The sequence below is a fragment of the Chiloscyllium punctatum genome, chromosome 27, assembly GCF_047496795.1.
Source record: "Chiloscyllium punctatum isolate Juve2018m chromosome 27, sChiPun1.3, whole genome shotgun sequence".
NCBI classification, from domain to species: Eukaryota; Metazoa; Chordata; class Chondrichthyes; order Orectolobiformes; family Hemiscylliidae; genus Chiloscyllium; species Chiloscyllium punctatum.
Genome location: NC_092765.1, coordinates 41,843,035 through 41,987,213, shown reverse-complemented (window position 1 = coordinate 41,987,213; position 144,179 = coordinate 41,843,035). Strand labels below are relative to the sequence as shown.

Genomic DNA, 144,179 nt, shown 5'->3' with positions numbered 1-144,179 from the left:
TTCTGATGGGGTTTGGCAGGGTCAACATTGAAAGATTGTGCTCCTTTCTGGGAAAAAAAAATAGGACATGGACAGTGGTAGGGACAGCCATTTAGGACTTAGATGAGACAAAATTTCTTCACTCAGTCTTTGTAATTCGAAGCCCAGAGGGTCGTGAATGGCCCAATATTGCCTATATTTATGGTTGAGAAAGGCACAAGTTTGGACTTTTTGTGGATAATGGGGTATGGGAAAGTGGAAATGAAGCCCAAAATCAGTCATAATCATACTGAATGGGAGGGCAGAAGCAAAACCTACTTTTACTCATGATTTACATACTCTTCTGTTGTCATTTTATTTCAGTTTTTGACTCACCTACAGCACTCACCTTGTTTTGCCCAGCTAGCACTATCATTTATTTTGTCATGTAATCATTTCTGCCTCCTGCTCCCTTTTCCCCAGCCTCTGTAGTTTAACAGACATTTATCTTTTCTGTTCCGATTGAAGGTTGTTGATCTGCAGTGTGAAATCTGTTTCTCTCTTTGCAAATGTTGCCTCAGCTGTTTATTTTCCACCATTTTCTACCAGACCCCATTCTTGACAAGATACCTGTGCAATTCAAGTTTAAATAAAGAATACTTTCTTTATGAAACTAAACATATTTTTAAAAGTTATTTGATGTTGTCAGTCGTGTAGATCAATTTAAAGCAAATTTTCTGTGCATAAATCCAACTCCTGCTTTCCTATTATTTGCAGATGTCACGCAGCAGGCTAGCTGCTGTTTTTATTGCAAAAATACTCTGATAATTAATCAACCACGGCTTCCTGCATTTTGCTGACAGGAACCTTCTCCCTTTATCAGATGCTGGAAATTCTAACCACAATACTGGGCAATTCCATATTTCATGCACTGAAATTGTCTTCATCCTGGCTTAGCTCATCCAGTTAAGTGTTTCTGTTCTGTACCTTACACCCTGGTTCATTGAAGTGATAAGTGTGTATCGCCTTTTAATTCGAACTGCACCAAGTCAAAAATTCCCGCTTCAGTTTATACGCAAGTTAAGTTCCAGTGGCTCAGTACATTTCCAGAGTTGAACACAATAAGAAGGGATGCTGTGACCGGTGACCTTGGCTGAGGAGATGGTTAACTCCTTTTGTTACTCCGGCCTCCCAACTAGTGATGCCCAATAAAATATGCCCGTGTCTCGTTGCTAACCGAGCATAGATAAGTGTACCTATGATGGCCCTCATTGTGGCTCAGTAACAGTACTCTTATGTTTGTTTCAAAAATATACTTTATTCAAAAAATAATTTCTTAGTACATACAAAGGTTGTAAATCATATCTGTACAGTCTTTGCAGAGAGAAATGAAAACAAACAACATTGGAATTTTGTCATTTCTCAGAGGTTTTCTACTGTTACAAAACAGGAAATACAAAGACATTTCCTACTTACGCAGGCAACTATTTATGCTCAGTTTAAGGCACCAAGAGGGTCTGACAATTGAATGGACCTTTGCTCAGCTCAGTGATAGTACTTTCCTCTCAGAATCAAAAGCTTGTGTGCGGTTAAATCCCACTGCAGCTAATTCAGCACTTCAACGTCGGACTCAAGAGATACTGTATAAAAGTTTCTTCACTTAGAGCAGATGAAGCTCAGATTTCTTTGTCTGAATATTTAATCAAAAAATGATGTAGCTCATACTGCTGCCTCATAGTGCCAGGGACTCAGGTTCAATGCCATCCTTGGGTGACTGTCTGTGTGGAGTTTGTGCAGGTTTCCTCCAGGCGCTCCAGTTTCCTTCCACAGTCCAGGGATGTACTGTTTACGTGGATTGACCATGCTAAGATGCCCATAGTGTGCAGGCTAGGTGGATTAGCCAAGGGAATTACAGGTATACACAGATTGGATGGATGCCCTTTGGAGGGTCAGTGTGGACTTGTTGGTCTATTTCCACAGTGGAGGGATTCTATGAAAACGGTGTACAGCATCAATCTTTATCACAAGAGCAAAGTCTTTCTATCATTTTTACAGATAGCAAGCTTCCAACTGACTAATCCTAAAAATAAAAATTTCCAATCAAAAGGTTACACCTTCACTCCTGTATCTACTCAACAGTGTTTGCATAGAAGACATTCCAAATTGATATACATGATTATATTATCCCATCATGTTCAAACTAACACATCGAATATATTGTTCACTCATATCATTACATGTTCACATCTCTAGAGTTGTCCAGCTTTCCCTAGTTCCCTGGGTAATACTCACTGCTTAGCCAACAGCAGACTATCTGATTGGTGTTTACTGGGAGTTTGCTGTGCACACATTGACCTCTGCACTTCATACCTCACAATAGTAACTGGCTATGAAGTACGTTAAAGCACTCTGAGATAATGAAAGGAGCAGTGTGGGTGGAAATTCTTTCCTTGCATCTCAGATGGGAGAATATTGGAAAAAGGAAAACAACAAACCAGAAACAAGTCAGATTCTAAATTGTTTACTTCAGTTCAATTTCAGGAACATGGAGTTAAACATCACACAACACCAGGTTGGACTATAACCTGGTGTTGTGTGATTTTTAAAATTTTGTACACCCCAGCCCAACACCGGCCTCTCCAATTCAGGAATATGGTTTAAGAAATGCTCACCATGTTTTATGTTTGGATGGCCTAATGTTTTCTTAAACCAGTGCACATATGATGGGCTGAATGACCTTCTTCTGGACTAGAACAATTCTGTGAACTGATGGCATCAAGCTGCAGAATCCCAGTTCCATTTATGACGTGGAAGTTTCATTTAAGCAGAAGAATTCACAGAGAATTGAACTCTTGAAGCATGTCTCATCTGGCCATGAGTATACACTGCTAACGCTGTAAGGACTACTAATCAATAGCTCCTGTCTTAGGAATAAAGGTAAAGTCAGAGAGAGAGAGAGAGAGAGAGAGTGCGACTTAGTATGGTCAGTCCACCTAACCTGCATGTCTTTGGACCTAACGAGTTGGGTATTGAAAACACATCTTGCTGGTATTACACTGTACTACACATCAGCCATTCAGCCAACTGAACTAACCAATCTCCTGTCTGAGAGACAGTTAACCCATGGGTAATTTAGCAGTTCAGTATAATTCTGTTGCATACATTGCCCAATACTACATTTCTCAAGGGTTTCATTAGCTCTAGTGAATGACGTGATGTAAAACCAAGTGTTAAATAAAATATTTGCTTTATTTTTGTGCCCACTTTAGCATCAACTTCTGGGAGCACAGCATTAACATGTTAATCCTCTTCAACAATTGAGGAGTTGATAGCTCCTACTGCATTAATACCGATGGAACTGATGGTTCTCTATGTGGTATCTCTAGGTGGCTCATACACTCTATATCAGACATACACCAGTGATACCTTACACTTTGTGGGTGTTCTCTAACACCAGATGGTTTTGACTATTGCACTGTTCACACTGTTTCAGTAATGTTATACGATGCAGACACCAAATGGAATTACTACTCTCACCAATAACTGTTGTGTAAGTGCTGTCATTTTATTTCCCCAAAACTTCTTTTCCTGCAGGGAAGATCTTTTCCTTACTGTTATTTCATTGATAAAGTTACATGTCAGTGTAGAAATGCAAATTCACAATATTGAAATGGACCTGATTCTTTTTCTTGGTCATTGATAGGATGTGGGCATTACTGACAAGGTCAATATTTATTATATCTAGTTGTTTTTGAACTGGGAGGCAAAGTGGCTCAGTGATTAGCAGTGCTGCCTCACAATGCCAGGGACCCGTGTTTAATTCCAGTCTCAGGCGACAGTCTGTGCGGAGTTTGCACATTCTTCCTGTGTCTGTGTGGGTTTCCTCGGAAAACGCAGGGTACGGGGATAGGATAGGATGGTAGGTCTGAGCGGGGTGCTCTTCGGAGGGTTGGTGTGGACTTGCTGGGCTGAATGACCTGCTTCCACACTGTAGGGATTCTCTGAAATGAGCACTGACAGGATTCACCCATAATGCTGTGGCTCTGGAGATAGAGCAGACTAGGTGAGGATGAAAGATTTCCTTCCCTAGAACACATTTTTGGATCAGGTGGATTTTTATGATACCTGATGTTCGGTCATCATCATTACTGAGACTTGCTTTGTATCCCAGACTTTATTTGCTGACCTGAAATTCCATCAGCTGCCACAATGGGAATTAGAACCATAGGCCCAGAGTGGAGCATTAAGCAGGGCCTCTGGCATTTTAGTGTCATGTCATTAACTGTACCATGATCCCCATATTATATCTCCCCATTTTATCTCCCCTTGTCTCCTGCAGCTAATTCTTCTTACCTGGATTATGTTAATATCAGATCTTGTGGCAATTGTAGAAAGAGAAAAAGAGATTACGTTTTAGGCCTAAGGACTTTTGCTGACTTGGTTTCCCCACTTTAGATGCTGCCTAACAACGTTTCCTGTAAGCTGCACTGTATGACTTCTGTAGGAGCAAATTACTGCAGATGCTGGAATCTGTACTGAAAACAACAAATGTTGAAAATCAAAATGGATCAGGCAGCATCCACGGACAGACAACAAGCTAACATCTTGAGTCTAGATTCAAAACATTAGTTTGCTCCCTCTCCACGGATTCTGCCTGACCCGCTGTGATTTCCAACAATTTCTGTTTTGATATGATTTCTGCTCTGGTTTAAATACACCGAGCAGATAAATCAGACGTCCATTCAGGAACAACAGCAATAAATGGAGACATTGCTGCCTTCTGTGCTGAATATTTTCATGGTTTTCTGTTTGGTTTTGTTTCCATCAATTGCAAACTTCTACTTTTGTTTGTTTTCCTGGCATGAACTGATGGAGGAAACTAAAGGAAACCATTCAACCCCATGAACAGTTACAGCTGTACTCGAGCCTTGGATACTACAGACTGATACCTCAATGTGTAGGTAGCAGTATTGGCTTAAAGCACAAGATAAAATAGGAGCATCAATAACATAGGAAAGTGGGAAGTATGGTGCAGAGAAATGAAATCATTAGATAATGCAAATGCCTGTTGAGTCACTTGTATTTCTTACTGACATTGGTCCTGATTTTGTGGTCTAAGGTTATTGGAAAGTTGCCTTTGATTGATAACTGTTAACAGTACCAATCTTTTTTGCCTCAAATTGCTAAGATTCAAATCAAAAAATGAAGCCAGTTTAATGACAGTGTTAACCAGAAAGCCTTTGAGCTGAAAGGTAACAGCGTTTCATGTCTAATCTTTCCCTGTTCTCAAAGCTGCTTTATTTTCTATTTGTATTTTGCTGAACAAAACAATTCTTCTCGTCAACGTATTAGCGTTCAGGACTGGGAAGCATGTTGTATTACAAGATGTAAGAGAAATTCAGGTCTCTCAGGTTTAAGGTACCATCTATTACTCAACAGGGCCCCCTCTGGACAGAACTAATTAATCAGGAGGCTCTGTTGCCACCAAGCTGAAATCATCACATTTCAACTCGGCACTGGCATTTAATAGAATTCATAATCAAAGAGCCATCTCTCTGTCACACTGAGATAGAATACGGCGTGCTGGCAAGGTGCTTTGGTCTGGCATTGAAAACCAGCGCGGTGTGAACCTAATTTTGTCAAATCTTTTTTTTCATGGGAAAGCTAAAAGATTTCACAAATAATCTGCCCACCCTACCCTTTTATTTCATCCTGTATATAGGTCTGATGTTTCTTCACAATAAAAAAAAAGCACATAGTCAGAAAGGTATTGGTTTCATTTCACACTACATCAGCAGGCTGAGTGGCTTTCCAATCAACCGTGACACTAGTGTCAGCCCAGAGATGTAAACATTGATGAAATGGTATCAAAATACACTTTGTCCTGTCTTTCTGCTTTCAGTTCTTATTGGGTCTGGTCGCAGAGAGGAGCACTCACTTCAGAAAGTGCATGATGAAGCCAGTATCTATTAAGTAAGCAAGCTGGCCTGTGTTTTTTTTTAAAGTTTGTCGTCCTCCTTTGAGGCTGTTCACTTTTTGATGAGTACAAGTTAACGAGGAGTTCACATACTATTACGGTGTACACCATTGATCAACTTAGTCTTGTTTTCAGCTTCACCTCCACAATGCATCATTCCCACCTCACCCAATGCCCACAAACTCTCTCTTGGTTTGACTAGTGGGGAGAAGGGCTCTGCCTGTGAGAACCTTTATGCACGCCCGGACTCTCAGCCAACACCGCACGCTGCCCTCGAAGCGGCTGCGGGGGGGAACGAGACTGTCACACACCTCCTTCTGGAATGTGCCTACACCAAAGAAGTCTGGAGAGGTATGCAGTGGCATTTGTTGAGGTTCGTCCCGAGCAGCGCCGTGACGCGGGACTCCGTGCTCTACGGTCTGTTCCCCTGGGCGCACACCGAGACGAACATCAACTGTGCTTGGAGGATCATCAACTCGGTGAAAGACGCTCTCTGGGTTGTCCGAAACCTGTTGATCTTCCAGCTGAAGGAGTTGACCCCGACTGAGTGTTGCAGACTGGCACATTCCAAGGTCCAGGACTACGTGTTGAGGGACGCGGTGAAGCTTGGGGCAGCTGCCACCAAGGCGCGATGGGGAAAGACCACCGTATAACATCTGCCTGCCTAAGAAAAACAGGGGGCCCAAGCAGTCATTTGGGCTCTGCTGATGCCTCAGCTAAATATATGGATATATGATTAATAAATGTACAGACCTGTATACACAAATGATAAATTCTGATCTCTGTATGCAAATGTTTACATGTGTATGGCATGACCAACTGTACAGACCATCAAATTATTTTATGAATAAAGTATATTTTTGAAATTAAAAAAAATTTTCTTCAGGGTGTGCTAATGCTCAGAACTGGACACCTTTCTCCTCCTTTGATCCCTACTCGATTCCAACATAGAGGTACTGGGCTTAATTGTAAATCTCCAACTCAGAGATCAGTGAACTCAACATGAATCAAAAATTTAACTGGGGGACATTCCTAAGGTAAGTGCGATGCAACAGCATCTCTAAGTGATTGCTATAAATTGGACTCTGAACCAGCCAGCTCAAAGCTAGTCCCCAGACTGAGGAGACATTCTGAATCACCTGTTTATTATTTTTTTACCCTAGATTGAGGTGATCTTTGGAGTTAAGAACTCCACTCCTATCAAATTAAAAGTGGGTCCCACACTTTCCATCATGTTCTTTCAATCAACTCCTTTGAGGTCAACCTTGACTCACTCGCATCTGAGTCATAGGTTCGAGCTTCACTCTGGAGGTATCAACACCCGATTAAGGTGCAGTGCTGAGGGAGTGCTGACTGTCCATAAGACCATCAGACATAGGAGTGGAAGTAAGGCCATTCGGCCCATCGAGTCCACTCCGCCATTTAATCGTGGCTGATGGGCATTTCAACTCCACTTACCCGCACTCTCCCTGTAGCCCTTAATTCTTTGCGAGATCAAGAATTTAACAATCTCTGCCTTGAAGACATTTAATGTCCTGCCACGGAGCGCAGCAGAGGCCAATGAATTCCACAGGCTGAAGAACCAGAGACAGTCAGAGGCACTGTACTTAGATAAAACTTTAAACTGAAGCCCCTTCTGTTGTTTTGGATAGATATAATTGATCCTATGACATTAAAGAAAGAAATTGTTGCTAAAAAGCTTTGAGATGTATCTGAAGTTGCGAACATCATTTTGTATATATAAACTCCCATTCTCTTGTGAATTTGTATAATGTTCAGCATTTATAATTGCTCATGTTTATAACCGTTGCTCAAAGCACCTTCTTGCAGAGGGAACCATGGCATGGAACAAGAGGAAACAGAAATATGACTGATTTAAGTCCATTGGTGCAGTGCAGCTAGTTCAGAGATATGATTAAATGTTGATCATTTTGAGACTGACAGAAGTGATTAGCAAAGTAAAATCATACATGAAAGGTGATTTAACAAAGATAATTCCATGTCTATGTTCACAAGATAGATTTGGATGACTTGAGGCCATTGTAGCTCATCGAGCAAGAAAGATCAGTTCACCATCCAGCTTGTTCTTAAATAATTCCTGAATATTAGCCACTAGCCAACATATTCCAAATGATGCTCACTGTCAGCATGACAAATAACGGTCCAACATTAAACCTAAATAACTAACCTGAACTTGCATCCATAGCCAGTTTGTTAATGTGAAAGAACATGTGTTTTATAATAGCCCACTCCATGATTTCACAGTGACACAAAACATTTTACAGTGTATTAAAGATTGTACATTTTTGACAAGTAATGGCTGCTGTTATGTAAGAAGCGCAGCAATTAACTTAGCGTCATGGAGTTGTATTTCGTGTTAACAGACCCTTCGGTCCAACTCGTCTATGCAGACCAGATGTCCTAAATTGATCTTCTCTCATTTTCCAGCATTTGGCCCATATCTCTCTAAATCTTTCTTATTCATATACCCATCCAGATGTCTCTTAAATGTTGCAATTGTACCAGCCTCCACCACTTCCTCTGGAAGCTCATTCCATGCACGCACCACCCTCTGAGTGAAACAGTTGCCCCTTATGTTCTTGATAAATCTTTCTGCTTTCATCTTAAACCTATACCCTCTAGTTCTGAACTCCCCCACCCCAGGAAAAAAAAAAGCCTTGTCTATTTGCCCTATCCATGCCCTTCATGATTTTATAAACTACTATATGGTCACCCCTCAGCTTCTGACACTCCAGCGAAAGTAGGCCCAGCCTATTCAGCCTCTGCTTGTAGTTCAAACCTTCCAACCCTGCAACATCCTTGTAAATCTTGTAAAATGTACACATGGTACAACCCACAATTATGTGACAGTGTCCACCAGAAAGGGAACAGTCACTTAACATCTCATCTGAAGGGAATTACTTCTAGTTGTGAGTTCCCTCAATGGCACAGCAGTTAACTGTTAGACAAGGGTTTCTGCTCAAGGGACGTGAACCCATAACCTCGTGACTCCAATATGAGAGCACTATTACAGAGTTTAGACTGCTGGCACGGTAGCTAAGCTTTCCATGTACTTGGTTGATGAGTAATCTGAGTTCAAAGAGCAGGGCCTGGAGTTTCACCTGTGATTCGGCTGCTCGGAGTTAGGAAACATTTTAAAAAATAGCTATTGGGGTGTTGAGGTTTTGCCTCTGGACTTGGATTCATATTTGTGTCGACAGGTTTTGTGTTGACAGATTATGATACTACTTGGGCAGGATGAGGAGAATTCTGGGTATGGGTTGGGTGGAATACCTGTCATTAGGCACCAGCAAAGTATTCTGATTTTTAAAAAGAAAAAACTAATGAGTTTTGAGAAGATTTGTAGCTCAGGTTGAGATTCTGGATGTAGGTTTGCTTGCTAAGCTGGAAGGTTCATTTGCAGACATTTCTTCAGTGAGCCTTCGAATACAGCAATGCTGCGATGGCAGGGGAAGGTGCCGGGACTGGGGTGTGGACTAGTGGTTGGGGCAGGGGGGTGGTGCTGGATCTGATGAGGGAGTCACACAGGGAATGGTCTCTTCGGAACGCTGATAGGGGTTGGGAGGGAAAATATCTCTGGTGGTGGGGTTTGTTTTTAGGTGGCAGAAGTGGCAGAGGATGATGCAATGTATGCAGAGGCTGGTGGGCTGGAAGGTGAGGATCAGGGGGTTCTTATTGTTTTGGGAGGGGTGGGGTTCAAGGGCAGATGTGTAGGAAGTTGAGGAGATACGTTGGAGGGCATAGTCAACCACGTGGGAAGGGATACTGCGATCTTGGAAGAAGGAAGCCATCTAGGATTTTCTCAAGTGGAATTGGTCATCCTGGGAACAGATGTGGCAGAGGCAGAGGAATTGGGAATAAGGGATGGCATTTTACAGAAGGTAGGATGGGAGGAGGTATAGTCTAGGTAGCTGTGGGCTTGTAGTAGATGTCTATGCTTAGTCGGTTGCTGGAGATGGAGAGGTCCAGGAAGGGAAGGGAGGCGTTGAGACAACCTTAAAATCATCTAGACCATCTTGGACAGAAACTTATTTGTACCTTCATCGATGTAATTTACTGTATCGGTTGCACCCAATGTGGTCTCCTCTACATCATCGGGGAGACAGGATGCCAACTTGCGGATCATTTCAGAGAACATCTCTGGGGCAACCGTACCCACCAACCCCACGTCCTGTGGCTGAACACTTCAACTCCCCCTCCCACTCTTTCAAGGACATGAAGGTTCTGGGCTCCTCCATTACCAAACCTTTACCACCCCACACCTAGAGGAAGAACGCCTCATATTCCACCTTGGGACCCTACAGCCAGATTGGATCAATGTCGATTTCACCAGTTTCCTCATTTCCTCTCCTCTCATAGTACCAGTCCGAAGCCTCCAACTCGGCACCAGCCTCTGGACCAGTCCATCACCTTTCCCATCAATCCACCCCACCCTATCACCTTCTCCTCCACCTTCATCTACCTATTGCATCCTCAGCTACATTCTCCCCAGCACCACGCCCCGCCCCCCCCCCCCCCCCCATTGATCCTTCAGCCCCCTGGCCCTCAAGCCTAATTACTAATGAAAGGCTTATGCCTGAAACATTGATTCTCCTGCTTCTCGGATGCTGCCTGACCTGCTGGGCTTTTCCATTATATAATGCCTTATGACAACAAGCATTTTATTCAATTTCATAATCCCTTCTAATAAGAGCCATTAGAATTCATAGGCCCACTTCATTGATTCTATAACCAGTTCGAATGCTGAATCAAACTATGGAATGGAACACATTCTACTGTGATAATATATAACTGTGAAATCAATCACTTGGCAATAATCCAGTGATAGAAGTTCTCAGGCTTTTGTCAACAGACAAAGTACAATAGCAATCATTTCCTTGTATTCCAGACACTTCTTCAAAGATTTAAAGAACAGCACTGTCTTCACAACCTTACAGCTCCCTTTGATAGATGAGCCTGATAGGTTCTCCTGACACTTTTAACATGTGCTCTTGATATTTTGACAAGTTCTCCTGACAGTTACTTTAGATAGTCAGGACAGTTGATTTTGACAGATCTCTGACAGTTCCAATAAAATTGACAGCACTGGGTTTACGGACTTCTTCCAGGCCATTACTGGTCATACACTCATACACTCACTCCCAACAATTCTAAAGGGCACCTACCTTCTTTAAAATTGTCCGAGATGACATCCAAAGGAGTAGCTTGCCTTTTCAAGAGGTACCCTGCTTATCCAAAGAGACATCCAAAATTCAGCTTCGACAAAGGGCCAGTTAGTCTCGGAACGTCAGCTCTTTTCTCTCCTTACAGATGCTGCCAGATCTGCTGAGATTTTCCAGCATTTTCTCTTTTGGATCCAAAATTCAGGTCAGCTCTTGCAAGGTCTTCTCTTTGGGTTTCACTCTCCTGTGCTACCAAACATTGATCTGAGTGAAGACCGATGATTATTGAAATGGCCAGCTATCTCTGTCAACTGTGTGTGTGCAAAATGAGATAGTCCCCAATTCTTCCTCAAGAAAATAGCAAGTGTTCTGTTCGGTGGTGTGGGGATACCTGTGATTTCTTCGTTCACCTGACAATTCTATCACAAGCCATTGTGATAATAATCCAGACCCAGATTTATTAATACCCTGAGGTCCCTTCCAATCTCACTGAATCTTTCACATCGGCATGTGAACAGATTTTTCAGCAGCAAATTAACATCAACACCTGTTGTGTTGCTCTGATTTGCAGCTCAAATTATTGAGCTACACAAGTAGCCAGCACCAGACACCACAAAAGGTGGGACACAGAATTTGACAGTGTTTTTACTGCCAATTGTAATACATCAGAAACTGGCCTTGTTGCAAGAAATTTTTTTATCACTGATAAACTGAAAGCAAACAGTTCGATTTGTATTAGTTGAATTAGTTATTTTTCTTAGAAAGATGCCATATGTTTTTGAACAGTCGTTTAAAATGCTCACAGAAGCTTTGAGTAATATGCAATCATTGCTATTGTTCACAGCCAGTTGACGATACAAGCCTTTTCTTTTAAGTTCATTCATGGGATGAGGGCACGACTGGCTAAACCAACTCAAGTTGCCCAGCGGGCAGTTAAGAATCAGCCATATTGCTGTGGGTCAGGAGTCACATGTAGTCCAGACCAGTAAACACATTCCCTCCAAAAAAGGAGAGAGTGAGTGAAACCAAAGGGCTTTTCACCTTATCAGCAATAGTTTCATCGTCATCATTAGATTCTTAATTCCAGATTTTTTCTTTTAAATTGATTTTAAATTCCACTGTTGCAATGGCAGGATTGAAACCCAGGTCCCCAAATCGTTTCTAGGGTTTTTAGATTAACACTCTAGGATTGAATCATTGCCCTTCAGCATGTCGGGTAAAAAGAGTTATTTATTTTTTCACAAGATGTGGGCACCACTGGCTAGGCCAGAATTGCTCATCACAAATTATATTGGAGAAGGTAATGGTGAGTGAGACATCTTCCTGATCCAGTATTCTTGTAATCATCAATGAAATAACTGTAGAGAGGCCGGTATCCTGTCACTGAGTCACCCTTTATTTACACGTGCACAGTACACTGGCTGTGGCCAGTCAGCTTGGAGTCAGCCCCCTGAACTGAGGAGAAACTAAATCCCCTGGTTATATATTTTTGTATTAAACTGTACAAACAAAAGTAAACGATAAACAGCACTTTACAATAAACAGCAATTTACCGGAGAAAAGGGTGGCAAGGCCAAACCCCAAACCCCACCGTACAACCAATTCACAGGGAAATGCAGATGCATCCCAAATCTCACCTTAACTTACCAAAGAGGAATCGGTAAACACAAATGCATACTAAACAGCTCGATCAACCAACCAATAAAACAATGCATCTTACACAGACACCCCTGGTCAATCAACTAACCAGCCCATCTCACCTGTCCCCTGGTTATATATTTGTTTTCACCTGAACTGAGGGATCCCCTGTCTATATATGCCCCTGGTTTTTTTTTCATTCTTACCCCGACACTCCCGCCTAACTGGGGCAGTGCTTGTTTTTGCCCAGCACTCATGGTGTGTGTGTGCAGGTGTGAGACACAGTGAAAGACACAAGGTGTACAAATCTTTATTCAATTCCCACCAGGAAGAAAGGAAACACCCAAGTGGCCAGTGACAAGCAGTGCCCTTCACATCAAAGGGCAATGCTGTGTGATCAAACAGTGAAGGGGAGGGCAGGGATTAAATCAAAATATAGTTAGAGGGGGAAATAAAACACTCCACTCCCTGTGATGCCCACCTCTCCTTGAACAGCTCAAGGGAGTGGGTAGACACTGCGTGCTCCTTCTCCAAGGACACCTGGGCTCTAACATAACCGTGGAGGAGAGGCAGGCAGTTGGCCCTAATGACCCCCTCCACGGCCCGCTGCCTGGACCTGTTGATGGCCAGTTTGGCCAGGCCCAGGAGCAGACCCACGAGGAGGTCCTCAGACCTGCCCTCCCTCCTCCGTACCGAGTGCCCGAAGATCAGGAGCGTGGGACTGAAGTGCAGCCAAAAACAGAGAAGGAGGTTTTTTAGAAAAATCAAAAAGGGAGTGCAAACGCCCACACCCAATATATACATGGTCCACGGACTCCACAGAACAAGCAGTTGGGCTGGGAGTCCATGAACCACCGCAATCTGCGGTTGCGGGGGACAGCTGCGTGCAGCACCCTCCACCCCAGATCCCGGAGAGAAAGGGGGAGGACTCCCATATCGAGAGCCCTCCACTGGGGATCCCCACCGTCCGGTGGCAAATGGGCACGCCAAGGCGTGTCCAGACAGTGGATGAGGGAGAAGAGGTGGACAGTGTGCAGCAGCAGTCGATACAGGGCCCGCCTCTTTACGCCCTTAAAAAGGGGCAAAACTAAAATTCCGGAGGCGGCTCAGGTTGTGGGGCACAGGCTCCCGCGGGAAGTACGGGACCTTGGGGCCAATGTGAAATTCCGTCCGGGCTGGGGTGAGCACGGACGGGATCCCACCGCACACCTGAGCGTCCTCCAACTGGTGCACTACGTCGGGTCCGAGCACCGCCGTTCTAAGGCGTCGGATGGCGGTGGCCACGTACCGGACGTCTACCGCTGCCCTGCTCGCTATGTCCTGCGGCAGCGTCCAGCCCAGGCCCCCGATACCCAGCACGTCCCCGATTCTGGTCACCCTCACCGCCACGGCCCTCCCCTCTGACAGCCACTCGAACCCGCGAGTACGAAGGTGCGGATTCCTGAGCAACGGCTCCCTGACGACAGCCGCTACTCCAGCCGGAGGGTAGGCGCGACGCGATTCGACCATGTTCCAGACAGGGATCAGGTCCTGGTAAAAGACAGGCAGCACCTTGAGGGCGACCTCCAAACCGTTACGGTTGATGAACAGGAGCTGCATGTCATAGTTGAGGTTACACACCTAGTGGAAAAAAATACATCGCCAGGGCGCACACCGAGGAGGAGGCTCAATGTAAAGGTATCGCTGCAAGGCCTGAAGTCGCAACGTTGCAACCTGGGTGTGGACGCACACCAGCGACTGACCGCCCTCCTCAATAGGGAGGAGACTCAGAACCTGCGCAGCGACCCAGTGAACCTTTTTTCCCCAGAAGAAGTGAACCAGTATTCTCTGGATGTCAGTGACAAAACCAGGAGGAGGCACCAAAGTGACCAGCTGGTACCACAGCATGGTGGCCGCCAGCTGGTTTATGATCACTCAACTCCTGTAAGATAGCACTTGGAGCTGTCCTGTCCAGCGGCCTAGACAAGCAGAGACTTTGGCCTCCAGCTCCTGCCAGTTGACTGGCCAGGATTCCTCAGCCGGGCTGAGGTAGACCCCCAGGTAGAGGAGATGGGTGGTACTCCAGCTGAACTTCCGTAACTCCTCCAGCAGAGAGTCCACCCGCCACGGGCCGATCAGTAATCCGGAACATTTGGCCCAGTTGATCTTGGTGGAAGACGCTACAGAGTACACCGCCTGGCACTTTCGCGTCCTCCCCAGGTCAGCTGGGTTGGTGAAAGTGAGAAGCACATCATTGGCGTAGGCCAAGAGGACCACCCACGTGCCCACAACCTCCTCCACAAGAGGCGCAGGAAAGGCTCCACGCACAGGGGATACAGCTGGCCGGACAGGGGGCAGCCTGGATGTACTCCTCTCCCAAAGCAAAGGGCCGCCGTCAGGGACCCGTTAACTTAATCAGACACTCTGCAGCAGTGTACAAAAGTCGGATCCGGGCAGCAAACTGCGTCCCAAACCTAAATGCCCGCAGGGTCCCGAGCAAGTATTCGTGATAAACCCTGTTGAATGCCTTCTCCTGGTCGAGAGACAGGAAGGCGCTTGGCAGACCAGCCCGTCGACAGAAATAGATCAGGTCCTGGGCCAGGTGGACGTTGGTCGTGTATCCTCCGGCCCGGGACCGTGTAGGGCTGATCTGGGTAAATCATGTGGGCCAGCATGGGAGCAAGACGAGAAGACAACACCCTGGCAAAGATTTTGTAATCCATGCTGAGGGGGGAGACCGGACGCCAGTTCTTTAGAGAACGAAGGTCCACTTTCTTTGGCAGCAGGACGGTGACCGCCCTGCGCCAAGAAAGGGGCAGCTGTCCGGCATTTAGACACTCCCCCAGGACCTGTGCGTAGTCGTTCCCCAGGACGTCCCAGAACTCCCTGAAGAACTCCACAGTCAGCCCGTCCAGCCCCGGGGTTTTGCCCCTTGAGAGCCGGTCGAGGGCGCCGGTCAGCTCCTCTAAAGTGACGGGAGCGTCGAGCCTTCCGGCGTCCTCCGGGCCGAGCTGCGGCAGGTCCTCCCACAGAACTCTGCGAGCATCCTCGCTGGACGGATCCGGAGAGAACAGAGCCGTGTAATAGTTTTGAACGTGGGCCCTGATACCCTCCAGATCTGAGACGAGGGACCCGTCGTCGGCCAGCAGCACAAGGAGCTGCTGACGGGTGCCACGCCTTTTTTCCAGCGAGTAGAAGAAGGGGGAGCCGCGGTCCAGGTCCTGCAGGAGCTGGATCCGCGACCTCACGTACGCGCCCCGAGCCCCGACGAGCTGCAGGTCCCCGAGCGCGGCCTTCTTCTCTTCGTCCACCCTGCGCAGGGCCGGGTCCGCGTCGGGCTGACAGAGACATTACTCCAGATCGAACACCTCCCTCTCCAACTCCCCGATCCTGGATTTCCGCCTCTTGGTCGACCCCCTCGCGTACTCCTGACAGAAAACGCGGACATGAGCCTTGCTCACGTCCCACCATAGCCTCAGGGAGGGGAAGCTTCCCTGCTTCCTTCTCCAGCCGGCCCAGAAACGACGAAACGAGTCCCGGAACCGCTCGTCCTCCAGCAGCAGGTTGTTAAAGTGCCAGTACGCGGAGCCGAGCCTGGCGCCAAACGGAAGGAGTTCCGCCCACACCAGGTGACGGTCCGTGGCACGACACCTGCCGCGTGGAGGCCATCGGAAAACAGGAGGCGTACGCCCGCGAAACGTACAGGTGGTTGATTCTGACCACTTCATCTCCTGGCCTCACGAAGGTGAAGGCGATGGAGATTCCACCAGACACCCACCAGATCAAAAGGACTTGACCAAATCCTCCAACCTCCTCCCTGACGCCAAACCAGACTAGGCACCGCCGTGGTCTTTGTCCTCAAGAATGCAGTTAAAATCTCTCTGAGGACAACACACTGGCCTTCGTCGATGGAGGCAAGATGAACGGAAACTTCTTCGTCGAAGCGCGTTTGCCTCGGTCCAACTGCAGGAACGTAGATGTTCACTAAGTGTTCAGCAGGGGCTGCAGTGCTTCAGTCAGGTGAAGCAAATGGCCTGGCACAGGCTCCCTGACCCCCAAGACCTCCGGCTGAAAATGCAGGTCCAACAAGATAGCCACCCCGTCAGATCTGCGGGTGAGGCGATTCACCAGGAGTGCACCCAGGAAGTTCCTTATGTACTTTGCTCATTGGTGTCCAGGCCAGGTGCTTGGCGAGCAGCCTGGGCCAATCAGTACACACGCTCGAAGGAGCTCCAGCGTTTGAGTGCCAGTTCGGCTCTATCCTCGATAAAATCCGGGAGTTACCCAAGGGCGAGCTCAGTCATGGGGGCACCTAGGAATCAAAAGCTTTGCTGGAGATAGACTTGCGCCATCCCCAGTGCCCACCATCAAACCTGAATCCTCCCAATCTCGCACCGCCCAGCTCCTTGGGGGAAAAAGATCCTCCCCCAGGGCCAAGGCCCGCGGAAAAACAGTCTGGGAGGGGGGAATGGAGGAAATCACCTTCCTCCCCTCCACTGCTCGATAGCCCAGCTGTAATTAAAATGCTATGGCCCACACCATGGCACACGTTGGTTTCCAGTTCATCCCCGGGAGCTGGTGGAATGGCAGCAGGACAAGGCCCTGCTGCAGCCCCTGGGGGTTCAAGCAGACTGGGCCGTGGTACGGGACAGGTGGGAGATGCCATGGGCTCATCCCCTTGGGTGGGATAGCACCGCCGGCATGCCGCTGGGAAGTCACTCCCTTCCAGAGGGTAGCGCCTCTTCCTCGGAGACAGGAGTACCTTATGGGCCTTCCCCTCCCCAACCACTTTGGCTCCTCCCCCCCCAGCCTCTCCAGGAACACTATTGGCTGAGGGAAAGAAGTTGGTGTGGTGAGAGCCTACCGTGTCACTCCCTGCCCCACCCCTGAAATGTCAGCTGAATTTGGGCAGGGCAGGGGCCCAGCTTCCTGCTCAGGAATCCTGGGGGGGTGCCAGGAGTTTCAGAGCATGGGTCATGCTTGGGGGCCCCCAGAGGTCACCGCAGCAGGGCGGGCTTCTTCTGTCATGGAGTTGGGGGTTTGGGACTCAGGGTTCCTGCACTGGGGCAACGCTGGCGCAGCCACAGGGGTATTTTCGCACCAGGGTGGTGGGGGCAGAGGACCTGATCCCAGGGGAGGGGAATGGGGTTTCATCCACAACAGCGGGCTCAGTATGTTTGACCTTTTCCCATGCCTTCTGTCCGGCCGGATGCTCAACCCCCCTCTCTGCCAGGGTCAGGACACTAGCAGTCCCTGGCTTGGACCCTGCTGAGGGGAAGGGGGAGTGGGTGCAGCGGGATCATCTGTGGCGACTGGTGTGGTCAGCACAGCTTTCAGGGTGGGGCAATTCTTCTGTATGTGCCCCACCTCACAGCACAAGTGGCACCGCACACCATCTGCCATCCAGAAGATGCAGTAGGCCGTGCCCTCGTGAACAGCATAAAAGAGCCCTCGGTAACTTCCTCTCAGGCTAGGCGAAGGAACACCTGACGCCAAAAGGAGTAGACGTGTCTGAGGGCAGGGTCCTTTAGAGTGAGCAAGGGTGGGGGAGAAGGAGCTCACTGGCAATAAAGGACAGTATATTAGAGATCATGACCCTCTGGATGTAAGTATGCCCTACCCACAGTAAGCCCCTTCTCCATGGCCAGGTGGACCACCCGCTCGGTCTGAAGAAACTGGCCTTCTCGTACACACAGGCTGCAGTGGCAATGGCCAGTGGGTCGACCACACTAGCCATGGCCTTCCTGTAGGCCTCGATGGTCATGCTCGTGGGGATAGGCTGTAACCACCAGGTGTTTAGTGAGGTGCTTCTCCCCTCCCCCTCCCTCCACCTTCAAACACTGGGGGAGATCCAGTTGGGTATCCAACTGCTCTTGCTTGGTCTGAAGGGGGTTGGGTTGTAGCTGGGCCTGGAGCAGCCAAGCGGCTGAGGCCTGCAGCTTTTGGGCTCACCATAGTGTGCTGCTGGGCGAGCCTGCTATTCCTCCCCCTGCATGGACTTCAGGCAAAGGTGGTCACAACATGGAGGCTGGGGTCGTAGCAGCAACAGTCCTGGGTTTCCTGGCCTTGACGACAGCAGAGGGGTTAGGCCTAGGCAATAACAGCAGCAATAGTCCCACGTGTTGGGAGGGTTCTGGTCGCTGTGGTGGAGGCAGCAGTCCTGAGTGTAGGTGGGGCCCAGGCAGCAGCGAGTAAGGTAGGCCTAGATAGCAGAAACAATCCAGGGGATCATTGGGGCCCAGGCAGCAGCAATGGAGGCAAGCACAGGCAGCAACAGCAACCGTTCCAAGTGTAGGTGCAGCCCAGGCAGCAGCAGTGGAGACAGGCCCCAGGCAGCAGCAGCAGCAGCAGTCTTAGCGGGGGTATCCATTTTTGGCGAAAACATTGAATAGGTGTTCTTCTTCCTCTTTTTTTTTGCGGTTCTGGTGTACCAGCTATCCTTAGTAGCCACACACGCAGATGACAAGCAACATGAATTCGACTGGGACAACACTACTATTATAGGACAAGCCAAACAGAGAACAGCCAGGGAATTCCTAGAGGCATGGCACTCATCCACAGATTCAATCAATAAGCACATCGACCTGAACCCAATATACCGACCACTGCAGCGGACAGCTGGAACTGACAACCGGAAGCGGCAGATACAAATCATTATAAATGCCGGAGGAAACATCACAGAAGTGCCTCACAGGAGGCTCCCAAGCACTGAGGATGTCACCTAGACAGGGGACGAAACGTCTGCAACACAAATTCCCAGCTCAGAGAACAGAACCACAACAGCTAGTCTTAGTTTTCAAAAAAACGTTTATTAAACAATACACAGGTTACAAAACAATTAACAATATACAGAGAAATAATTTTACAAGGGAAAGGAGCAGCAAAGCCAGGCCCCAAACCCTAACGTTCAACCAGTTTACAGAGAGATGAGGACAAACCTCAAATCCAGTTTCAGTCATCACAAAACAGTAACAAATCCATACAAGACAGTCCAATTACAGCAAACAGTGCATAAAATACAGACCCCCCCCCAGCAAGTCACCCATCCCTCCCACCTTCTGGCCACTCTAAGGCAGCCTGTCCCTACGTTCTTTCCGGCTCTCTGTCTGCCCCATGTAGTTCTCGGTTAGCCCTGATACACCTTCCAACCACCTCTAGGATAGCCTGTCCTGCTTCCCCACACCTCTCCAGGACAACAGAGGTCAGGATGGCCTACCCACCTTCTGGCTTCCTTAACCACCCTTCGCACCTTCTGGCCACGTCTAGGACAGCCTGCCCCAGTACCCGCCCGAGGTGACAGTGCTGAGGACGGCCTACCTGCCTTCCAGCTTTCAGTCTGCCCCTACATACCATTGGGCTCTCGCCTACCCAGATGCACCATCTGGCCTGTGGACTGCCCAGATACACCTTCCGGCCGCTTCTAGGGCAGCCCGTCCCCTTCCCTGCTACGTCAGCGCACAGGGCAGCCCAAGCCTTCCGCATCTTGGCCTGCCCCTACGCACCTTCTGACTCTTGGCCGCTCTGACACCTTCCAACCACCTGTAGGACAGCCCATCCCAATTACTCCTGAGCGTTGTCATCCTGAGAAGAACAGCCTACCACCTTCCAGCTCTCGGGGTGACCAGCATCGGGATGGCCTACCCACCCTCTAGCTTTTGGGGCAGCCTACCCATCTTCAGGGTCACAGGACAGCCTACTCACCCATTGGCCCTCGGGGTGACAGCTTTCGGGATGACCTAGGAGACTCCCAGCTCACAGTAAGGCCTGCCAGACCAGGGACACACAAGACAATGCAGGTGATAAACCCAACAAGCAACAAGACAAAGTCAGAGTCAATCATCAACAAACAGAGTCCCTTCTGGTACAGAGTTCATTACCATAAACAGTTCTCTTCAAAATGTAGAGTCTGCTCCCAGGAACAGAGTCTACTCTAGTATACGAAGTGCATTGTCAGAAATAGAGTCCACTTCCAAACTACAGAGTCCATTGCTAAAAACAGAGTCCACAACCAAGGACAGTGTCCACTCCTGAAGGCAGCAAATACACACCCCACAGCACACAGGTGTCCAGTTTCCATGGAGTCCTGGCCCATCCATCGATAACCAGGCCCACTCAGAGGAACACAATAAATTGTAAAGGTGCAGTTAACTCACAGGGATTTTGTCCACTCATGATAGCAGGGTCTACTCCTGAACTCCAGGATGCAGCAAGTGTTCACCTCCCAGCACACACACACGTGTATAGTCTTTACAGAGGCCTAGCCCTGCATCAGGCCCACCGAAAGGAACAGCTCATCAGGAAGGTTGTATTTTCTCATAAGGGCTCAGTCTAAACACCAAAAAACAATGAAGACACAAAGAAAACTAGAGTGCAAGGGTTAAACCCTACCACAAAATCAACATTGTCTTTTTCTCAAAGTGAAAGATAAAACAGTAACCAGCCAGTGAAACAACAGTTCCCTAATGAGAACTGAGTTATACCTGAAACACATTGACTGTGTGGATCAGGCAGTTTAGAAATCAGTCTTCAATTAAAAAAAGGAATACCAGTTGACAAACTGGCTAAATAATTCAGCCAGTTTAGTTAATTCAGTCACCTTTGTTTTAGTTTGTGTCCAGTTAGAATCAGATTAGTTTTAGTTTACAAAAATCTATGAAATAACACCTTTGTTCATAACAAGTATAAATAATTGAAAGGTAGGAAAAGAGCAATTGGACAAGATGATCATACTTTGCAAATCTGAAAGAATTCTTTGGGATAGTGATGCTTATGGTAGAAATGGCGTATGTATAATAGATCTGGATTCTCAGGAATCCTTTATCAAGGTACCACATAGCAGACCATTTGAGATTCAGGATAGATTAAGGAGTTTAGCATGTTGGACTAAAAATAGATTAGATAGAATAACACAAAGGGTATTCCTCTGGGGGCTTTAATTGTGCATGACTTCTGATAGTGTACAGGGTTGTGTTCTCTGAGCACTTCTGCTAACTGTGTACATCAGTGATTCACTCCAGTGAATGCTTCAAAATTAGCATAGCAGTATTTAAATAGGATGTATGCTAAGTCATTCTAAAGATGAAACAAACCTGCAATGCCTGTGTGACAAATAGTAACGTGGACTGCCAGAACCAAATGGTCTGTTAGCTTATTCTAATCTCCATCACAAGGGTGGCACTGTGGCTCAGTGGTTAACACTGCTGCCTCACAGAGCCAGGAACCTGGATTGGATTCCAGCCTTGGATGACTGCCTGTGTGGAGTTTGCTCATTCTTCCTGTCTCAGTGTGGGTTTCCTCTGGGTGCTCTGGTTTCCTCCCACAGACCAAAGATGTGCAGGTTGGGTGGATTGTTAAATTATTTGTAGTGTCCAGGGTTGTATAGGTTCAGTGGGTTTTTAGCCATGGGAAATATGGGGATAGGGTAGGTGGGTGGGGTTGGGTTAGGGTGGGATGCTCTTCGGAGGGTCGGTGCACTCAGTGGGCTGAAAGGCCCCTTTCTGTACTATAGGGATTCTATGATTCTTCTTCGGATTCTACTCTACGAACCTAATGTCTATATGTTAGGTGAACTGGCCATGCTAAGTTGCCCATGGTGTTCAGGGATGTGCAGGTTAGCTGCATTAGTCAGGGTAAATATAAGATAATAGGGTAGGGGGATAATCTTCAGAGGGTTGGTGTGGACTTGTTGGACCGAAGGGCCTATTTCCACACTGGAGGAATTGTATGTGCATATGATGTTGTTACGTAGGGAAACCTGAGAGATTTTTACATCCATAAGAAAGTACTAGCCCAGCTGCCACAGCTTGTTCTCCTGTTGGATTAGATCAGGACTAGTCTGCATCGAAACTCCAGTTATTAGCATCAGGTCTGTAACCCTCAACGCCTTTGTCTAATAAAAATCTATTGACTGCCTCAGCCCTTTCTCCCCTTTGCTAGAAACACCTCTCAGTCCAATTAAGAATGTCTCACTGAGTGATTAATACACAGGCAATGGCACGAAACAGTAATTCCTCTCAATCCCAACAAAGGTGAAAAAGATTAATTGAACTGCTTCAGAATCTCACGTGGAAGGGAATGGAAGTGTTTCTGGAGGCATTCTCTCACCCAATAAGAATTAATTAAGAAAAAGAGAGGTTTGGGAGTGTACTGATTCAGTAACCCCTTGAACAAATCTGTGCCATGTATGGATTTATTCCTCCACTAGCTTATAATGTTACTGTTAAAACTAAACAGCTACATTTTCCACTTGCAGGTATTAGTGCAGAATTAGCTTCAGTGTGGCCAAGTGTTCCAGATCTTACAGGACCATGTTTGAATGGAAATGAGACAGAAGCAGGCAAGTGGGACTGGTTTAGCTTGGGATCATGCTTGGCATGTACTGGTTGGACTGAAGAGTCTGTTTCCATGCTGTTTGATTCAATGACTATGACTCTATGAAAACCTGGGCTGTCACTCCCATTCAGTACTGAAGGCTACACAGCTGGAGGTGTGGTCTATTACAGATAAAATGTTAAATTGAGATGCTGTCTGCCCTTAAAGAAGAGAGTATTTGATTTTTCCCATTATCCGACCATTATTTATCCCTCAATCAACTTCACTGGAATGTATAACAGCAAAATACCGTGGATAGTGCACATCTGAAATTCAGAGAATTCTGGAGAAACTCAACATGTCTGTCAGTATCGGTGGACAGAGAAACAGAGTTGGCCCTTCCAATGTGGTATAACTCTTTTTCAGAACATCATTGCAACCCATCTGTCCAGAAAGTAACATGTAGATATCTGTGTGAGGCTGATCGGCAATCAGGGGAAGCACACTAGGATAGTATTCATGTTTTAGTAACTGGGATTGGCCTGTACTTAACAGTCTGGTTACATTTCCCTCGTTCCCAAGATGTGTCGGGGGAAGACTGGCATATATTATCAGTTTGAATTGCCCAGAGAAGTTGGTGGTGGACATACTTCTTCAGCTGGCATTAGTTTTTCTTTAAAAACTGAGTGATTTGATTGACATTTCAGAAAGTGGTTAAGAATTAACCATAAAAATAAAACAAAAGACTGCAGATGCTGAAAAACCGCACTTCTGAAGATCATTTGACCTGAAACGTTAACTCTCTTTCTCTCCAAAGATGCTGCCAGCCTTGCTGAGTTTTTTTTTGTTTTTGTAAGAGTTAATCAGGCTGGTCTAAGACACATAGGCCAAAACAGGTAAGAACCTGAAGGCTGAAGGATGTGAGAGAAACAGCTTGGTTTTCACAATGTTCCCAGTGACTATTCCTGATATCATTTTTTTTTAATCCCTGGACCCTTTTTAAAGACAAACTCAAGTTCTCAAATTACTTTGCTGAGTACTGTTCATTGGATATTTGTCCATTCATGATCAGCACAGGTGAGTGGGATAATATCACCCATACATCAGGTATGAGTGGATCAAGAACACAAGAAATATGATCTGGGGTTAGGCTATTCAGCCTTTTAATCCTGATCCATTCAACAAGAAGGTGGCTGATTTGCCCAGGTCTCAGTCTTCTTTCATATCAGCTCATTGTTGCCCTCATAATCCCACATTCCTCATGGCTACTCCAACCAGCCTGCACATTCCTGGACCCTATTGGCATTTTCCACAGCGCCAGGGACATGGGTTTGATTGCAGTCTTGGGCAACTATATGGAATTTACACATTCTCCCTGTGCCTGTGTGGGTTTCCACCCAAAGTCCAAAGAATGTGCAGGTTAGGTAGATTGGCTTTGCAGTTTACTAATTTTTTTAACACGCACCCAACACCAATAAAAACACCCATGTATCCAATTGACTGCTTACAAGCAAAGCCCGTTATAGGCAATGCAAACCATCAGAGGAGAGGGAGACTGGGAAGGGACAAAATCAAAATGGTGTTGGAGGGAGGAATAAAGTACTGTATTCCTCTCTCTAAAAGCATAGAGAGCAATGGTGGACATCTTGTGCTCTTTATCTAAGCACACCCAGACATGGCATAACCACAGAAGAGGGGCAGACAGTTGGCAGAGATGGCCCCCTCCATTGTCAGCTGCTTGCACCTGTTTATAACCAGCCTGGCCATGCCCAGGAGCAGACTCACGACGAGGTCCTCCGATATACCCACACCCCTCTGCACCGAGTGCCCAAGGATCAGGAGCATGGGCCCGACATGCAACCAAAAACACAACAAAGAGACTTGTTAATTTACTAAAATGGCGGTGCTGTTTATTTTAAAGGCAATCAAGAATGGGCAATAAATTGGCTTTACCAGTGATGCCCTCATCTCCTGAAAGAGAAAGAAAGAAAACTAAACATATATGTACAGCCATTAATTTACTGTTAATCACATTCATTTCCTGAAGTTCCAAGTGATTATTTTATTACCAATTCAATTTGGAAAGTTGACGATGTTTGTTCTGCCTGGTTTGAGAGATGGTTAAAAATATTTAGTATTTAGCGCCATCTGTTGGCTATTTAGAAGCTGGGTAAATATATTGCACAAACTGCTTTAAATTTGTTCCTTGATTTTTAAATTGATTCATTCAAAATTATCTATAACCAGATCTATATTTCACTTGGAACAAAATAAAATGAAATGTTAAAAATCGTAATGTCTTGGGTTTAATCAGTAAAGGACTCTGTAAAGAATAAATGTAGCCTTTCATAAAAAGTTGGAGGAAGAAGCAGTAACACATATCTCTTCCACCGAGTCAGTGAGGCATCTTGCAGGTGCAAGCAGAAAACAAAATGGCCAACATAAGCAGAACAAGATCTCACAAATAGTCAATGCAGTGAACAGCTTGTTAATCCTTCAGACCTTCAAGATCTACTTTTTGATTAATTTTTTTAGTATCTCCTTTGGCTTGGAATCTGATTGCATCTTGGGACAACGTTCTAAAGTCTTCTAATAAAAACAAATTATTGTATGTATCTTAATGGTTGCAAAGTAAGAATGGTTGATTCATCTTTATTTCTGTTTTATGCAGGATTTTAGGTGGGTGGGCTTCTGAAAGAAACTGTTTGATCATTTTTTAACCCTGGCTGCAAGAGGTTTTACTTGAAGGAATTCTCCCTACGTCTGCCTGGGTTTCCTCTAGGTGCTCCGGTTTCCTCCCACTGTTTAAAAATGTGCAAGTTGTGGATCGGCCCATAGTGTGCAAGGATGTGTAGGTTATGTGGATGAGCCACTGGAAACGCAGGATTAAAGGGGTAGCGTGGGGTGTGTGGGGTGGGGGGGGAGGGTTGCGTGGGAATAGCTCAGGATGAGATGCTCTTTGGAGGGTCAGTATAGATTTGATGGTCCAAATGGCCTGCTTCCACTATGAACTTGTGAAAGTCTTCTCTGGGTTTTTGTCTCTTGTGAGCTGAGGCTATTTGCCATTGTAAACAGTATTTAATCAGGGTGACATGGGTCACATTGACTCACTGGCGAGCTGGTGTGAACTCTGCATTGACCACTTTGGGAAGGCTGATAAACTCAAAGCTTTATCAGGTAATTTATTGGGCAGTGGCAGGTTTCTTGAAGATTAAGGGCCTGCTGTGCATTGCTCAGCAGCACCATTGGTGGAGATACTGAGTACTGCGAGTAATGCACCCAGCCCGGGGCCTCAGGTGAGTGTTGACAGAAGGGGGTATTGGCAACAAGAGCAAGGGAATGGCTCATGATCAATCTCCTGATCTGGGGTCTCTCGATTAAGAACAGAGTGCATTTGAACAAGGAACTCTTTGGTAATCTGCAAGCAAACTTGACAGGATTTACTTTTGGAAATTCCTGCCAAGGTGAAGTCCTTAAGTGGGCATTAATTGGCAGTGGGGTGGGTGGGCTGCTCAAAATCTTCCTGCTTCGACAACCCTCTTTGTGAAAATGTTGCCCCTTAGGTGCCTTTTATATCTTTGCCTTCTCATCTTAAACCTATACCCTAGGGTTTTGGACTCCCCTACTCTGAGGAAGATACCTTGACTATTCACACTTTCAATGCCCTTCATAATTTTACAAGCCTCTATAAGATTCCTCTCAACCTCCAACACTAGAAGGAAAGCCTATTCAGCTTCTCTCTGTAGCTCAAACCCTCCAACCCTGGCAACATCCTTGTAAATCTGTTCTGCACCCTTTTGAGTTTCTCAACATCTTTCCTAAAGCAGGCAGACCAGAATTGAATGCAGTAGTCCAAACATGGCCTCATCAATTTTGTGCTTTCTCACCTGATGAAGGAGCAGTGCTCCGAAAGCTTATGATTTCGAATAAACCTGTTGTACTGTAACCTGTTGTCATGTGACTTCTGACTATGCCCACCCCAGTCCACCATTGGCATCTCCACATCATGTCCACCTGGTATGCCTTACCAACATGCAACACCTCACATTTATCTAAATTAAACTCCACATGCCACTCCTTGCCCCATCGATCCATCTGATTAAGGTTCTGCAATTTCCTCAAGGCCTTTCATCATTTTAAGGTGCTCCATAAAATGTTCCTATTAACTCCTGTTCTTAATACAGCATGGGATGACAGTGGAGTAATGGTAACGTCACTGCACTAGTCACTCAGAACCCCAGGTTAATGTTTCTGGTGATGTTCGGGTCGTTCTGCTATAACGTACATTTCGTTAACGGGAATTTGTTGTAACCCATTTGATGAATTTGAGACATGGTTTCTAAAGCACAAACTTTTAAAATGTGTGTTGGCTTTAATGCAATTATATCACTAAAACTTTAAGCGTTGTTTCTAAAGTGCAATTTTTATACAATGCAGGATTGCACAAGAATGCAACCATCACGTTATAGAAGAACTACCTGTAGGCTCAAATACCACTATAAAAGATAATGAAATTTGAATTCAATATAAACCTGAATTTAGAAAGAAAGCTAACCTAATCATGACCATGAAAGCACTGTAAATTGTCATTTGAAACAAAAACATTTGGTTCCCTGAAGCCCTTTTAGCCGAAAACGTGTTGCTGGAAAAGCGCAGCAGGTCAGGCAGCATCCAAGGAGCAGGAGAATCAAGAAGGGCTCATGCCCGAAACATCGATTCTCCTGCTCCTTGGATGCAGCCTGACCTGCTGCGCTTTTCCAGCAACACGTTTTCAGCTCTGATCTCCAGCATCTGCAGTCCTCACTTTCTCCTAGAAGATTTTAACCTACTGCGAATCCTCTTACAATGATGCCTTCCTTGAAGAAGCTCTCTTCCATTCCTGAAGAAGGGCTCATGCCCGATACGTCGATTCTCCTGCTCCTTGGATGCTGCCTGACCTGCTGCGCTTTTCCTGGCCTACACATTAATCTAGGTAAAAACAATGACTGTAGATGCTGGAAACCAGATTCTGGATTAGTGGTGCTGGAAAAGCACGTAGTTCAGGCAGCATCCGAGGAGCAGGAAAATCTACGTTTCAGGCAAAAGCTCTTCATCAGGAATACAGGCAGAGTGCCTGAAGGGTGCAGGGATAAGTGAGAGGAGGGTGAGGGTGGGGAGGAAGTAGCATAGGGTACAATAGGTGAGTGGAGGTGGGGATGAAGGTGATAGGTCAAGGAGGAGGGTGGGGGAAGGTAGCAAAGAGTACAATGAGTGGATGGGGGTGGGGTGAAGGTGATAGGTAAGAGAGGAGGGTGGAGTGTATAGGTGGAAAGGAAGATAGGCAGGTAGGACAAGTCATGGGGACAGAGCTGAGCTGGAAGTTTGGAACTGGGATGAGGTGGGGGAAGGGGAAACGAGGAAACTGGTGAAGTCCACATTGATGCCCTGGGGTTGAAGTGTTCGGAGGCAGAAGATGAGGCATTCTTCTTCCAGGCGTCGGGTGGTGAGGGAGCGGCGGTGAAGGAGGCCCAGGACCTCCATGTCCTTGGCAGAGCGGGAGGTGGAGTTGAAATGTTAGGCCACAGGGCGGTGTGGTTGATTGGTGCAGGTGTCCCAGAGATGTTCCCTAAAGCGCTCTGCTAGGAGGCGTCCAGTCTCCCCAATGTAGAGGAGACTGCATCGGGAGCAACGGATACAATAAATGATATTGGTGGATGTGCAGGTAAAACTTTGATGGATGTGGAAGGTTCCTTTTGGGCCTTGGATAGAGGTGAGGGAGGAGGTGTGGGCGCAGGTTTTGCAATTCCTGCAGTGGCAGGGGAAGGTGTGAGGACGGGAGGGTGGGTTGTTGGGGGGCGTGGACCTGACCAGGTAGTCACGGAGGGAACGGTCTTTGCGGAAGGTGGAAAGGGGTGGGGAGAGAAATATATCCCTGGTGGCGGGGTCCGTTTGGAGGTGGCAGAAATGTCAGCGGATGATTTGGTTTATGCGAAGGTTGGTAGGGTGGAAGGTGAGCACCGGGGGGGGGGGGGGGGGCGTTCTGTCCTTGTTACAGTTGGAGGGGTGGGGTTTGAGGGCGAAGGTGCGGGATGTGGATGAGATGGGTTGGAGGGCATCTTTAACCATGTGGGAAGGGAAATTGCAGTCTCTAAAGAAGGAGGCTATCTGGTGTGTTCTGTGGTGGAACTGGTCCTCCTGGGAGCAGATACGGCAGAGGCGGAGGAATTGGGGATACAGGATGGCATTTTTGCAGGAGATAGGGTGGGAAGAGGTGTAATCCAGGTAGCTGTGGGAGTTGGTGGGTTTGTAAAAAATGACAGTGTCAAGTTGGTCGTCATTAATGGAGATGGAGATGTCCCGGAAGGGGAGGGAGGTGTCAGAAATGGTCCAGGTAAATTTAAGGTCAGGGTGAAATGTGTTGGTGAAGTTGATGAATTGCTCAACTTCCTGACGTGAACATGAGGTGGCGCCAATGCAGTCATCAATGTAGCGGAGGAAGAGGTGGGGAGTGGTGCCGGTGTAATTACGGAAGATGGACTGTTCTATGTAGCCAACAAAGAGACAGGTATAACTGGGGCCCAGGACTACCCCTTTGGTCTGGAGGAAGTGGGAGGATTCGAAGGAGAAATTGTTAAGGGTGAGGACCAGTTCAACCAAATGAATGCGTCGGTGGAAGGATACTGTTGGGGATGTCGGGAGAGGAAGAAACAGAGGGCCTGGAGTCCCTGGTCATGGCAAATGGAGGTGTAGAGGGATTGGATATCCATGGTGAAGATGAGGCATTGGGGGCCAGGGAAACGGAAGCCTTGGAGGGCATGGGTGGTGTCTCAAACGTATGTGGGGAGTTCCTGGACTTGGGGGATAGGACAGTGTTGAGGTAGGTAGAAATGAGTTCAGTGGGGCAGACCTCCCCTTTACTGAGGACGAACGATCTATGTTGTGTCTATGGAATGCTTTGGGCAGCTAATGTTGAAGATAGTAATTGTAAATTTTTCTGGAGGTGTTCGGTTCTACATTGCTATTGATTACTGACAGATTTGTGCTCAACTTGTTGTGACTTATGCCTTAATTTGCCTCACTAAGCTGAATCACCTCAATATTGCATGCTGTTGTATTTAATGTCTGGATGGATCATCAAAATAAATCAAATCACAGTGCGCTGTGAATAAAGCAGTAACATATTAAATTAGTCAGTTATGTTCTATCTATTGCAGTTCCAGGAAAGGGGAGTAATGCCTGTAAATTCCTACCCTAACCTATTTGCTGCTGCACTCATTGATTCACTCAGGCACTTCCTCTCAACTTATGGTTATCCATTACACCACGGGACCGAGTCTTTTAAAATAATTGTGACTTAATTAAGCAAAGAAAGGACTCATTGTTTAATTATATTTGGGTATAGAGCATTTTTAGTAGGAAGGTTTATTCTTATTTTGCTGTTTTATGGCTTAAGTTTAATGAGCATCATAGTGAAGCCACGGAGTTTATGGCTTGCTCATCACCACAGGATAAATGAACCAATGCTTTTTGAAATAGATACAGTTCTTACTTAGGACACAGTGCTGTGTATTTTAGACTGGTTTAGTTTTGTAAATTAATTGGTTTAAAAACAAAACGTTGAAGTATATAAAAGGCCTTTGGATATGTATGTGTGCATATGTACACATATTACATCAGTGTTAGGGTCTACAGTGAGCATTGTCATCTTGTAGTTGTGACCTTTTAAAGTGTGTTGACAGAAGATACAAGATAATACATTCAATGTGTATTCTGTTATCTCAGGAATAATCAATGTATTAAAACAATCTAATTTATTGTGTACGGTGGCGTCGATTTTTAAGTAGGAGTAGCTTGTACTCTTGTCAGTTTTAGTTAACTTGTCTTAAGGACCAGATTCATGGTCAAGTCATGCATTGACAAATGGTTCTTTCAATTAAAATATATTGATAGACTTTCAATAACATTAAGATGTATTTTGTTAGGACATCTGAAACCATATTAAGTCACTGTGAGTTGACATTGCATACTCCAAGGCAGACACAATTGGCTTAATTGGCACCACATTATCTGTACGTGAAAAAAAAAAGGCACGCCAAGCTGCTGACTGATATGGACAAGCAATTACAAAAAGGATGTTCTTACAAAGTGATGTGTATGTCAAAGAATAAATCAAGAGACAATAGGAAGAGATGTCAGTAAGATGGCCATTACTTATAAAGTAACAAATCAGGAATTGGACATGGAGTATAGCCAACTTGAGATCGATCGGAATACTATTCATATATTAGCAAGATAAGTACAGGAAATCTCTGATCACAAACAAGGGGCAGTGGCCAGCAAGAGTTAACAAGAGGTGGTGCTTTTAATGTTTTAGTGTACAAGAAAGATAAAAGAACTTCAGTAAGCAAAAGAAACTTTGCCCAATCAACCTGTGTCACAAGCTGAAGTCCTGAATACGATTGACTGAAAAACTTTTGCTTTTATTAAGCATCGTGTATCTTGCACTTAAGATAAATGTAATAAGCTCTGAATATCTGTGAAAACATACATATACCTGATTTGAGTCATGTAATTAATCAGAATTATTAAACCTCTAAATTGGCCCCCTCAACTGTCTGTAATTGTAGAGGTAAAAACAATGACTGCAGATGCTGGAAATCAGATTCTGGATTAGTGGTGCTGGAAGAGCACAGCAGTTCAGGCAGCATCCAAGTAGCTTCGATGCTGCCTGAACTGCTGTCTGTAATTGTAGCTAACTTAAGTCTTAGCAGTTAGAGAGATCCTGAAAATGGTGTCACTGCCTTGCATTATAGCTGTATTCTTTACAGTCATAGAGTCATACAACCCAAAAACAGACCCTTTGGTCCAACCAGTCCATGCTGATCATAATCCCAAACTAAACTAGTCCCACCTGCCTGTGTTTGACCCATAACCCTGTGAACGTTTCTCTTCCTGGATGTGTCCAAATGTCTTTTAAAAGTTGTAACTGTACCTACATCCATCACTTCCTCTGGAAGTTCATTCCAGACATGAACCACTCTGTGTAAAAAAAAGTCCATCATGTCTTTTGTAAATCTATCTGCTCTCATCTTAAAAGTATGTCCTCTAGTTTTTAAATCCCCACCCTAGGGAAAAGACACCCACCACTCACCCTATCTATACCCCCCACCATGATTTTACTAAACCTTGATAAAGGTCTCCTCTTAACCTCCAACACTCCAGTGAAAAAGGTCCAAGCCTATCCAGCACCTCCTTCTAATTCAAACCCTCTATTCCCAGCACACTCCTGGTGAATCTCTTTTGAATCTTCTCCAACTTAATAATATCCTTCCTGTAACAGGTCAACTTGACATTTGTTTCCACTTTCAAAATCTCCTGCTCTTCCTGTAGCATTCGATTCAGCTCTCGCCAGATGATAATTTTATTTTTTATTTAGGCTTCCTTTCAATGTGTATTAATACTTTTACAGTGACAGTTCTATTGCACAATACTGCCATCTAGAAGTGAAATAATGGAACATTTTAGCCTTGGGTTTCTTCAGCTCCATTCATTTCAACAGATTTATTAAGCTTGCTACCTCTGGCTTTCTGTCCCAAACCGATTAGTTCCATAAATTGGATATACAGCAGAGATACCGTAAGACAACAGGAGCAGAATTAGACCATTTTGCCCATCAAATCCACACTGCTATTCAATCATGATTGACTTGTTTCTCAACCCCATTCTCTTGCCTTTTCCCCATAATCCTTAATCCCATACAAGTCAAAAGCCTATTTCTGTCTTAAATATACTCAAAGGCAGATAAATGCGAGGTGCTGCATTTGGGAAAGCAAATCTTAGCAGGACTTATACACTTAATGGTAAGTCCTAGGGAGTGTTGCTGAACAAAGAGATCTTTGAGTGCAGGTTCATAACTCCATGAAAGAGTCATCACAGGTAGATAGGATAGTGAAGGAGGTGGTTGGTATGCTTTCCTTTATTGGTAAGAGAATTGAGTACAGGAGTTGGGAGGTCATGTTGCAGTTGTACAGGACATTGGTTAGGCCACTGTTGGAATATTGCATGCAATTCTGGTCTCCTTCCTATCGGAAAGATGTTCAGAAAAGATTTACAAGGATGCTGCCAGGGTTGGAGGATTTGAGTTATAAGGAGAGGCTGAACAGGTTAGGGCTGTTTTCCCTGGAGCATCAGAGGCTGAGGGGTGACCTTAAAGAGGTTTACAAATTATGAGGGCATGGATAGGATTAAATAGACAAAGATTCCCAGGGGTCAGGAGAGGGTGTAGGTTTAGGGTGAGAGGGGAAAGATATAAAAGAGACCTAAGGGGCAATGTTTTCACACAGAGGGTGGTACGTGTATGGAATGAGCTGTTAGAGGAAGTGGTGGAGGCTAGTACAATTGTAACATTCAAAAGGCATCTGGATGGGTATATGAATAGGAAAGATTTGGAGGGATATGGGCCGGGTGCTGGCAAATGGGACTAAATTGGGTTGGGCTATCTTATGCAGCAGCCTTTTGTGCAACACCTTGTCAAATGCCTTTTGGAAATCTGGATACACCACATCTGAGTCCCCATTGTCCACTATGCTCATAATGTCTTCATAGAATTCTAGAACATCTGTTAAGCATGACCTGCCTTTTAGGAATCCATTCTGGGTCAATTTCTATCTAGATGCCTTGCTTTCTTTGATAATAGACTCAAGCATTTTTCCCACTACAAACATTAAACTAACTAGTCTATAATTTCCCATCTGTTGTCTACCTCCTTTGTAAACAGTGGTGTCACATTTGCTGTTTCCCAATCCACTGGAATTGCCCCAGAGTCTGGTGAATTTTGGAAAACTACCACAAGTGCATATGCTATTTCTCCTGCCATCTCTTTTAGCAGCCAAAATTGCATTCCATCAGGGCCAGGAGACTTGTCTATCCTTGCCCAACACTACCTCTTTCGTGATAATGATTGTTTCCAGATCTTCACCTACCTTGGTCTCTTTGTCACTTACTGGCATCTTATTAGTGTTCTGTACTGTGAAGACTGACACAAAATACCTGTTCAATGCCTGGTTCATTTCCTCATATCCCATTACTAAATCCCCTTTCTCATCTTCTAAAGGATCAATGTTTACCTTAGCCACTCTTTTATTTATAGAAACCTTTTGCTATCAGTCTTTAGATTCTGAGCTAGTTTACTCTCACAATCTATCTTACTTTCTTTATAGCTTTTTTGTGGCTTTCTGTCGATCTCCCAGTCTTCTGGTTTCCCACTGGTCTTTGCCACTTTCTGTGCCTTCTCTTTCAATTTGATAGCCACCCTTATTTCCTTCGACACCCATGGCAGATAACCCTTTTTCCTACAGTCCTTCCTTTTCACTGGTCTATACTTTTGCTGGGCACATTGAAAAATTGCTTTGAAAGTCCACCATTGTTAGTCAATTGTCCCAGCATAAAGACTTTGCTTCCAGGCTACTTTAGCCAACTCCTCCCTCATCTTATTGTAATCTCTTGTTTAAACACAGGACCCTGGTATTGGATTTTACCTTCGCACTTTCCATCTGCATTCTAAATTCAACCATACTGTGATAACTCCTTCCAAGAGGATCCCTAACTATGAGGTCATTAATTATTCCTGTCTCATTACACAGGACCACATCTAGGATAGCTTGCTCCCTCGTCGGTTCTATTACGTACTATTCAAGAAAACTATCGCGAATACACTCAACAAACCCTCCTCAAGGTTACTCTGACCCAGCTGGACTGACCAATCAACATGTAGATTAAAATCCCCCATGATAATTGCCGTACCATTTTTACAGGCTTTAGTTATTTCCTTGTTTATTGCCCACCCCAATGTGATGTTATTATTTGGTGGCCCATAGACTACATCTATCAATGACTTTTTCTTCTTAGAATTTAGTTTCCACCCAAATGGATTCAACCTTATTCTCTGTAGGACCTATATCATCTCTCAGCACCACCCTGATATTGTCCTCAAATGTCAGAGTGACATCCCCTCCCTTACCCTCCTGTCTGTCCTTCCGACTAGTCTGATACCCCTGGATGTTTAACTCCCAGTCGTGACTATCCTGTAACCATGTCTCTTTTAATGGCTACTAATTCATATTCATTCACAATTATATGTTTTGTTAATTCATCTACTTTGTTTCCAATGCTACAAACATTCAGGTAAAGTGCCTTTATGCTAGTTTTTCTGAATTCTAGAATCTCCATTTTTAATAGATTCTGAGTTATCCTTCCTTTTAACTTCTTTCATAGTCTGCCTTGTACTTAAACCCTCCTGCACACATGCTAACCTGCTGTTTTCCTTTCTATTCACCATAATACTTCCTGTCATTGCCCTTTCCCTTCCCTTGCCCCGATTCGCTTGTGGAAAGTCCGAGTGACCACCCTATTTATCCTTTTCCCCAGAAGATAGCTTCCAGGTTGTCTCTATCTGAACCAGTCTTATCAGTACAGGTCCCTCCTGTTCCAAATCTGATGCCAATGCCCCATGAAATGGAACCCCTCTTTCTCACACCACTCAGTAAGTTTCAAATGAGATTTCCCACTCATCCTTCTAAATTCCACTGAGTATGGAACCAGAGTCCTCAACCGCTCCTCATATGATGAACTCATCATCCCAGAGTCATTCCTGTAAACCTCCTGTCGACTCCTTCTAAGGCAGCACATCCTTCCTTATATATGCAGCCAGAAACTGGTCACAATATTCCAAATGTACTCTGACCACAGCCTCAGCAGTACATCCCTTTCATGTTCTCGTCCTCTCAAAATGAATGCGAATATTACATTTGCCTTTCTCGCCACCAACTGAACCAGCATATTAACCTCAAGAGAATTCTGAACTATGACTCCCAAGTCCCTTTGTGCTTCAGATTTCCAAAGCCTTTACCCATTTAGAAAATAGTCCTATCGCTGTGCATGAACTCACACTTTCCCAGTGTATTCTACCTGCCACTTCTTTGCTCATTCTACTAGCCGTCCAAGTACTTCTGTAGCATCACTGCTTCCTCAATACTACCTATCACTCCATCTACCTTTGTGTCATCTTCAAACATTGCATTAACGCCCTCAATTCATTCTTCAATTTCATTAATGTATAACATGAACAATTATAGTCCCAACACAGACCCCTGCAGAACTCCACTAGTTACCAGCTGCCATCCTGAAGATGATCCTTTTATCCCTACTCTCTGCCTTCTGCCAGTCAGCCAAATCTTCTATCCATGACAGTACCTTACTTCTAACACCATGGGCTCTTATTTAGCAGCTTCCTGTATGCAGCCTTGTCAAAGGCCTTCTAGAAATCCAATAAATTGCATCCGCTAGTTTTCATTTGTCCAAATTGCTAGTTAACTCTTCAAAGGAATTCTTGCCAGATTTGTCAGACATGACCTCATCTTAATGAGGCTGTGCTGACTCTGCCCTGTCTGACCATGTTCTTCCAAGTCCATTGCAATGTCATTTTTAATAGAGGACGCTAACATCTTACCAATGAGAGATCAGGCCAACTGGCCTAAAATTTTCCCTATTCTGCCTTCCTCCTTTCTTAAGCAGGTGTGTTACATTAACCATTTTCCTAACCTCTGGAACCCTGTTGACTCCAACGATTCCTGAAAGAGCACCACCAATGCCCTCTCCAATCTCCATCAGAATCCAGGTGATTTATCCACTTTCAGACCTTTCAGCATCCTCAACACCTTTTCGATGACCACTACACTCACTTCTGCTCCTGACTCTGGAAGTTCAGACATGCTAATATCTTCCACCATGAAGACATATGCAAAGTACCTATTCAGTTCTTCCTCCATTTCTTTTGTTCCTCATTACTTCTTCTCCGGCCTCATTTGTCAGCAGTCCAATTTTGCAATCATTTTTTCAATTACTAGCTAGTATATCCTCATATTTCATCTTCCCCCATTACTGCTTCTTCAGTATCCTATGCTAGTTTTTAAACACTTCCCAATCCTCTGGCATCTGAATAAAGATTGTATGCTTTTTTTCATTTGCTTTTATGCTATCCCCGACCATCCTTATGAGCCACGGTTGCCTAGTCCTCTTCTGAGTAAGTTTCTTCTTTCTTGGGATGAATTTCTGCTGTATGCCCCAAATTACTCCCCAAAACTTCTGCCATTGCTGCTCTTCCCAGCTCAGCTCTCCTTCCAATCAATTCAGGCCAGCTCCTCCTTTGTCTTTGTAATTACCTTTAAAATCAATTGTAGAACAATTACATCTGATTCAAGCTTTTTCCTCTTAAATTGCATGGTGCATTCTATCATAATATGGTCACAACTCCTAAGTGTGCATTTAGCTTAAGCTCCTTAATCAAGTCTGCCTCATTACACAGATAATAAAGTGATCACTTGCGTGCAATCATGCATGTGGAATGCACTGCAAATACTCAGGTTTTAAAAAGCTAACTTTTAAAAAAAAATCCACTTTACCCATACTACTCTTCCCCTGTCAAAAAAATGGACTCCTTGGTCACCTGAGGAAAAATAAAATACGTCACATTTTCAGTTTTATTCCTGGACATTGAAGAACATTTATGGTAAAGTTCCTGTTATATCTTCAGCAATTTCTCTTTCATTAACGTGTAAATTCATCTTGTTGTACTAGACAACTTGGCTCAGGGAATGGAGTCATTATAGATGGTTATAGCACAGAATATAATTCAGTCTGTTTTGCCTCTGCAGTTTCTCTGCAACGGACTCAATCCTCCATGATTTCCCAACAATGCTGGAAATATCTTTTTTCTTCAGGTGTTTATCGAATTTCCTTTTGAAAGGTAAAACTGAATGCTCTCATTCACTATGTAGATTCCACACCATAACCTCCCTATCCCCATAATCTGTGTGTTGGGCTTTTTGTCATTAATCTTAAAATGGCAATCTCTGTTCTCAAACCTTCCTATGTCTAGACTCCTTAAGTTTTATGACATCTCATTCTCTGTAAAAGGTACAATCCCACCTTCTCCTGTCAATCCATCTCACTGAGATGATTTAGAAGAGAACTAAACATAAAAACCTCCAAGTTTGCAGACCACATAAAGCTGAGGGGGAGGGTGAACTTAAGAATGCAGAAATGCGTCAGTGTAATTTGACCAAGTTGAGAGTCTGGGCAAATCCATTAACATACAAGAGTCTAAATAATGTTAAATGTTGCAAAAGCTTTGGTAGTAAAAACAGGAAGGCAGATTATCTGAAGGGTGACAAATTAGGAAAGGGGGACATGCACAAGACCAGAATGTCATCAAACACTAGTCACTGAAGGTAAGCATGCATGTGGAACAGGCAGTGAAGGCAGCAAATGGTATATTGGTCTTCACAGTGAGAGGATTAGAGTACAGGGACAGAGATGCCTGGATGCAATTCCATAGATCATACTTGGAGTATTGGCTTTTGGATTTCTTTTTGTTTATTTATCTGTAGATGGATAATCTAGCTATGGAGGGAGTGAATTGAAGGTTTATTAGACAAACTCCTGGGGTGGAGTATTAAGACTTTGGATTGGTTAGGACGGCTCATTGGAGCTTAGACCAAGAGAGACTCTCACAAAAATGATAGAATTCCAACAGGACGAGATTGGGATAGAAAGCAGTCGAGACCAAAACTTGTATGTTTTCCATGAGAAGTTAGATATGCCTGCTCATTCTAAAGAGAATGAAAGTGTATAGAGAGAAAGCAGGAACAGGGGAGGGAGTTGGATGATCATCCATGGCCATAGTGAATGGCCTGCTCCTATTTTCTATATTTCTAGGTCTCACCTCCGTGGAACCATTCTTGTAAATCTTCATCCGCCCTTGAGCCTTCATATCCTCCTCAAAGTGCAGAGATCAGAATTGGGGACAATAGTCCAGTTGATGCCAAACCTGTGTTTCCTGAAGATTCTTCATAATTTGTGTTATTGTGACAATGCTGCTCCTTTAATAAGGTTATGCTGTCCTTGGTTTTCTCCCCCAGAGTTGTCAAAGTCATGGGTTGCATGATGTCTGGGTTTATTTACTTGAAGAAGCTTTTAAGTTTATATATAAAAACACTTGTACAATGAAAGGGGAGGGGCCAGTTATCCTGGCTCAGCTTTTTTTTCTGGTTTGTTTTGGTTTTAGCAGTCTGGCTGTTCAGGAGCTGCTGGTCAGTTAAAGCTGGGGAATCCAAAGGGACAGTGACAGTGGAAGGAGGTACCATGCACAATCTCCCTGACATCTCTCTCCTTTGTAAGAACCTGCGACTGATTTTACCTTTTTGCCAAGGGAGTGTTTATGGGCACTGTTGCAGGCATTTTAATAGCATCATTGAGTTGGGATAGTCTGTTGGGTTTTCAGACAGGTTAAGTAATTTTGTCTTTTGTTCTCTTTTATTTGTTTAATTCCTTACTCTGTAAAAAAAAAAGAGTTTTGCTTAAAACAGAGGGATCTTGACCAGCTGCATCACTCCTGAAATATCCACTCTACACCTGCTTAAAACAACTAGCAAAGATAGGGTCTGGGCTTCCTTCTTGAAATGTTTTGAGGGAGTCTGGCCTCGCCCATAACACTTGCTTTAGGAAAGATGCTGTTAAAGTTGCAAGTGTGCAGAAAAGATTTGAGCTATTTGGGACATGCTTAATAAGCTGGATCTACTTTCCCTGGAGGATTGGAGGCTGAGGGGGTGACCTTATACAGGTTTATAAATTCATGATAGGGAATGGATAAGGTGAAGGCTAAGATTTTTTCCCAGGATAGGGGAATCCAGAACTAGAGGGCATGGGTTTAAGGCAGGAGGAGAAAGATTTACTAGGGACCTAAGCTGCAATGTTTTCATGCAGAGGGTGGTGCATGTATGGAATGAGCTGCCAGAGGAGTTGGAGGAGGCTGGTACAATTACAACATTTAAAATGCAACTGGATGGGTTTATCAATAGGAAGGATGGAGGGAAATAGGCCAAATGTGACCAGAGTCATTTAGGATATCTGGTCAGCATGGACAAGTTGGACCAAAAAGGGTCTTTTTCTGTGCTGTACATCTCTATGACCATTTAAAAGACAGAATTACTTCAAAATTTGGGAGAAGATTTGTAGCTCGGGTGCTCGTTGTTGTGGTTCTGTTCGCCAGGGTGGGAATGTGTGTTGCAGACGTTTCCCTCCCTGTCTAGGTGACATCCTCAGTGCTTGGGAGCCTCCTGTGAAGCCTTCCAAGCACTGAGGATGTCACCTAGACAGGGGACAAAACGTCTGCAACATAAATTCCCAGCTTGGTGAACAGAACTACAACAGAATTACTCTTCCACCTATCCAGCCACCTTCAATCATTTGGTGTATATATAAAATCTGTTGGAATTTATATTGCCTCCCCCTTGTTCTTCATACAAAAACATATCATTTCTCTACATTGAATTGCCTCTGCATATGCCCAATCATTCCCTCTGTCAGTTGATCACTGTCCTTTGTTATATCTCTAAGTGTTCTGTGCACATTTTGGAATTATGTCCAACACACAAGTCTCCATAATATTAAGAAAAGCAGTAGTCTTCGTACAGATGCCTGGTGAACTATGTTCTCAGTAATGTTTCTTCCTGGTGCACAAACTTCTGAGGACAAATGAGCAGGAGTATCCAGAGTTGGAAATCAATGCATTGTCATGTCCATTGGCATGTGTGAAATCTCTGACAGCCTGTGTAGCTGAGAGGGAACATTACAGATCAATCCCACAGTGTTCCTTCATCCAGTCCAATATCACTGCTTCACTAGTACCCCATTTCCTGTCACTCAGCCACCTTCCGAGCCTCCTTCCTTTTATTTAACCTAGCTGGAAGCATGTTCTATGCTATTTTATCAAACATTCTTTGGAAGTTCACATACTCATCAAATTCTCAATCAAGTTTGTTAAATACAATTGGTATTTAACAAATCATGCTGGCTTTCCTTAATTAATTCACACTTGCTCAAGTGACTACAAATTTTGCACTGGAGTAACACCCCAAAGATTTCCTACAATCAAGGTTAAATTGAGAGTTTCTGGTTACGCCCAATCTGTACACACTTTGTTGAACAACTGTCCAAAGTTTATAGTTCTCCAGTCTTCTGGCACCAATCCCAATCCTCAGGAAAATTGTAAGCTTATGATCAGTTCCTCTGCAATTCTTACCCACACCTCCCTGCGTATCTTCAGAAACATTTCGTCTAATTCAGGGGAACTTCCCACTTCTAATTACAGCTGACCTTTCTAACGCGTTGTGTAAAGGTGAGCAAGTATGCATACAAATTGAAGACATTGCATTTTAAATGTTTACTCACAGGAGAAAATCCAGGGAACAAACTGTCACTAGATTAACCACAAAGAGATTGACTTCAAATCCCCAAAATTTGAACCCAGTTTTTAAAAAAAAGTAAAAGGTGGTCTCTGCAAGGGGCCAAGATGATGTCAGTTTTTCACAAAATCTCAAAAAAAACTTCATTAGCGAATGAAATCTGCCACCATTGTCCAGTCAAGGTTATATGCAACATACTATAAAAAAATGTGGTAGATTCCAGATTGCTCAGAGAAGTGGCCTAGAAAACAAGTATATCAAACTACTGAGTGCATACACCACTTGGACTAGTGGTTTGGGTAGGTGATCCATAACTATCTTTCTAAATGAGGCATGGGCAATGAATTCTGGCATTTAGAATAATATATATTGAATTGTTAATTACCGTGGATCTAGGAAAAGCTTTACACCATAGATAACAGGTGAACCGGCTAGAACATAGATGTGGCTTGAAATTCAGAGACATGAGCAGCTTCTTTGTGCAGTAGTGGAACCAGTAGCAGGCTTTTTTCTGATTATAAAAAGTATTTATTAACAAAATACAGTTTTAACAACAACAAAAAAGAGCTTTTAATCACTATCCAGGTACAACGTAAATAATATGTTTAAAAGCAGCATGGAAGGCTGGCATCTGAGCTTTCATCTTCGTGTCTTTAACATTTCATTGAGCTGAAGCTACAGGATAAAAGCAAATGCAAATTAGAATACTGCATACTTATTTTACACCTTTTTGCCCAAACTCCACCTATGCACGCAACAATACTACAATAAAGATTTCTGTTAATTTTGTCATTCGATTATAGAAACAGTTATTGAAGTTGTTCATTCTTTGATATATATGTGCGTGTTACAATATAGTGCAGCACCCAGCTTAGCCAATCTGCAGGGAATGATGAGAAGGGGAAAAGGTGGGGTTGGGGGTTGGGGAGAAATCTTCATGGTTCTAATAAATGACCACCTGAAGTTCTTATTCTTGAAGGGTAGCCCATTTTACACTTTGATACATAGAAATCTGATGTTTTAAAAGCAAGGTCCAGTAATGGAAATTGCTAAATTCATAGACTCATGCAAACTCAGAAGCAATACTTCTTTATATAAAAAGAGAGAGAGTTGATAATGGGTCACTCTTTTTAATCTCAAAATTCCCTGCAGTGTGGAAAAACTAAACTTTACAGACACCCAATTGGAAAATATTTGGGTTCTCAAGAACTTTAAATTTCAACAGAGCAGATATTTAATATTAAGACAGAATTGTTCCAACCCAAAACACAGGTAACTCAACAAACTACAGTGAAAGCTTGTTAGAACGTGGTTGCAGAGGTCTGGAGGACAAGAACGTGTTATAGTTCAACAAAGGATGAACGATCTCATGCAAGATCAATAAATACAAGGAAAGTGAGCTGATGGGTGAATTGGGGCCAGTGAGAGTGAGTGGTGGGAGAGTGAGCGAGCAAGAGAGAGAGATTGAGGGTGACTATAAGGATCTCATCTCCCAAAAGCCATGGGAGCACTCACGTTGGTAAAAATTTACCTCATCGAGGAGCCACGAGACCCACACGCTAGATACAAATTCACAGTAAGCCAAATACTCAGCCAAACAAAATAATACTTACAGAGAGTTGCTCAAAACTTTTAAATGTCTTGTCATCTAGTTGACTAAAATCTGTATGGTTTATTTTGCTGGCCAGAAGTTGGATATTCTAAAACATAGGAAAAATATAATTCAGTCTTCACTAGAACCACAGGATGCTAAAAGCTCTCATTTACAGATTAAGAAGCTGTTAGAGGAATGATGACAAAAGTCTTCAACCCATATAAGCTCACCTGTCCATCCTGAGTGGGGATGCTGATGGTCATTTCTTTGGGTTCAGAGAGTGGGCTTCCTGAAAAGCTATATACACGCTCCCCCACTTTTCGTAAGCGCGTTGTTGTCTTTGGTAATCTGTGAACCGTTTTACCAGATTATCTCAGCTATGTAGTTATGTTTTTGAATGCTTTTGTACTAAAACAAATCTCAGGGAGGGAGGGAGGGTAAAGAAATATTTCACATCTTACAATTACAGCAATATGTCAAAAAATAACTTTTCTTTCACACCGATTTTTTTCAGTTTGGATATCAGAAGATAAAGTTTTTCAGTTTGTGATTCATAGTAATTCAATATTTTTGTTAGATATTGCGAACTCTTAATAAACTGACCTTGAATCAAATTTAGGTGTTATCAGTGGAGTGGGTCCCCAGATATCACCGTTACTTGTAGAACGTAGGCCCTTGGTTCGGCTGTTCCTGTACAATTGAACAAACAATATTTTGTCAGAAGTCAAATAGAAGGAAAAAAAAGATAACCAAGATCTTGTTCTTAACAGAGAGGAAATCAAATGCTTTCACATTCTAATTAAGATTTCATTAGAAGCTCTTCAAGTTACACCTTTTGTTTAGAAAATTGGAGAAAAATCAGCAGTACACTGACATGACTGAGTATTGCCACAAAGATGTGTATTGCTTTTATCAACACAAACCAAAGCTGGTGTCAGTTAAGGCCAAGTCATTCCGTTGTTCAATATGATCACAGCCAACTCCACTTTATGACACTATTACAATTCTTTGACGTCCTTAATGCCCTTAAATCTATAAACTTTACTTTTGGAAATAATCAGTCGACAGTCTCTGCTGCCTCCAGAAAGTCCTGACCTTGGAAGGAAGAAATTTTTCAACCCAGTCCAAAATAGCTGATACATACCCTAAAATGACAACATCCTGCTCTAGACTCTGTAGCCAGTGGAATCAGCTTATCATCTTCTTACCTTGCAGGAGATTGTCAATAATGAAGTGGACGTCACAACTTTTATTCAAACTTAACTAGGGTATGATGACACATTTTCTCTAACCTTCTTCTCAATTCATCATTCTCTATATTTTAAGTTTATTGCCCTACCTTAATCTTAACCATCAGAGTCCCCAACACACATTCATGGCCATCACCTTTGAACTATTAGTCTCTGGCTATTCCACTTGGTAGTTTTCATCTCTACTCACAAATCCAAGGGGTGCAAGACTTGAACAGAATTGATCTGGAGGACAATTGGTTTTATCATTCAGATCTGGCTGGACTATATAAAATATGATTGGATCTTGCTCTCATTAGCCAAAACTGCTCAATATTCCAGGATCATCTCACAATGTCAAGGCTTGATCAACTAAGGCTAACACTTTCCTTCCTTCCTTTGCCTCACTCTCAGCCACACTTTCTTGACGTGTCTTCCAACCGTACTCAAACTCAATCATCTTCTTGGTTCTCCCATCTTTATGTCCTAACAGAATTCAGATTTCTCAGCATGACTATGATTGAACTATTCCCAAGCTTCCCTTTCTGGTTCTAGCACTAGCTGATATTGTGAATAGGTCTCTCTGTCAAATCTGTTATTGTCATCTATCCCCTTAGAATATCAAAGGGTTTTTTTGTAAAATTAATATTCCATATTCAATGTTCTTTTTCTCTTTAAAGTTTTGATTGTACTATCACCTCTAGATGTATTCTTAGAATCTTTACAGTGTGTAAAACAGGCCATTCGGCCCAACAAGTCCACACCAAGCCTCTGAAGAACATCCCACCCAGACCTATCCCCCTTCCTGATCCCTGTAACACTAGTTGCAAAGCTGGGTACAGTACTTGTAGATTGGGAGGCAGTAAATTAAAATTTGGTGTTTGTAAAGTGCTTGGGGTGGGGGAATTGCATGGTGCCTTTAAAAAGATTGTGTACTTTTTCTGTGCTTAGAGATTTAAAATGGATGTCTGAACAGCAGCTTGAAAGTTTGCAAGTACACAGAGAGCACCTGAATTGAAATATTATCAAAAGACCGTACAGTTAGCAGGACAAACAGGAGTTTTTTTTACCAAGACAACAAGCTTTTGAATTTAGCCAATTGATTTGAACCAGGTACTTAGACACCAAAAAGCTATTAAATTTAAAACTGATGGTTTTGACAACATAGGACCAATCCTGTAGGATGAAATATTGATGTTATCAAGGGTTTAAAAAAAAAGGTGGCAGTTGGACAACGGCCCAGAACTAGTTGCCATCCAGAGCTAACAGCCCCTAGCTCTCAGAGAATCACTGACACACTCAGCCTCCTCAATGTCTTAGAGATCACCATCTAAGTAACAACGATACCATTGGCACAGTTCATTAACATTCTTGTGTGAAGAATTGACAGAGAAGGCACAGAAGACACGTACCCCGGCTCTAATTTCGAGAGACTAATTTTTTTAAAGTATGAATGGGACTTATTTTTATTGGAAAAACACACCTTCAGAATTTTGCTTTATTCTGCAATAGCTAGTAATTAGAAGGGATTTATGGAGTTTGTTAATAGTTTTGTATCGCATGTTTTTAAAGTGAATGTCAGGGATTTTTTTAGATTAGATTACTTACAGTGTGGAAACAGGCCCTTCGGCCCAACAAGTCCACACTGATCCGCCGAAGTGCAACCCACCCAGACCCATTCCTCTACATTTGCCCCTTCACCTGACACTACAGGCAATTTAGCATGGCCAATTCACCTAACTGGCACATTTTTTTGGATCGTGGGAGAAAACCGGAGCATTTGGAGGAAACCCACGCAGACACAGGGAGAATGTGCAAACTCCACACAGAGTCACCTGAGGCGGGAATTGAACCCGGGTCTCTGGTGCTGTGAGGCAGCAGTGCTAACCACTGTGCCACCCACTAGAAGTTGCTGAAAAGCAGGTTATACCACTTTTCACATTCGGTTTTAGATTGTGGGGTGAGGTGCTCCAGTTTTAGATCTCCGCTTTGTAACACCTTACATTGCTCGCGACTAATGCATCTAACCTACACATCCCTGAATTCTATGGGTAATTTAGCATTACTAATCCACCTAACTTGCACATTTTTGGAATGAGAGAGGAAACCGGAGCACCGGCAGAAGCCGACAGAGTCACGGGGAGAACGCGCAAACTCCACACAGATAGTCACCAGAGGGTGGAATCGAACTGGGGTCTGTGGCGCTGTGAGGCAGCAGTATTAACGACTTGAGCCACGGTGTTGCCCATTTTCTTATTCTATTCCTTTATTACCAAAATCCATGTACCAATCTCTCCAAATCAGACTTTTATTACCCAGTGTTAAGTTGGCTCTTAACCTGTGTGACTCTGAGAAGTCAAACTATCTCCCAAGTTCTTCACAATCTTTTTGCAGATCTTGATATAGCTGACCACAGCTTAATCTTAGCTTCATTCCACTGACTCGCAGAGTGGCATTATGGAATTATACTTTTGTAACTAATTATTCTTCTGTAGATAATGCAGGGTATCTATTCTCTTCCTGCTTCTGCAGGAATCATTTATTCTTGTAAACTTCTGGCTGGTCTTGCACATTCTACCCTCTTCACAATTCAATGGAAGCTAAAACTCCACTGCCCCTATCCTAACTCGCATCTTTCCCTTTCTGATCTCTAATCTCCTCCAGAACTACAACTATGTACACCATTTCTGGCCTTTAAACACCTTTATTTTAATTGTTCCACAGTTGTTGGTGATGCCTTCTATTGTTAAGGTCCCTAAATCTAGAATTCCCTCCTTTCCCCTTTTAATCTGCCCATGTTTCAGCAGTGAATACAGTTCAACAAGTGATTCATGAACTGCTTATACATTTAATATGTACATTCATGAAAAACATTGGATAATTGCATGTCTTTCTTTAAGACTGCTCTTAAAATATGCAAATAATGCAAGTTGCATGCTGAAATGTATTGCAAGAGGCATAAAGTCTGAGGTAAAGATGTTTTGCTTCAATTGCTTGAAAACTTAGTGAGACAGCACCTGGAAAGTGTGCAGTTTTGTCCTCCTTACCCAAGGAAAAATGTGTTAGCCACAGAAATGTAAAGTGGAGATTCATCAGACACATTCCTGAGATAATGGGACTACCCAAAGAACACTGAGGAAACTAGGCTTATATTCCAATGGATTTAGAAAAAAATTAGAGGCTATCTCATTAAAACTGACATTAAAAAGGCTATGTGTGAAAAAATGGTATTTTTGCTGGCTGGGTGAAGGGGGTTCTAGAACTAAAGGATAAAGCTTCAAAATAAACAATTATCTATACAGCACTAAGATAAAGAGGAATTTCTTCAAATTAGAGGATCTTTGGAATTCTCAACCCTAGAAGGCTGTGGAAGTTCAGTCATCAAGTATGATCAAGATGGACATTGACAGATTTCTAGACACTGAGATACAAGGTATAGTGATAGCACAGGAAAACGGCATAGAAGAAGATGATTAACTACGAGCTAGAATATCAATGGAGACTAGAGAGTCTGAAAGGCTTACTCCTATTCTTATGTCAAAAAGTGTGGCACTGGAAAAGCACAGCCAGTCTGGCAGCATCAGAGAAGCAGAATAGTCAACATTTTGAGCATAAGTTCTTTGTCTTTACTGATGAAGAGCTTATGCTTGAAAATGTGGAGTCTCCTGTTCTTCAGATGCTGCCTGAGCTTTTCTAGCACCACACTTTTTGACTCTGATCTCCAGTCCTCACTTTCTCCTATTCCTACATCTCTTTGAAGCCATCTGCCCTAATATCTTATGGCTTGGTGCCAGATTTTGCTTCGCAATGCTTCGGTGAACATGTTATTACATCAAACCTTTATACAAATAAGAGATACAAATACAAGTTGATTTTCACCATTAAGTTATTGCTTGTGTATCATAGAAGATTGTTGGATTTATGAGGAAGTACTACACAGCCAACCATGTCTCTGAACTTAAACTAGTTGGATAAAGGTGGCTGAAATTTATTAACATTATGAGTTTATCACTCCACATCGTCGAGAAGATTCACATAACAGACATGTTGAACTGCCTGTGGCAGTTCATCATTATTGAATTATATAAAAATTGAAGAGGCTCCTACAAAAGTGAAGTATCTCTGTTGCCAGATGCTAAAGTGTAACAACTATATCTTAGGCCCTGATCTTACAAGTTTATTAGCATCTTTCATTCCAACCCACTTGTATCTTTATATATGTATATTTCGATAATAACCAAGACACGTTTACTTACGTATCTATAGTAGTTTTGAACTAAACAAACCTTCATTTTGTTTAAGCATAAAGCTGTGCTGCTGGTTGTTTTTAAAATCAAAATAGACAAATCCATGACAGGTTGGTGCAAAGGATGGATGTGCAATAAGTAAAATATAATGCCAAGTTAGTCACTGCTCAGTTGCTGGCATACTTGACCAAAGGATCACAAGGATCCAGATTAAAGTCCCAATAAATGTCTTGAGCATATAAAGAAGGCTGACATTCCAGTGAGGTGCTGGGTGGGTGCTGTACTGACAGAAGCACAGTCTTTCTGATAACATGCTAAACAGACAACTCATCTGCCTTCACACGTGTCGCATTGGTACTAATAACATTGCTGTGACTAGAAAAATTGTTCTGCTGGAAGAAATTTAAACAGTCTAGAGCATAGTTAAAACAGTCTCCAAAGTAAATTTCTGCATTACTACCGGAACCTTGGGAAACTTGCACAGGGTAAATAAAGTCGAGGAGTTAACAATGTGGCACAAAGACTGGTGTGGGTGGAATGGGTGTTAGTTCCAGCTCATGGGGCGCTGCCAGTCCTGGGGCAAAAGTGAGCTGCTCTGGTGAGACAAGCTTCAGTTGAAATGTGCTGGGGCTAGCAGCACAGCAAATCAAAAAACTCTTACTGTAAAGCGGTCTTTAAATTAATTTGGACAGCAGCAGCGTTGCATGTGTGGCTGTTGAATGTAAGAGGAGAAACTGCTGAGTAAATGTGTATGTTTATTATGGCAGCAGTGAAGATCATTTGTATAACAATTCCCCGGGTGGAACAGGAAAGTTCGGCAGCAAAAAAAAACAGCAGTAAATGGTCCGAGGCGGGGAGAAAATTGTAAAAAGACAAAAATCAATGGATTTGCTTCTGCACGTATAGTATTTGGAACGGAATAAACGAATTAATGCACAATGTTAGTGTAAAATGCTAATGAGTATGAAACAGGTCAGGAGGAAAGACTGGTTGGGTAGCTATTTTAGTATGGTAAGAATAGTATAGCAAGAAACAACCTTAGATCGGAAGGTGAAGAATCATATGGGAAGACATTTAAAACAAAAAAAAAGATGACACCACTGGTGGGAGTAATTGAAAGGTCTTCTAACAGTAGCTATGATAGAACACAAAATACTCAGGAGATAATGTGGGCATGTAAGAAGGTAGTTTATTAATTGTGGATGACTTAAATCTTCTTATAGTTAAATTGGCAGAGAAAACCATGAAGGAGGAGGCAGAGAGCACTAGAGAGAGTTTCCTAGAATATTACATTGTGGATCTAACCAGGAATCAGACTATTTTGGTCGGGTACTGTGCACATAGATAGTTTCAATAAATGATGTCAGAGTACAAGATGCCCTCAAAACAGTGACCATAACATGATAGAATTTAGTCCAGGCAGATAATCCTTCATCTGAAATCGAAAAATCTCCAAAATCCATCAGGTTTTTCATCAAGTTTTTAATCTCAGTCACAAGGTTGTTTGGCGTGCTGTTACCCAACTCCACACCCACTCGATGCATGTCACTCAGATGTGACGTGAGGTGGGTGGGGGCATGGCCCAACACTGGCAGGCCTCAATTCCTGTCTCAGGGCCAATTACTCAGTGAGTCTGCTGTTCGCGAAGATGCTTTTAAAACTTCACCTTTGAACCATCATTTATTCCAAAATTCAAAAAATTCCAAATTCTGAAAACCAGATGGCCCTGAGTGTTTCGGATAAAGATAGTGTACCTGTATTCAGTTCAAAAGTGAGAAACTTGGGTAGGAAACAATGGTGCTAAACATAAGTAAGGGCAATTACAAATGAATGAGGACAGAGTCAGCTGGAGTGAATTTAGCAGCAAAGGTAATTGAGGAACAATAGCAGACATTTAAAACAATCAATCATTAACGACTCAAAGCAAAGACATATCCCAGTGATAAAGAATTCGAGGAAGAGAATAAAACAATTTATCATCAAGAGGTTGAGAATAGGATCAAATTGAAAGGAAAAAACATGTGGTAAAAATTAGTGGCAAGTCAGAGAAGGTTTTTAAAACCAAAGGATGATCGAAAAAAATGAATAGAGATAAGAAAATACTTTGGAGGGTAAACCTGCAAGTAATATTGGGACAAACAAGATCTTCTTTAAATATATAAAAGTCTTAGAGCAAGACCTTTTAAGAGATAAGGAGAAACGTCTTCAGCCAGAATGTGGTGAATCTATGGAATTCATTGTCACAGAACACTGTGGATGCCAGGTCATTGAGTATATTTATGATGGAGATAAGTAGGTTCTTGATTGTCAAGGGGATTTAGGGTTACGGAGAGAAAGCAGGAGAATGGCTGAGAAACTTATCAGCCATGATTGAATGGCAGAACAGACACGATGGGCTGAATGGCCTAATTTCTGCTCCTTTGTCTTATGGAAGACAGATGCCAAAGTAAACATAGGTCCTTTAGAGAAAGAGGCTGAGAAAATAAAAATGGGGAACCAGGAAATGGCAGAGGGGTGAATAAATATGAAACAAGGGACAAAGAGGGAGGAGGAAATAAACAATAATTATCATCACAGAAACAAAGGGGCTAAAAGTAGAGTTCCATAAACCTGTGCAATGCATCAGAGGATACTAAACGGAATACTTTTACAGATCGTGGATGCACTGATATGGATCTTTAAAGTATCCTTTATTCTGGCAAGTTCCAGAGAATTGGAAAACTATCAAAGTAACATTCTTATTTAAAACAGAAGGGGACCAAAAGCAGGCAATTAGCTTACATCTGTTATAGAGAAAATACTAGAAATGTATTTACAAACTGTGATAGCAGAGCATTAGAAATACATAATATGATGAAGCACCGTCAGCTTAGCTTCAAGAAGGGGAAATCATACTTGACTAATTTACCAGAATTCTTTGAAGAGGTAATAAACAGAATAAATAAAACACAACATGGTGATGTAATATTTCTATTTCCAGAAGATAATCCATTAAGGTACTACACACTAGGCTACATAAGAGCTCACAATGTTGGGGATAGTATATTAAAATGGATAGAGCATTGTCTAGCTAAAAGCAGACAGACTTGAGAAAAAAAAGAGGCATTTTTAAGATGACAACCTAGAACTAGTAGAGTGCCATAGGGATCAATGCTGGCGTCAAATTTATTTACAATATATATTCATGACTTAGATAAAGGAAATTAATGAACTATAGACAAATTTGTAGATGACACAGACAGATGGGAAAGTATGTGGTGAGGATGCCAAAGAATTTGCAGTGGGATATGGATGGGCTGACTGAGTGGGCAAACACCTGGCAACTGGAATAAGTGGGAAAATGTGAGGTTATGCCAATAAACAGTTGGTATAATGGGGCAGTTTCAAGAAAGCAACGTTGTAAGTCATGGTGCGACACAGGGATCAATGCTGGGGCAGCAATTATTTACTATATTTATGTTAGTGACTTGGATGAGGAAGGTGAATGTACTATAGCCAAGTTTGCAGATGACAAAAATAGGCAGGAAGGCAGGTGGTGAGGGTGACACAGAATCTGCAGAGGGATTATAGACAGGTCAGGTCAGGTCAGGCAAAAACTTGGCAAATGGACGACAATGTGCTGAAATGTGAGGTCATGCACTTTGGTAGGAAGAAGAGGGGATGAATACATTGTCAGCAGAGGAAGACTGGAAAGCTATGGAACGAAGGGATTTGAATGCCCTTGCCCATGAATCCCAAAAACCTAGCATCCAATTTCAGTGGGCAATAAGGAAGGCAAATGGAATATAAAATTCAGGAAGTTTTGCTAAAATGGTACAAGTCACTTATCAGACCACAGCTGGAATACTGTGAACAACTTCAGGCCTCTTATCTAAAGAAAGGTGCACTGGCATTGGAGGCAACCGAGAAGGCTCACTAAGCTGATAACAGTTATGGAGGGGCAGTCTTCTGAGGAAGCAGGAGACGACTGGGCCTGTACTCATTGGAATAAAGACAACTGAGAGGGAACCTTATTGAAACATACAAGATTCTTAGGGGAAATCGACAGGTTAGATACAGTTATTTCCCCTTGAGGGAGAGCCCAGCACCAGAGGATATGGTCTCATAATAAGGGTTACCTATTGAAGATAAAGAAGGGGAGAAATTTCATTCTTAAAAAAGTATAGTGAACCTGTGGAATTATTTAGCACTCAGGGCTGTTGAGGTTGGGTCATTAAGTATATTCAAGGCTTAGACAAGTATTTTCAATCAATCAGTAAGGGAATCAAGTGTCATGGGAAAAAGACAGGAGTGTGGAATAGAGGATGATCAGATCTGCCATGTTCTCACTGAATGGCAAAGCAACTTTGATGGGCTAAATGGCCTTTTTCTGCACCTATATCTTATGACCTTTGATCAGAGGAATAGTGGAGCTAAATATCATCGAAATGCAGAAAGATTGCAGAAAGCTACTGCACTGAGAGATATGACCTTGTACATTTATCAAAAAAAAACAAATTTAGCAGTTCATAAGAAAAGCAAATGGACTATACGCTTTTATTTTAAAGGGAATGGAATATAGAAATAGGGAAGTCTTGCTAAAACTCAAGGTAGGGCACAAACAAAATCTCATGCTCCCCTTATCAGGATTTGCTGGAATTGGAGGCTGTCCAGAGATATTTCACTTGGGGTATGCAGGAACTTTGAGTAGGTGCGGCCTGTACTTATTAGAATTTGTAAAAATGATAAGTGACCTTATTGAAATATACAGTGAACATTTTATTAGCTGGCACCTCTGGGACCAGGAGTGCACTGGTTGATCAAATATTCCAGATAATCGAGAGAGACATGCATAATTTCAGCAAATCCTGACCAAGCGAAGCTTTGAGACATCAACATCCCTCAAAAAATCTATGGAAAAACATCAACATACTCTCCAAAATCAATTTTAAAAACACACCGTACTTAACAGAAACATAATGCAGAGGTATATGGATCACCTATACTTTATTTACAGCCTAAATACTTACGACATCGCGATAGATCACGGTATATAATTTTTGCCAGTTTATCAAGAGTACCAGTTAATACAAAGTCTCCTCTACAAGGTGTTACAGGGTAGGTGCAGAGATGTTGTTTCCCCTCGAGTGTGTGTCTAGAATGATAGGGAATAATATCAGAGTAAGGGTCACCCAGTTAGGGCAGAGTTGAGGAGGAAATTATTTTCTCAGACAGTAATGTGGATGTCTTTATCACATACAGCTACAGAGTCTGGGTTAAGTACATTTAAGGCTAAGACAGATTTTCAAATCAATAAGGGAACCAAAGGTTATGGGGGAAAAGGCAGGAAAATAGAATTGAAGCTGATTAGGTCAGCCATGATCTCATTAAACGGTGGAGCAGACTCTGAGTTGAATGGCCTGCATCGGGAGGTAAAAGGGGTGGAGGAGTTGCATTACTGGTCAAAGACGATATCAAAGCCATGCTGAAGGAGGGCACTATGGTGGACTCGAGCAATGAAGCAAAATGGGCAGAACTCAGAAATAGGAAGGGTGCGGTAACAATGTTGGGGCTGTACTACAGGCCTCCCAACAGCGAACGTGAAAGAGAGGGGTACAAATATGTAGACAGATCAGGGAAGATTTGGGAACCACAGGATGGTGGTGACAGGAGATTTTAATCTTCCCAACATTGACTGGGATTCACTTAGGGTTAGAGACCTAGATGAAGCAAAATTTGTAAGGAGCATCCAGGTGGTTTTCTAGAGCAGCATGTAAATAGTCCAACTAGGGAAGGGGCCATACTGGACCTGGTGTTGGGGAATGAGCCTGGCCAGGTGGTTGAAGTTTCAGTAGGGGATTGCTTTGGGAATAGTGATCACAATTCCTTAAGTTTTGAAATACACATGGACAAAGATCTGAGTGGTCCTAAAAGGAAGAGTGCTAAATTGGAGAAAGGCCAACGACATTAAAATTCGGCAGGAGCTGGGGAATGTAGATTGGGAGCAGCTGTTTGAAGGGAAATCGACATTGAAAGAAAGGTTGATTAGCGTGCACGGCAGACGTGTCCCTGTGAAAATGAGTGATTAGAAATGGAAAGATTAGAGAACCATGGACGACAGGTGAAATTGTGAGACTAGCTAACAGGAAAAAGGATGCATACATAAGGTCTAGGCAACTGAAGACAGATGAAGCTTTGGAAGAATATTAGAAATGTACAACCAATCTAAAATGAAGAATTAAGAGGGCGAAAAATGGTCATGAAATATCTTTAGCAAACAGGATTCAGGAAAATCCCAAAGCCTTTTATTCATATATAAAGGAGCAAGAGGATAACTAGAGGACGGGTTGGCCCACTCAAGGACAAAGGAGGACAGCTATGCATGGAGACAGAGAAAATGGGGGAGATTCTTAATGCATATTTTGCATTGGTATTTACCAAGGAGAGGGACATGACAGATGTCGAAGTTAGGGATAAATGTTTGATTTCGCTAGTTTAAGTTGGCATAAGGAGGGAGGAAATGTTGGGTATTCTAAAAGGTATTAAGATGGGCAAGTTCCCAGGTCTGGATGGGAGCTGTCCTAGGTTTTGAGGGAAGCGAGAGAGGAAGTAACTCGGGCTTTAACAAATCATCCTTGAACATGGGTGAGGTCCCAGACGACTGGAGAATTGCTGATGTTGTCCCCCTGTTTAAGAAGGGATAATCCAGGTAATTATAAACGAGTGAGTGTGACGTCAGTGGTAGGGAAACTGTTGGACAAGATACTGAAGGAGTTGATCTATTCCCATTTGAGAGTTTGGCAACATGATTTTGTGCAGGGAAGGGCTCCTGCCCGAGACGTTGATTTTTCTGCTCCTCAGATGCTGCCTAACCTGCTGTGCTTTTCCAGCACCACTCTAATCTCTACTGATCTCCACATCTGCAGTCCTCACTTTTGCCTAGTGAAGGGGACTGTCAGAATTCAGCAAAACAGAGATAGATTGGAGAATTGGGCAGAGACTTGGCAGATGGAGTTCAAATGCGTGGTAATCATTTTGGAAGATTCAATTCAAGAGCAAACTATACAATAAATGGAAAAGTCAGAGTCATGGAGATGTACAGCACGGAAACAGACCCTTCGGCCCAACTTGTCCATGCTGACCAGATATCCCAACCCAATCTAGTCTCACCTGCCAACACCCGGCCCATTTCTCTCCAAACCTCATCTAGATGCCTTCTAAATATTGCAATTGTACCAGTCTCCACCACTTGCTCTGGCAGCTCATTCCATACACGTACCACCCTCTGAGTGAAAAGGTTGCCCCTCAGGTCACTTTTATATTTTTCCCCTCTCACCCTAAACCTATGCCCTCTAGTTCTGGACTCCCTGACCCCAGGGAAAAGACTTTGCCTATTTACCCTATCCATGCCCCTCATGATTTTATAAGCATCTATAAAGGTCACCCCTCAGCCTCCGACGCTCCAGGGAAAACAGCCCTAGCCTATTCAACCTCACCCTATAGCTCAAATCCTCCAACCCTGGCAACATCCCAGTAAATCTTTTCTGAACCCTTTCAAGTTTCACAACATCCTTCCGATAGGAAGGAGACCAGAACTGCATGCAACGTTCCAACAGTGGCATAACCAATGTCCTGTACAGCCGCAACATGACTTTCCAACTCCTGTACTTAATACTCTGACCAATAAAGGAAAGTGTACCAAACACGACCTTCACTATCCTGTCTAACTGCGACTCCACTTTCAAAGAGCTATGAACCTGCACTCCAAGGTCTCTTTGTTCAGCAACATTCCCCAGGACCTTATCATTAAGCGTATAAATCCTGCTAATATTTGCTTTTCCAAAATGCAGTACCTTGCATTTATCTAAAATAAACTCCATCTACCACTTCTCAACTCATTGGCCCATGTGATCAAGATATCGCTGTAATCAGAGGTAACCTTCTTCGCTGTCCACTACACCTCCAATTTTGGTGTCATCTGCAAACTCACGAACTGTACCTCTTATGCTCACATCCAAATCATTTTTATAAAATGATGAAAAGTAGTGGACCCAGCACCAATACTTGTGGCACTCTAGTCTGAGAAACAACCCTCCACCACTCTGTCTTCTACCTTTGAGCCAGTTCTGTATCCAAATGGCTAATTCTCCTTGTATTCCATAAAACCTAACCTTGCTAATTAGTCTCCCATGGGGAGCATTGTCGAATGCCTTACTGACATCCATAGAGATCACATCTACTGCTCTACCATCATCAATCCTCTTTGTTACTTCTTCAAAAAACTCAAATCAAATTTGAGACAATTTCCCACGCAGAAAGCCATGTTGACTATCCCTAAACAGTCCTTGCCTTTCCAAATATACGTGCATCCTGTCCCTCAGGATTCCCTCCAACAACTTGCCCAACACCCGACGTCAGGCTCACTGATCTACAGTTCCCTGGCTTGTCCTTACCACCTTTCTTAAACAGTGGCACCATGTTAGGCAATCTCTAGTCTTCCAACACCTCACCTGTGACTATGAATGATCCAAATATTTCAGTAAGAGGCTCAATCATTTCCTTAGTTTCCCCAGAGTTCTAGGGTCCACCTGATCAGGTCCTGGGGATTTATCCGCACTTATGTGTTTCAAGACATCCAGCACTTCCACCTCTGCAATATGGACATTTTTCAAAATGTCACCATCTATTTCCCTACATTCTACATCTTCCATGTCCTCTTCCACAGTAAATACAGATGCAAAATACTCTTTTAGTACCTCCCCCATCTCCTGCAGCTCCACACAAAGGTCGCCTTGCTGATCTTGGAGGGGCCTATTCTCTCCCTAGTTACTCTTTTGTCCTTAATGTATTTATAAAAACCCTTTGGATTCTCCTTAACGCAAATGCCAAAATTTGCCCTCCTGATTTTCCTGTTAAGTATGCCTTTATACTCTAAGGATTCACTCGATCTATCCTGTATATCTGACATTTGCTTCTTTCTTTTTCTTAATCAAACCCTCAATTTCATTAGTGATCCAGCATTCCCTATACCTACCAGCCTTTACTTTCACCCTGACAGGAATATACTTTCTCTAGACTCTCTTTACCTAATTTCTGAAGGCTTCCCATTTTCCAGCCATCCCTTGACCTGCGAACATCTGCCCCCAACCAACTTTTGAAAGTTCTTGCCTAATACCATCAAAATTGACTTTTCTCCAATTCAGAACTTCAACTTTTAGATTTGGTCTATCCTTTTCCATCACTATTTTAAAACTAATAAAATTATGGTCAGTGGCCCCAAAGTGCTCCCCCAATGACACCTCAGTCACCTGCCCTGCCTTATTTCCAAAGAGTAGGACAAGTTTTGCACCTTCTCCAATAGGCACATCCACATACTGAATCAGAACATGTTCTTGCACACACTTAAATTCTCTCCATCTAAACCCTTAACACTATGGCAGTCCCAGCCTATGTTTGAAAAGTTAAAAACCATGATGATTGGCAATTAAATGTTCCAGGATACAGGGGCTTCAGACAGGACAGGGAGGGAAGTAAAAGGTGGTGGGGGGGGGGGTGGAGTTGCATTGCTGGTCAAGGATGATATCACAGCTGTGCTAAAGGAGCACACTATGGAGGTCTTGGGTAGTGAGGCATTATGGATGCAGCTGAGAAATAAGGGTACAGTCACACAACTGGGGCTGTATTACAGGTAGAAGAACAAATAGGTAAACAAATTATAGAAAGATGGAGAGGCAATAGGGTAGTGGTGATGGGAGATTTTAATTTTCCCAACATTGACTAGGATACACTGAACTTCAGAGTCTGGATGGGGTAGAATTTGTAAAAAGCGCCCAGGAGAGTTTTCTAGAGCAGTATGTTAATAGTCCGATGAGGGAAGGGGCCAAATTGGACCTAGTACTGGGGAACGAGCCAGAACAGGTGGTAGAAGTTGCGGTGGGAGATTTCTTTGGGAACAGTGACCACAATTCTGTAAGTTTTAGAATACTTGTAGATAAAGATGAGAGTGGTCCTAAGGGAAGAGTACTAAACTGGGCCAAGGCCAATTATATCAAAATTAGGCAGGAGCTCGAGATGTGGATTGGACACAGCTATTTGAAGGAAAGTCCACATTTGAGATGTGGGAGGTTTCTAAAGATAAGCTAAAGATAGTGCAGGATAGGCATGTCCTGTTGAAGGCTAAGGATAGGAAGGGCAAGATTCGTGAACCGTGGATGATAGGAGAAATTGTACAACTCGCCAAGAGGAAAAGGGAAGCATACATAAGGTCTAGCCAGCGAAGAACAGAACAGGCCCTGAAAGAATATCGGAAAAGCAGGACAAGTCTTAAATGAAGAATCAAGACAGCTAAAAGGGGTCATGAAATAGCTTTAGCGAGCAGAATTAAGGAGAATCCCAAAGCATTTTATTTTTATATAAAAAGCAAGCGGGGAACTAGAGAAAGGATTGGTCCACTAATGGATAACGAAGGAAGGCTGTGTCTCAAACCTGAGAGAATGGGTGAGATTCTGAATGATTACTTTGCATCAGTGTTCACTGAGGAGAACAACATGATGAATGTTGAGATTAGAGATAGAAATTTGATTAGTTTGGATCATGTTGACATAAGTAGGGAAGATGTGTTGGGTAGGCTCGAGGTTATTAAGGTGGACAAATCCCCAGGATCGGATGGGATCTATCCCAGGTTGCTGAGGGAGGCGAGAGAGGAAATAGCTGGGGCTCTGACAGATATCTTTGTGGCATCCTTAAACACAGGTGAGGTGCCGGAGGACTGGAGGGTTGCTCATGTTGCCCCCCTGTACAAGAGTAGTAGTAGGGATATTCAAGGTAACTACAGACCAGTGAGCCTGACATCAGTGGTGGGGAAGTTGCTGGAGAAGGTACTGAGGGATAGGATCTATTTATATTTTAAAAAGGAATGGGCTTATCAGTGATAGGCAACATGGTTTTGTGCGGGGGAGATCATGCCTTACCAACTTAATAGAGTTTGAGGAAGTGACCAAGTTGATAGATGAAGGAAGGGCTGTTGATGTCATATAGTAAGGCGTTTGATAAGGTTCCCCATGGTAGACTAATGGAGAAAGTGGAGTCATATGGTGTGCAGGGTGTTCTAGCTGGGTGGATAAAGAACTGGTTGAGCAGCAGGAAGCAGTAGTAGTTGAAGGGAATTTCCCGAAATGGAGAAAGGTGACCAGTGGTGTTCCACAGAGGTCAGTGTTGGGGCCAATGTTGTTTGTGATATACATAAATGATCTAGAAGAGGGCACTGTTGGTATGATCAGCAAGTTCACAGGTGACACGAAGATTGGTGGAATAGCAGAAAGCATAAGTGACTGTCAGAGAATACAGGAGGATATAGATAAACTGGAGAGTTGGGCAGAAAAGTGGCAGATGGAGTTCAATCCAGACAAATATGTGAGATGATGCATTTAGGCAAGTCTAGTTCTAGAGCAAATTATACAATGAACGGAAGAGTCTTGGGAAAAAGTTGATGGGCAGAGAGATCTGGGAGTGCAGATCCATTGTACCTGAAGGTTGCTGCACAGGTGGATAGAGTGGTCAAGATGATATGTAGTATGCTTGCCTTCATTGGACGGGGTACTGAGTATAAGATCTGGCAAGTCATGTTAATATTGTACAAGACATCGGTTTGGCTGCATTTAGAATACTGTGTCCAGTTCTGGTCTCCACATTACCAAAAGGATGTGGACGCTTTCGAGAGGGTGCAGAGAAGGTTTATGAGCATGTTGCCTGGTATTGAAGGTGCTAGCTATGAAGAAAGGTTGAGGTGGTTAGGTTTATTTTCATTAGAAAAAAGGGGATTGAGGGGGGACCTGATTGAGGTTTACAAAATCATGAAGGGTATAGACAGGGTGGATAGAGACAAGCTTTTTCCCAGGGTGAAGGATTCAATAATGAGAGGTCACACTTTCAGGCGAGAGCCGGAAAGTTTAAGGGGGATACACGCAGCAAGTACTTCATACAGAGGGTGGTGGGCATTTGGAACGCGTTGCCAGCAGAGGTGGTAGAGGCAGGCATGGTAGATTCATTTAAGATGCGTCTGGATAAACGCACGAGTAGGTGGGGAGCAGAGGGATACAGGTGCTTCGGAATTGACTGACCGGTTTAGACAGTACATTTGGATCGGCTCAGACTTGGAGGGCCGAAAGGAGTGTTCCTGGGCTGTAAATTTTTTGTTCTTTATCCCCTACCAAAACGACCCTATTATTCTTAGGGATAACTAAGATCTCCCTACGAATTTGTTTCCCTCTGACTATGAGGGTGTCTGTAATACAATCTCAATTAGGTGATCACCCTTCCTTATTTCTCAGTTCCACCCAAATAACTTCCCTGGATGTATTTCCAGGCATATCCTCCCTCAGTACAGTTGCAAGGCGATCCCTTATCAAAAACAACACTCTCCTTCCTCTCTCACCTCCCTTTCTATTCTTACTGTAGCATTTATATTCTGGAACATTAAGCTGCCAGTCCTATCCATCCCTGAGCTATGTTTCTGTAATTTCTATGATATCCCAGTCCCATGTTCCTAACCATGCCCTGAGTTCATCTGCCTTCCCTGTTCAGCCTGTTACATTGAAAAAAATGCAGTTTAATTTATCAGTCCTACTTTGTTCTCTGCTTTCTCCCTGCCTGCCCTGTTTGACTCGCCTTTGTTCTCAACTGTACCAGTCTCAGATTGATCTCTTTCCTCACTATCTCCCTGGGTCTCACCTCCCCCCAACCGTACTAGTTTAAATCCTCCAAAGCAGCTCTCGCAAATCTCCCTGTCAGTTTTTGGTCCCCTTCCAATTTAGGTGCAATCCATCCTTGGAGAGGTCACCTCTACTCCAAAAGAGATCCCAATGATCCAAAAATGTGAATCCTTCTCCCATACACCAGCACCTCAGCCATGTATTCATCTACTCTATACTCCTATTCCTGCCCTCTCTTGCTCGTAGCATCGTAAGTAATCCAGAAATTACTAATCTCGAGGACCTCCTTTTTAAACTCCTAATTCTCTAAACTCCCTTCAGAATCTCAACCTTTTCCCTTCCTATGTCGTTGGTTCCAGTTCCTGGGGAACACTGATATACAGAGATCTGGGTGTTCAGGTCCATTGTTCCCCGAAGGTGGCAACACAGGTCAATAGAGTGGTCAAAAAGGCATACAACATTGGACAGGGTACAGAGTACAAGAGCTCACAATGATGTTACAGTTGTATAGGACTTTGGTTCGGTCGCATTTGGAATACTGCGCACAGTCTTGTCGCCACATTACCAAAAAGGATGTGGATCTTTGGAGATGGTGCAAAGGAAGTTCATGAAGAGGTTTCCTGGTATGGAGGGCACTTGCTATGAACAGACGTTGAGTAGGTTAGGATTATTTTCATTAGAAAGATGGAGGTTGAGGTCTATAAAATCATGAGGTATAGACGGGGTGGATAGCAAAAAGCTTTTCTGCCCCTAGAGTGGGGGACTCAATTACTAAGGGACACGAGTTCAAAGTGAGATGGGAAAAATTTGGGGAGATATGCATGGAAAGTTCTTTGTGCAGAGAGTGGTGGGTACCTGAAATGTGTTGTCAGTGGAGGTAGTAGAGGTGGGCATGACAGCATCATTTAAGATGTATCTAGACAGATACATGAATTGCAGTGAGCAAAGGAATACAGACCCTGAGAAAATAGACAGGTTTAGATAGAGGATCTGGATCAGTTCAGGCCTGGAGGGCCTGCTCCTGTGCTGTAATTTTCTTTGTTTATTTGCTTGTGTGTCTTACGGTCCAAAAATAAACAGGAAATTATTGGTGTCCTGACTAACCTTTATCCCTTAACCAAGATCATATGAAAAAGAAGCCCAGTCTCTTTGTGGGAGATTCTGCATAGATTAGTTGCCATATTTAAAAATAGACCAGTGACTGCACTTCAAAAGCATACTAGTTGGCTGCAAAGCATTTAAAATATTGTGCCCATGAAATAAAAACTATTAACAAGTCTTTCTTTCTTGTTAGACAGGTGAAGCAATTCATTTAGGGAGGAAGAATGAAGGGCAAAACAGGAGAGAAAACATTTTTTGTTTTTATCTAGGAAGTAGTTAGGATCTGGAATAGACTGCCCAAGAGCCTGAAGGTAGATCCAATTGTGACAAAGGAGAATCAGATTATCCAAAAAGAAACTGTAGGGCTACTCAGAAAAAGAGCAAGATGATACTAGAAGAACCATCTCTTGCTGTGAGTCAGCAAAGACACACAGGACCAAATGGCCTTTTGATCGATGACCATTCTATAATCAACATTGCCATAACAAAGCAATAAATAACAAGGTCATAAAGATGACAAAATAACCAAGATGCACTTGTGATTGGATAAACTCTCAGCTATATTGATCAGGGTATTAAGTTATTACTCTTATGTACCAGGAATAACGATCTTTCGAGACAAGTGCTTACCTTTTACTCCGAGTACCAGTGGCGCATGCTGATGGAGGTTTACTTTTAGCTGAAAGGGTTACAGTTTTTTTACCCTGTTAGGAGAACAGAAAATGTTAGTTCCGATCAATACTCCGGTCAGATTTGGGCTAACAGGTAAAAGGTCACACTTTCCTCATCCAAATTACAGAAATTGATCATCTTTAATGCAACTCAAATCCCTCTCCAATCTTCAGTACCAGCAGTGATGTAATCACCGCTGACTAAATGTTTAGCTGCAGCAATCATGTTAATGCTTTTGGCTACAAACACACAATAGAACCTGGGTATTATAAGGCTACTGGCTCATTTTTTGATCCTTCCAAGACATGTCAGCAGCTACAAAGTTTAAGACAGGGGTCGAAATCAAATACCTATCAGGATAGCTGCAGTCCCTAATATTCAAGAAACTCTCTCATTCTCAATGAATCAGATAACTTGACTGGATTTCCCATCATTGAAAGCATTATCCATTTACCATTAAAGATCATAGCTGCAACATTATTTACAGAGTACATTGTAGCAACAATACAGCATAACATTACTATTGTGGTCAACAATCTGGTATTTCATATCCAATGCTATGCTGGGAGTACCTGTAGTGCACAAGATCTGCTGGGGCTCAGGGCAACCCTCAGAGGACAACTAGGATTGACCAATGGAAGTATCTTTAGCAGAACTAACAACTCCTCTAAAGTTTGCCAGTTTTAATCCTTGTTATTTCAGAATTACTAATACAGCTAACTTTAAAATTGTCATTGCCTTGTTAGTAAGAAAATAAAATTAAATCGAATCAATAACAAGTAGTGTCATAGACTCAAAGTGCAGAATCTGTGTGAAGAGTTGAGGAACTGCAAAGAGGGGAAAAAACCCTGATGGGAGACATATACAAGCCTTCTAGCAGTAGACAGAATGCGAGAAAGAAAATAAATTAGAGGATAGAAATGCACTATCACAATAATCATGGTGGAATTCAATATGCAGATCAACTGAGAAAATCACATTCGTAGATTAGATTAGATTACTTACAGTGTAGAAACAGGGCCTTCGGCCCAACAAGTCCACACCGACCCGCCGAAGCACAACCCACCCAGACCCATTCCCCTACATTTACCCCTTCACCTAACACTACGGGCAATTTAGCATGGCCAATTCACCTCACCTGCACATTTTTGGATTGTTGGAGGAAACCGGAGCACCCGGAGGAAACCCACTCAGACACGGGGAGAATGTGCAAACTCCACACAGTGAGTCACCTGAGGTGGGAATTGGACCCAGGTCTCTGGCACTGTGAGGCAGCAGTGCTAACCACTGTGCTACCGTGCCACACACTAATCGATAAAAGGAATTTGTGGAATGTCTACAGAATGGTTTCTTATAGCAGTTGTAGTAGAGGGAACAGACAATTCACCATTTGGTCATTGCAGTGAGGCAGACTGATTAGTAATCTCAAGTTAAAAGGAACCCTGAAGGACTATGGCCATAATATGATAGAATTCACCCTGCCGGTTGAGGTGAAGAATCAGGAATCTGATATAACAGTACTCAAATTGAGTAAAGGTAACTTCAAAGACATGGAGGAGGAACTGGCCAGAATTGATTGGAAGGGGTCTCTAATAGGGACGATGGTGGAGGAGCAGTGACAGGAGTTTCTGGGGGTAATGTGGGAGGCAGAGGGGAAATTCACCCCAAGGGAGAAGCAGCATATTAAAAAGGGAAGAATGAGGCAACCGTGGCCAACAAGGGAAGTCAGGGACAACATAAAAGCAAAAGAAAAAACATACAATGTGAAGATTAGTGGGAAACGCAGGATTGTGAAACCTTTAAAAACCCACAGAAGGCAACTACAAGAAAAAAGTGTATTGTGTGTGCGCAGGGAGTTTAAAGATGAAATAGAAGGGTAAGCTACAGAGCTATCTAGAGGGGGCGGGGGAGGGGGCGAGATATAGAAATAGAAATAGACCTTGGATGACTGAAAAATGTGGCTGGAGAAGTAGTAATGAAGAACAAAGAAATGGTAGAAGAATGGAATAAGTACTTTGTATCAGTTTTCACAGAAGACATGAGCAGTAGATCAGAAATTCAAAACAGTCAGGGGTGGCTGGGAGCATCATGGCCATCACTAAAGGAAAAGCTGAAAGGGCTAAAAGGTGGATAAATCACCTGGACCAGATGGACTAAACGCTAGAATTATGAAGGACAACATCGACGCACTGGTGAAGGTCTTTCAGGAATCACTGGAGTAAGGGAGAGTGCCAGAGGACTGGAAACTGGCAAATGTAACATGCCTGACTAAGGAGGGAGAGAGGCAGAAGACAGTTTAGCCTGCCTTTGGTCATTGGCAAGATTTTACAATGCAAAATTGGGGATTAGGTTGCAGAGTACTTGGAAGTGCTTGGTAAAGTTGGGCTGAATCACCAAAGCTTCATCAATGGTAAGTCATGCAAGAGAAATCTGCTAGAATTCAGAGGTAGTAACGAGCACCTTAGACCAAGGAGATCTCATGGGTTTAGACAGTCTCAGGAGGCTGCTAAATAAGAAAAGAGCTGATGGTTTTAGGAGTAAGGTACTGGCATGGATAGAAGATTGGCAGACTGGCAGAAAACAGAGGAGATAAAGGGGTCTTTTTCAGGATGGCAGCTGCTGACTCGTGGAGTTCCGTGAGGGTCTGTGAAGGGACCACAACTTTTCACGTTATATATTAACAACCTGGACGAAGGAAGCAAAGGAGCTGTTGCTAAGTCTGCAGATGACATGAAGAAAGTGGAAGGACAGATAGGGTTGAGGAAATGGGAAGGCTGCAGGAGGACTTGGACAGGCTAAGAGAGTGGGCAAAGTAGTAACAGATTGAATCCAAGTGGGGAAAATGACAGGTTATGCACTTTGGTATGAGGAATAGAGGCGTAGCCAACTTTCTAAATGGGGAAAGGCTTTGGAAATCTGAAGCACAAAGGAATTTGGGAATTTTCATTCAGGATTTGCTCAAGGTTAATATGCAGGTTCAGTTGGCAATTGGGAAAGCAAATGTTATGTTAGCACTCATTTCAAGAGGGCTAGAATACAAAAGAAGGGACGTATTTTCTGAAGCTGTGATCAGATTGCATTTGGAATTTTCAGAGCTACTTTTGGCCCCATATGCAAGGACAAACATGCTGCCTTGAAGGGAGTCCACAGGCGGTGGTGGTGGATGGAGGAGGCAGTGGTGGTGGATGGCTCATTGAAATTGCTGAATACAGAGAAGTCTGGAGAGAGTGGACACGGAAAATGTTTCCACGAGTAGGACAGACCTGATCTGAAGGCACAGCCTCATGTGAAGGGACAACCCTTTAGAACAGAGATAACATGAAGGGCTATGGAGGCCAAGACATTGAGATTATTCAAGACACATTTAGACAGGTTATTGATTAGTGAGGGGATCAAAGGTTATAGGGAGGAGGCTAAGAAATGGGATTGAAAAACTTATCAGCCACGATTGAACGGTGGAGCAGACGCTGGTCAAATTGCCTAGTTTTGTTCCTATATCTTAATGGCATAACGGTAAGAGGAAGTTTCTATTTTAACCTGTTTAAATAAGTACTGAGTAGGCTGCTCTGAAACAATACCCTTATTGAAATAATTTCTTAACAGTGGGTCAAAGAACCCAGTGCGTTTGTGAGCATAAGCGTACATTTGAAAAGAGCTCATCTTTCTTAGAAAACCATGCGATAGTAAGCTAACTGTTACTGCAACAAGTATTTTAAGGCTAAAAGTGAAATTGGTGATGGCTATTAATTGATGCCTGGATATATAAAGGAGAACGGAGAGAGAGAGGACTGTTATACTGCTATTATCAACAAAATCTCTTTGTGCAGAGATTATGTCTTAGTTTCTATTTGAGCAGCCTAATCGGAATGTGTTAAAACATGTCTCCAATATGTACCAGAGGAAAACAAAGACCTCAAAACAGATCAAATCTAGGAAAATACTTATTTGAAAGAGGCGATTATATGAATGCAGATCACAATTTGTTCAACTTTAGGTTTTAGGTGATCATTAACACTAATCTAGCTTCAGTAGTGTACACAAGGGAAGTCCAATCTTTCTCCAGCATCCCTTGCAACTATCCCCCTCAGTCTTGTGATTAAAGTAACCAACAAAATGGAATTTTGTTTGTGGAAAGTGAGATTTTTAGTTGGGCAATGGGTAGCTCACTTACAATTGTACAAATTTTCATCCATTTACTGACTACAATTTATCTGTTCAACATAAACAAGTAACAAGATATTTTTTAAATAAACCAACCTTTCGGAACATTTTGTTAGAAGGAGCAAGATTTTCATCTTCACTTGTAGCTCCATCACCATCATTCCTTGCCTTGATTTTACCTGCGGAGATAAATTAGATTAAATTACTTACTGTGTGGAAACAGGCCCTTTGGCCCAACAAGTCCACACCGACCCTCTGAACAGCAACCGTCCCAGACCCATTCCCCTACATTTACCCCTTCACCCAACACTACGGGCAATCTAGCATGGCCAATTCACCTAACCTGCACATCTTTGGATTGTGGGAGGAAACCAGAGAGTACCCGGAGGAAACCCACGCAGACATGGAGAAAATGTGCAAACTCCACACAGACAGTTGCCCGAGGCGGGAATTGAACCCGGGTCTCTGGCGCTGTAAGGCAACAGTGCTAACCACCGTCACTGTGCTGCCCCATACTTTTCAAATTAATTGCAACGTTTATAAGCATCTGCTTACTTACATACAGTGAGAAGAGGAATGCATAGTGAGCAATGATTAGGCCGAGCTATCAATTAATCCACTAACTGACAACACTTCTAGTTCTTGAAATGCTGGATATTGGGAGAGATGGGAAAAAGACCAAGCCATCCTGCAAAGTAACTCAATTTGCATATGTTTATTTTCTACTGCTTAGTCTTGTTTAGAATACAGTGGATCTTAAGGTGCAGAAAGAATAGCTTCTCTCAGTGCACTGAAGTTCAACATTTATATTCCAAAAGGTGTTAATAAAAGCAAATTGATCCATGAAGGTTAATGGCAACATGCGGCCCGAGATTCAACAGTACATAAGTATTTTTGTTGACCGAGTAGATAATTTTGGACATTTTTGAGTCAAGGGGTATGGTGAGTTACACATTCACCTTGTACTGTGTCCAGAAAAACAGTAGTTAGTACTGCTACCTCACAGCATCAGGGACGTGGGTTCAATTCCAGCCTGGGTGCCTGTCTGTGTGGAATTTGCACCCGTTCTCCTTGTGACTGCGTTTGCTTCCTTTGAGTGCTGCGGTTTCCTCCCACAATCCAAACATGTACAGGTTAGATGGTTTGGCAATGTTAAACTGCTCATAGTGTCTTGGGATGGGCAGATTAGGTGGATTAGAGATGGGAAGCTCAGCGTTATGGTAATAGAGTAGGGTGGGGTGTGTCTGGGTGGACAGTCATTGTGGACTTGTTGGGCCGAATGGCCTATTTCCACACTCGAGGGATTTGATGAATTCCTTTCACACCATACTGATTACTAGTGCTATCATGTTCCCCTGCGTAACATTCTTCTGTATGATCGTTAACTACTTAATAGGTAAATAAAAAGACCTGGTGATCTAAAGGAAGTCAAGCATAAAGACAGCAAACACTTAAGTGGAGGTGAGCCACAGGATCTATCATCTTATTGAATGGCAATACTGGCGAGAGGAGCCAAACAGGCTAGTCCTACTTCCATTTCTTGTAATTATACGCATTTCATGTAAATAACCAAGCACTGCCAGAGGAAGTCCAAAATGAGGAGCCTGCTTTGAGATAATTTGCTCATCAGTCTTTCACACAAGTACTAAACAAAATACTTTCCAGCAACAGTGAAAAGAATTATAACTATAATAGCACTCTGGGCCAATGGGGCATTTAAAATTCAATTCCTTGGCTTTCTTTCTGAAAAATGTTGAGACAGTAAAAAGTCATCCATATACACTTCTGTCACAATATTCTGGCCCATTCTTGAAATTAGTAGTCTGAAATGTTAAATATTTTAGGCAAGATATTATTTGCTCGTTAGTACCAGGCCTCCTGCTTTCCAAGGTGCTGAGGACAAGCTACTATCACTGATGGTACATGTTTCCTTCCATAGTATCTGCAAATGTAGAAGGTCGTTGACATATTTATAGGTCTAACATTGCTAAATAAACAAGTGCCAAAACACATTTAACAGTAGATAGTTAAATCATTTCAGCATTCAAGTTATAAACTTACGTTTCTTAGTTAACTTTAGCAGTGCAGCATCTTTCAAGATTTCAGATTCTATGGCTTCAACTTCCAAGCAGGCTGCATCAAGTCGCTTCTGTAACAACAATACTTGGTGGTTAAGGAGAACATAATCCAATTCTTAGCTCCTTATCCTAGATGATGTTTGGACACAATATTAAGTATTTTATCTGAAGAGTAATCTTTAAGACAAATAGCAGTTTTGAAATGGAACAATGGCCATTTTTATTTAACAGACTAAAATTAAAATAAATCTTGTTTTAAATACAGTTTTGCACAGATAGAAAGAATGTGTATGTATATTGCATTGCTTTCAAATGAATAAAATAGGCTATAGTCACCCTCTGGTTTGTTCCTCAATGCACCAACCAAAATCAACCAGCTTGGTTAAAATGTAAACCAAGCATGGTAGTTAACAGTCAGCCATCACCTAACTAGTGCATAGTCCACAGCTATGCCTTGATCAGAGACCACTTGCCTACCATCCAATCAGTATTTTTCTCAGACATTTTGAAAATGTTGTTCTCCTTTACACTGGCATTCGTAAAGTAGTCCTGATGAAGGTAAAGGTGAAAAGATCTGACAAAATGCATTTTTTGTCAGCAATGCAAGTTTAAATTTCTTGAAAGTCATTCAGGATCAAGCGCCACATCCACCAACTTAAAACAGACACTCCCACCACTACCATTGCACAGAGGTAGCAACTTGTAGCATTCATAAGATACATTACAGCAACTCCGATGCTCCTTCGACAGTAAACTTGCAACTTCTGCCACGAAGAACAAGGGCAGCAGATGCATGGGACTACCACCACCAACACATTCACCCAAAAGCCCGACTTAGGACTACCATTACTTCGCAATTGCTAGCTCAGAATCCTGAAATTTCTGTTCTTAAAGCACTAAGATGTAGTGACACCAGTTCATCATCACTTTCTCAGAAACAATTAAGGATGGGAAATAAACATGAGCACTGCCAACAACACCCATTTATAATGAACATTTTAAATAATCAGTTTAAACACCTCAATTAGCTCATCCTTCCACCTTGTCAACACAAACAAAGACAGGGTTTGCAACTTGCACGCCTTTCCTCGCCAGTTTTCACACCTCTGGTGAATCTACATCACCTCCAAGACTACAAGGTGTTTAATGCTCAAAGTTAACTTTTACCCCAGAGAGTCTGACCAAGACGCTGCACAACTTCACCTTCTGATGCAAGAAACCATAAAAGATCATAATTTAACAACCTGATGAGTTGAGGGACAAATTGTATTATTCGTTTTATTAATTGGGTTAGAGTTTCTTATTCAGCACAGTAGCACACAGTCGACTTTTTGCCACTGACAGGTGCAGGTGAACACACCAAGCTGGATACTGTATTACATGCCACCTGTACAGTAGAAACTGCACAATCTGTGTCACAACTACTATTCAAAAGAACATAACACTTTCAAATGAAAACATGCTACCTGAGATGTCGCTTGCATATTTTCACAGAAAAGAATCTAGCTTTGTCATTCTCTCGCATATTTATCAGACGGTTCACTCACAACAGCATGCTACAAACCTGGAATATTCTGCAAGTATCGCCTAGAAGGTTAATACTAAACCAGAAAAGTTATTTACTTAGTAATCCACCTGGAGTCTTTAGCACCGTTCTTTTCTGGAAAGGCCAAATGATGCATTAATATTTTACTTTATTCTAGCACCCATAGACAACATTTCATAGATGATTAGGAAAAGGAAATGAATATTCACCTTCCAAGTGACATCTACAACTCATCAACAAATTAAAAGGAAAATTCCTTACCTGCTCAACCTCAGCCACGGCCTTTGCACTGCCACCCATGGCTTTAAAAGAGAAAAAAAAGTGATTAAACAGGCTGAATCTTGGACAGAGATTACTGAGTCCCAAATAACAGATGTGAACTTTCTTTTGATGTCAGATAAGACCATAAGACATAGGAGTGGAAGGAAGGCCATTCGGCCCATCGAGTCCACTCCGCCATTCAATCATGGCTGGTGGGCATTTCAACTCCACTTACCTGCATTCTCCCCGTAGCCCTTAATTCCTCGAGACAACAAGAATCTATCAATCTCTGCCTTGAAGACATTTAGCGTCCCGGCCTCCACTGCACTCTGCGGCAATGAATTCCACAGGCCCACAACTCTCTGGCTGAAGAAATGTCTCCACATTTCTGTTCTGAATTTACCCCCTCTAATTCTAAGGCTGTGTCCGCGGGTCCTAGTCTCCTCATCTAACGGAAACAATTTCCTAGCGTCCACCCTTTCCAAGCCATGTATTATCTTGTACGTCTCTATTAAGTCTCCCCTTAATCTTCTAAATGCCAATGAATACAATCCCAGGATCCTCAGCCATTCCTCATATGTTAGACCTACCATTCCAGGGATCATCCATGTGAATCTCTGCTGGACATGCTCCAGTGCCAGTATGTCCTTCCTGAGGTGTGGGAACCAAAACTGGACACAGTACTCCAAATGGGGCCTAACCAGAGCTTTATAAAGTCTCAGTAACACAATGGTGTTTTTATATTCCAACCCTCTTGAGATAAGTGACAACATTGCATTCGCTTTCTTAATCACAGACTCAACCTGCATGTTGACCTTTAGAGAATCCTCAACTAGCAGTCCCAGATCCCTTTGTACTTTGGCTTTATGAATTTTCTCACCGTTTAGAAAGTAGTCTGTGCTTTTATTCTTTTTGCCAAAGTGCAAGACCTCGCATTTGTTCACGTTGAATTCCATCAGCCATTTCCTGGACCACTCTCCCAAACTGTCTAGATCCTTCTGCAGCCGCCCCACTTCCTCAGTACTACCTGCCTGTCCACCTAACTTCATATCATCTGCAAACGTCTCTAGAATGTCCCCAGTCCCTTCATCCAGATCATTAATATATAATGCGAATAGCTGTGGCCCCAACACTGAACCCTGCAGGACACCGCTCGTCACCAGCTGCCATTCTGAAAAAGAACCTTTTATCCCAACTCTCTGCCTTCTGCCAGACAGCCAATCCTCAATCCATCCCAGTAGCTCACCTCGAACACCATGGGCCCTCACCTTGCTTAGCAGTCTCCCGTGTGGCACCTTATCAAAGGCCTTTTGGAAGTCTAGATAGACCACATCCACTGGCTTTCCCTAGTCTAACCTACTTGTCACCTCTTCAAAAGAATACCAACAGGTTTGTCAGGCATGACCTGCCCTTACTAAATCCATGTTGACTTGTTCTAATCAGACTCTGCTCTTCTAAGAATTTAGAAACCTCATCCTTAATGATGGATTCTAGAATTTTACCAACAACCGAGGTTAGGCTAATTGGCCTACAATTTTCCAACTTTTGTCTTGATCCTTTCTTGAACAAGGGAGTTACAACAGCGATCTTCCAATCATCCGGGACTTTCCCTGACTCCAGTGACTCTTGAAAGATCTCAACCAACGCCTCCGCTATTTCCTCAGCCACCTCTCTCAGAACTCTAGGATGTATCCCATCAGGGCCAGGAGATTTATCAATTTTAAGACTTTTTAGCTTTTCTAGCACTATCTCTTTTGTAATGGCAACCATACTCAACTCAGCCCCCTGACTCCCTTTAATTGTTGGGATATTACTCATGTCTTCCACTGTGAAAACTGACGCAAAGTACTTGTTAAGTTCTTCTGCTATTTCCTTATCTCCCATCACTAGGCTTCCAGCATCAGTTTGAAGTGGCCCAATGTCTACTTTTGCCTGTCGTTTGTTTCTTATGTATTGAAAGAAACTTTTACTATCATTTCTAATATTACTGGCTAGCCTACCTCCATATTTGATCCTCTTCTTTCTTATTACTCTCTTTGTTATCCTCTGTTTGTTTTTGTAGTTGGTGCTTTTCTGGCTGCTTTTGATAATTTCCAAGTCCATTCTCAACTTCGGACAAGCTGGTGCACAAGGCACCAGTGGGTGAAAATAGGTTGTGTGCCATGAAAGTTACCCCCTCCCCCACCCCCCGTATGCAAAATAGCCTAAAGAAACACTTCAAGCTGAATGCGTGTCCAGCTTTAACACAGAGATCATGGAGTTTTCCCAACTAAGTAGTCAAATGGCCTCGAGGACATAAAAATTGTAAACTGTCCATTAGAAATCTGAAATCACAGAAGGGGGGTGGGGCTATATTAAGAGCAGTGGTACTTCACCGGTGGATAAGGGTTCTTATTTGACATTCTCACGCGCCCTCCCCTGCTGATTCGGTTAAGCCTATTCGAATAGGTATAATTTTGTCAGGAACAAACAAGGAACATTGGGAACCTCATTCGTATATGCCTCTAATTAGGAGAAACATTTGGCTGTTAATACTACAGAGTGAATGAATTCTATTTTGCAGTATTTATGTGATTATTCCAGAAAGTCAAATCCAATAAACTGGCCCAGCTGAGCGGTTGAGTGGGTATTGACTGGACTAGAGAATAATGTCATGTGGGATGGAACTATAACCTTAAACTGCTTAAAGTCTTGGTCTGATTTTTATTAAACATTGGAATTTACTCACCTACACTAACAGAGCCAGAGCTTTTGATCGTAGCTATTTGACAAACCTTACCTTGCACCATTGGCAACATTGAAGGTTTAAAACTTATGTTACCAATATAGCTAATACCTATTCTAATTTAATAAAGTACAAAGATAGACTAATGAAATTAACTGATGAGACTTCTACTGTGGTAACAATTACAAATGCTTTGACGTCTTATCCAATTATCAGAATTTCCCTTAAAAGCTCAAAATGCTGCTCAGTTAAGAGTACATGAAATTGTCAAGACTCTTCATAGTGGCCAGAGAGTGGTGGGCCTGTGGAATTCATTGCCACGGAGTGCAGTGGAAGCCGGGACGCTAAATGTCTTCAAGGCCGAGATTGATAGGTTCTTGTTGTCTAGAGGAATTAAGGGCTACGGGGAGAATGCTGGCAAGTGGAGCTGAAATGCGCATCAGCCATGATTGAATGGCGGAGTGGACTCGATGGGCCGAATGGCCTTACTTCCACTCCTATGTCTTATGGTCTTATGGTCTTATGGGACTGAGTACCTTGTCACTAGACATAAACTTGTAAAGGTTTCAAAAAGCTTTATGTTCAGAACCTGGTGAAGTTTCAAAGGGTCAGTACGGTCATGTCTGGAGAAAATGGTTTGGTGGGAGACATCCTCTTTTGACCACAGTAGTTGCCACATGCAAGCCAATTTTGAAAAAGATCCAAGTCTTTCACTGATTGAGTTTGTGAGTCGATGAGTTGGAGAGTGTGTGAATGCGAAATTGGCAAGGAGTGGTTCGTTGGGTCTAGGAGGGATAGAGAGGTGGTCAGTTAAGTCTGGTGGGGTTGTCTAGAAGTAGTTTGGTTGGCTCAGAGGATAAATTGGGAAAGGCAGTTAAATCTTTGTTGAGTTAACCAATTTAATCTAACATCTGTGAACTTTGTCAGAGCAAAGCAGGTCTTTTGGTCCCTAATATGTACTCTGCCATTCAATAAAATCATTTTGGATCTATTTGCATTTTCACTTTCATATTCCCATCTACTCCCAATATGCTTTAATTCTCTTAAAAATATTCAATGGCCTTTGCTTCACTGTTCTGAGGCAGAGTGTTGCAAAGTTGGAGAAGCCTCAAAATATATTATCATTTGTCATAAAAGCATTACCCCGAAGTTTTAGAACAGTGTCCCTGGTTCTGGACTTGACCACAAAAGAAAACATCATTCCCACTTCCAACGTGTCAAGACCATTTGAGCTCTCATAAATTTCAATCAAAGACACTTCACTCTCTTCTAAACGCTAATGAAAACAAGTACAATTGATCCAATCTTTCCCCATACAACCCACAGGTTTCAGATGTCAATCCAGAAAAACTGTGTGGAGTTTGCACATTCTCCCCGTGTCTCCGTGGGTTTCCTCCGGGTGCTCCGGTTTCCTCCCACAGTCCAATGATGTGCAGGTCAGGTGAATTGGCCATGCTAAATTGCCCGTAGTGTTGGGTAAAGGGGTAAATGTAGGGGAATGGGCGGGTCGGTGTGGACTTGTTGGGCCGAAGGGCCTATTTCCACACTGTTAGTAATCTAATCTAATCTAAAAAAGCTCCCTGAATCAACTCCATTCCAATTAATTTACATTCTTCCTGAATGGTGGTGGTAGTGAGGGCTGCAGATGCTGGAGAAGTCAAAGTTGATAAAGTGTGGTGCTGGAAAAAGAACACCAGGTCAGGCAGTGTAACCTTTGCTTTTGTATTCTTCCTGATGAAGGGCTTTTGCCCGAAACATCAATTTTCCTGCTCCTCGGATGCTGCCTGACCTGCTGTGCTTTTCCAGCACCACTCTAATCCAGACTCTGGTTTCCAGCATCTGCGGTCCTTGTTTCTACCTTTGCATTCTTCCTGCCAAGTGAACATCTTCACATTTTGCCACATTACATATCAGTGTCCAGATTTTTGACTACTCACTGCACCTGTCTATATGTTATCTTAACAATATAGATTGTCATGTGCAAACTTAGCTACCATGCTATTGGTCCCCACATCTGGATATTTTTAACAAACTTGTTTAGAGACGTTGACACAGCTCTGGAGCAAGTGGGACTTGAATCCAGGACTGCTGGCTCAGAGATAGGGGCAGTACCACTGTGCCACAAGAGCCCTTTGCTCCCCTCAACTAAATCATTTGTGTAAATTGTAAAAATCTGAAGCTCCAGCAGACTCCTGTCGGCTTCACAATAAAAATCCTGCCAAGCAGAAAAAGACCTGTCTGCATTGTTCCCAATTTTCTATCCAAGATAACATGTTACCTTCTGTACCATAGGCTCCCTTTTCTGTGCAATACCCTTTTATGTGGCAACTTGTCAAATGCCCTTTGGAAATCCAAACCTCTATCTTCAGCTCATGCTACTCCTTCAAAAGAATTGATTATACATGATTTCCCTTTTTCAAAACCAAGCAGATTCTTCCCAAATCCCTAAAGCTTTTCACAGTGCCCCATTATAAGCTGCATAATAGGAGATTCTAACACCTTCCCCATGAAGGAGGTCAAAACAACTGCCCTTCTGTTTCCTGTTTTCTACATTTCTTCCTAACAGGAGTTATATTTGCTACTTTGCAGTCTAACGAAGGCTTTCTGGAGTCTAGAGAAGCTTGGAAAATTAACACCAACACATCTACTACTTCATTAGCCATCTCTTCTTAGGCTCCAGCATGAAGTAAATCATGAGAACTTGGAGACAAGGCAGTCTGAAACTATCAGTTTGATAGGTATGCAGGTAAGCCCTGTGTTTCTGGTCAATGCTTTGCCAAGCTCAGGATCGTAAGATGTTCATAGTGGATCCTGAGCGGCTGAAATCTGAGCATCAAATGTTTAACCTTCCCCATCAATTTCAGCATACATCTGTGCAGCAAGACCTAAGTGGCTGCCTGATGTACATTTCCGAACTTATATCCTATTAAACTAAAGACTGGAAAATTTATATTTGCTCTGTTAATTAAATTGTTACATCTAGCAGGGTTTCATTTAAAAAACCATAATTTTGCAAAATGTTGTTAAACCACACATTGCAAAGTAATATTACCCAGCAGGGAAGGTATATGTTGGATTGTAACAGTACGGCATTTAGGGTTTTTTTTCCCCATATCATTGGTTGAGGTAACCTAACTGCTTGAAGTTTTGTCCGTGTAGGGTAGTCCTCGTGTACCTGAGATTCGCCTATTTTCATTTTAAATGATCGGAGGCTAGAATGGTTCCAGTTTTTAATGTTGCTCTACCCCAGCTTTCTTCAGATCCCTTCCATGACTCTGAGCTCCTTGACCAAAGGGTGATGAATTTTTAGGTGTTTTCAATATTACATTTATTTGTCTCATAATGGCTGAAAGATGTCAATTGTAAAGAAAAATTAAAGGATGTGGATGTGCCTGGCTAGGCCAGCATTGATTGCCCGTCCCGAGCTGTCCTGGACCTTCTTGAACAGCTGTAGGTACTTCAATGGTTCTGAAAGGATTTCCAGGATGTTAACCCAGCAGTGAAGGAGCGGCTATAAAGTTTCAATCAGGATAGTGTGGGACTTGCAGGGAACTTGAAAATGGGGGTGTTCCAATGCATCCTCTACCCTTGTGCTTCAAGATAGTAGAGGTCATGAGTTTGGAAGGCTTTGTTAGAGAAGCCAATACACATTGTTTCCACAGTGTGTCAGTGAAGAGGAGACCAAATGCTGAAGATGGGATGGGCTGCCAATCAAACAGGCTGCTTTGGTCGAGAGAATGTTGACTTTCTTGAGTATTGTTCGATCTGAATGAGTGCAACCTTTCTAATAAAGTAAATTAATTGGCAGCAGACATAATTAAATAGTTTGACCAGGTAAGCACCACAGAGAGAAGATAGCAAGGAGACCAGGGAAGGGATCTGAACATTGAAAAGCATTTGATTTTTTGAAAAGATAGAAGCTCAGAAATAGGTGGTGGAGCAGCTCTGTTAATTAAGAATGCTTCCAGTACGACAGGATCAGAGCACTGCCCCTTTGTCCTGACAAAGGAGTAGCCCTCCAAAAGCTTGGGATTTCAAATAAAACAGTTGGACTATAACCTGGTTACATGTGACTTTTGACCTCATCCACCCCAGTCCAACACCAGCACTTCCACATCATGACCAGTATGATGGGGAGAGATATCTTGGAGGTCAACAGAACAGGATGTTCTAAAACAAGGTAGCTATTCCTGATGAAGGGTTTTTGCCCAAAACATCAATCTTCCTGCTCCTCGGATGCTGCCTGAACTGCTGTGCTTTTCCAGTACCACTCTGATCTAAACTCTGGTTTCCAGCATCTGCAGTTCTCACTTTTGCCTAAAACAAGGTAGTACAGTTTAAGAATAAGAGATCACCTTTCAAGATGGGGTCAAGGAGAACCTTTTCTCTCAAAGGGTTGCCTGTCTGTAGGAATCACCCCCTCAGATACTAAAAAGGATGCCAACAAATTTATTTAAAACAGAGCTGAACAATTAATTTTATATTAACGAAAGGAGTAAAGTGCTGTGAAGGCAGGCAGGAATGTAGGCTTGAGATCACGACTAGATTAGTCGTGATCTCATTGAATGGAGCAGACTCTAAAGAACGAATTGCCTAATCCTACTCCTGAGTACTATGTTCCTAACTTCCAAATGCTTTTTAATTATTCTGTTCAGAGGAGGTCAATATTTCACAGCACCTATTATATATTTTGTACTTCCAAACGATGCAGAAATCACTTGTTTCTAAGTGTGTAACAGGTTTTACTCAATGCTTTGCCTTGTCTGCTTCAAGTTAACGTTAACTGCAGCTCTTTCTGCAGCTATTTTATTTGTCCACACCCAAGCTTAATGATTGCAGCTATGAGCATCAAGTCAATGCATCCAAAGAACAAATCAACTTGACAATACTTTGAGAATAAAATGGCAGTAGGTTTATTGATATAATGTGGGTTTAAAGTTCAACTTCTGAGATTGTATACCTAACTTGATTGCTTTTCTCCCCATAGATTAAATTAAACCCTGAACAATTGTTCTATTCCTTCAGGATTATGCAGTCAATTTCTTTGTTAACTGAAGATCATTTGCTTCTATGGTTGAATAGGCTGTCTTGTTACTTCATTGACTTAAAGAACCTTTGATAAATAAACAGGAATTTTCAATACCAGTTTCCACAGAATGACTCAAGTTCTTTCTAAATTACCCCAATGTAGGAAGCAGATAAAAAAACAAGTATGCTTGTCATTTGAAATTAGTGGAAATGGTGATGCTTTTAATCTATACACTGGAACCAAAGTAATGGGTTCAGGGCAATCTAAAAAAGGTACGGAGCAGGTGGGTGGCTTTGTTTGACCACTTCTTTGAGGACTATCAAGTCTATATTCTGTCTCCTTCAATAATTGTTGTAGAATTGGAACACCGTTTTAATCAAGTTAATAACCTAATTGCTTCCATAATATTTGCTTGAAGTCATGATATAAAATCCAGCTGACTTGGACTTGACCAGATCACTTTTTTTTTTTAAAATCACTTCTGTTAAGAGAGAGTATGGAACTGTTACATCTCCAAATGCTCACATTTTTTGAGGAGCTCCACGTCCCCTGATTTAGCAGCATATTCTGACTTATTGCTAAATTATTTTTAAACAAAGTAAGCATTGCTCCAAATGAAAGAAGACTGAGGATTTAGAAATAGAGGATAAAGAAATGACAGATGAATTGAAGATATTTTGTACTGGTCTTCACAAGATGATACAAGTAGCATCTCAGAAATGGCTGTAAATCAGGAGTTGGGAAGGAAGAACACAAAAATATTCACTACCAGAAAGTAGTACTGAGTTGGAACTGAGTTGATAAGTCCTCAGGTCCTGATGATTTCATCCTAGGCTCTGAAAGGTTGCAAATGCAATAGTTGATGCATTGGTTTTAAATTTCCAAAATGCATTAGAATCCAAAACGGTTCCTTGAGATTGGAAAATAGCTCATTGAACTCTCAGATTACTAACTTTATTCAAAAAAAGGGGAGTGGAGTCAGAAAGCAGGAAAGTGTGGGCCAGTTAACATCAAATATAGAGAAAATGTTAGAAGCTATTATTAAAGAAGTTTTAACGTGGCACATGGATAAGTTTAAAACAATTAAGCACAGCTAACCTAGTTTTGTCAAAGGGAAATCATGTTCGACTAATTTATTAGAGTTTAAGAAGTAATTTATGCTTTGGATTAAAGGGAACCGTTGGATGTGTCAAAGGCTATTGTAGAAAATAAAAGCTCATGCTGTTGGGATAACACTTTGGCATGGATAGAAGACTGGCTGGGTATTTTTCGGGCTGATAGGATGTCACTAGTGGTGTGCCTCATGGGTCAGCTTTCTCAGAGATGAGGAAATATTTCTTCTCTCACATGGTTCAGACTTCAGCATTCCCTTCCTCAAAAGGCATTGGATGCAGAATCTTTAATTTTAAGGCAATTGTAGATGGATTATTGGTTACAAGGGGATTAAAGATTGAGGATATACAGGAATGTAGACTTGAGGTTAAAATCTGATCAGCCAAAATCTCACCGACTGGCAGAGAAGGCTTGAAGGGCTAAGAGGCCTACTTTGTTTTTCTTGGTCTAACGTAGTTTAGAACATTCAAAATTGTTTGAACTCTAAACCACAAGGGTAACAATTTAGCTGTTGAGATGAATCAAGTTCCCTCAGTCCTCTGACCTTAGAGGGAAGCACTGTCAGTTTGGCACACTGCCCTTTTTCATTTCATCCAAGGTGGATTTAACTTCAGTCTCATTTATTTCTAATTATTACTATTTGCCGCTTTAATGTACTCTCAATTTACTTGCATCAGCTGCATTGCTATTCCTAGCTCGTTACATCAGATACTACTGGGTTAACTGTCTCCTTCCCACTACCCTCAATGCAAACACGAGTTAGCTGCAGCACCCAGAAAAAGGAGGGTTTAAGACAGTGGTTTGCACGGTGTGAATTTACCTCAATTAGGTTGGCACCCATCTGTTCAGTTACATTGCCAACATAGCAGACGCCAGGAGCAGCCATCAATAGAAATGGACATGAATTAGGAAACCCGACGAACCAAAAGTGACAAAGTCATACCCTGCTAGCAGGGATTCAATAAAACACATTGAATCCCTTATCAAGTGTTTAAAAAACAGCAGGGGTCACAGCTGAATATTGAATACCATGCTTATCCCGATTACTGCACAAACAATGCCCATTTTGAAATGAGCTGTTTCAAATTACCAATATAATTGATGCTACCTTTAAGCAAAGGACCCTACATTACTGCAAGCTAATTGTCTTCCAGACAAAGTCCAAATAAAATTCACATTAAAGGGATTGGCAATTCTGGATCTGAAGGTGATTCTTTTTAAAAGAAAACAGTATAACCAATTTGCTGTTAGGACATTTATTAGCATTCCAATGAAAAACTTCATGAACTTTATTCCTGGGCAAACATGGAAACTCACCAACAGCCTCAGTTGAGGGATAACATATACATCTCTCCTGAAGAGCTCTCCTTACCTTTAAATGGTATAATGAATGGAATGAGCTCCCAGAGGAAATGGTGAAGGCTGGTACAATTGCATCATTTAAAAGGCATTTGGATGGATTTATGAATAGGAAGGGTGTAGAGGGACATGAGTAGGGCTTCAGGTCATCTAAAGTAACCACTCTCTCAGTATTGCACTGAAATGACATCTTAGATAGCATGCTCTAGTAATGGAGCAAGATTGAGGCTCATTGAATGCACGAACAATGATTGCTAAATGTTGTGCTTCTGAATATTTGAACACTCTGCAATCATACTGCAGCGAACATCAGAAAATGTAGCAGCATTTCATTAGATTATAAGAGACCGGAATTAACTTGTACAATGTAATAGCTTCAGAAAAATATATACAGACTTGCATTGAAATTAAATAATTAATTCAAATTGCAGCATATTTTGTAAACTTTAAAAAAAGACTAAATCTTGATTTCTGACATTAAAGTATTTTCAACATTTTACAAACATGAGCCTAGAACAGAGATCTCCAAAATGGTATTGAGCTTGGAGGCTGATGTGGAGCTTCAATTCAGCTTGAATGGTCATGCTCCTGATTCAACAAGCCGCTGCCCTCAAAGCACCCCCCAAACCAGTGCATAGCAGATACAATGGGAGCAATGTCTTACCAAGGTAGTCAAGGAAATCCATCTGTCGAACAGCCACTGGGAGTTTCATAATCGCACGGCTGTAATAAGCATCTACTGTGATGAGAAGACTGTTCATTGCTTTCTCCATCTCTCTCTTTCGGCGTTCAACTATAAGAAATGTCACAGTTCAGACAAGCAAACATTAAGAGAGTGGCAATTCTACCATTTACATTCAGAAGTTAGTTATCAAGGCAAGGAGCTGTTACTCTTAAAAAATTTTTAAAAAGGAACAGAATGAGAAGTTAACTTATTGAAACGTAAAAGATTATTAGCAGACTTGACCAGGTAGATGTAGAGGTTATTTCCTCTTGTGGGAGAGTCTAGGACCAGAAGATTATTTAAGGGCAAGGGGTCATCCAGTTAGGACAGAGATGAGAAGGAATTTCATTTGCGGGTAGCAAATTTGTAGAATGCTTTCCAGCAGAAGACTATAGAATCTGGGTCACCAATATATTCAAGGCTCGGATAGGCAGATTTTTAATCAGTAAGGGAATGAAGGGTTACAGGGAAATGTCAGGAAAGTGGAGGATGATCAGATCAGCTACTGAATAGCAAAGCAAACTGTACAGGCTGAATGGTCTGCTTCTGCTCCTATATCTTACAATCCAGAGAAATAATAACTCTGCAAGAAGAAAAGGGCAGAGTCAGAGAGCTGTACAGCATGGAAACAGACCCTTCGGTCCAACTGGTCCATGCTGACTGGTCCATATCCCAACCCAATCTAGTCCCACCTGCCAGCACCAGGCCCATATCCGTCCAAACCCTTCCTATTCATATACCCATCCAGATGCCTGTTAAATGTTGCAATTGTACCAGCCTCCATCACTTCCTCTGGCAGCTCATTCCATACACACATCACCTTCGGCATCAAAGAGTTGCCCCTTAGGTCTCTTATATTTTTCCCCTCTCATCCTAAACCTATGCCCTCTAGTTTTGAGCTTGCACACCCCAGAGAAAAGACTTTGTCTATTTACCCTATCCATGCCCCTCATGACTTTATAAACCTCCAAGGTGCCCCCTTAGCCTCCGAATCTCCAGTGAAAACCGCCACAGCGTATTCAGCCTCCCTCTGTAGCTCAAACCTCCAACCCTGGCAATATTCTTACCAATCTTTTTTATAGATTAACTAGTTTAAACAAAACTTACTCGGAGAACTGAAAAATAATCCACACAGACTGTTAACAAAATAATATTGTATAGTTGACTGAGTTTACTACCTTCAATGTCAAAATCCTTCAGGAAGGCTTGAAGCTTTTCATATTTCTTTAATTCCAGGGCATTCTTTTTGCGACCAGTTGTTTTCCGTTTTGCAGGCATTGTTTCCTGAAAGGATAAGAATGGAAGCAATTATTCTCAAATAAACAAACTGTAGTTCGAGGAAAGGCTCAGATTTACCTCCCTTGCACCACTCAACACATTTTTAAATTTTAAAGTTTTATGACAGTAATCCTTCTACTTTAACCCAGGGTCTTGAAAGATTATCAACACTATGACTGGCTGACAAAAATAATGGCTTTTACAATTTGCTAACATTGCATGATTTAGCTACATTCCATTAGACGTTTTTGGAACAAATGGATGTACTAGCTTTTTCCTTTCTGGAAGAAAAGATGAAGCTTGTTGGCTCAACAAGTGAAGAACAGACAATTATGTACCGGTACAAAAGGGTCTCACTAATAAAGGCTCCAACTAGATTCTTGCCTTTCTGAAAAATAAACATTACCAAAAGTAGCTAGGGGACACAGTCTTAATTGCGACATGATTACTTCTTCCCAGCCTCGTGCACCTCGAAACTGCAAAACAGCCAACTCACTGCCGCAAATGCCCTTTTACAACTCCAGAGTTTGTCTAGGATGAGACAGAGATGCTTCCAAGAAATTTCCCACTATCAATCAGACTATGGGTCACTTTGTTGAGTCTAGACCTTGGGTGAAGGACAGAATGGAATTCTACACTGCCCCAGTTTGCACATCTGTCTCGACAATCTTTCTCTGATGTAATGAATGAAGTAAATTAAGACCAGGTTGTTTCACCAATGAACAGAATGTAATTACAGCATCACTGCCAAACTATCTAATCATGGGCGAATTCCCCTGTCCCAATCATACTTCCATATTCTGTCCCATATCACCTTCCCTCATCTAGATCACAAGTGATGTGGAGGTGCCAGTGTTGGACTGGGGTGGATAAAGTTAAATATCACACAACACAGTTATAGCCCAACAGGTTTACTTGAAAGTACAAGCTTTTGGAGCACTGCTTCTTTGTCAGGAAGGATTTTTAACTGAGATTATGTGTGTTGTACTGTTGGTTATCCAGCAACTCAAATAGGAACTAGCTTTATAAAATCAGGGTATTCTGATCTTTTTCGGAGTCTGATAGTTCCAAAGACTTCAGCCTGTAGTGGTTGCATTATTTAGGCTTATACTCACTGCAATTTAGAAAAACAAGTGACTTTAGAGCCATAAAGTCATTCAGCATGGAAATTGATCCTTCAGTGCAATCTGTGCAAATCAAAGAGCCCAAACTGATCCAGTTCCACATCCCTAAAACCCTTCCTATTCATGTACCCATCCAGATGCCTTTTAAATGATGTAATTGTACCCACCTCCACCACTTCCTCTGGCAGCTCATTCCATGCATACACTACCCTCTGCGTGAAAAAGTTACCCCTCCCGGGTCATCTTCAAATCTTTCTCCACTCACCTTAAACCTACACCCTCTAGTTTTAGACTCCCTTACCCTGGAGAAACAACCTTGGCTGTTTGCCCCTATCCATGTTCTGTATGATTTTATAAACCTCTACAAGGTCACCCTTCAGTGTTTAATGCTCCAGGGGAAAAAAACCCCAGCCTATTCAGCCTCTCCCTGTGGCTCAGGCTCTTCAGCCCCAGCAACATCCTTTTAAATCTTTTCTGCACCCTATCAAGTTCAACAGCATCCCTCCCATAGAAAGCTGACCAGAATTGTACGTAGTATTCCAAAAGGAGCCTCAGCAATGTCCTGTACAGCCACATGACATTCCAACTCCTATCCTCAAATGTTCTGACGAATGAAGGCAAGCATGCCAAATACCACCTTCACCAGCCTGCCTACCTGAGGCTCCTCTGTCAAGGAATTATGCACCTGCAGCCCTTGGTCTCTTTGTTCTACAACACTCCCTCAGGAGAAAGTGAGGACTGCAGATGCTGGAGATCAGAGCTTAAAAATGTGTTGCTGGAAAAGTGCAGCAGGTCAGGCAGCATCAAAGAAGCAGGAGAATCAACGTTTCAGACATAATCCTGAAGAAGGGCTTATGCCCAAAACGTCGATTCTCCTGCTCCTTTGATGCTGCCTGACCTGCTGCTCTTTTCCAGCAACACATTTTTAAACACTCCCACAGGCTCAACCATTAAGTGTTGAAGTGCTGCCCTGGTTTGCCTTACCAAAATGCAACACTTCACATTTATCTAAATTAAACTCCATCTGTCACTCCTCGGTCCATTGTCCCATCTGATCAAGGTCCCATTGTACTCAGATAATAATCTTCACTGTCCATTACACCACCTATTTTCTTGTCAGCTATAAACTTATTAACCATACCTCCTATATTCACATCCAAATCATTTATATAAGTAATAAAAAGCTGTGGACCCAGCACCGTTCCTTTTGGCATACCATTCGCCTCCAGTCTGAAAAGCGGCCCTCCAGCATCACCACAGTCTGTCTCCAACTTCAAGCCTACTTTATATCCAATTGACAAGCTCCCCCTGGATGCTATGTGATCTAACCTTACTAACTAGTCTATCATACTGAATCTTGTCAAATGGTTTGCTGAAGCCCATGTAGACAACATCCACGGCTCTGCCTTCAATCTTATTTGTCACCTCTTCAACTCAACCAAGTTAGTGAGACAAAATTGTCCATGCACAAAGCCATGCTGACTTATCCCTAATCCATAAATGCACATAAACCCTGTCCCTCACAATCGGATCCCCTTCATGGCAAATGATCAAATTTGGTTTCAATCAAAAATCTGTAATAAAAGTTTTCTAAGGGTGACTGTATCTGTCACTGGACAAAAAGTTAGAAATGAACATTTGGGACCTTGATCAGATGGGACAATGGGTCGAGGAGTGACAGGTGGAGTTTAACTTAGATAAAATGTGAGGTATTGTGTTTTGGTAAGGTAAACCAAGGCAGGACTTGTACAGTTAATGGTAGAGCCTGAGGGAGTGTTGCAGAACAAACAGACTAAGGAGCACAGGTGCATAATCCCTTGGCAACGAAGATGATTAGCAACTGTCATAAAAACCCATCTAGTTCATTAATATCCTTCAGTGAAGGAAATCTACCATCCTTATCAGATTTAGCCTATTTGACTCCAAGCCCACAACAGTCTTGAATTGCCCTGAAGGCATTTCGGGATGAGTAACAAAATTAGCCAGTAGGTGTATCCCACGAATTAAAAAAGCTTGCCTTTTGACAGAGCTAAATAAACAATAAGCATTGAGGTGATGCATGGTGGAGAGGACAGGGAGTTTGAAAATACCTTCAGTATGTTGAAGTCATGACAACAAAGTGAGGAGAGGAATAGGAATTAACACTGGTCACTTCGCAGTTTTTAAGCCTTAGAGTCACAGGCCACAGAAACAGACTCTTCGGTCCAACTCATCCACACACTATCCCCATCTAAGCTAGTCTTGTTTGCCAGCATTTAGCCTGTATCCCTCTAAACCTTTCCTACTTATGTACCCATCTGGACGCCTTTAAATGTTCTAATTGTACCTGCCTGTACCACCTCCTCTGCCAGCTTATTCCATAAACACACCACCCACTGCATGAAAAAGTTTATTAGGTCCTCTTTAAAGCTTTCCCCTCTCATCTTACAGTTATGTCTTCCAGTTTTAGACTCCCTTATCCTGGGACAAAGACCTTGACTATTCAATTTATCCATACCCTTCATGATTTTACAAATCTGTACGATGTCACCCCTCAACCACCGACGCTCCATGGTGGGACTTCAAATAATTCAGTTTTTTTATTCAATAGTAAAATGACTCCAAACCAAGATTTACTTTACTTAAAATGCCTTATCCCACTCTCAGTAAAGCCGTGGTCACCTACAAAGATAATTTATAATCCTTAGTCGTTCACACCATCGCCACTCAAGACAGGATTATCACCACCGCCCCTCCTCCCCTCCCCCTTCAAGATCAGATGAATAGCTATAAATCCCATATATTCACTTTTCACCCAGTGACATCATACCCAGGCTATGCTACTCTACAAAGAATTCAAGATGAAAAGCCAAGAGCTTCTCAAATTTGCTCTTATCCAGCTCCAACATGATCATTAATTTAAGGTTAGCTAGCAGTAATCTTATAGAAAAAAAAAGAGTGAGGACTGCAGGTGCTGGAAATCATAGTCAAAAGGTGTGGCACTGAAAAAGCACAGCAGGTCAGGCAGCATCCTGACTCTCGTGCTCCTTGATGCTGCCTGACCTACTGTGCTTTTCCAGCTCCACACTTTTTGACAGTACTCTAATAGACTTGTGAAAACATTGCTCAATACAGGGGCATCGGCATTATTTTCAGTGTGAAGGAGGCAGCCAGGAATGATGCAGTGCGGTCATACCAAAGTAACGTGTCCACCTTGAGAGGTCTCCACACTGGAGTTCAGCAGTGAAAATGTAGGCTTAAGGTGTCATAACTTTTGTTTTCGAGCCTTTGTCCATTGAGAGCATGAAGAATTAAAAACTGCTCAGGTGCTACTTTACACTTGTAGAATTAAGTGCTCCTGGATGCAATGCCAAGGAGGTCATACATTAATATGTGGGATGACAATGAACATAAACTCCAAAGAATCTGGACTTCACAGATAACCCATTCTCTTGTCAGGATTAGAGTGGTGCTGGAAAAGCACAGCAGGTCAGGCAGCATCTGAGGAGCAGGAAAAATCACCTGGTCCACGGATGCTGCCTGACCTGCTGTACTTTTCCAGCACCACTAATCTAGAGTCTGGTTTCCAGCATCTGCAGTTCTCATTTTTGCCATTCTCTTGTCAGCTCACTGAAAAATTCAAAGAGCTATGCAGTAAGGCTGGAAATAGAGAGCAGGAAGAACCAGAGCCACATTGCTCTAGATGACATATTTACTCACACAAACACAACACCTTACACAGAGGAGTATGAATTCCCTTCACTTGGAATGTTCTGTCAAAAGCTGACTAGACTCAAAACTTGAATGTTGCTTTCCCTCCAGCTCTGCGGAGTTTCTCAAGCAATTTCTGTTTTTGTTCCCCTCCAACTAAAGTCTGGGAACACTGAGGCATCAACTGCAAACCCTCTGAAAGAAACCTGCACCATTACCAATTGTTGCTGGAGAATCATAACCACAGGCTTGAACTCCGTGGACCTGACCACAACAGCACACTCGCTCTCCATGTCACTTACATTGTGTCTCTGTGTTACTCCCGAACCCTGACACTACCATGTCATGCTGGGTAAAACAAAGACCCATCCTTCCCCAACGCCAGGGACAGGGAGAACCTCAATAACAATGACAGTTGGCATTTGTGCCCACAAGATCTAACACACAGCTCGATGAAGCCACTCACACCAAGACAAAAGGAAAGGCGGGAAGGAGGGCAACGCAGGGGGAGTGGGGGGAGGATGGAGGGCAGCACAAGGTGGGGGGGGGGCAGAGTGAGGGGGAGAGGGCAGTGTAAGGTGGGGGGGCGGCGAGGGCAGGGTAAGGTGGGGGGGCGGCGAGGGCAGTGTAAGGTGGGGGGGCGGCGAGGGCAGGGTAAGGTGGGGGGGCGGCGAGGGCAGGGTAAGGTGGGGGGGCGGCGAGGGCAGGGTAAGGTGGGGGGGCGGCGAGGGCAGGGTAAGGTGGGGGGGCGGCGAGGGCAGGGTAAGGTGGGGGGGCGGCGAGGGCAGGGTAAGGTGGGGGGGCGGCGAGGGCAGGGTAAGGTGGGGGGGCGGCGAGGGCAGGGTAAGGTGGGGGGGGCGGCGAGGGCAGGGTAAGGTGGGGGGGCGGCGAGGGCAGGGTAAGGTGGGGGGGCGGCGAGGGCAGGGTAAGGTGGGGGGGCGGCGAGGGCAGGGTAAGGTGGGGGGGCGGCGAGGGCAGGGTAAGGTGGGGGGGCGGCGAGGGCAGGGTAAGGTGGGGGGGCGGCGAGGGCAGGGTAAGGTGGGGGGGCGGCGAGGGCAGGGTAAGGTGGGGGGGCGGCGAGGGCAGGGTAAGGTGGGGGGGCGGCGAGGGCAGGGTAAGGTGGGGGGGCGGCGAGGGCAGGGTAAGGTGGGGGGGCGGCGAGGGCAGGGTAAGGTGGGGGGGCGGCGAGGGCAGGGTAAGGTGGGGGGGGGCGAGGGCAGGGTAAGGTGGGGGGGGGCGAGGGCAGGGTAAGGTGGGGGGGGCGAGGGCAGTGTAAGGTGGGGGGGGCGAGGGCAGTGTAAGGTGGGGGGGCGGTGAGGGCAGTGTAAAGGTGGGGGGGGTGAGGGCAGTGTAAGGTGGGGGGGGCGGCGAGGGCAGTGTAAGGTGGGGGGGCGGTGAGGGCAGTGTAAGGTGGGGGGGGCGGCGAGGGCAGTGTAAGGTGGGGGGGGGCGGCGAGGGCAGTGTAAGGTGGGGGGGGGCGGCGAGGGCAGTGTAAGGTGGGGGGGGTGAGGGCAGGGTAAGGTGGGGGGATTGGGGGTGGGGGGGGTTGTGAGGGTGAAGCATTGAGTGATGCCTCCCGCACTGACCAGGGAGCTGTGGTTTGAGAGGTGTGTGACGCCTAGCTGCAGTGAGCTGAGCCTTCTTACCCCCCGGTGCCCCTGCCGGCCGCTGCCGAACCTCCGGCAGCCCAGAGTAACCCGCAACTCTATACCGCGGCCTCCGGCTCACAGAGCGGGTCGGTACAGCCACAACTCACCCTGAGCGCCGGAACCCTCACGGTCAATCTCGATCTCGGTATCTGTCTGCGGCTCCAGCTCAGCGCCCGCGCCCTCACGACAGTTAAATTTCAAACATCCCGGGCAGCCAATCAGAGCTCGGACCACACCCCCAGACACATCACAGCCAATCGGAGAGCAAGGCCACACCCCCAGACGCACTACGGCCATTCGGAGATCCAGGCCACGCCCCCAGACACATGCAAAGACCAAACCCCAAGCCATATCAAGGCCTTGCGGAAACGCAGGCCGCACCTCCAGGGGCAACTTAACCAATCGGAGACCCAGACCAAACTCTACAACCAATCAGAGACCGGACCACTCCGCCGGTCACATCACTGCCAATCAGAGAGCTCCTCCGGTCACACCAATCAATCAAAGCCTCAGATTACGCCCCCAGTCACACTACAGGGTCACGCATTCCTGTTACACTCTAGCCAATCAGAGCTCAGGGGCAGGCTCCCAGCCGCACCACAGCCAATCGGAGCCCAGTCCTGTCACGTTGTGAGTCAATCATAGCCCAGTCTGTGTCAAGGCGAGCCAATTACAAACCGGTGCTGGCACGGGGGCAAAACAATCACAGGCCCGCTCTGTCTCGGGGAACGTCAGATACAACCCGGCGCCTCTCTCAGAGACAGCCAATCACAGGCCGATGTGTTGTAAAGGGGTGGGGGGGGGCGGTAATAAGCAGTCAGACCCTGACACAAACAAACCCAATCACAAGGTGGCGCTGTCCCAGGGAATTGAGAAAGATGAGGATGGATCTTACAGAAACATATAAAATAATGAAAGGAATAAACAAGACACAAGTAGAAAGGATATTTCCACTGGCAGGTGAAACTAGGACAACAGGGCATAGCCTCAAAATTAGGGGAAGCAGATTTAGGTCTGAATTGAGGAGGAACTTTGTCACCCAAAGGCTTGTGAAGTAATGGAAGCTTCCTCACTGAAAGTTTTTGCAGCTAAGATAGATAATTTTTTGAATAGCAAAGGACTTAAGGGGCTGGTGAGAGGGTGGGTAAGTGGAGCTGAGGCCACAAAAAGATCAGCCATGAATGAGGAGAATATGTTTGTGAAAAATGTAACTGTTCCTTCTGCAAGAGGCTTGTTTAAAAAAAAATGTGAAAAATAAGGCAAAGTGCTGCAGAAACCACAATCAGGGGTCATAAGGCTCGGTGTGGACTATGGGGGACGAAATGTTGCTATAACAAGCACATACACAAGCATGGGCCCCAGCTATGCCTGTCTCTTTGTTGGCTATGTAGAACAGTCCATCTTCTGTAATTACACAGGCACCACTCCCCAACTCTTCCTCCGCTACATTGATGACTGCATTGGCGCCACCTCGTGCTCCCGCGAGGAGGTTGAGAAACTCATCAATTTCACCAACACATTCCACCCTGACCTTAAATTTACCTGGACCATCTCTGACACCTCCCTCGCCTTCCTCGACCTCTCCATCTCCCTTAATGGCGACCGACTTGACACCGACATTTTTTACAAACCCACCGATCCCACAGCTACCTGGATTACACCTCTTCCCACCCTACCTCGTGCAAAAATGCCATCCCGTATTCCCAATTCTTCCGTTTCCGCTGTATCTGCTCCCAGAAGGACCAGTTCCACTACAGAACACACCAGATGGCCTCCTTCTTTAGAGACCACAATTTCCCTTCCCATGTGGTTAAAGATGCCCTCCAATGCATCTCGTTCACATCCTGCACCTCTGCCCTCAGACCCCACCCTTCCAACCATAACAAGGACAGAACCCCCCTGATGCTCACCTTCCACCCTACCAACCTTCACATAAACTAATCATCTGCCGAGATTTCCGCCACCTCCAAACGGACCCCACCAGCAGGGATATATTTCCCTCCCCACCCCTTTGCGCCTTCCGCAAAGACCATTCCCTCCGTGAATACCTGGTCAACCCACCCTCCCATCCTGGCACCTTCCCCTGCCACCGCAGGAATTGCAAAACCTGCGCCTACATCTCTTCCCTCACTTCCATCCAAGGCCCCAAAGGAGCCTTCCACATCCATCAAAGTTTTACCTGCACATCCACCAATATCATTTATTGTATCCATTGCTCTTGATGCTGTCTCCTCTACATTGGGGAGACTGGACGCCTCCTAGCAGAGCGCTTTAGGAAACGTCAACCACACCGCCCTGTGGCCCGAAATTACAACTCCCCCTCCAACTCTGACAACGACATGCAGGTCCTGGGCCTCCTTCACTGCCGCTCCCTCACCACCCGACGCCTGGAGGAAGAATGCTTCATCTTCCATCTTGGAACACTTCAACCCCAGGGCATTAATGTGGACTTCAATGGTTTCCTTGTTTCCCCTTCCCCCACCTCACTCCAGTTCCAAACTTCCAGCTCAGCACTGTCCCCATGACCTTTCCACCTATCCACTCCACCCTCCTCTCTGACCTATCACCTTCATCCCCTCCCCCACTCACCTATTGCACTCTATGCTACTTTCTCCCCACCCCCACCTTCCTCTCATTTATCTATCCACCCTTCAGGCACTCTGCCTTTTTCCTGATGAAGGGCTTTTGCCCGAAACGTCGATTTTCCTGCTCCTCGGATGCTGCCTGAACTGCTGTGCTTTTCCAGCACCACTAATCCAGAATCTGGTTTCCAGCATCTGCAGTCATTGTGTTTACTTAACCACAAACAGGTCATAAGGCTCAGTGTGGGGAAGAAGTGTTGATCTAGCAAGCACGTACACAGCTTGCAGTGATGGGGGATGCATGCTAACAATAGATCACAGAGAGATATGGTGAAATGGTCAACTATGTGGTAAAACAGCCAAGCTAACACCTGCACCTTGTCATGTATAAGGCCAAATAAGGCAAGAAACAAACAAGACTAAGGGGCGACAGGCTTAGAGTAGCGGGAGAAGTAAACAGAGGAGGAGTGAAGTGAGTAGCTTATGACAGGTTTGACGCTTTGCATGCTAAGGCAATAAGCTAAAAGAGGAGTACCGAGAGACTCAGCTGAACTGTATGATTTGCGATGTAACCTGTTGATCAGTGTATCTACTTGTCGGACACCCATTCTTATAAGAATGTTTTAATAAATACCTGCTTCGGAATCTGACTCAGACTGAAATTATTGAAGAATGAGAATCATTTCTCACAATTGGGGACGTCGTCCGGGATACTGTTGTCACCGGCGGAGTGGTCACCATCGACGACTGGGAAGACCTGTCCCGTTCCTTTTAGAATAGTCCTGTGTCTTTCGTTGGTGGGTGCCCCATCCGGTTGATTGACGAGGATCCTAGGGGAGCCATTCCGAACCAGGACAGGAAAATAGGGCAGGCATGGAATAGTAGGCACAGCTGCAGTCAGGCAACTCCCTGCATGGACCAAGGAAGAAAAGAGACTGGGGGGTGTGATACCTGTTGAATTGAGCGACTGACGGATTGAACACCACGGGAGGCAGTGAGCCTTGGGGGAGGGGGGGATGTCAAATAAGACACCTGGGAAAACAGATAGAGAAGTCCTGGAGAAAACATCCCTCTGGAAAGTCCTTTGGGAGGGATGTTCCCCTGGATTTGATTGGGGTTAGAGTCCCCTAGGTTTGATTGGGGTTTGAGTTAGAATTGCTTTGGTGACTGGGAGTGTGATACCTGTCAAATTAAGGGACTGCCGAGTTGACCACTATGGGAGGTAAAGGAAGCAAAAATGAGGCGCCTGGGATAAAGGGTAAAGAAGTCCCAGAAGACATTCAGCCAGAAAGTCCCTTGGAGCGGATGTTGAAAAACTGGAAAAATAATTCTTGAACAAGGGAGAAGGATAAGAAAACTATGATAAAATATTGTTGTTTTGTCTGGACCAAAGAGAGTATTTGTCCACCATCAGTCTTTCGGCCGAAATATGGGTCGGAAGAGGATTGGGTCTGTCAATTGTTGAAGTCATGAAAGTTAATGAAAAACAATCTTTCTCTAAAGAGGAGTCCGACTAAGCCTCTTGCTGCCAGGACAGCTGAGACGTACGTTTATATAGTATGAAAACTATGACAGGAAAGGAGGAAAAGTCACCCTCGGCACCCCCTCCCCCTTGGAATGTTGTTGACCATTTGCCCCACCATATGACCACCCCCCCCCTCCAAAATGAGCCTGACGATCTACAAGCCGATAGCCCTGGGTTAGGTGTGGCGGCTGGTGGCGAGCAAGGGGAGGGGGAAGATGAGGAACAGGTGAAGGTTTTGAAACCAAAAGTCCCGAAAGGAGGACTGACAAAGGAAGTAAAGTGATAGAAAAGGATATTGAGGAATATCCATTCCCGAAATTAAATGAACGACACCAAGAGACAAATGTATACCCTCTCAGGGAAGTTCCCATTGGGCAGGGAACAATTGGCTTCATAAATGCCCCTTTAACAAGCGGCGAAGTCAAGACCTTTAAGAAGGAGATGAAACTTCTTATTGAAGATCCTGTGGGTCTATCTGAGCAAGTAGATCAATTTCTAGGTCCCAATCTATACACTTGGATGGAGTTGATGTCTATTTTAAATATTCACTTCACTGGGGAAGAGAGGGGGATGATCAAAAGAGCAGCTATGAGGTTGTGGGAACGAGAACACCCCCCTGGGGAGGGAGTTATGTCAGCTGAACAGAAGTTTCACAATACATGCCCAGGCTGGGGAACAACGAGGCAGCTGACCAAACCCAGATGAAGGACCTCAAAGACTTAATAATAAAAGGAATCGGAGAGGCAGTCCCTAAATCCCAGAATTTAGCAAAGGCATTTGAGGTCCGACAAGAGAAAGATGAGACTCCCTCAGCATTTTTACTGAGGCTGCGGGACTCAATGAGAAAGTACAGTAGTGCCTCGACTTACGAACTTAATCCGTTCCGGGACCCAGTTCGCGAACCGAAAAGTTCGCAAACTGAATCATTTTTTTCCCATTGTTCAGATAGCATAAGAACGCTTGGGCGTAGCAACGAACGCTGTTCACAGTGCACACGCCAAAGACGAACTGAATGAGAACACGCAGGGCCCGAGAGCTTTTGCGTTCAACAAGCGCGTAGCAAAGCAGAACAATGAAACCACGTGGTCGCACACAGGCTTTTCACATTCGTACCTTCGTTCGTACCTTGAATTTCGTATGTACGTTGAAGCAAAATTTTATGTACAATCCTGTTCGTAAACCAAATTACGAGATCCCCACAGGCAGGATGTTACTACTGTGGAAAGACGGGTCACTTTAAACGGGAGTGTCCGGATCTGAAAAGGGAAGAGAGGGCGATACTGCTTATGAATTTTGATGAAGAATAGAGGCGTCAGGGGTTCCTGCCCTCGGGGACCCACTGGGAACCCTTGATAAATCTAAAGGTGGGACCTCATAAAGAAGATCCAATTTTCTTAATAGATACGGGGGGGCAGCATGATCATCCTTAAATGTTATACCCAAAGGAGTACAATTTACAAAACAAAAGGTAACAGTGTCCAGTGTAAAGGGGGATAGATTTACAAGTCCCCGTATTTAAACCTATGACGATCGAAAGTGATGAAGGAAATATTGAGGGACAATTATTATACATTCCAGACACCGGAAGAGACTAGTTTGTCAGGAAGAGACTTAATTATATTATTGGGACTGGTGATCGGGGTGAGCGACCGACAACTAGGAGTAAAAATCACCCTTTTGACCAAGGAACAGGAAAAACATATAGACCCCACAGTAAGGGCACGGAAAGGCAATTGAGGGGGATTCCAGATTCCCCCTCTCAAGATCAGCTTGAAACAGGTGGGGGAGACGGTATGTGAAAGACAATACCCGATTTCGACCAAAGGAAGAAGGGAGCTACAACCCGTGATTGAGGGATTAATTAGGGACGGCCTGCTGGAACACTGCATGTCCCCTATAATACCCCCATTTTGCCAGTAAAGAAAACTGATGGTACCTATCGTCTGGTACAAGATCTAAGGGCACTTAACAGGATAGTACAGACTCGACACCCGGTAGCCCCTAATCCTTATACCCTCTTGAGTAAAATCCCACACGACCACAAGTGGTTCAGTGTGGTGGACCTAAAAGATGTCGTTTGGGCATGCCCCTGGCAGAGGAAAACAGAAACATGTTCACCTTCGAGTGGGAAGGCCCAAGAATGGGGCGGAAACAGCAATATAGATGGACAATGCTTCCTCAGGGATTCACTGAGTCCCCAGGTTTGGCCAGGTTTTAGAACAAATTTTGGAAAAGTTTCTAAGTCCCCAAGGGGCAAATTTGCTGCAATATGTAGATGACCTATTGGTCATGGGAGAAGATGAGAAGGGAACAATGGAAGCAACTAATCAATTCCTAAATTTTCTGGGACAACAGGGATTTAGGGTTTTGAGGAACAAATTACAATATGTAGAAAGGGAAGTAAAATACTGAGGACACCTGGTCAGTGAAGAAAAAAGGAAAATAAGTCCTGAAAGGATTGAAGGGATAATGGGAATGCCACTCCCTCGGACTAAATGTGAATTGAGGAAATTTCTGAGGCTAACAGGATACTGTAGATTATGGATCAAGTCATACACCCAAAAGACAAAGAAATTATACCTAAAATTGCCGGAAGAAGAACCACAGTTGTTAAAGTGGACAGAGGAAGAAAAAGAATTAGTAGTAGGATTGAAGAAAAGTTTGATCCATGCCCCTGTCCTGGCGTTGCCTTCCCTAGATAAGCCCTTTCACTTGTTTGCCACCGTTGATAAGGGAGCAGCCCTGGGGGTCCTGACCCAGCGATGGGGAAGGATGAAACAGCTGGAAGCATTCTTGCCTAAATTATTAGATCCAGTTTCTAGAGGGTGGCCCAAGTGTGTGCAGGCAGTAGCAGCAACTGCGTTACTGGTGGAAGAAAGTTGAAAACTCACATTCAGCGGGGCTTGGATAGTAAGCAAGCACCCCGCATCAAGTACAGGCCATACTGAACCAGAAGGCAGGGCGGTGGCTAACGGACTCTAGAATTTTAAAATATGAAGCAATTTTAATAGAGAAGGATGACCTTACATTGATCACAGACACTTGTCTGAATACAGCTACTTTTCTTTGGAGGGGGGAAGGACGTAGTTCCCTCGGACCCAGAACACGACTGCCTTGACATTATAGAGTATCAGACTAAAGTAAGAATGGACCTTAGAGACATCCCTCTCCACGCAGGGGCCAGTCTGTTTGTGGATGGGTCCTCCAGAGTAATTGAAGGCAAAAGACGTAACGGATATGTGGTAGTGGACAGAATAGAGGGGAGTGTAGTCAAGGCTGGTAGGTTGCCCAATGACTGGTCGGCACAGACCTGCGAACTCTATGCGCTAGATCGCACTCTTAAAACTCTGGAGGGGAAGGAAGGAACTGTCTACACAGATTCTAATATGCCTTCGTGGTGGCACATACATTCGGGAAAATATGGCAGGAGAGGACTGGTAAACAGTAGAGGTAAAGAACTGGCTCATGAGGCATTAGTTCAGCAAGTATTGGAAACCCTTATGCTGCCAAAGGAGATAGCCATAGTCCACATTAATGGTTATCAGAGGGGAGATGATCCCGAGATAAGAGGAAATAGGTTGGCGAATGAAGTCGCTAAGGAGGCAGCATTGAACCCACAGGTCACCCAGATATTTACCTTGGTCCAGACAATACAGGAACCTACGGGGAGACCCCTATTTAATACTAGGGAAGAGAAGGAGTTGGAGGAACTAGGGGCTACAAAAATGGTAGAAGGGAAATGGGTGCTACCCGATGGTCGGGAAATGTTATCTAAGATGCTGATGCGAGAAATCATGGCTGTCCTACATCAGGAGAGTCATTGCGGAGTGCAGGCCATGTGTGATTTGGTTCTTAGGAAATATGGATGTAAAGGGATATACATGATTGCCAAACAGATATGTGAAGGCTGTATAACATGTAAAAAGATAAACAAGAAGGTACAAAAGAAACAGGTCCCAGATGGGAGAGACCCTGGGCTAAAACCATTCCAGAGCATACAGGTAGATTACACTGAATTGCCCCGGGTAGGAAGGCTAAAATACATGTTGGTTACAGTAGACCATTTATCCGGTTGGGTGGAAGCATACCCCCTGGCCGCAGCAACAGCAAGTGTGGTGTCTAAGCTCATTCTTGAGTGGTATGGGATAGTGGAGCGTATAGACTCAGACCAGGGAAGTCACTTCACCTCTAAGGTGCTTGAGGGAATAATGCAAAGCTTGGAAATCTCCTGGGATTTTTATACCCTCTGTCTTCAGGGAGGGTCGAGAGGATGAACCAAACTCTTAAAAGATAGTTGTCCAAATTGGTATTAGAGACCAGACTCCCCTGGACCCGATGTTTGCTGATAGCACTCCTACGTGTGCGAACGGCTCCAAGGAAAGATTTGGATCTGTCCCCTTATGAAATATTATTTGGGCTGCCATACTTGGGAACGACAGGGGGACTGCCGATCCCCGAGACTAAGGACTTGTTCTTAAGAAAATATATACTGGGCCTGTCCTCCTATTTGTCTTTTCTCAGGAGACAGGGTTTACTCGCACAGACTCCACCTCTCGATTTTGCTGTTCATCCAATTCAGCTGGGAGATTGGGTCCTTGTGAGGTCATGGACAGAGACTAAATTACAACCGGATTGGGAAGAGCCATACCAGATTCTTTTGACTACCGAAACAGCGATAAGGATGGCGGAGACAGGTTGGATTCACTACAACAGAATTAACGGACCAGTGGAGACTCCGGTTGAGAAAGAAGTCTGGATGGCCGAATCAATGAAAGAACCATTGAAACTCAGGCTAAAGAGACTTTGAGTAACTGAGTATACAGTGGCAAAGCAAGTGCAGGATTATTTCTGGAATGAGGTGTGGGATTTTGTCCAACCTTGGTGTGGTCCTCTTACTTGGTGATAAAGGTCCCTGAGAGTGCTAATCCACAAGTAATAGATACCGATGCCTGCCTGATGCCCGAAACATCGATTCTCCTGCTCCTTGGATGCTGCCTGACCTGCTGCGCTTTTCCAGGAACACATTTTCAGCACCGATGCCTGCAGCCTAGTTTATTGTGGAGATGTAGAAAATAAGAGACAGTACGGCAACTCAGATATACACATTAAGTCCTACGGGGATGGCCTTGGGGATGGTACTTGGATTAATCAACTCATCACAATACACCGGGGCCCCTTCCGGCCAGCTTTTGAGTGTCCCCACACAAAGTGTAACCCGATATATTTAACAATAAAGAAAACCACATGGCACGAGGTGGTTCTGGGAAGGGACTCCTGTCAGGTCCAATTAAATGAAACATTTGGGATAGAAATGAAGGCAAACAGGAAGCTTTTGTCGGGTTGTTGTTTCCGCATACAGGTGGGCAGAGGAAAGTGGCCAGTCGAAGTGAATAAAATGAGCACTCAGATGCCACAGGCATATCCTTTCACCCCTCCCAACGACCCTAAGGTAGTACAAATTATAGAGATAAAGGACTTAAAACAGACCATTGAAATAGAACTTGGTTACGGGGATTTAAATGCCTGGCTTGAATGGGTAAAGTACACTGTGAAAAGTCTGAATAAAAGCAATTGCTGTGCGTGTGCCTCCAGTAGGCCAGTGGCCCAAGTAGTTCCCTTTCTGCTTGGGTCGCAGCGAGACAGGAAGGGCATGGAATGTATGATCACCCTCTATCAGGATAAGACTGCGTGGAATAATGGGAATTGTACTTCCCTATCACTAATATTCCCTCCCTTGGAGAAGAAAGATTTAAACCCCCATCCCAATGATTGACTATGGTCAGCAATCACACACGGTGTGTTTGCAGACAAGGTCTAAATCAGTTCAGAGATGTCAGTGAGCTGAAATCGTGTATCGATATTGAAAATGTGACTGGAATAGACAAGGGAGGGAACTACTCAGCGCTGCAAATCCCCCGAGCAGATCTGTGGTGGTACTGTGGAGGGAGAATGCTGAGACCCACCCTATCTCCTGACTGGGGAGGCACATGTGCAATTGGCAACCCCATTGATCTTGGCATTTGAAAAGGAAAAAGTTGTCACAAAAATGAGTCAGAGTAAAAGATCATTATTGGATACCTCTTTTGATGATCGTATCTATCTGGACTCTATAGGAGTTCCTAGAGGGGTGCCGGATGAGTTCAAGGCTCGCAATCAGATTACAGCAGGCTTTGAGTCGGCTCTCTTCTGGTGGGTAACGGTCAACAAGAATGTGGATTGGATAAACTATATTTTCTACAATCAACAAAGGTTCATTAACTACTGTTTGGAAGAAGACAACAGCCAGGGAATTCCTAGAGACATGGCACTCATCCACAGATTCAATCAATAAGCTCATTGACCTGGACCCAATATACCGGCCACTACAGCGGACAGCTGGAACTGACAACCAGAAGCGGCAGATACAAATCACTATAAATGCCTGAGGAAACAGCACAGAAGCGCTTCACAGGAGGCTCCCAAGCACTGAGGATGTCACCTAGACAGGGGACGAAACATCTGCAACACAATTCCCCAGCTCGGCGAACAGAACCACAACATTCATTAACTACACGAGGGATGCAGTCAAGGGTATAGCAGAGCAGCTCCATGCAACCAGCAGAATGGCTTGGGAGAACAGATTGGCTTTATTCATGATCCTAGCACGTACACAACAACAAACAGGTCAAACAGGCAAGAGCAAGGCCATACTCTTCGGGAACTGGGCCGACCAATCCTCGATCCCCTTCACCGTCAGGACCGACCACCTGAAGGTGCTTAGTATTTGGTTCGGGGAGGCTGGGGCGTGCGCCAAGTCTTGGGAGGAGTGTATCAGCAAAGTGAGGCAGAAACTGGGCAGATGGAAGCTACGGTCGCTCTCCATCGCGGGAAAAAACCTGGTCATCAAGTGTGAGGCACTGTCATTGCTATTATATGTGGCACAGGTCTGGCCTATTCCCAGAACCTGTGCTGCTGCAGTCACCCGGGCCATCTTCCAGTTTATATGGAGGTCAAAGATGGACCGGGTCCGAAGGGACTCGCTGTACAAATATCTGAGCAACGGGGGAAAAAATACACCCAATGCCACCCTCACCCTGATGGCCACCTTTGTGTGTGGTTGCATCAAGCTGTGCGTGGATCCCCAGTACGCAAACACCAAGTGTCACTACGTACTGAGGTTCTACCTGTCCCCGGTGTTGCGAAGGATGGCCTGGCCTCGCTGCTGCGGAACGCTCCGAGTAGTTGGACCGTTCCATATCACCTGTCCTTCATGGAGAAGTTTATGAAGATAAACACCTTTGACCACAAGTCCATAAGGAAGTGGTCAGCACGTAGTGTCCTTGAGACCCTTCGGGAAAAGGAGAGGGCGGATCCTATCGAGTGGTTCCCTGAGCAGACTGTCAAAGCCACTTGGCAGAATGCCTCATTGCCAGAACTTTCCAACAAGCACCAAGACATGGCTTGGCTGGTGGTGAGAAGGGCTCTGCCTGTAAGATCCTTTATGCACGCCCGGACTCTCAGCCACACCACACGCTGCCCTCGAAGCGGCTGCGGGGGGACGAGACTGTCACACCCCTCCTTCTGGAATGTGCCGACGCAGAAGAAGTCTGGAGAGGAATTCAGTGGTGTTTGTCGAGGTTCGTCCCGAGCAGCGCCATGACGCGGGACTCCGAGCTCTACGGCCTCTTCCCCGGGACACACATCGAGACGAACATCAACTGCGCCTGGAGGATCATCAACTCGGTGAAGGACGCTCTCTGGGCTGTCCGAAACCTGTTGATCTTCCAGCTGAAGGAGTTGACCCCGACTGAGTGTTGCAGACTGTCACATTCCAAGGTCCAGGACTATGTGTTGAGGGATGCGCTGAAGCTTGGGGCAGCTGCCACCAAGGCGCGATGGGGAAAGACCACCGTGTAACATCTGCCTGCCTAAAGAAGAACAGGGGGCCCGCGCAGTCATTTGGGCTCTGCTGACGCCTCAGCTAAAAATGTAATCGTACAGACCTGTAAATAGGAATGATTACTCTGTTTTCGGTATGCAAACAAATGGAATGTTTACATATGTATGGCATGTCCAACTGTACAGACCATTAAAGTATTTTATGAATAAAGTATATTTTTGAAATATAAAAAAATAGTCTGCATTTGGTTTCACCAACAAAGGAGATTACATTGTGAGCAGTAAATGCTGTCGACTAAATTGAAAGAAGTGCATGTGAATAACTGCTCTATCTGGGTGTAAGGTGAAAATGGTGTGTGTGTGTTTGGATCCCCATATAAGATAGGAGGGGAGAGAGTGGGGTACGATAGAGATTATTTGTAAAGGAAAGAGACAGGGGAAAGAAGATAGAGAAAAGTATGTAAAGATGGGGAGGAAGAGAGAATAAAGCAAGGAAGTAGAGTGGGGATCTGAGATATGGAGAGAGGAACAGAGGTGAAGAAAAGGGACAAGGAAAGAAAATAGAGCATAAGATATAAGAGCAGAATAAGTTCATTTGGTCTGTCAGGTCTGTTCTCCTATTCAATCATGACTGATATATTTCTCAACTCCAATTTCCTGCCTTCTCTCCATAACCTTTGACCTCGTTACAAATGAAGAACCTACCAATTTCTGTCATAAATACACTCAATGACGTCCATCGATTAGAGAGGATGGAGAACAAAGATAGAATGAGAGGAAAATTGGGAAAAGAAATATAAGGAAGGGAAAATAGATAGAATGGGAAAAAGAGATTCAAAGAAACACATTTGCAAATCAAATTCTTCCAAATCGTAACTCCATTACCCATAATATTCTTTGAGTCACCTTCAAGTGAGCATGTCCAAACAAACAAGCATGTCACATGTCTGACAAATTGGCCAAAAGGAGAGTAGGAAGTATAATTAACTAGGCAGATCTTCACTTTCCCATAGTGCAACATTTGATTGGGGAATGTTAGGGAACATTGAGTCTGGCTTGTCAGTGAGAGATCAAAATGAGTTCGCTTACATAGCAAAAAGCCAATGGCCTGACCACAGCCCTGTGCTTCCTTGTTGGAGTGTTTATCATAGCCTGGTGCCAAGCTAAAGTTACTCCTGATGGGGAAGGATTGAATGGCACAGATTGGACAGAGTTCAGCAACTGTGTCGTCAGCTGTCTAGACCCCCAACACAGACATTCCAATCCTTCACCTCCTGTATGACATCCCTAAAACTTATTGCTTTAATTGGCTTTGTTGGACACCTGTACTGATTCATTGTGTCTCACTATTAGTTTTTCATAAAATATTATAGTATAAGAGGGTCACTTAATCTGAACTTCTCATTTTATTCCTATTCCTAAATTCATCCCACCACCATAACAAGTTTCTACTTTCCAAATGCATGTTCAATTGCCTTTGAAAAGATCCTGTGGCATTTAGTTCACCGGGTCTTTTGCATTGTGCTTTGTAGATCTTAATGTGAAAAGAATTGTCTTTTTTATAGCCAACTTTGAACCTGTAGCTCTGATTACCAAACTACGTTGAATTGATTTGATTTATTATTGTCCCATGTACCGAGGTACAGTGAAAAGTATTGTGTTGTATAATAACCATACAAATCATACCTGACCTAAGTACATCAGTGTAGTAGAACAGAATGCTGAATAAGGTGTTACAGCTATAGAGAAGGTGCAGAGAAAGATCAACTCTCATGCATGACAGGTCTGATAACAGTGAGGAAGTAGTTGTTTTTAAAACTTGAGTATTTGTTTTCAAACACTTGTATCTTCTTCCCAATGGAAGAGAATGGCAGACAGTATAACGGGGTGGGAGGAGTCTTTGATGATGTTGGTTGCTTTCCTGAGGCAACAGGAAGTGCAAATATAGTGCAAGGAAGGAAGGCTGATTTTTCTGATGGACTGGGCTGCGTTCACAACTGTCTGTAATTCCTTGCGGTCTCAGGCAGCACAGTTGTTGTACCAAGCTGTGATGCATCCAGCTAGGATGCTTTCTGTGGTGAATCTATAAAAATTTGTAGGATGTGGCAAATTTCCTAAGCCTTCTGAGGAAGTAGAGGCAATGGTGTGCCTGGGAGAAGATGAGGACTGCAGATGCTAGAGTCCAGAGTCGAGAGTGTGGTGCTGGAAAAGCACAACCAGTCAGGCAGCATCCGAGGAGCAGGAGCATTGATGATTCAAGCAAATGCTCTTCATCAGGAAGATGCCCATTGAAGAGATTATGCTCGATACGTCGATTCTCCTGCTCCTCAGATGCTGCCTGACCAGCTGTGCTTTTCCAGCACCACATTCTTGGCATTGGTGTGCTTTCTCAACTGTGGCATGATGTGAATAGATTGAGATAGATTGTGGGGGTTGTTGATGATGTTTACACCTTGAAAGCTTCAACTTCCTACCACCTCAGCACCATCGATGCAGACAGGGGCATTTCCTCCACTCCACTTTCTGAAGTCAAAGATATTAGTCACCCTTCCTTCACTGTAGCTGGGTCAAAAATCAGGACAATGATATAAGGTAATATTACAAAATAGCGTTGAGTACAGAAATTGGGAGGTCATGTTGCAGCTGTACATAACATTGATTAGGCTACGATTTGGAATGTTGCATGCAATTCTGTTCTTCATGCTATGGGAAGGATGTTGTGAAACTTGAAAGGGTTCAGAATAGATTTACAGCGATGTTGCCAGGCTTGGGGTGTTTGAACTATAGGGAGAGGCTGAATAGGCATCTATATTTGGGCTATTTTCCCTGGAGTGTCGGAGGTTGAGGGGTGACCTTATAGATGTTTGTAAAATCATGAGGGGGATGGATAGGTTAAATAGACAAGGTCTTTTCTTCAGGGTAGGGGAGTCTAAAACTACAGGGCATAGGTTTAAGGTGAGAGGGGAAAGATATAAAAGGGACCTAAAGGACAACATTTTTGTGCAGAGGATGGCACATATATGGATTGAGCTGCCAAAGGAACTGGTGGAGGCTGATCCAATTACAAATTTTAAAAGGCATCTAGAGGAGTATAGGAATAGGGTGGTTTGAGAAGGATATGGGCCAAATTCTGATAAATGCGACAAGATTTATTTCGGATATCTGGTTGGCATGAATGAGTTGACCATAAGGTCTGCTTCCATACTGTGTACCTCTTTGACTCTAATTGAGCAGCACAAGGCAAAAGGAGATAACAGCTAGATTCAGCAATAACATTCAATAGGAATTGGATAAATACTTGAACTGGAGAAATTTGCAAGGCGACGGCAGACAAGCAGGGCAATGAGACTAAATGAATAACTTCACAAAGAACTATGACAGAAAAAAAATGAGCTGAATGGCCTGTTTGTGCTGAGTGAGAGAGTGCTGTTCAAATGCAAGTTAATGTTGTGTTGTGCACTTGGGTGCTGATGCAGAAGCAAGGTTCTGAAAAGGACCACTGTATCCAAAATGTTGGCTCTAATATCCCTCCACAGATGCTGCCAGACCAGCTGAGTTTTTCCAGCAAGTTCTGATTTTTTTCCCCCTGATTTTCCAGCATTTAAATTGCTCAGCATTGCTCAGTACAAAGATGGCCTAGGGTGCAGCCAATCATATCACAGTTAATCCAGGAAGTGCTGTCCAATCGCAGCGCAGCAGGTCCAGGACTTGCCAGTCACAACACAGCAGCTCAGAAAACAGCCATTCACAACAGTAACTCAGATAGCAGCCAATCAGAACACAGTAGCTCAGATAACAGCTAATCACAGCACAGGAGCTCAGATAGCAGGCAATCACAACACAACAACTCAGATATTAGCCAATCACAACACCGCAGCTCAGATAACAGCCAATCACAGTGGAGCCTTACTTCACAGAGCAACCATTCTAAATTCCACTATCAACAACTAAATTATTTTTAAACTCTAAGGAGGAAAAGAGCACGAAAGTGACCACGTGGGCCTGTAAATTCTCAGTCACACTCATATACCTGCGAGGTAAGAAATAATTTAAAGCGCAGAGCATCATGGGAGTTGTAGTCCTGGCGGTTGGGTGAGCTGTGCGCAGGCGCGGAGATGGAGATGGAGATGGACATGGCGGTGTGCGGCGGGGGCAGTCGGTGCTGAAGCTTCACTCACCGTCGTCAGCGGGTGAGTCTGTGGGCGGGGAGGGGAGGGGAAGCGAGGCCTCGCGTTACTTTAACTCGGGGTTTGACCCCTCGTGGCCTCCTCGAGTCTCTGAAAACTTTAAATAAAACCGGAAGTTGTTGGGGTGGGGGTAAAAACTCTGGAGGTCAGGCGGTATCTGTGAGGCGACGCTTCAGCTCCCAGTGACCCTCCTTCAACACACTGTACCCGGGGGAGGGGTCACATGAAACTATCACGGTATTCAAACAGAAGAAAGACTCAACAGACAATCAATTTTTCAATGTATGATTTCAGTTACATCACACTGTAAATGTTTGCTGTAAATTCTGTGTGTTATAACTGAGCCCTCCACTATCACCTGGTGAAGGAGAGATGCTCCAAAAGCTAGTGCTTCCAATTAAACCTGTTGGGACTATAACCTGGTGTTGTGTGATTATTAACTTTGTCCACCCCATATATCTTCCATGTGAAATGTTAAACCCGAGGTCCCATCTGCCTCTTCAAATGGCTGTAACAGATCCCGTGGCACTGTTTCCAACAAAAGTTAACCCTGGGGTCACCCATTCCCCCATTGCAGGCTATCATTACAAACCACATTTGTAACTGTCATTGGGATAGAGATCTTATTTTGTGTCAATGCCACACAATGTTTTAATCAGAAATTCTCATTGAGTTGCAGAGGATAAATGTTTATATAAAAGACAGAACTCAAAGAGGTGTCTTTGGTTTGTTTGGTTAGAGTCAAACTCCAATGTTTATTTGTTTCTTTGATATGCTACTGTATGATCATAGAATCCCTACATTGTGGAAACAGAATCTTTGGCCCAGCAAGCCCACGCTGTCCCTCTGAAGAGTAACCCAATCAGACCCATTCCCCTACCCTATTACTCTACATTTACCCTGACAAATGCACGTAACCCACACATCCCTGAATGCTGTGGGTAATTTAGCCTGGCCAGTTCACCTATCCTGCACACCTTTGGACTGTGGAAGGAAACTGGAGTACCCGGAGGAAACCCGAGCAGTTGTGGGGAGAATGTGCAAACTCCACACAGATAGTCACCTGAGACTGGAATCGAACCCAGGTCTCAGGTGCTATGAGGTAGGGGTGCTAACTACTGAGCCACCATATCACCGTTCTCCAACCTTCCAAAGCTTCAACAATGCTGCATTCCCCCAACTTTAGCCTGCCATGCATTTATTCCTAAAAAAGCTGTCGCCTGCAGATATTAAATTCCTTCTTCAACCTGTTGCTTCTACTTAAAACCTAACTCTTGATTTCTAAGTTATTTTTATTTCAAAAATATACTTTATTCATTAAAAATATCTTTTGTATATAATCACAAACAGTTTAGTTTTTTGTAGAGGGTGGCTCAATTGTTAGCAATGCTGCCTCACAGCGCCAGGGACCTGGCTTCAATTCCAGCCTTGGGTGACTATCTGTGTGGAGTTTGCACATTCTCCTTGTTTCTGTTTGGGTTTCTTCCCCCATTTCAAAGAAATGCAGGTTGGTGATTTGGCCATGATAAATTGCCCGTAGTGTTCAGGGATGTGTAGGCTAGCTGCTTGAGTTAGGGGAAATGTAGAGAAATAGGGTTTGGGAACGCGTCTGGGATACTCTTTGGAAGGTTAGTGTGGACATGTTGGGCAAATGGTCTGTTTCCACACTGTAGGGATTCTATTATGAAATGGAGGAGTTTAAACATTTTACACTTAATCTACTAAGATCTGGAAGTGAATGTAGATCAGTGAACACAATAACTGCAATAGTGTGTGCTGTGTGGATGCACCAATATTTTATTGGAAATTTGAGTACAGGGTTTTGGATGAGCTTATGACTACAAAGGGTAAGAGGTTGCCAGACAAGCATGAAATATTCCAGTCTGGAAAACATGGCTGACAGTTTCAAAACAAGCAGGAGCTGAAGCAATGGTTTTCATGTTGAAAAAAGAAGTAACAGGAAAAGAAAAGGTTGATTGGGAATTGTAGAACTACGGGGCATACTCTGAGAATTAGGGCCAGACCATTCAGGTGAGACATTAGGAAGCACTTCTACACACACACACACAGGGTGGTAGATGTTTGGAACTCTTCCACAAACAGCAGTGGATGCTGGATCAGTGGTTGGTTTTAAATCTGAGATAGTAACTATTTGTTAAGCAAAGATATTAAGAGATATGGGCCACAGCTCAGTCGTAAATTCATTGAAAGTGGAACAGGCTCAAGGCGCTGAATGGCCAACTCATCTTCCTCGATAAGAGGCCCATTTCTCTGCAGGTGGGATACGGAGATGTGAATAGTCAGTTAAGACCAACAAAAGAACACAACACTGGAAACAGTCAGAGGAATTAACATTTCAACTTTAGCCTTCTTAACTTGTTGCATGTGAATTAGGAGCAAAAGTCAGCTATGGCTGATCTGATTATTCTGTATTTCTGTCTGCCCCATTAACCTTTCACCCTCTTGTTAATCAATAATCTTTGTACCCCTGAGTTAAGAATATTCAAATACACTGCTTCCATCATCTTTCGAAAAGGCAAGTTCCAAACACTCATAACCATAATCTTCTATCTGAAATGGGTGACTCTTTACAGTAAAGTGACCCCCTAGTTCTAGATTCTCCTAAAAGAAAAATCATAAGTTCCATGTATACTCTCTCTAAACCTCTCAGTATTATTTATCAATCTAGTCACCTCCCACTCTTTGAAACTGCAGCAGATGCCTGTCGAGCATGTCCAAACTTTCCTCAAACACAGATTCCAGGTATTGTAAATCTTCTCTAAAGGTTTTTCTATGGTTAACCTTCAATAATAAGTCCAGTGCTGTACATTGTACTCCCAGATGTGGTCTTACTACTGCCCTGTGTAACAAAACTTGATCTTTCACACAGTAAGTAATAGCATTCTGTTGGATACCTGAACACTTGTACCTCCATTCTAACCTTTCTTTAAATTAATGCTCTAGGATACCTAGATCCCTCTCCATCCATGAACTCTGCCATTTCTCACCATTTAGAGTATCCAGTTTGGTTCTTCCTGCCAAAATGAACAATGTCACATTTTTCCACAGGATACTCCATTTGCCAGATCTTTTCTTACTCACTAAATCCATTTATTATCCCTTTTTTCACCTGATTATGTACACTTCACAACTGCCTGAATTTTTCATCAGCAAATTTAACTTTGGTCCCTTTTATTTAAGCTGTTAATGTAAATTGTAAAACAGTGAGTCTCCAGCACTGATCCCTTAGGCCATTCCTTACACCTTGCCGACCAGAACATCAACCATTTATACCTAATATAGATATTCTTCTGAATTACTTGATGGAAATCTGAGGAAAATGCATCTACCTCTATTCATAGTGCATGTTGCTTCCTGAAAGACCTCCAGAAAAATTGATTTCCCTTTTCACGAAGCCATGTTGACAGTGTGAGATTTATCACCTGCCAGTCCACAGCTCCAACAACTTACTCGGTACCGAGCTCCTGGTGATTGTGGTAACTATAATATTGAAGAAAATTCCATAAATATAGTATCCATTTTGTAGGAACATAATTACGTAGGTCGGAAGGAAGGACAGAATATAAAAACATCAAATGATGAAAAGGTTGACAAGGGGGTTAAAATTGGAGCACAAGAGAAAGCTAACTGGAAATATAAAATCTAATTGCAAGAATGTGTTTGGTATCTAGTTTTAAAAGACATGATTTGCTAATTCATATTAGAGGTTATATTTTAATAGTCTTATCACTTATAGAAATCAAACACGTGCTTTACCTGTTTATTTCATTGGATACTTTTATTTCACTGGATATTTTTTCTTGTTGATTGGATTTACTTTCTTGTGATTTTCTGATTAGATTACTGTAGCAAAAAGTCATGGCTCAGAAACAAGCCTTGCTGGCTGTTCATCAAGTCCTGGAGAAATGTTTCCGTGTTATTGAGCAGCAACAGAATTTGTGGGAAAGTGCACTGACGGAATGTATCCCAATCCTGAGTTCGCTGAGTAACTTGGCAGAGCAACTGCAAGCATGCAACAAAGTTGTGTTTATGAATACTCCCTTTCGAGAGTTCCCTGATCTACAAAACCGTCTGAAATACAAACTCACCCAGGCTATCACAATCAACTTGGAAACCCTTGGTGAGAAAATGTAGGTTCCAGCATCCTTCATCTATTGATAATTAACCCTAAAGTACTGTCTTGTGACATTAATTTGTACAACCATCAGCTTGTTTATTGTCAAAAGTCAAGTTAGATTTGGCACTAAATATGCATTTTTATTGTTCTGGAAATGCTGATAGCACCTACAAGCTTAAAGAGATCCAGACTTCTGCTGAAAATGAATAGAGTTACAGCTGGTATCCTAGGCACTTGTTTGTTAATTCTTGTGTTTATTACAATGCTACTTTGTTTTTGGAGAATACAGCTCTTGCCAGTTCTATACCCTGAGCTGAATAAGCCAAGGTCAGTGTAAGAGCTTTTGTGGCAGAAATGCATTTATGTCCTACCTTCACATGACTGAACTTCCCATTCACTATGAGCTTCATTTTGATTCATTTAAGCACATTTTTTCTCTCTATGGTAGTATTTGTGATTTTGACTGGTAATGTCATTTCTGAAAACCAGGAGAAATATAGAATATTGGCTATCTTATTTCATCTGGCACTGACCTCTGGTAGGGTTTACTTTCTGAGGAGCTGTGCAGCCTTTAATATTTAGTCTGAAAGAATGTTTTTAACATCTAAAGTTAGGTGAATGGTTTAAGTGTGTTAGTTTGTTTTTGAAGTATACTTACTGGCACTGAATAATAAATGGTGATTCTCTTTTGATGTTCACTCTATCAAGTATTTCCAGCAGTTTCTGTCACTGCTGTCAGCATATACTCTGGACCTATCTCTCTTCTCCTCTTATCACTTGTTTGCTTTTTGTTTTGTGACACCTGTTATTTCTAATCGCTACTCCTATAGCTAACCTCCCCCTGACTTCTCTTTTTGTTTCACATTTTCTACATTATAAAACTAGTCTTTTTAATCTCACTTCAGTTCTGAAGAAGAGTTATTTTGGACTTGAAACATTAACTCTTATTTCTCTTTCCACAAGTGCTACCAGTTGGGTTTCTCCAGTACTTTTTGCTTTTATCCCCATGTACTTTTTTATCTTCCCAACACTTTGCTGAAGCCGGTTACTGATGTTCACTGAAATCACAGATCAGGTCATTAAGCTCCATGCAATTAGGGAAACTAAATGGGGATGAGTTTTTTTTTGGGTGAGTGTGGGTTGGCTGCCCATTGATTTTATTGATGAAACTTCATCTAGGAACTTTATGTAAGTTACAAAATTCAGACTACTTGTACATTTCTCATAGCTTTCCAGAATATGCTCAGTCCGAACAATGACTTTTGGTTTGAGTAAGCTGTTGTCTCTTCGTTAATTCTCCTGTTGCACATTGAGAATTCTGAAAGATCATCCAGACCGATCAAAGGTTCTGGAGAACAATGAAAGATAGAAGCAAACAAACTAAAGCTATTCTAATGCTATAAAAACTTGTTGCGAGTGACTGTTATCTATTTAGCACTTGTGCAGTAGTAGTAAACCAAATAGACAAGTGAAGGTCCCATAAATGACATTGTATGACAACCAGTTGATCTGCTTCTGGTGGCTGCAGTAAAATTGCTGGCTTGGGCACTAGAAAAATGTCCTGATCTTTAAATTGTGTCATCGATATTAAATCAAACTTGGCGAGCACATGATTTAAAATACTAGAATGCAGAATGCTTTTATTAAACTGGAATATCAGCTTCGACTGTGTTCAAATGATGATGAGGTGGGGTGTGAATGCAGAGCCTTTTGACTCTGAAATAAATGAACCAAGTGGATTTTGCTATCTGAGTTATTGACTATCTTAAATTCATTAGTTGTGCCTGAATGCAATGTTTAAAGCTGAATTGAAAATTAATATTCTTATATTACCACTAAAATTGATTTCTATTCCTGTGTACTTTGACCTAAATTGTGGTAACTGTGACTTTCCTGAAAGAGACTTTATTGAAAACCAGGGAGCAATGTGTCTTTAAAATACACTTTGCTATCTGTGTGGCTATAACTTGAATATGTTTTGTTATTCAATGTTGCTTGATCTAATGGTTTCTTTTTTAACATCTGTCAAGGAGTGTAATGAAAAAGGTACGGGACACAGCCACTAATCAAGTGACAACGTGCTTCCAAATGTACGAGAAACATGCTGACACCATTGGGTTGCCTGCAGTTCTTGAGCGTTCATGTCTCTGTCCATCTGTAGCAGATATGTTGGAGTGGCTTCAGGATGTCCAGCGGTTTTACAGAAGGCAGTATCCTTTTAATGTTGGCCCCTCCACCTCGTAACTTGTCTGTGCGCTGGAAGACTGGAGGTTGGCTAACGTGGTTCCACTGTTTAAGAAAGGTGGTAAGGACAAGCCAGGGAACTATAGACCAGTGAGCCTGACGTTGGTGGTGAGCAAGTTGTTGGAGAGAATCCTGAGGGACAGAATGTACATGTATTTGGAAAGGCAAGGACTGATTAAGGATAGTCAACATGGCTTTATGCGTCTGTCAATCATGATTAATTTTTTTGAAGAAGTAACAACGAGGATTGGAGGTAGAGCGGTAGATATGATCTATATGGACTTCAGTATGGCATTCGACAAGGTTCCCCATGGGAGACTGATTAGCAAGGTTAGATCTCACAGAATGCAGGGAGAACTAGCTATTTGGATACAGAACTGGTTCAAAGGTAGAAGACAGAGGGTGGTGGTGGAGGGTTGTTTTTTCAAACTGGAGGCCTGTGACCGGTGGAGTGCCACAAGGAGCGGTGCTGGATCCACTACTTTTCATCATTTATATAAAAGATTGTAGAGTGGTGCTGGAAAAGCACCATGCCTGATGAAGGACATTTGCCCGAAATGTCGATTTTACTGCTCCCCGGGTGCTACCTGAACTGCTGTGCTTTTCCAGCACCACTCTAATCTAGACTCTGGTTTCCAGCATCTGCAGTAATTGTTTTTATCTATATAAAAGATTTTGATGTGAGCATAAGAAGTATAGTAAGTAAGTTGCAGATGGCACCAAAATTGTAGGTGTAGTGGACAGCAAAGAAGATTACCTCTGACTACAACAAGATCTTAATGAAATGGGCCAATGGGCTGAGAAGAGGTAGATGGAGTTTAATTTAGATAAATGTGAGGTGCAGCATTTTGGGAAAGCAAATCTTAGCAGGACTCATACACTTAATGGTAAGGTCCTAGGGAGTGTTGCTGAATAAGGAGACCTTGGATGCAGGTTCATAGCTCCTTGAAAGTGGAGTCGCAGGTAGGCAGGATAGTGAAGTTGGCATTTTGTATGCTTTCCTTTATTGGTCAGAGTACTGAGTACAGGTGTTGGGAGGTCATGTTGTGGCTGTACAGGACATTGGTTAGGCCACTGTTGGAATATTGCATGCAATTCTGGTCTCCTTCCTATCAGAAAGATGTTGTGAAACTTGAAAGGGTTCAGAAAAGATTTACAAGGATGTCGCCAGGATTGGAGGATTTGAGCTACAGGGAGAGGTTGCATTGGCTAGGGCTGTTTTCCCTGGAGTGTCGGAGGTTGATGGATGACCTTTATAGAGACTTATAAAATCATGAGGGGCATGGATAGGGTAAATAGGCAAAGTCTGTTCCCTGGGGTGGGGGAAGAGAAGAACTAGAGGGCATAGGCATGGGGTGAGAGGAGAAAGACATAGAAGAGACCTATGGGGCAACTTTTTCACTCAGAGGATGGTGCGTGTATGGAATGAGCTGCCAGAGGAAGTGGTGGAGGCTACCTCAAATGGAGGTAGGCCAATGTGAATTATAGTGTAAAATACTTTTTACTTGTTTGCTAATTTAGTGTTTGAGGAAGCAGACCTTCTATCCTGGACAGCCTGGAAGGGGTAGCTATGTAATACTTGGCCTCTCAATTCCTGTTCACATTGCCCTTTTGGTTCCATTCAGTGCAGTCCTTCTTTCTTCTGAGCTATTGCTGGTAGAGCATTCTTTTGCTTTATGACCCTATCCAAGCTGGCGTGAGTAGTTGCTCAACGCATCATCTAAATGACAGTCTTCAGGAGAAGGCCTGACATACGTTAACTGGAACAAACAAAAACAAGTTGTAAGAGAAACTTGGTAAGTCTGGCAGCAACTGTGGAGAGAGAAACAGTTAACATTTTGACTTCTTGAGAAGTCCTGAAGAAGGGTCACTTGACTCAAAATGGTGATTGTTTCTGTCACCACAGCTACTCCAGCAATTTTTGTTTCCGTTTGTTTCAGATCTCCAGCATCTGCAGTTCTTGGTTATACTTTTACTGGACCTCATTTTCAGGGTGGCCATCTGTGACAAGTATTTAGACATGTCAAGAGAGATAGCTAGCAACTGACCATCTCAAAGCCTGGTTTTCTGACTGGATCCTGAAAGCCTGAGGAAGGTGGGGATGTCTGTAAAAGGACCTAGAGCAATAAGGGGAATTTACCTGGTCAGTTTTCTGAAATAAAAAGTGGCAGCTGGAATCCTATTTATGTCAGAGGGTCCCCAATTAGGCTTTTAAAAAGTCACTTGTTTGATTCAGTGGAGCGGGAGGGGGTGGCCGTAGATGCAGACCTGCAGGGTGGGTGGATGTGCTGCAACTGCAATGATGGTGGCTTATTGTTCCTCCTTTCAAGGTACGACCCTGTTTTTGCCAGCCTGAAAATGAGCTCCTTTTACTAAACACCACCCTTTCTCTACCTCCAAACAACCACATTTATATCCAACATTTCAGCCACCTCCCTTGGTTTTCATGCTTTGAAGGTTGGACCCCAACACTTTGTGCCTTGACTTGTACTGCTAGCATCTCAACTCTATGTAAATATAAGTTGTTGGTCATAGGAGGATGCAGGCAACTGGCAGAAAAAAAGTTCATCTGACCCTTTTAACTTGTCATCACTCCATCACTGAGTATTCATTAACAATTATGAAAGATATCTATCCAGGATGCTCTTACTTAAAAATATCAGCCCTGCTAATCTAGCAAACCTTCAGGCTCTCCCTCAATCTTGGAGCAGTGTCTCAGAGCAGATGGATCAGGACTTGGTTACAGGTAATTTGTTATCATTTCTTCAATCTCCTATTCATTAGCTTGCCTCAACCTTTATCCCCAGCAGGTTAACAGAATGGCAATTTGGGTGATTTACTGCTTCTTGGATCTGTGGGACCCATAGCCCAATTAGTGCCTTTTAAAGGCAAAGGAAGAAAAGGTGTAAAATTGGGAGGAGGACTGTAGGAACTTTAAAACCTGGAGCAAGTACCATAGACTAATACTTTTATTTGAATTGGAATGGGTTCTGAAGAAGAGTCAGACTGAACTTGAAACATTAACTCTTTCTGTCTCCACAGATGCAGCCAGACATGTTAAGTTTCTCCAGTATCCTTTGTTTCAGATTTTCCGGCATCCGCTGTATTTTGCCTTTTTAATGGATTTGGAAAAGGCAGTTATGCCTTGATTACTCAAATTAACTTTTCTTGAAGCAAGGGAAGGTTAAAGGGAATGCAATAGATGTCTGTATGGATTTTAAGAAATTTTTCACAAAGTACATCATAATATAAACTGGTTAACAAAATGGAAAAGGATGGATTAAAACAAAGACTTAAGGATAGTAAATTTTGTAAATAGTTCTTTTTCAATGAAAGATTGTAGAATATGGTATTTATCAAAGTTCAGTGTTGAAACTATTTTTGAGATAAACTATTGGATTTTGGGATATAAGGTACATTTGGAAAACTTACTGACCATATTCACTTCGATATGGAAGACAGTGGGGCTATACCAATGGATTGCAACAGGCTAGCAGGATATGGAAACAAATGGTGAATGGAGTTTAATACGAGATATGAGGTGATGCATTTTGACAGAAGAGATAGAGGGGATACAAGCAGGCTGATAACATTCTAAAGTGTGCAGAGATAAAGAAACCTTGCAGGTTCACTGAAAGCAATCAGACATTGAAAGAGGAATTAACAAATAGAGTTCTTTGGCTTCATGAATGGAGATATTAAATACAAAAAATTGAGAATTATATTGATTCTCTAGAAAGTTCTGTTTAACCCAAAGCTAGAGTATTGAGCCACTTTTGGTCATCATACTTTAAGAATAATGTGAAAGTCTTTAAATAGTGCAGAGGAAATTCACAAGAATGGTTTCAGTAATGAGAGAACTTAGCTCAAGTTAGTCTTAACCATCATGACATTTAAGATGTCTTTAGATGATCCTTGTGTGCTACGGCATTTCAAGTGATCAATTACTGAAAAGTAGGACCGAAATGCATAGATGCTTGATAACTGGCATGGGTTTCTTGGGCTGAAAGGCCTCTTTCTATTCTATTATGGACCAGGCCAGACCCCCTCAAAACATGTTAAGGTAGCCCAGACCCTAACGTTTTTTTTATTTTAACGGCAGATGTAAAGTGAAAATGCAGTACAAAGATTATGACAAACCTTTTGAATAGATAAAGAAAAGTTGAGAGGAAAACCATTTTTATGTAGCCAGTGGTAATGAGCTTAAACTTTCAGCCTTTGAAGATGATGTGAATTGAAAGAATGATTCCAGAGTGAAATTGGATAGACAGTTGAGGGAAATAAATTATCAGAACTATGAAGATTGGAATGGGCTTCAGGCCAAATGACCTTTCTGTGCTATAATGACTTTCACTTTAAAAAAACTGACATCCGTAGAAAAGATTGCAAATAGATTGTTGCCAAACATACAATTTAACAATTGGTTTGAAATCTGATTGACATGTCACTTTTCCTAAAGTCATCCTAATCCAGTTAATGTGGTTGACTCTTAATTGTCGTCTGACCAGGCTTAGCAAGCCACTCCTTTATGACAATGAGGACTGGGTAATATGTCAACCTTGTGAATAATGTCCATACCCTGAAAATGAAAACAAAATCAGTTGCACGAATGATACTGTTTTATTAAATCTGAATGACAGGAGCACATGTTTATACTTGTATTTGTGAAAGTAGTGTTTGTCTGTAGTATCCATAGGATCACTGATGCTCTTTCTTTGTCTTACTGATGCAGATACTTTATTAAAAGTAACATACTTCATGGAAACTTGCCACAGCTCCAAGAAAGGCTCTTCACCAGAACTGTCACAAGTCTGATTTCTTCTTGAAGCCATTTGATCTCATGAAAGTGGTGGTTCACTACATGCCGATATGGAATGTACCTTAAGGGTAACATGGCCCAACCCTTGCATACTATGAATGCAGCCTAACTAGTTCTCAAGTATAGACTTCTTAGTATTTCTATGTCATTTTTTTTAAAAGATGTATCCTTTTGAATTAAGGTGCAGATGGAGTCCTGCTCCATCATTTATGGAGCTGCAGCAGATATTTGTCCATGATTTTCAACTTGGAAGTATTGCATCTAGCCACACAGTTTCACAGAAAGTGACTCCACAACGGAGTGGGAAATTGTCTCATGCACTGCTTTTTTTTTTAAAAGAAATAAATTATTAAAGTAGCAGTGCAAGATGTGGAAACAAAGGCCCAGGAATTCCTGGTGGAATAGGAAATGCAGGTGGGAAGGAAGGGAAGAGAGTGGAGTGAAGGGGAGGGGATATCAAGATCAAGTTGGACTGGAACATCTGCCCATTGCTTGAGACACTGACTCATACAGAAATATGCAGTGGACATTGGCTTTGTTTATGGTGCACGCAACTGGGGCACCCACTTGAGGAGGGGGTGAGTGTTATGTTATCACAGCCTAAAGGGGTCCTGGTAGCTTCAGGTTCAGTTTCCTTGTGCACCAATTTTGAAAAGGCAACTGGTTGCTCTAATCTGGCTTCTGGTGTCCAGTTGGGGCTGTGATGGTAAAGAATCTTTACAGACAACTCTGCTCACCACCATCACCATCGCAACTTGGAAAGCCAGACCTCGGACATTTGGACGCAGTTCTCAAACCTGCTGGAGAAGACAGGAGGTACAATGTGAATTTCACAAAAATTCTTGTGTAATGCAGGGTATGTGCTATTCACTTAAGAGCAATGTTATAGCTTTGCAAGCTTGTTCTGTAATAGAATAAACTAATTTGACTCGTTTCTGTTTTATAAATAGATGTATTTCAATCACATTTCAAAAATTGTTTCTTTTTATATTGCGTTTGTGTGGGATCCTAGCAGTAACTTTGTATCATTTACCACAGCAACTGATCAGGCAAGAGTATGCAATCATCACTAGTAAATTGTGTGGACATTAGGTCAAGGAGGCAATAATTCTTTAGTACGTTTTGTTTTGATTGAAAAGCAAGTAGAAACCACTTCAAAAAGGCTGCTGGTGTTTGTGTTTTCAAAGCAATCAGTTTACAGTAAATGGCTGTGTGTCTTAGTGAGTTTCAGGATTTAATAGCTTTTTGAAAGAAACCTTTGATTGCCATTGGTCAAATTTAGCTAGTCTATTTAGCCTGTCTGAAAGTTGATGTCTCATAGTGCAGAAAGTCCTTGCCTCACCCAGTACCATGCAGTCTTCTAGGAGAGGTTAAAAACATTTTTTTTACAAAACCCAGACAACTTGGTGGGCGGCACAGTGGTTAGCACTGCTGCCTCACAGCGCCAGCGACCCGGGTTCAATTCCTGCCTCAGGCGACTGACTGTTTGCAGTTTGCACGTTCTCCCCGTGTCTGTGTGGGTTTCCTCCGGGTGCTCTGGTTTCCTCCCACAGTCCAAAGATGTGCAGGTTAGGTAAATTGGCCATGCTAAATTGCCTGTAGTGTTAGGTAAGGGGTAAATGTAGGGGTATGGGTGGGTTGCGCTTCGGCGGGTCGGTGTGGACTTATTGGGCTGAAGGGCCTGTTTCCACACTGTAAGTAATCTAATCTTAAAAAAAAACTTGCGGAGAGTTGGGAGGGGTAGGGGTGGTGGTGGGTTGGATGCAAGAGAGATGGAAAGCATTTTTAAAGCTTCGCTCTGTTCTTTTTAACCAAATGGAGACTCGTCCATAATTCCATGAAATTTAATTTGAGATTGCTGTGATCACGTATCCATGTTCCATTTAATTTTAATTCTTAAGGCCAACTTCTTGCCTGTTACATCTAGATTAGGAGAGATCACAGCTCCCCTTTAACCCTGTCTGGTCAGTTCTATTGTATTTCTTTCTTTTTAGAAGATAATTTCAACTGAAAGTATAATAACCATCTACTAGATCGGTTTAACTAAGTTTATTACCCAGTGTCCTGAAGACAAGGTAGGTGGGGAAAGTGTCTCCTTTACATGATGATTTAGAGTTATGGTTGCTGGTTGAATACAAGAGATTGCTGATTAGCCTCTTAAATGAGAATTGTTTCCCTCAGAGGGACATGAGTCTTTGCGTACTCTTAAGGCAGATTTAGATTCCTTACGAACATGGGAGTGAAAGGTTGTAAGAGTAGCTGGGATTGTGGAATACACAGATTAGCCACTATCTGGTTGAATGGCACAGTGGACCCACTGGCCGACTCTTAATTCATAGGTTTGCGTGTTTTTGGAACTTTGACACAACTTTAACACCAGTTACCCACTAAAACCACATAATTGGCTGAAAGCCCTTTGAGCTGACCTTTGGTTACAAAAGAAACAATAAATGTAGTTCTTATCTTTCTATTTAAACAGTCAGGTTACAAATGCAAGTTTTGCAACATTATTTGGATCTTTTTTTAGAATTTACACTTCATCTGGATGCTGTTGTGAGCAATTTGGAATATTTGCATTCTAATATTTTTTTCAATATATTTAAATACATCCTTGTTTTTCTATTGAAAATAGGTGTGGGGGGTATTTACATTTAAGAATCATCTAATTGAGTAATAAACATTCGATTTACTTATTATGTGGGTCTGGAAAACTGTTGGACAAGCAACCTTTAACTAAAGCAGGTAGGAGTAGAGGCACATCGTGATGTGGTGCCATTAGCTAACCTTGTTTTTGGAAGATAGCACAAGTGGGACTGTTACAAACAGAGCATGAGGCTGTTGACCCCAGGAAACATTGAGGAGCTCAAGAGAGATTACGCCACTTGGAGAACTATGAAGCCCCACTTTGAGTCTCCAGTAGACTGGTGGGAAACAATAAAAGGGAACATCAAGAGGTTCTTCATCCTCAGAGGTGTTCAGGAGGTGAGAGAGAGGTGGGGGAAAACTGTCCTAACTCCAGGAAAGTATGCAGAACCTGCTCCTGCTGCAGACGATTGGATTTGATGTCACGGAGGACCTCCAGGAGGTGAAGGGCCAGCAAGCCTCGCTCTTTGCCTCGGAGGCCTCCAAGATCATCTTCCGGTCCAGGGTCCACTCTTCCAGAAGGTGCACAAAGAGAGCTCTGTGCTCAGCAGCCAGAAGGAAGAAGATGGCTCAGTAATGTCATCTCAGGCTGAAGTTATGAAGATCAGCAAATCATTCTATGCCAGTCTTATATGACTTGAAGCCAACTGACAGCGCAGCCTCCCAGTTGTTCCTGACCTGTTATCACTGAGGTCTTAGATAACTGAACACAGGAGAGGATGGACCAGCCATTATCTCTGGATGAGCTGACCAAGGCCCTAGAGTCCTTCAAAAAGAATAAAACTCCCGGCACCGATGGCTTACCGGTTGAGCTCTATTCTGCTATATACGACTTGATTGGCAGGGATCTGCTGGAGGTCTATATTAGTATGCATCTGGCAGGCACTATGAGTGAAGCCATGAGGAAAGGCATCATCACCCTCATCTACAAGCAGAAAGGGGTGAGGGAGGAAGTCAGAAATTGGGGACCAATCTCACTATTAAACGTAGACAACAAAATCTTGTCAAAGGTCATTGCCAACCAGCTCAGGTCTGCTCTGGAATCGATGATCCACCCTGATCAAACCTATGCTCTACCGGGCAGGAAGATTGCTGAGTGTCTCGCACCCCTCAGGGATACGATTGCCTACGTGCAGGACAGGGGGTGGAAACCTGCCTCATCAGCTGGGACCAGGAGAAAGCCTTTGACAGGATTTCTCATTCATTTTTTGCGAGATGATCTCTCCAAAATGGGCTTTGGGGAGGGAATCTGCAATTGGATCCAACTGCTCTACACCAACATTGTCAGTGCAGTCTCAATCAATGGGTGGGAATCAGATAGCTTTCCAGTCAGATCTGGAGTCAGGCAGGGCTGCCCTCTTTCTCCTGCCTTGTTTGTGTGCTGCATAGAGCCATTTGCCAAATCCATCTGGAAGGATGCGAGCCTGAGAGGGGTGACTATTCCTGGCAGCGGGTGCCTAAGGTTAAAGCCTCCCTGTACATGGATAACGTCGCCATTTTCTGCTCTGATCTGCTGTCCGTGCACAGACTTGTGTGCTTCTGTGACCAGTTCCAACGGGCCTCGGGCGGCCAAGGTAAACCAAGACAAGAGCGAGGCCATGCTCTTCGGGAACTGGGCCGACCAATCCTCTATCCCCTTCAGGACTGACCACCTGGTTCAGAGGGGCTGGGGCATATCAGTAAAGTAAGGCAGAAATTGGCAGATAGGAGCAACAGTCACTCTCCATCATGGGTAAAAACCTGGTCATCAGGTGTGAGGCACTGTCATTGCTGTTATATGTGGCACAGGTGTGGCCTATTCCCAGAACCTGTGCCGCTGCAGTCACCTGGGCCATCTTCCACTTCACTTGGAGATCAAAGATGGACCGGGTCTGAAGCAACACAATGTATAAAGATCTGGGCAATGGGGAGAAAGAAACACACCCAATACCACTCTCGCCCTGAAGGCCACCTATGTATGTGGCTGTATCAAGCTGTGCATGGATCCCCGGTACGCAAACACCAAGTGTCACTACGTACTGAGGTTCTACCTTTCCCCATGTTGCGAAGGATGGGCCTGGCCTCGCTGCTGGACCTTTCTGTTTCACTTGTCCTTCATGGAGAAATTTATGAAGAAAACCAGGAGTACATCAGGAAGTGATCACGATGTAGTGTCCTTGAGACCCTTCGGGAAAAGGAGAGGACGGATCCTGTTGAGCGGTTCCCTGAGCAGACTGTCAAAGTCATTTGGCAGAATGCCCCATCACCAGAACTTTCAAACAAGCACCAAGACACTGCTTGGCTGGTGGTGAGAAGGGCTCTGCTGGTGTGATCCTTTATGCATGCCTGGACTCTCTGGCCCTCGAAGTGGCTGTGGAGGGGATGATGTTACACACCTCCTTCTGGAATATGCCTATGCAAAGGAAGTCTGGAGAGGAATGCAGTGGTGTTTGTCGAGGTTCGCCCTGAGCAGCTCCGTGACGCGGGACTCTGTGCTCTATGGTCTGTTCCTCGGCATGCACACCGAGACGAACATCAACTGTGCTTGGAGGGACATCAACTCTGTGAAAGACGCTCATTAGTCTGCCCGAAACCTGTTGATCTTCCAGCTGAAGGAGCTGACCCCGACTGAGTTTTGCAGACTGGCACATTCCAAGGTCCAGGACTATGTGCTGAAGCAGGGGGCAGCTGCCACCAAGGCACGGTGGGGAAAGACCACCGTGTAAGGTCTGCCTGCTGAAGAACAACGGGGGCCCACTCAGTAATTTGGGCTCTGCTGACGCCTCAGCTAAATGTCTGGAGGGTCAACATATGTACTTGTATATACAAATAATTAAGTTCGATCTCTGTATGTAAAGAAATGCAATGTATACATCTGAATGGGATCACCACTTGTTTCGATATCAAAATATTTTTATGAATAAAATATATTTTTGAAATAAAAACAAGTAGAGTGTGAGGCAAAGGTAGTGGTGTGCTGGCAAGGGGGAAGCCAGCCTTGAAGAGGAGGGCTGAGCATAGCCAATTTGGAACAGTAACCAGCAAGTCATGTTAATGTTGAGGAAGTAGTATTCAAACTGTTGAGTGCTCTGCTTGGACTCCATCTTGAGTACTGCATCCACTAGCTTAGTAACAGCACTCATACCGCACTGACAGAGTGCAGCATGGCAGGAGGCCCTAGTTTGTGGATGAAATATCGAACCACCTGTCCTCTCTGGTGGACATAAGAGGATGTGCTTTAGAAGCTGATCAGAAGAGTTCTTCCTAATTTTCTGTATCCCTCCAGCAGCATCACGAGGAAATATTTGGTCATTATTGCAATTCTCTGTGGGATCTTGCTGTGTGCAGCTTGGCAGCCATTGTACTTCTAAAGTACCTGACAGCCTGAAGTTATATTAAAAAAAGGTTTATACAAAGTAAATTTAGAACAAATGTTAATATGCTGTACACAAAAGCAGGAAGTAAAGAAATATGTAAAGCCTCGGTGGAACTGAATGCTGTTCAGATTGAATAAGCCAAGGTTTGTCAAATATCACAAGTGGATGAGGAAAGATATTCATTGTAGCTCACTGTGGAGAGCTGTACATAGCTCAATTCCATTTTCATAGACTCTCGATCCACACTATTCTCGCAGGTTTCTGATCTGCTCTCTCAGTAATCATTGAATATCTTCTGAATATGTCTGATTTTGAATCACAAGCATCTATATTTCCGTGGGAAAAAAATATTTAAATAGTTTAGTTTGACTGTGGTTGGGATATTCCAGTATGAGGCAGCAGCAAATGGATGTCTTTCTGACCACTAATTTAACAATAGTAGCAGGCATGCTTCAATGCAATTATATAGTTACGGCTTTTGTGATGCTGGTAGTGATCCTACCTCTGAGCTAGGAAGCCATGGGCTCAAGTGCCACCTGCTGTTCACCAGAGCTCTATAATAATCAGTTGATCAGAGAACATTTCTAACGGTACAGTCCTGCCCGTCTTGGTATCGAGTCCGTGTGGATCCTTGTGTGCAAGTGCCCGAGAGTACTTGGTGCCTGCAACAGTCAGATTGCCTTCAAGTCAAACAGCCCACTCTTTTGGCAAGTTTGCTCATCAGTCACTGCAACAACTTTGCACTTTCATGTCTGTCATTTGAATTACAAAGCCTCAGGAAATTGTGGCTGTTCATTTTGGATATATTTATGTGCAATAAATTCGGAATGCTGGGTGTTATAAAGTAATAACAATATCTATTCAGCAGTTTAGCTATCATTAATGCCCCACTTGATTGATGCCAAGTCAATTTCAAACGCAGCCACAATGGGCCATTTGTATTCATATCATTACATTGTCATTAGCTTTTCATTTGATTTTTTTTCTGAAACACTGTGTAGAATTCTGACAGGAAATGAATGGTTACCACTGATGCTATTATTTAGTTTTGAAGGCTTGTGGAAACTGTCTTCCAAGAAATTGAATTTATACATTTATCACATCAAGTCCTGGTAGTGCTGTTGGGAAAATAGAAGCCAACATTTTATGTTTCAGCAAATGAAACAAACGAGACCACAGTGGAACTTCTCTTGGATGGGTACAGGAAGAATTTGCATTTACAAAGTGCCTTCAATGACCTTGAGATCTCCGGTTGACTCTGCAAACTTGTTGAAACTGCTATGCAAGGAGTGGTTGAATCAAATGATGCCTTTAAGGTGATACGAGGTGAAAGGAAGAATATGTTAATGAGGATATGAGGAACAGTAGAATAAGGTGCATATGAGCATAGTCATCAAAATGAATATGAATGGTCTCTGTGCTGGGAACGTTGTGTATTTCAAGCAGCAGAAATGGTTTTGAAGGATAGACACTTGTAATACAGAAAGGCAAAACATCTGACTTGAGCATGGAAAGATCTACAAAACGTAATGAGGTAAATGAGTAGATCGTTTGGTTTAGGTGTTGGTTAAGCGACAAGTTTAGACAGAAACACTGGCAGCAATCCCTTGCTCAGTGTGATGCTGCAGAATCTTTTCAGATTAACCCCTTAACGTGAGACATCCTAGAATGTAGCCCTTTTTCAGTACTACACTGAGAGTGTTTGTGTATGCTCAAGCAATTTAGGGCGGCACGGTGGCTCAGTGGTTAGCACTGCTGCCTCACAGCACCAGGGTCCAAGGTTTGATTCCCAGCCTCGGACGACTGTCTTTGTGGCGTTTGCACCTTCTCCCCGTGTCTGCGTGGTTTTCCTCCCACAGTCCAGAGATGTGCAGGTTAGGTGAATTGACCATGGTAAATTGCCATAGTGCTAGGTGCATTAGTCAGAGGGGAATGAGTCTGGGTGGGTTACTCTTCGGAGGGTCAGTTGGGCCGAAGGGCCTTTTACTGCACTGTAGGTAATCTAATCTAATCTAATACTTGAGTACTGTCGATGCTGAGAATCTAAAGTTAAAGTGGAATGTATATGAAGTACTCGCATATGTTTTGCATTTTTCACACATGCAAAAGCTTCTGTTTACAAATTAAGGGATTTTTTTTCTGTTAATAACCCTGACAACTTGTCCATTCCACTTCAAAAGACTCGTGATTATGAAACTCCAAGTGTTATAATCCAACTCAGTCTTTGATGTGAAGCAGAGGGAGAAAAACTCACTCAAGTTTTCTATGTAAAGAGCTATTTTTATTCATTCATGGGATGTCGGTATTGCTGGCTAGACCAGCATTTGTTGTTCAAAGGATAGTTGAGAGGCAACCACATTGGTGTAGATCTGAAGTCACATGGGACGGGGCAGGCCAGGAAAGGAGGGCAGATTACCTTCTATAAAGGATGTCATTAAACCAAATGGGGTTTTATGACAGTCAACGGTGATTCTGTAGTCACCCTTATTTTATTGGATTGCAGTTTTACCAACTCATAGATTCATAGAATTGTACAGTTCAGAAACAGACACCTTTTCTAACTTGTCCATGCCAACCAGATATCCTAAATTAATCGAGTCCCGTTTGCAAGCATTTGGCCCAAATCTCTCTGAATCTTTCCTATTCATGCACCTATCCAGATGCCTTTAAATATTGTAATTCTACCAGCCTCTACCACTTATTGCGGCAGCTCATTGCATGCATGCACACCACTCTGCATGAAAATTACCGTAAACCTCTGTCGTCTAATTTTGGATTCCCCTAGCCTGGGAAAAAAATGCCTTGACTGTTTACCCTATCCGTGCCCCTCATGATTTCATAAACCTCCATAAGGTCACCCCTTGGCCTCTGATTTCTCCGCCCCCCCACAGATAATTGCCCCAACCTATTCAGCACCTCCCTCAAGCTCAAACCTTACAACCCCAGCAAGATGTTTGTAAATCTTTTCTGCACCTTTTCAAGTTTAACAACACTTTTCCTGAAACAGAGAGACTGGAAATGAATGCAGTATTCCAGTTGCAACATGACCTCTCAAATGCTATACTCGATGCACTGACTAATAAAAGCAAGCATACCAAATGCTGCCTTCCCTAGTCTGTCCATATGTGACTCCACTTTCAAGGAACTATGAACCTACACTCCAAGGTTTCTTTGTTCAGCAACAGTCCCACAGCCTTACCATTATGTGTATAAGTCATGCCCTGAATTGCCTTACCAAAATGCAAAATCTTGAATTTATCTTAACTCCATCTGCCATTTTTTGGCCCATCTGATCAAACGCTCATTCAGTTTTGAGACAATACAGTGTGCTGCTACTGTCACTGTCATCCACACGTTTCCCATCCATTCCTTCTATATTCACATTCAACTCATTTATATATAAGACAAAAAGCGGTGGACCCAACACTGATCCTAGCGACACACTACAGGTCACAGGCTTCCAGTCTGCCATGGTGGGATTCAAATCCATGTCACCAGAACAACAAACATTGTCTACAAACAAAACCAGAAATTGCTGGAGAAATTCAGCAGGTTTGGTTGCATTTGTGAAAAGAAAGCAGAGTCCACATTTTGAGTCCAGTGACCTGTCTTCAGAGTTAACTGGTCACTGGACTTGAAACATTGATTCCGCTTTCTGACCACAGAAGCTTGGTTCAAGACAAAAAAAATTGCAGATGCTAGAATCCAAGGAAAACAAGCAGGAAGTTGGAAGAAAACAGCATGCCAGGCAGCATCAGGAGGTGGAGAAGGCAATGTTTTGGGTGTAACCCTTCTTCAGGACTGGGGATGTTTGGGGGGAGCTACAGATAAAGGGAGGGGGTTGAGGGGGGAGGTGGGTGCTAGTAGAGATAGGTGAACACAGGTAGAGGTTATGATCTGGTTGGTCAATAGGAAGATGGAATCCGGTTGGTAACTGGAAGGAAGGGTTGATCAGAGGAATGGAGGGGAGGAGGCAGGGCTGGGAAGGGATTTGGGGGATGAGAAGGGAGGTTATTTGAAATTGGAGAGCTCAATGTTGAGTCATCCAGGCTGTAGGCTGCCCAGGTGGAAGGTGAGGCGTTGTTCCTCCAATTTGTGGTCTGATTTGCTGTGGCAATGGAAGAGATCAAGGATGGTCATGTCAGTAAGGGAGTCGGAAGGGGAATTAAAATGGACGATGACTGAGAGGTCAGGTCGGCCCCTGTGGACCCAGCTGTGTTTCTCGGTGAAATGTGCCCTTAGTTTACGTTTGGTCTCCCCGATGTAGAGAAGACCACATTGGGAGCACCTGATGCAGTAAACTAGGTTGGAGGAGAGGCAGGTGAATCTCTGTCTCACCTAGAAAGACTGTTTGGGGTCTTGGCTGTATTTCGACATTTCTTCCTGTACATCTTGTGTCTCATTAAGTGAACTCATATGTTTCCCAGAGTTGATCTATTGCTCTTAAAATAAATGAACTGTCCATATTAGGAGGAGTTTCACACAGTAGGTGGCAACCCTGCCTTTGGTTCAGGAAACTTAGGGTTCTAGACACACTCCAGGACTTGCTGAGCATGAGTCCAACGGGTTCAGTATCAACTTATAAATGCTTCCAATAAATGCCATTGGCGATTGGCAGGAGCAGAAGAGATTTCTAGTCAGCCGGGTGATGGAAAGAAATTGGTGCCCTATTCTGGGATGACATATTATGTTATGTTGTGTTATATAGGTTACAGCATGCATGTAAAAGTCAATGTTGCCAAAGCAACATTCAATGGCCAGCTTAGATCAGATTTCTCCTATAGCATGGGATTCAATTCTCCATTCAGAAACTGCCTCCTTACTCCATCCACGGTGGAATTCAAGTGGGTCAGACCAGCCTTCAGGCTGAGAACCACGCACAGCATGTGGTCTGATCCAGAAACATTCAAGACCACACAGTCTCTAAATCCCTCCAAATCTGAAGCAGTGGCATTGAGCCTGTTGTACCATCCATTTTGATCAAGGCTAGTGTGTCTCTGCACTTCATCTTGGTCCCTTAATAGACGAACCAAGAAAAAAAAACTTGGCAGTCACACTTTGAAATGAGTTACTCAGTCAGTGAGAAGAATCCAGAAATCGAAATTCAATAAAGAGAATAATCTAAATATATAAGGATATCAATTAAGTAACAGATATGCATTTTAAAAATATGCTATATGGAATATTTAATGTCAAAAATACTTCTTGTAGTTATCTAAATCCTCAAAGATTTAACTATAGATTTTATCTGTTGTGTCTTTAGCACAAAACTTGGTTTCTATTTATATGTGAATTATGTGAAATTTTTAGAAGGTTTTTGATCGATGAATATTTGTTCCCTGCAATGCTACACTATTGATGAGCAGCAGATGGCACCATTCTACCATATTAGCAATGCACCCAGCTCTGAATAACAAGCTTCCCATTCTATTTCAATAAGAATTCATTCAAAAAAAATGTTTTGCAAAAAAACCCTTCGGTTTTATGCAGTGCAGTGGTACTCAAATCTTTTTGTCCGTGGACCACCAATTTAGAGCAAAAGACCCTGTGGAGCAAATACTGGTCCTATTCTATCCATTTTCCCTTGTTCCCACAACCTAAATATTTTGCTGATTTTTTTTGGCACTAGATGTAATAGATTTGTGTGCATTTTTAAATTAAACAACGTATGCATGTCAGAAAATAAGGTACAGACATTTTCCTATTATAAATGTTCATGTTATACACGAGCATATTTACTGGAAACATCTCAGTGTGTGTTCTAAAATCATCACAAAAATTTTCTAAGAAAAACTTACACTGGTCTTGGATATATATCAATCATACAAAATGAGCAGTAATATAAATAGTGCTTATAAAATTGCATTATAGTTTTTAGATTAGGTTAGATTCCCTACAGTGTGGAAACAGGCCCTTCAGCCCAACCAGTCCACACCGATCCTCTGAAGAGTAGCTTACCCAGACCCATTTCCCCTCTGACTAATGCACCTAACACTGTGGGCAATTTAGCATGGTCAATTCACCTGATTTGGATTGTGGAAGGAAACAGGAGCACCCGGAGGAAACCCACACAGACAGTCGCCCGAGGCTGGAATCAAACCTGGGACCCTAGTGCTGTGAGGCAGCACTGAGCCACCATGCCGCCCACAAATTGCTTGAAGTAAGGACAATACATGAAGTGGGAGCTGGCTTGTTTGTGTAGTCTGTGTGAACTCTGGTGAGCAGTGAACTTGTTTTCTGCTGGAGCCTCTTTCACGGTGTTGTGCATCAGTGCCTTTCAGATTGTCTGGACTAACCTCTTGGATCATACTTGTGTCATTGCTCTAACCTTTTATAGCTTGACTGTCCTCTGACGGGGTACCTTTTATGGAGGTTTATAAAATTGTGGATTTACTTGGTCTTTTTCACAGGATCAGGAAGTCCAAAAACTAGAGGGCGCAGGTTTAAGGTGAGATAATAAAATATAAAGATAATAAAAATATAAAAGGGACCTAAGGGGATATTTTTTCATGCAAAGGGTTGTGTGTGTATGGAATGAGCTGCCAAAGTAGTAGAGGCTGATACAATTGCAACATTTAAAAGACACCTAGATGGGTATATGAATAGGAGAAAGTGAGGACTGCAGATGCTGGAGATCAGAGCTGAAAAATGTGTTGCTGGAAAAGCGCAGCAGGTCAAGCAGCATCAAAGGAGCAGGAGAATCGATGTTTTGGGCATAAGCCCTTCTTCTGGGTATATGAATAGGAAAGGTTTAGAGGGATATGGGCCAAGTGCTGGCAAATGGCACAAAGTCAGTTTAGGATATCTGATTGATGCGGACGAGTTGGACTGAAGGGTCTGTTTCCGCACTGTACAGCTCTATGACTCCATAACTCGACTAAAGCAACAAGAACGGTTAGGGGTGGTGTATCCACGCATAATATGCTGGTAAGTCGGTCTCTAAAAGGGTAGCAGCAGTGGTTATCTGCAGATTTCATTTTAGCTGTACTCTACAATATAAAAAACTTTGAAGTCACCAGTTGGTGAGCTCGACACACAGTGAATACATCAACAGTCAGAACAGACCCATGCAGTGTAGGATTTAAGACATTGCTGTCTTCCGATCACCATGCAGTATACATTTTGCACTTAAGAGAACTTAATTGTTTATAATTTGAAGGTCTTTTATTGAACAAAATAATATGCTATCACATCAAGGTGCCAAAAGGACTGATCTGGTGACAGAAAGAAACATTCTTGTGCGTTCAGTGTTCAAAAATTATAAGAAAATAATTATAGATTAAAGCAAAACACAATGATATGCTTCTGAGTGTAAGACATTAATTTTGTGCATTAGTTATTAAAAGTATAATAATTCAGATTTGATTTACAGACCAACAGCATTCAGTATCCTTATCTGTGCTTAAAAACAGCATGTAATTCAAATTCCTATTGCAGTGTTATTCAGTTGTGGGCAAAGGAGATTAATCTCCTGGACACTGCTGTGAACAACTCCCTCCACCCCCAGCACCACCGCACACGGCAGAAAAAAATTAAAGGAGCAATTAAATACGCTTTCTTTATTCTTTGTTTTATTTGTACACATAATTATTGGTTATAAAAATATCTGAGATGTGAAATAAAATGCAACTTCATTGACGGTCAAGAATCATCAATCTGGGTCACCAAGAGGCGGTTATTTGCCAATTGGTTTAAGAAGCCAAAATACTAAGGGGGTGGACATGTTAGCAACTGATTACAGCAGTGGAGGGGAATGAGGACTCCTCAAAATCTATCCAACCAGAGTCGACACTTTGGTGCACAGAACTTGATTTTGGATTTAGTGTCTCTCAGAGTGATAGAGTGATACGGAAAAAGGCTCTTTGGCCCATTGAGTCTGGCCTGGATAAAAAGAAGAGCCTAACTATTCCAGTCCCATTTTCCAGCTGGTGGTCCATAGCCTTGTACACCTTGGCATTGTAAGTGTACAACTAAATAATCCTTCACTGTTAGGAGAATTTCTGCTTCTACCATTGTTATAGGTAGTGAGTTCCAGATTCTCACCATCCACTGGGTGAAAAAAACTTATCTTCATATCCCATCTAAATCTCTTATCCCTTTCCTTAATTCTATGGTGTCCCCCGCCAGTCATCGATCCCTCCAGCAAGAGGAAAAATTTCTTCCTCTCTCCCTTCCCCTGCTCCTCATAATTTCTACATCGTAATCATGTCTCCTCTCAGTCTCCTCTCCTCCAAAGTAAACAGGTTTGGTGCAGGTGTTGGCTGTAGCCTGTAATGTCTCTCAACTTGAAAAGGATACAGTGTGCCCATAAGTTACGGTGCGACACAATGGTTCAGTGGTTCCTGGTTCGATTCCAACTTTGGACAACAGTCTGTGTGAAGTTTGCATGTTCTCCCTGCATCTGTGTGGGTTTCCTCTGGGTGCTCTGGTTCCCCGTTCAGTCCGAAGATGTGCAAGTTAGGTGGATTTAAATTACCCATAGTGTTCAGGGATGTGCAGGCTACGTGGACTAACCATGGGAAATTCAGGGATAGGGTAGGAGGTTGGGTCTGAGTGCAGTGGTGTTTCGAGGGATGGTGTGGATTTGATAGGCTGAATGGCCTCCTTCCACAATGTAAGGTTGCTTAAATAATTTAAGCTGCACAAATTTGGCAGCTCACATGTCTTACTGGAGATAACTCAGTTCTATTGCTGTAAAAAACAATCTTTGTGTGTTCATTCCATGAGTACAGTGATTCCCACCCCATTTATGCTTTTTGACATTAATTAACATTAAATGAAGGCCTCTGGGCCACTCACAGTTAAAATCTTGTATTTTTGTGTTGACGTGCCCAGGATGTTGGCACTTTTCACTAACTGCAATAATATCACCAGACACATCCCAGAGTGGGAACAGGAGAGTGGTCATGCTGTTAAAGTGAGCTAAATCATGCTGTTCGTGTTAAGCAATGACAGAGCGGATTGCAGTTACCTTTTGTGCAATGATGCCTTGGAGCTCCATGTAGAAAATGTCCAGACAACGGCCGAGGGCAGTGCTGTCATTGTGGATGTTTAAACTGTAGTGAACAGGAAGATTGAAACAAAGCTCGCAGGTCAGCATTATATCCTAAATACACACACACATAACAGATAAAAGGCTGCATTAACCTTGTATCAGTGAAATCAATTGCAGTTTCATTTTTGACCCAAATACAAGAGATCATATGAGAGCTGAGGAAAGGACAGAAAATCCAATCTAGTGGCTATGTCCTTTGGACCTGACCAGCTCAATCAGGAGTAATGCTGCTGAGCCACTTTTGGGGGTGGACATTGAAATCCCCTGACCATTGCCCATTTGGCCCCATCGCCACCCTCAGTACTGCCTCTAAGTATTGTTCAACATGGAGGTGTACTGATTCATCAGCTGAGGGAGGCCAGTACATTGCAATCAGCAGGAGGTTTCCTTGCCAATGTTTAATCTGAAGCCATGAGACTTTGTGGGGTCCAGAGACAATGTGGAGGATTCCCAGGACCCACTTCCTCCTGACTGTATACCACTGTGCCACCACCTCTGCTGAGACAGGACATATCCAGAGATGGTGATGGTGGTGTCTGGGACATTGTACGGGATGATTCTATGAGTATGACTATGCAATGCAATGGCTTGACTAGTCTGTGAGACAGCCTTCCTACTTTTGGCACTCATGTTAGTGAGGAGGAATTTGCAGAGTCAACCGGACTGTTTTTGTCATTTTGCTTTTGGTGCCTCGGTCGATGCCAAGTGGTCTGTCTGGTTTCATTTCTCTGTTGGGATTTATCATGACTGATACAACTGAGTGGTTTCTTGGCCGCTAGAGGGCAGTTGAGAGTCAACCACATTGCTGTGGATCTGGAGTCACATTAGGCCAGACCAGGTGAGGGCAACAGATTTCCTTCCCTGAAGGACATTAGTGCACCAGGTTGGTTTTTCCAACAATTGCCAACATGGTCATCAGTAGATTCTTATACCCCAGATTTTTTGTTTTATATAGAATTCAAATTTCACCACCTGCCACGGTGGGACTTGAACCTGAGTCTTTAGACTATTAGAGATTAAAAATGTGTTGCTGGAAAAGCGCAGCAAGCCAGGCAGCATCAAAGGAACAGGAGAATCGACGTTTCGGGCTAAAGCTCTTCAGGAATGAGGAGGGTGTGCCAAGCAGGCTAAGATAAAAGGTCGGGAGGAGGGACTTGGGGGAGGGGCTTTGGGAATACGATAGGTGGAAGGAGGTTAAGGTGAGGGTGATAGGCCGAAGAGGGGGTGGGGGTGGATTGGTCAGGAAGAAGATTGCAGGTCAAGAAGGCGGTGCTGAGTCTGAGGGTTGGGACTGAGAAAAGGCGGGGGGAGGGGAAATGAGAAAGCTGGAGAAATCTGAGTTCATCCCTTGTGGTTGGAGGGTTCCTAGGCAGAAGATGAGGCGCTCTTCCCCCATGGGGTCATGTTGCCATGGTCTGGCAATGGAGGAGGCCAATGACCTGCATGTCCTTGGCAGAGTGGGAGGGGGAGTCAGCTGAGTTTCTGGATGAATAGGTCTAATAATGCCACGAGGCCATTAACTCCCCTACACAGCAGTCACGGTGTCAGTGATCTTTGACATATTGACAATTTTATGAACATTTAATGGGATTATGCTTCTTCAAAATTATTTTTGAATGGGTGTCTGTTTTATTAACACACATCTCAGCTATCAAGGGGAGACATTTTTTTAAAGTAGCTTGCATGAATGATTGTCTATTTTGATGATTTTGTGAGTTTCTCAGAGACATGTCAGGTCTTCTGAGTTCTATACACAATGGATGCTGAGTGAGGCAGCATGGTAGGTAAGGATGAGACATACAAAATATGACAGTAAGATGACAATATGACAGTAAGGGGATATGGGGTCAATGGGGACTTGGGTGGGATGTGAGAAGGGTGAGAGGTGAGGTTTAGGAAACCTGTCTATCAGGCACAGATTGAAATGGCCCATTGTTTGAGGGAATTGTCCGTCGAACCTGCAGACCTCAGCACTTTCCTCCCCACTGATCTGACATTCAGTCACCACTGGGGGGGCAGCAGCCATGACTCCAGGCCTGCTGCATTCTGCCCAGGGGAAAGTAAGTCGAATTTGCGGGCTGACACGGGAAGCAGGCGAACAACAGAGAATAGCAATTCCCCAACTCTGACGTGAAAGTTCATCAGCGGCCCTGTTCTCATGAATGTTTTCCACAGAACTGAAATTTGAACTGAGCAGTTTTGGGACTCACAATCATTCCAAACAGGCCACATTCTGAAGTGAGATAACTGCTCAGAGGCCAGGTATCCTGTCAACAAGTTACCCTTTATCTACAACAGCACAGCATATGGACACTAACCAGCTAGCTCAGAGCCAGTCACTTGACTGCGGAGAACCCCTGATACTCCTGTTTATATCTGTCAGCCAGGGCTCCTTGACTAGTCCAGGTTAACAGCCCCAGTTGGGTATCTGACACTAGATGATTGTCAACATCCTTCCAATCACTACATACAGACATCACAAAGTATGAGCAAATAAACAAGGAAATTGGCAATAGCCTTTGTTTTTTTTTGTCAATATACTGCCAAGGGATATTTGATATCTACCTGAGAAGGCAGACTGGGCCTCACTTTAACACCTTATGTGACAGCCAGCTCCAAACTCAGAACAGTGCAAAAACATCAACTTGACTTTGTTTTATTCATTCATGGAACATGGACATTGCTACCTAGGCCAGCATTTATTGTCCATTCCTGATTGCCCAGAGAGCAGTTAAGAGTCAACCACATTGCTGTGGGTCTGGAGTCACATGTCGGCCAAACCAGGTAAGGATGGCAGCTTCCTTCCCTAAAGGACATTAATGACCCAGATGGGTTTTTTTCCCGACAACCAACATGGATGCATGGTCATCATTAGATTCTTAATTCCAGATATTTATTGGCTTCAAATTCCACCATCTGCTGTGGTGGGATTCGAACTTGGTTCCCCAGAACATGACTTGGGTCTCTGAATTCAAAGTCCAGTGATAATGCTACTAGGCTGATAGAACCCCACAGAGGCCACATCACAGTACCAAGTTACTCTTTATTTACATGTGGAGAGTCCTTGACATGGATCCATCTTCTTCAGAGCCAGCTCTCAGAGTGAACAGAATCCCTGACATTCCTGTTTATATCTGTTAGCCAGGGCTCCCTAATTGAACCAGTTTAACAACCTCAATCAGGGAACTCATATTCTATGAGGTCCAATGGCTGACCTTCTTACAATCACTACAGATCATCTTCAGAACTTCTACAGACTTAAATTCTGTGCTAAACTGTGTGGCGTGGACCATGAGTGCAAAACCTGTTTCCTCAATGTTGAGAATGTCATTAAACCAGGGACAGGTTCTAGGAGGAACATAACATCTACTAAATCATGTGGTGAAGCTTTTAGAAACAGTAGAGTCTGATGACACTACCAGTTCGCAAGGCGGCCATGTTTGTCAATCAAAAGTTGCCGCAGAAGCAGAGCGGAAGAGTCGGACATCACATAGAGCCGTGGTAATAGGGGACTCCATCGTGAGAGGAACTGACCGGGGTTTTTGTGGCAGCAGACGGGATTTAAGGATGGTGTGTTGCTTTCCTGGTGCTAGAGTGAAAGACATCGCGGACAGAGTGCAGGACATCCTCAAGGACGAGGGTGAAGAGCCCGAGGTGGTGGTACACGTCGGCACAAATGATGTCGGGAAGAAGAGGAGGAACATACTACAGCGAGACTTCGCAGAACTAGGAAGAAGGATAAAAAGCAGGACGTCCAAGGTGGTTATCTCCAGTTTGCTTCCAGTTCCTCGGGCTAGTGTGGCCAGAAACCGGGAGATAATGGACTTGAACGTGTGGTTGGGGAACTGGTGCAGGAAGCAAGGTTTCAAGTTCTTGGATCACTGGGGTATATTTTATGGTAACCATAAATTCTACAAGAGAGACGGCTTGCACCTTAATAGAACAGGGATCGGCATTCTGGCAGGCAGGTTTTCTGCTGCAACACCGCTACATTTAAACTAAGTAGCAGGGGGGAGGGGACAAGCTGGATGTTTAAAAAGGAAATTGAAGGGGTAGTTAGAACAAGAGAAGTCAAGAAAGACAACTGTATCAAGGAGGCAGAAAACTGGAAAAGGCATCATGCTGTAAAGTTGAGTGAAATAAGGGTTGAGGGGAAGGGTGAGAGCAGTAACAAATTAAAAATTCTATATATGAATGCACGAAGCATTAGACACAAGGTGGATGAGCTTGAGGCTCTTTTGGAAATTGGCAGATACGATATTGTGGGGATAACTGAGACGTGGCTTCATGGGGACAGGGCCTGGGAAATGAATATTCAAGGCTACATGTGTTATCGTAAGGATAGACTGACGGGCAGAGGGGGTGGGGTGGCCTTGTTGGTAAGGGAGGATATTCAGTCTCTTGCGCGGGCGGACCTAGAGTCAGGGGATGTAGAGTCAGTGTGGATAGAGCTTCGAAACACTAAGGGTAAAAAGACCCTCATGGGAGTCATCTACAGGCCCCCAAACAGTAGTCTGGATGTTGGAGGTAAGTTGAATCAGGAGCTGAAATTGGCTTGTCGCAAAGATGTTACTACAATTGTTATGGGGGATTTTAACATGCAGGTAGACTGGGAGAATCAGGATGGTATCGGGCCTCAAGAAAGAGACTTTGTGGAGTGCCTCAGAGATGGATTTTTAGAGCAGCTGGTGCTGGAGCCGACCAGGGATAAGGCGATTCTGGATCTGGTATTGTGTAACGAACCAGAATTGGTCAGTGACCTCGAAGTGAAGGAGCCATTGGGAAGTAGTGACCATAATACAATAAGCTTCAATCTGCAATTTGAGAGGGAGTGGGTACAATCTGAAGTGACAATATTTCAGTTGAATAAAGGGAAATATGGAGCTATGAGGGAGCAACTGGCCAAAGTTCAATGGTTTAATACCTTAACAGGGAAGACCGTGGAGGAACAATGGCAGATATTTCTGTGTATAATGCAGAAGATGCAGGATCAGTTCATTCCTAAAAGGAAGAAAGATCCCAGGAGGAGACATGGGCGGCCGTGGCTGACAAGGGAAGTAAAGAAACATATAAGGTTAAAAGAGAAAAAGTATAACTTAGCGAAGATAAGCGGGAAAACGGAGGACTGGGAAGCTTTTAAAGAACAACAGAGGATTAGTAAGAAGGAAATACGCAGAGAAAAAATGAGGTACGAAGGTAAACTGGCCAAGAATATAAAGGAGGATAGTAAAAGCTTTTTTAGGTATGTCCAAGGCAAAAAAATGGTTAGGACAAAAATTGGGCCCTTGAAGACAGAAGCAGGGGAATATATTACTGGGAACGAAGAAATGGCAGAGGAATTAAATGGGTACTTCAGATCTGTGTTCACTGGGGAAGACACAAGCAATCTCCCTGAGGTAACAGTGGCTGAAGGACCTGAACTTAAGGGAATTTCTATTTGCCAGGATTTGGTGTTGGAGAGACTGTTAGGTCTGAAGGTTGATAAGTCTCCGGGACCTGATGGCCTGCATCCCAGGGTACTGAAGGAGGTGGCTCGGGAAATCGTGGATGCGCTGGTGATTATTTTCCAGAGTTCAATAGAATCGGGGTCGGTTCCTGAGGATTGGAGGGCGGCTAATGTTGTGCCACTTTTTAAGAAGGGTGGGCGGGAGAAAGCAGGAAATTATAGACCAGTTAGTCTGACCTCAGTGGTGGGAAAGATGCTGGAGTCTATTATAAAGGATGAAATTACGGCACATCTGGATAATAGTATCAGGATAGGACAGAGTCAGCATGGATTTATGAAGGGGAAATCATGCTTGACTAATCTTCTTGAATTTTTTGAGGATGTAACTCGGAAGATGGACGAGGGAGATCCAGTGGATGTACTGTACCTGGACTTTCAGAAAGCTTTTGATAAAGTCCCACACAAGAGGTTAGTGAGTAAAATTAGGGCGCACGGGATTGGGGGCAAAGTACTAGATTGGATAGAGAATTGGTTGGCTAATAGGAAACAAAGGGTAGTGATTAACGGCTCCATTTCGAAATGGCAGGCAGTGACCAGTGGGGTACCGCAGGGATCCGTGCTGGGACCGCAGCTTTTTACAATATATGTAAATGATATAGAAGATGGTATCAGCAATAACATTAGCAAATTTGCTGATGACACAAAGCTAGGTGGTAGGGTGAAATGTGATGAGGATGTTAGGGGATTACAGGGTGACCTGGACAAGTTAGGTGAGTGGGCAGATGCATGGCAGATGCAGTTTAATGTGGATAAATGTCTGGTTATCCACTTTGGTGGCAAGAACAGGAAGGCAGATTACTACCTCAATGGTATCAAATTAGGTAAAGGGGCTGTTCAGAGAGATCTGGGTGTTCTTGTCCACCAGTCAATGAAGGCAAGCATGCAGGTACAGCAGGTCGTGAAGAAGGCTAATAGCATGCTGGCCTTCATAACAAGAGGGATTGAGTATAGAAGCAAAGAGGTGCTTCTGCAGCTGTACAGGGCCCTGGTGAGACCACACCTGGAGTACTGTGTGCAGTTCTGGTCTCCAAATTTGAGGAAAGACATTCTGGCTATTGAGGGAGTGCAGCGTAGGTTCACGAGGTCAATTCCTGGAATGGCAGGATTGCCTTACACGGAAAGACTGAAGCGACTGGGCTTGTATACCCTTGAGTTTAGAAGACTGAGAGGGGATCTGATTGAAACGTATAGGCTTATGAAAGGACTGGACACTCTGGCAGGAGGGAACATATTTCCGTTGATGGGGGAGTGCCGAACCAGAGGACACAACTTAAAAATACAGGGTAGACCATTTAGGACAGAGATGAGGAGAAACTACTTCACCCAGAGAGTGGTGGCTGTGTGGAATGCTCCGCCCCAGAGGGCAGTGGAGGCCCAGTCTCTGGATTCTTTTAAGAAAGAATTGGATAGAGCTCTTAAAGATAGTGGAGTCAAGGGGTATGGAGATAAGGCTGGAACAGGATACTAATTAGGAATGATCAGCCATGATCATATTGAATGGCGGTGCAGGCTCGAAGGGCAGAATGGCCTACTCCTGCATCTATTGTCTATTGTCTATTTGTCTATTGTGAAGCATTCCTGATCCAGGAGGACTTCAGCATTGTAAGCTCTGTATGATGGACTCGCACAACCATACTTTGATTGCACTCTTCAGTTGAATGCTCAGTTGAACTGCCCAGGTATCATTTCAATTGTGCCTGATTATGTCTGATGCATAGAATTAATGTAACTTATCATTGCTCACAGAACTGGGGATATTCACAGCAACATATACATTTGGGTTATCTGCATGATGTGACTTTAGTGTCAGCATCAGCTGATATAAAATAAATTATTTGAAAAATCAGGCCATGTAATTTTCAAATATGATACTATTTTCTATTGAATGCAAAGCCACATTATAGATTGTGATGTTAGCACCAGGATGGGATTCCTGCTGGCTCTGTGCATCACCTTGTATCACTGTCAGATAATAATGAAGCTGCCAGCCTGGGAATCTCATCGGATCCTTGCAGAACTTGGGAAAGGAGAAAGCCTTCTTCATGAATTATTGAAACTTCCCAGAGCTAACTGATGTAATAAGCAGCAGGAGTTTGACAGGATCCATTTAATGTTATGTATTCTAGCAATGCAGGTACACAAGACTGAATGTTACTTTAACCTCTCGTGATCACTTGATACTTCCCTCGACATTTGCACAAGGTTCTCCTGGATGTCAAACCCTAATGACTCAGAGATGAATTTGCTTCACACTTTCGTGATTCGAATTGGTACAACTCCTGTTAAGTATTGGCTAATAAATGCTTGATTCAGACAGTAATTGGTAACCTTTTCCTATTGTGCTGAAGATATTAATGTTGCAATATTAACTGTTAGCTAGAGCTGCAATGCCCTCAAGACTGGCCACTTTGACACGCTTTCAGTCCCAAACAGATAATCTTAGGTAGTATCTATCAATCACTGGATCTTCTGTGCTGCAGCTCTTTTGAACTTGATGAATTGAGCTGATATTAACATTACTATACTTTCAGATGGACGATAGTGATAATGAATTTAAAACACTTGTACCATAACAGTCAATTTCTTAATTTCATTATTAGCAATGCTTGGAAATCTATTTCATATAAAGTTGGTTCTGATACAACACTATTGTTCCATTCTTGAACGATCACGCCTTATAAGAAAATCGCAGAATAGCCACGCCATTTAAACGAATGGGGCTGGAATCACGTTAAAGCCAATACAGGGAAGGAAAGTTCACGTACTACAAATAACGGTCTAAATCCTTTAATCACATTAAAGCCAATTAGTGTTGAAGAAACATGTGTTATAGCAGAACTGACTGTATATGTATGTTATTCATATGATTTCAAGGAGTTGATATAAAAGAAATTCAGATTTTATAGCCCTTGTCATGATTTCAAAACATCCCAAGATGTTTTACAACCTATGAAATACTTTGGAAATGTTATCACTGTTTTAATATAGGTATGTGTCAGCCAGTCAGCATTCAGCCAGGTCCCACCAACAGGAAGGAGATAATCTATCTCTAGGTCTTCATTTTGGGATAAATACCAGCAAGTTGATGTGGTGAACACCACTCCTCTTATTTGTGCAGTGCTGTGTGGTCCTTTCATCTGACTGAGGAAATCGACATTAATGGGCTTACACTATTCCATCCCCTGCTAAAACAAATTCACACTATTCCAGGAGTAGTGGTGAAGAATCATAGAATCCCTACAGCGTGGGAACAGGCCCTTCAACCCAACAAGTCCATACTGACCCTCAGGGGGTAACCCATCCAGACCCATTTCCCCTGACTAATGTATCTAACTTAGACATCCCTGAACACTATGGGTAATTTAACATGGCCAATTCACCTAACCTGCACATCTTTGTATTGTGGGAGGAAACCCATGCAGACACAGGGAGAATGTGCAAACTCCACACCGACGATCACCCAAGGCTGGAATTGAACCTGGGTCCCTGCTGCTGGGAGGTAGCAGTGCTAACCATTGAGCCACCATGTCACCCTAGTCTGTCTGGGTAATGTATTTCAGTGAAACTGGAGTCATTTCATGGGAGAGCAGTGACAAACCCACCAAGGTGTTACTTTTAATCAACTTGAACCAAAATATAGCCAACTGAGCCACAGAGAACTGTTCATGTAGAGTCATAGAGTCATAGAGATGTACAGCATGGAAACAGACCCTTCGGTCCAACCCATCCATGCCGACCAGATATCCCAACCCTATCTAGTCCCATCTGCCAGCACCCGGCGCATATCCCTCCAAACCCTTCCTATTCATACACCCATCCAAATGTCTCTAAAATGTTGCAATTGTACCAGCCTCCACAACTTCCTCTGGCAGCTCATTCCATACATATTCCACCCTCTGCATGAAAAAGTTGCCCCTTAGGTCTCTTTTATATCTTTCCCCTCTCACCTTAAACTTATGCCCTCTATTTCTGGACTCCCTGACCTCAGGGAAAAGACTTTGCCTATTTATCCTATCCATGCCCCTCATAATTTTGTAAATCTCTATAAAGTCACCCCTCAGCCTCCGATGCTCCAGGGAAAACAGTCCCAGCCTGTTCAGCCTCTCCCTATAGCTCAGATCCTCCAACCCTGGCAACATTTACAGATTTTTGTTTGCAGATAGATTCTATTTTGTTCAAAATCTGCAGGCAGCCAGTCCATGTGACATTTTATAAATTCCTACTTTGGAAATAGAATCAGTCTGGCTCAAGGTTGGGATACAGACCGACTCTAACCTCACACCTTTAATGCATTGTCTGAGCTGAGATATCACTATTTTTATACTGATAAAACCTTAAGTCATCTCGGAACTGTGACTTGAAAGAAGTTCTGGGATTTATATAATAGTGAATCGAAACCTGCGTCCCCATTCTAAGCAATTAAAGACTTAACAGCAATCTGGATTTGTTCAATACATTGCATCAGTTGTATGACACTTTGATCTTTTCCTGCAAATTCTGTGTCCCATGATGCTACCCCAGTGGCTACCTGATGAAGGAGCTGTGCTCCGAAAGCTTGTACTTTCAAATAAACCTCAGTTGAGCATAAGCTCTTCATTAGGATTCCTGGTGAAGAGCTTATGCTCGAAACATTCACTCTCCTGCTCCTCGGATGCTGCCTGACCTGCTGTGCTTTTCCAGCATCACACTCTCAACTCTGATCCCCAGCTTTTGCAGTGCTCACTTTCCCCCTTTCAAATGAACTTATTGGACTATAACATTGTGTCATGTGATTTTTAACTTCATTCTGAGGACACGCTATGGTAAAGACCATCCTGTTCCTGCGATGGGTACCTGGTGGTAACTGCTGCTGGGCTTTAATGAATGAAGTTAGCCGGGTATCCCGTCAGCAGTTTTGTCACTGCTCTTAGATTCCTCACACTGAAGAAAACACGAAAGTCATCAATACATGTTGCTGTGGCAGATTAAAGTGAGGAGAAGATTATTATCCTTCATCTGAAAGTCTCCCTTCCTTGAACTGGCTGTGTTGTCTACAAGAGACCATCTGTAAAGCTAAACAATTCAAGAAAGTGAGGACACACACTGTATTAGTTTGATCTCTCATGTTGGTTACAAAACAGCAAAACTGACAACCAAAACCTGAAGCTGTTTGTTTTGTGAATAGCGTTGAGATAGGCGATGCCGCATGTCAGAAATAAGCGTGCAATGTAGTCGTGTCCTTTTCCTTCAGCATTAACAAGATTTAGCACTGTCATATCAGAACTTCTTGTAGAATGACTTGGCAATTGCTCAAGCCTCATTGTCTAATGTATGGCATGAGGTGCTGATGTTTTAAGTTAATGCTTAGGGCAAAGTTATGAGTGCATTTAAAATTGGAATCTATAACTAAATCAAGAGCATAGTCATAACAACTCACAACACCTTTGGCTCGTTGAGTCCAGGCTGACCTATATCTACTAACCCACTTCTAGCACTTGGCTCATAATCTTGGACATTATGGCATTTCAAGTGCTTATCCACACATTTTTTTAAAGGTTATGAGTTTTCCCACTGCTACTGCCCTCCCAGCCAATGCATTCCAGATTTCCTTCCGGGTGAAAAACCCTTTCCTCAAATCCCCTCTAAAGCTTCTACCTTTCACCTTAAAATTATGGCCCTTGTTATTTGCGCTTTAACTAAATGCAACAGCTGCTTCCTACTCCATGCCCCTTGTAATCTTATTTCATGGAAGCAGTTTCACTGAAAATTAGTCCAGGCCTATAAACTCATTTCACTGAGGCTCATCTCTTCCAACTATTGGAGATGGTTTCACCCACATCTGGCTGATTCCAGAAAAGAATAACCCAAACTTTTTTTAAACAACTCTGTTAACCATTATACATGATGGACAAGATTTCCCACCTTCCTATCTGGTCTGATTTTGACATTTCCCAAGACAAATGGACATCTGCTTTTATAATCCAGTTCCCTGAATCCTGACCGTAGAAGCCATAAGACCATAAGACGTAGGAGCAGAAATTAAGCCATTCAGCCCATCGAGGCTGCTCCGTCATTCAATCATGGCTGATAAGTTTCTCAATCCCATTCTCCCGCTTCCCCCCGTACCCTTGATCCCCTTGATAGTCAAGAATCTATCTATCTCAGTCTTAAATATACTCAATGACCTGGCCTCCACAGCCTTCTGTGGCAGTGAATTCCATGGATTCACCACACTCTGGCTGAAGATGTTTCTCCTTATCTCTGTTCTAAAAGGTCTTCCCTTTACTCTAGGGCCATGTCCTCCAGTCCTAGTCCCTCCTACCATTGGAAGCATCTTCCCAACATCCATTCTGTTCAGGCCATTCAGTATTCTGTATGTTCCAATTAGAACCCCCTTCATCCTTCTAAACTCCATTGAGTATAGACCCAGAGTCCTTCAACATTCCTCTTATGTTAAGCTTTTCATTCCTGGGACCATTCTCATGAACCTCCTCTGAACATGCTCCAGGGCCAGTACATCATTCCTGAGATATGGGGCCCAAAACTGCGCACAATACCCCAAATGCAGCATTTTAGATGGAACAGAATCCCATTTGTAAGAGACACTCAAATAGTCATTGCTGTACAGATTGTCTCACCAGAGATCAGAGGATGATACCTTCAGCAGAGGG

The 144,179-nt window shown here is 43.4% G+C and overlaps 2 protein-coding genes across 2 annotated transcripts; one reads left to right on the top strand and one right to left on the bottom strand.

Moving 5' to 3' along the window:
- Window positions 1-41,832: 41,832 nt before the first annotated feature.
- On the bottom strand, window positions 41,833-89,814 carry cdca8 (cell division cycle associated 8). Its single transcript, XM_072548547.1, has 11 exons — window positions 89,704-89,814; window positions 83,034-83,139; window positions 81,796-81,924; window positions 70,906-70,946; window positions 69,082-69,169; window positions 67,117-67,199; window positions 62,818-62,891; window positions 43,525-43,611; window positions 43,152-43,269; window positions 42,941-43,027; window positions 41,833-42,002 (listed from the first exon to the last, which is right to left on the bottom strand). The coding sequence occupies exons 2-11, from the start codon at window positions 83,131-83,133 to the stop codon at window positions 41,967-41,969; spliced, it is 843 nt and encodes a 280-aa protein (XP_072404648.1). The 5' UTR covers window positions 83,134-83,139; window positions 89,704-89,814; the 3' UTR covers window positions 41,833-41,966.
- A 15,861-nt stretch (window positions 89,815-105,675) lies between these two features.
- Window positions 105,676-117,903, top strand: airim (AFG2 interacting ribosome maturation factor). Its single transcript, XM_072548546.1, has 5 exons — window positions 105,676-105,771; window positions 109,629-109,919; window positions 111,937-112,116; window positions 114,778-114,896; window positions 116,883-117,903. Exons 2-5 carry the CDS (start codon window positions 109,648-109,650, stop codon window positions 116,963-116,965), a joined length of 654 nt encoding a protein of 217 aa, XP_072404647.1. The 5' UTR covers window positions 105,676-105,771; window positions 109,629-109,647; the 3' UTR covers window positions 116,966-117,903.
- The last annotated feature ends 26,276 nt before the right edge of the window (window positions 117,904-144,179 follow it).

Coding starts and splice junctions, on each gene's coding strand:
- cdca8 (XM_072548547.1), bottom strand. CDS start 83,133: ATGCCTGCAAAACGGAAAACAACTGGTCGCAAAAAGAATGCCCTGGAA. Junction 43,612..62,817: donor ACTGGTACTCGGAGTAAAAG/GTAAGCACTTGT, acceptor TCAATTGTACAG/GAACAGCCGAACCAAGGGCC. Junction 43,028..43,151: donor TCCCCACTCAGGATGGACAG/GTGAGCTTATAT, acceptor CCTATGTTTTAG/AATATCCAACTTCTGGCCAG.
- airim (XM_072548546.1), top strand. CDS start 109,648: ATGGCTCAGAAACAAGCCTTGCTGGCTGTTCATCAAGTCCTGGAGAAA. Junction 109,920..111,936: donor GAAACCCTTGGTGAGAAAAT/GTAGGTTCCAGC, acceptor ACATCTGTCAAG/GAGTGTAATGAAAAAGGTAC. Junction 112,117..114,777: donor CAGCGGTTTTACAGAAGGCA/GTATCCTTTTAA, acceptor CAATTATGAAAG/ATATCTATCCAGGATGCTCT.